Here is a 124215-nt window from a genome sequence, read left to right as displayed (position 1 = left end):
TAGTTTTCTCTGCATTTACTTCTAAACCCATGTCCCTGCAAGCGTTTAATAAGATCTCTGCATTTCTTTCTATTGTTCTCATATCATCCCCTATTAAATTTACATCATCAGCATATGCTATAACTTGGTGAATACCGTTCAACTCTAGGCCCTGGTTGCTATCTTTGAGTTTCCTTATAGCGTATTCCAGAACGAAGTTAAATAATAATGGCGACAATGCATCCCCTTGTTTCAGGCCATTTTCGACATGAAAGCTTGTGGACAAAAATTTTCCTACCCGGACTTTACTTTGGGATTCATTTAAACATATCTTAATTAATCTAATTAGCTTTCTCGGTATTCCAATGTAACGTGAACAGAGACTAGGATGAAATTTTTTTTATTGTTTATTAAAACAATTGATTGAAAATATACCTAGAAAGAATTCACGGAAACTATCCTCTTAATTTCAACAAACATAGTGTAGTGAAAGGGAAAGCAAGAACTATTTCTGACAATAGAAAGGTAGACCTGTGACGAGAAAAACAAGGACTTCCTGATTGACGTCACAGAGAAATAACAATTTTGTGGTTAAGAAAGTCCAGAAATAGAGAACAGGAAGATAGAAAAGAAAAACAAACTGTGTATAAAAACACTAGTAAAAATTTACTAGGGGTCAGTCACGGTCAGTTGGTCAGTTAATCATTATCGGACGAAACTATACGAGTCGCGTTATCCGCACTCTGTATACGCGTAGACTTTGTCCGTCTCTCCTTTCAACTGTTGGATGTACTTGGAAACATGTAAGTTGGAATTGTTCTTTATTTGTTTCTTAACTTGCATAAGATTAATACCAGAGGTAACATATATCCTGAACTAGTTCCTCAAGCACCTTAGGCCTTTGTGCCAGGACCTTTTAATTTAACATTGTTCTCTAACTAATTTGCATATGAAATCAATCTAGGTCTTGAATACTCATGTCCAAAACTATTTGACTTAATGGTTCAAACTAATGTTATTTATTTAGATGATGGACTGGAGTAATAGATATAATTTCATTGTAAATGATTTGTCAATGTTTAATGAGCTTGTTGGTCCAAGGTATTGTGCCGACATTCGCGTCGTGCTTTATGTAAAAATTGATTTAGTTGTGAGGGCCAACTAAGCTCATTCTTTCAATTCAGATTTACTGTAAATAAAATGATAGACTGGATTCCTAGTGTCATCATTTACCAGTAGCATTAATGAAAATCCCCGTTCTCTCTCACGTGACAAGGTAAATTACTTATTATAGTAATCTATTCACTAGTAGTGACCACATTTATATTTATATTAATGTAATACCAAGTTCTGTAAGAACGTTGTATAACGTTTCTCTCCTAACAGAGTCGTACGCCTTTCTAAAGTCAATAAATAGTTGATGCCGGGGTATTGTATTCCCACTTTTTTTTTTCGAGTATTTGGCGAATGGTAAATATTTGGTCGATAGTTGATCGATTTCGTCTAAATCCGCACTGATAATCTCCAATAATTTCATCTGCGTAGGGGGTCAATCTTGCTAATAGAATATTTGAAAGGATTTTATAGGATGTTGACAGAAGAGAAATGCCTCGATAATTATTACAGTCAGTTTTGTCGCCTTTCTTGTGAATTGGAACAATGATTGATTCTTTCCACTGTTGCGACAATTCTTCCTCGTTGTAGATAAGGAGGATGAGTTTGTGTATCTTGTTCCACAATTTTCCGCCTCCAGCTGAAATTAACTCAGTCGGAATTTCGTCTACACCCGGAGATTTGTGTTTCTTTAATTTCTTTATAGCGGCTTTTACTTCTATTCAGTTGGGTTCTGGAATATACGGTTCTGCAGTGTGTATCTCGTTTTCTCCAAGCACATTAGTTTTTGGCTGCGTGTTCAGCAAATCGTCAAAGAAATCTTTCCATCTATTCAAGGTGCTATCCATATCAGTGAGAACTGTACTGTCAGATTTCTTTAATATATAAGTACGAGGTTGATAGCCTTTCTTAAATTCACTGGTCCCCTTATACATGTCCCGGATGTTTTTATTTTTACTATTATCTTCAAGTTCCTTAATTTTAGCTTTCAGAAAATCGCGTTTCTTTGTTCTAAAAGTTTTGGAAGTTTCCCGCCTGATATCTGCGAAATTTTGTGTAGTTATTTCATTCGGATTTTGTAGCCAGCGTAATTTTGCCTGTTTTCTCTTCTCTGCTACTTTAATGCATTCCTGGTCGAACCATGGTTCGTTCCTACGTATTTCCGCGTGTCCCATTTTTTTTTAATACTCTCCAATATTTATATAGGTTAATGTATACTGACGTGGTTAAATGAGCGACAAGGGGTAAAGAGCGCCAAAACGTCATTAATTCTTTATTTGTGAAACCACTATTTGGGGCTGTGCGATACGGATTATATCATTTGATGCAGTTGTTCTTGCTTTGTTTGATAGCAGACGTCGTTCTTCACATGAGATGATAGGGGAGACCGGGGCTGGTTGACACACTGCAAATTAAATCCACATTCAGCGCTTGGTACCCACGAAACTCGTCAAAGGAGTGGCCACGTACGGTGCAGTTGCTGTTGTACTTCCATGGCTATAGTAGAACGTTTCAAGAGTTGAGAAAAAAAAAAAAACGTTTTCCAGAGGGAGCAAGTAAATTTTATAATTCGTTTTTATTTGGTTTGAGGTAGTAGTGTATTAGTAGAGAAAACAACGGATTTCAAATATTACTATTTCGCCTACAACAGGCATTGAGATAAATAGTGTATGACTTATTGTCCTTGTTTGCGGAAGCAAATGAGCTAACATCGCCTGATGGGGCTGGTCGATACAAAAGGCTTGGGATAGATTGCCAACGTGTGCCAACCAACCCCGTGTGGTAATTTAAGATATTTTGAGTGCATCATGTTGTCGTATGGTGAATGTTGTTTCGTTTTTAGAAGTTTGACATTTCCATCTTTCAGTTTGGTACTGTAGGCCTATATTTATTGATCGGAACTTTACTTCGCTTCACGTCAACCAGTACTCCCCTGTCCCAACTCACCCCCTTCCAAACACTTCCAATTTTTTAGCAGGTCTATTTTCTTCTCAGGGCTCCTTCGTAGCTAAGCGGTTAGCATACTTGGTGGCGTGGAAAACCCGAGTTTGATTCCCGGCGGGAGCTCATGTGGTTCGGATTCCACGTTAATCAGGAGGTCCCGTCCCATATAGCCTCCCTGCTGAAAGGGACGTTAAACTAAAAAAGAAAACAATATTTTCTTGTCTAAGAGAGCATTATTTTCTACATTTTATTTCATTGGCTAACATGTAATGATAACGAAGATCGGAGGAACTTCTAATGGGGTGTTTAGTGCATATTTGACTTGCATTTTTGAGCATTGAGACGAAGGACAATGTTTCTTGCATTCCTAAAGCAGCAGAAGACTTTGGAAAAATAAATGCCAAGCGGAACAATATAATTTTTTTCAAGATAAGATGGTGCCAGGAACGGTGAAATGATTTTTAAATTTTAATATAGATAGGCGGAGACCTATTGTTGTGTTGTTTTAAATATTCAATGAATAATAGGACAAAGTAATGGGAAGTGGAGGGGGAGAAGTAAACATATTCAAATAATAAATTTTCTTTAGTTTACGTCATTAGGCCTATAATAGACTATAACAAGAAGTACAGATTGCAACATATCGTTATCTTTACTAATAATGAACCAAACGAATCATGGATCCAATGCTCGCGTTGCAAGTACTGGGCTCACGAGGCATGTATTGACAAAAGCGAATTCTATCGTAATTGTGATTCAATAGACGATATGTCTAAATGAAAACACATGAATGTAACGTTTTGTGATTTGGATTAGCTAAGCCTACTTTGTTGTGAAATAGCTACTAGGTCTACGTTAGCTATAGGTAAAAATATTTTGCATCTTGTTCTGTTTTAGTTGTGAAAAGAATAACATAGGATCAATTATAGGTCTATTCCAATCTATAGTTCTTTTTGTTGTAGGAAGAATTAATACGCAGTTTTGATAAAACTTTTGATTGTGCTTGTTAGGTAGGCAGCACAGAACTGATTTCCTTTTAAAGAAATTGTGAAAGTTAGTCTGCATAGTATACAAGTTTTCTGTTGTCTACAGTAGACCTAACACTCCATTTGTATTATTTGTATTCTATTGTCTAAGATAATAGTTCTAATACTCATTTTCGTACTTATTAACTAGAACGTACACTTTGGAAATACACTGAATATGAAAGAAATGGGTATAAAATATTTCAACATATGAGTGCGTCCACTTACCCTATGCAGCGTGTCAACCAACCCAGACTTGGGGCTGGTTAATATATTTAACTTAATGTTGTCAACCATCCCCGGTCTTCCCTGTGCACTTGTAAAAACAACAGAAAACATCTTTAATTTTCATTCAAGATACGTAATTTTCATGCTCTTAAAATTTCAAATTTTGATACAATAGTATCGTAGCATGTTATTTTTTAGTAGCAACCTATTGACAGGCTGACAGTAGTGTTGCCAAGTAATAAAAGAAAGAAAAATTGTGTTGGTCTCGGGGCAAAGAGCGACAATTTTTCAAATTGTTATTATTAGTGTAATATTAGCTGTTCGGCAGCCACTAACTGCAGGGAGGCTCGAGGACAAAGACTTAAGCTTCCTAGACGGCCAAGCCAAATATTCTTGTCATGGGTTTCGGAAACATCAGGATTCGCCTCCGACATTTCTCTTTTATGCTGATATTCTTAATTGTCTTGATTTTCCTTCTACATCTGTTATTTTTTAAAACTTGTTTCCACCTTCAATGATAAGGAACTTGTTAATGACAAAGACAAGACTAGCTTTCATTTCAGAACTGTGATAACTAACTAAATGGAACAGGTGTTTGAGAATTGAATTCTTGTATTTGACATCAATCAAACAATTTATGCTGGGATTTATTTGGCCATTTGCTTTAGCACTGTCCATGTGATTTTAACTAATGCAACCTAAATATGATTTATGAATGTAGTATTCAAATAGAAGGTCAGCTTAGTAAATTTAACTACCATCATCATGAAGTCTGTTTCTAACAAGAAATATTTATTTTAAGTAATAGTTTTGGCAGATTTTGCCTCCCCCTACGTGTTGCGCATGTGGTAGAGGCGGCCCTGCACATCATATATCTAGTCGACGAATTATTTATGTGTGATATTTAGAAAAATACTAGCAGGCAAATTAGTATTAGTTTTTACCTTTAGCAAAGTTATTTGCATTTTATATTGTACTCGAAATTATTTTCGTATTTTTGAAGGCCTAGTTTCACGAAAAAAACAAATTTTCATTTATACTTTTATTTCTTGGTTGATATTCATGAAACACAGATGAAACCCTGATTATTAGTAGGTACTACCCATATACATATTGAAAAATATTTGAACCATATCAGTATCTAACGTTTAATTTATGTTGCATAATTACCTACATAAAAATACTTCTTACTTAAACCGACATTAGATATATTACAAATGACTACCCTGAAAAAAAAAAAAAGAAATTCAGAAAAAATGGGAGGCATTTTTTTTTCTAAAAGAAACGTATATCTCTGAAACAAAAATACCAACTTTTTTATTTATTTACAACACTAGGTGTGTGTGTGTGTGTGTAAGGATTGCATGCATTCTGCTCACTATAACATAGTAGTTTTGGCCCCCGATATAGTTGGTTCAACTAATATGAATACTAAAATAAGCTCGATAAAGCCGAGGTAATTGTTTATGATGAGAGTATCTGGTGTGGAGATTAGTACTGCATATAAGATAGGCGACCATCAAACTTCGAGCATTAAATAGTAGTGTTCCTTAGCCAAAGTCATTCGTTGTGCCTTATGATGGATGTTGAGCATAGGTACCCCGATTTGACGCTTGCTTCTGTGCCTCATGGTGAAGAGATGGTTGTGAATAGTGTGGTTGATTTTTTTAGCCCTTACGAACTAAGCTAGTCGACGGCCATAAAAACAATATTGTAAATGATCCAATAATTTAATAAGAATCAACTTTCATTGTATTTTATTTACACAGTTGAAATTTATTTACTCTCAGTCGTTGAATTCATTTGAGAAAAATAGAATAACTACACAAACAAGGAAATGGAGCGCGATTGAAAACTGCGTTTACTTCATTCTGACTGAGATTCGATGAATCGATAAAAATAGATTTGACAACCAGGTATGTGTACTGGGCCCTCAAAAATGATGGCAGCAAAAATGTGAATCTGACTAGTTAGGGTCTTAAAAGTCTTCGATTTACGGGGGTTATGGCACGTTTCTGGTACTCAGAATCAGTGTGCGCCTGTTAGAGTCATCCCTCGAGGGGAGATGACTCTCGCGTCTCAGAACACAACATAATATCTAGCACTAAATGCTAATGTGAAGATCACATGCACCTAAACAGGTAGATTTTTGCGAGCTATTGGTAAATCCCTACAAATATTGCTGCAGCTGCCGTTGTGACGCCTTTCAGTAGCTTTTCTGTTCTGAATATTTCATATTGTGAGCTTACGTCGTTTTCTTGCTTTGTTACAGTTTGTAGTAATAATATTAACATTGGAAATCACGACTTCCTAATCTCATCTCGCGACATTTCTGGTATGCAAACATTTCGTGCTGAAACTGTAATTTGCTGCTGCATGTTCAACGCCATCTTCAATAATGAAAGCTCGGGCACACGTCTCTTATCTGAATGAACAAAAAAAAAAAAAAAAAAAAAAAATGAAGTTTCATATTTCGTCCACCATTTCTTTTACAATTTACATAGTAAAAAAATGAATATGTTTATCAATACAATGGCTTTGTTATCCGAGCTGTGTTCAGTTTTGACATATGAACGCAACTCCTGTATTATAGCCTGGTGCTACTTCAATTCCATCGAATTTTGGAGTAACCTTTTAAAATGGTAGGTAAATTAACGCGACATTATAGCTTGTAGAATAGATTGACGTTAATAGCACACCATAGGTGTATTTTGTATAGTTACCAAACAACTACGCTTACAATTTTTTTTTTTAACTAAACAGAATTTACTACTCTGAGGAGTAATAAAATATGTAACATAAATTATTTATGAGTTGTTATAAGAAACGAAATCATAATCGGAAAGAAAGAGGAAGATCGTGGACTTGGATGTTGCAATTTGGCAACCAAGCTTCCAGAATGAAAGAAAAGCATCTGGAAATGACTAGCGAAGTTATCAATTACGACTTTACTGGTATATTACTGATAATTCTTAAGATAAATCATAAAAATTCATCAAAACCTGGTCTCGACGTGAAATTTTGCTTTACTATAGGCTATTATTTGGAACGGCGTTCACACCACCAAAACACCATCAAAACTATTCCAAATCAAAAAGAAAGATACTGCTGGTGTGATATGTATCTGAAGGAAATCAGCATACTTAATCATCTCATTATTGAGTGCGAGCTTCTTCAATCTTCTCGATCAACTTTAATTGCACAGTTACAAAAGTCTCATGGATCTACTTCTTTTTCATATAAATATGTTCTGGTTTGGCAACTAATAATTGGAACTCAATCAAACTGTTGTTACAATTATTGAATTCTTGCTTATTTTTTTTTTTTTTTTAAAGTAATATAAATTTGCAATTTCAGGTATTTAGATAATTATTACTTCCCTACACGGAAGTACACGCTACAAATTGCAGTATAGATGTATCTACCTGATACACAATATTTTGAAGTGGCTGTGATACTTTTGCTAACAGGTGTTACTAACAGCACAGGGTATGTATTGAAATACCGTGGCGCTGTTCCCAATTCCGGGCTCCTTCGTTCATTCAACTAGTTCTTTAAGACCTCCACAGTGTTATTTTCACAGATCAAAATTAACATCAACGTCTAATTAACAGCTCAACACTGGCATCTAATTAACAACCCTTTATCACCGGCTTTGTATCAAAGCGGTAACACCGGGTCTGTGTTAGCCTCAACATCAGATCTTTGGTGTTGAAACAACACGCTAAAGAAATAATCATGTTGGAACCACTGACCTGTGTTAAAATTGAGTTGTCTTTAACACCATTTGTTGGTGTGTAGAGTAACACAGTACATTTATCTCAAAAGTGTACCCATATTTTTGACTCACTCTGTATATAGTACTTTGTGTACTAAAAGAATAATAACATTATGTACATAGTATTTTGTACTATATAAGGCGGTAATATATAAATATTTTTACGTAATTAATTTCTCTTTGAGGGATGAATGTCTTGCCTCTGATTACATATTAAACAAGCTTCCTAAATGTGTAATTGCAGAAGCTAACCATGATTTGTCATTAAATAACCTGCCTGAATTCTGTTTTGAAATCTAGAGATCTTGAAAAAATTATTGAAACCTATCGTACATATCCATTTCCATATTACTGCAAGTTATTTCAACAATAAAGAATGTAGATTATTACTTAATGTTTTATTTTCGCTTATATAGAAACCATACCTAAGGACAAGGACCTGATTTAGCAGCATGTTTCACACTTTCAAAATCACAAAGACATATCTACGATTTAAAATATACAATTATGGTTAACAGGCTATTCCGGAGCGATCCATATATATATATATTGATCTTTCGTCTGAGGTCAATCTTCGAAGCAGGAGGATTTGTATATGCAACAATAAGTGACTGGAATTTTTCGTAAAGCAGTTTGGACGTGAAATAATTTGGAAAGAAACAAGTTAATAACATCGACTATACATGAATCTTATAAACTCATGGAAGGACTTCAACGAGAACCTCAACCAACGTCTATCTGAATCTAGGAACGAAAGTATGCACACAAAAGCACAATTTATTTTTACAAAGACATTTTATTTATCTTTATATAATTTTCCTAAATATATTTTTAAAAAACAGTATTGAACAACTCAAATCTTCCCCACATAACATTATGTACAGTCATGTCAAAAAATCTTTCTCGTTCAAAAGCTCTGTAATGTTAAGATCAAATAAATTAACTGTATGTACTAATGGCACAGTGATTGAGTTTGTCCCTATTATATTCTGTTAGCACGAACAGGCAATGAACCTTCAGCTTAATATCCGGTTGTACTACTTTACACATACACACACAAATCCAATAATAGGAATAATCACCTTCTTTTATGGTTACGCTGGACTACAATATAATAGACGATATCAACCTACTGACCATTGCTATTATTGCAGTCGGTACGCTCTTTCTACAATATTCTTGATACTCTTCGTAAATCTTCAATTTCGATGGCCAGTCTTGGTATACGGCGTCCCGTAAATGTCTACATTCACATTATTTTGTAACCACAACAAATCTATCATCTGATAATTACTATTTTTTTTCTCTTCTTCTTTTTGGTTCACATAACTTTCATGAAATTTTTTCCGCACAATTCATTTCAACTCTCAACACACTTCTACACGTACTGTTGTTCTTCTTTTCATATCAAGCAAATGAAGCTACATATTTTTCATCCGTTTGAAATTTAAGTTTATTTACTAATAGATCATAACTACGGATGCAAATAGAGTGTTAAAAAAAACGGTATGTGTTCAGGTTTTTTGAACGTGACTGTACATTTCATTTTGTACATTAATTTATTTTTGATATAACAATCACCTAATATTATATAAAATATTTTGGGAAATGCAACAAAACATTTACAATTTCTTAGCACATAATTAAACATAAAACATCAATATATTTCAGAAAACAACTATTTATATGTAAATATTATTATGTATATCTCCCTCATATAGAAAAAGAATAACCTTTTAAAAATATGAATGATGTATAAAATTAAAAGCATCATTTGATATTCATAGAGAATACAACCAAAAATATACGCATCTTCAGGGCATATGACTAGGTCTATACATTACATTAAAGGCGATAATATAAAAATATAGTCGTTATTTTACAGGAACAAACATCATTAACAAATTCTTTTGAATACCTCAAATACACATACTGTCATAAATCATTATTTTGTATAAAACGATTGCCTTCTGAGTGTTTTCCTGAGTATCTGTAGCGACATTTTCCATACGCACCTAAAATGACAAAGAAACCAAAAATGCATTAAAGGACAATAATAGGTAGATAAAAGTCAATGAAATCTCATTAAGAAAATTTAGAATTAACAGTAAAACTGGAAAACAAAATATACAAGGTAAGTAAAAAGCTCTTGCCGTTTTTGATGTCCCATTAATCATGAAAAAAAAAAAAAAAAGACATGAAGCACATGGCTGGAAAGCGATCAGGAGGTAGTCTGACCATTGACCTTTAATAACTACAGCCCGGATTCATATGCAAAATGCATGTTTATATTAACATCCAGAAACGTATGGAAAGTAATTTTTTCTTTCTGACGGACTTGTAAAGATTCGTTTGAAACACATGTATTAGCGCATATAAATGCATATTTTGAGTGAATTTCGATATGCATGCATATTTCGCAAATTTTGCAGGATACTGCATATTTCCGAATTTTATTGCTGCATACTAGCATATTTCAGAGTATATCACAAGTAGGTAGGTTACATTTAAAGTGAACTGAATCACTTGTAAACGCAGATGCAGATTTTTTTTCTTTTTTAGCAAAATTGCGTTGAGTTTATTGCTCACAACCCTAGATAAATTCACTTTCAATTGCTTTCGCATTCGGTGTTTTTCACATGCACTAGTGACTTCTGCTGATGTAGAAAGGAACCGATCTACAAAACGTTTCTCACTGATAAACGCAGTGGGTTTACAGAAGAAAACTTAAGGAAGACGTTCGTAGTTCATAGCAACAGAGGTAAATAAGATATTGAACGAAATTGAAATTTTATTTTCTTAGTGTATCTATTTATCTATCTATCTATCTATCTATCTATATATCTATATATATATATATACACTCTGTAAAGAAAAAATAGCGACACTTGCTCGGAATTGGTTTTCGCAATATACTTTAATCAATATGATTTTTTACATGAATTCATGATAATATTACAATGCATATTCCTAATGAGTAGTTCATTCTTAATACTTGCGCCAAACTTTCAGGCTTTTGACATAAATTTAATGAATTTATATGCATATATAAGTAGCTATGTGTGTTTTGAGCAAAATCGTTTATAGGAAGAGTTATACATGAAACTGAAAAAGATCAACAACAATAGCAGAAAATAAGAAATGAAGTTTCTTAAGGGTAAGACATATTTTGTGCAAACATTGGGGAGTACCGTACACCAAACTAATATTTTGTATGTGCACCATGGGCTTTCTGGAGTGCAGCGAATCATCGGAGTACTTTGGTAACAAGGCTATTGCAAAATTCAACCTCGATTTCACGGAATAACACCCGGATTATCTGTTCCTTGAATTCCATTCTATTTGAGATAGTTGTCTATTGAATCTTCTGTTCATATTGATCCACAAATTTTCAACTGAATTCATGTCAGGTGAGTTTGTAGGCCACATCAGTCTCTAAATAGTCATATTCTTGAACCACGTATTAACGATTTTCGCTCGGTGACATGAAGCATTATCATCCTGGAACAGGAAGTAGTCCAAATTTTCTTCAGAAAAGTCATCTTTAGCTGTTGTAAGTACTTTACGTACCAGAATTTGAAGACATTTTCGTGCGTCAAACGATCCTTCACATATATCCGTTGTTCTGACGTCTTTAACGATGAACCAAGCTCATACCATCACTCAGTAACTGAATATTTCAATCCGTTAAACAAAATCCTTGTCAGGTTCCTTGCTTGTTCGTATCCACAACTTCACACCACCATCGTTTCCCACTATTCTAAACTTCTTTTCAACGAAGGAAACGACGTGCTTCCAGTTGCCATAAGTCCAAGTTGCATATCGACTCACAAAACTACATGTTGAAGTCCTCTGGGTTTTGTCAGTTTCGACTTTCTACGCGGGTTCTTCTTTGTAATATCCTCTTCATACATTCAAGACAATACAGTTGTACGTGTAACTGCAGTTCCAAGATCATGTTAAACTACAGAAGCGATTCTTGGGGAAATCACTCCTTAAATCTGCAGTGCTATTGATTTCATTAAGGAATCTGCTCTGGGTGATACTTTCTTTCTTTTTTCACATTGTTGACGAAGGGACGATTTGTTTTGCTGTTTGCACTTGCGAATTACTCTTCCTGCCGTAGAATGATGGGTTTTCAGTATTCCGTCTATTCCCTTAGAGATTTGCCTTAGCTGCGCAAAGCAAGAATTATGTCTTGTTCACATGGCACCAAGTCACATTTCTTACCCATCTTATTTGTTTACAGTCCTCATGTAGCAACAATATCACACACAAACAACGCTGCACAACAACACTTTTGCCACTTGACACTATACAAACAATGAGAGAGCAAAGAATAATCATAAAATGCTATTACCTAGGACTACACATCATAAATACAATGCGGAATTCTCACTTCAATAACTTATAAGATGCTCTCAGTGCCATCTGGAGAGAATATCACTGATACACAAACAATTAGCAAGCGATATTCTACACCATAGGTGTCACAGATAACGCAAATGGACTATCCCACTCTTCATTATCTTCTATTCCTCTTCTAACGGGCTGCAATTATGGTTTTCTGTGTAAGTTAGCTTGAGAATTGAGGTGTCGCTATTTTTTCTTTACAGAGTGTATAGATAGATAGATAGATATTTCAGTACAACTGTTAAAATTTCAATGCATATTTTTTATATTTTTCGTGCATATTTGCATGCATATCTCAGGTTTGTTTGTGCATGGAAATCCGGGCTCTATTAATAACACAGGCACGCTGCACACACACAGCAGTCATAGCTCGTTCAGTGTCAGTGAAGAAGCAGCTTGTTTGTGTGTTTGTTGCATGACTTTAAAGAGGATCTGTCAGCTGCCACATGTCAGACATTTGGGGAAAAATGCTGTGAAAGAACGCATCGCCAGACACTGGTTCCAGAAATTCCGTTCAGGAGACGTGAGTCTCACAGTGGACGACCACATCTGTTGGATATCAAGGCCCTGAAAGCAGCCATTGAGGAGGACAGTGGTCTAACGTGTCATGAATTTGCAGAAAGGCTTCGAGTCTCCGCTGAAACAGTCAGACTGTACCTGCATGGGATAGGGAAGACATACGAGTTAAACAAGTGGGTACCCCATACTTTGTCGGAAGCCAACAAGAAACAACGATAGCCTGTTTGCCCTTACTCATTGGGTACCTGAACACACCCATCTCTGATCGCTTGATCACTCGTGACGAAAACTGGCATGACAGTTGTCACCACGTAATCCTGTTCCTTACACATCAAGATCATCGCTTCACCCATGATGGTTATGCTCTCTGTATGGTGGAATTGTCGGCAACTGCTGCACAACAAGCTCCTCCACTTGATCAGACCATCACTCTCAGCAGATGCAAAGGGTACACCGTGCATTGCAGCAGAAGGACCCGGTGTTGGTGAATCGCAAAGGTGTGCTGGTACGATAGTGCCAAATCACATGTGGCAAAGAAGACACGTGATACCCTCCAGCAACTCGGCTGGGAGACACTATCCCATGCACCACATTTATCGGTCTTTGTGCTAACAGATTACCACCTGTTTCATTCCTTCGAGAACCACCTCCATGGGAGATCCTTCGCAAATGAGGGAGACCCACGGAAGGCACTCATGGACTTCTTTGCATCCACGACCGCTGAGTTTCATCACCAGGATATTTTGCAGCTGCAGGAACGTTGACAAAAAGTATTGGATGCTGATGGAGATTACTTCGAAATCTAAAGGTACGTAACGTCCACTGCACTTCTTTTTGAGTATCACTGCTCTAGAACGGCAAGAACTTTTTTGGTTACCTCGTTAATAAATAGAAAACCTACATTATTAACGTTTAACGAAAAAAAATTGTTCAAAGATAAGACATATAAATCGATAGATCACATCGAGCTAAACAAAATGACATGCTTAAAGGTAAATTTTCCTGCGTAATTTTTCGAGAAAATACTAATTATTATGGTGTTGAAAAGTATGTCGTTCAACTGATGGTTATTATTCTGCTGGAACATATTTATTTATTTATGTAGTGTACGAAAAATATACACTGTTTAGTAGCTGATTGTATCTCCTGTTGTTTGATTCCTCCGAATACTGACACACGTATTCCTAACAGACAGGTACATAATCTTAACAGTGACTACTTATTTTTTAAAAAAATACAAGAATATATATACAAGAACTTTTACAAAAATATATTTTAAAAAATCATTAAGGCGTGAATTATGTACAAAAAAGGAGGGGGAAGAGAAAAACGACGAAATAGATTGAAAGGATATAATAATAATAATATTATTATTATTAATAATAATAATAATAATAATAATAATAATAATAATAATAATAATAATAATAATAATAATAATAATAATAATAATAATAATAATAATAATGCCATTTTATATAAGAACATACAACGATATTGTATATCTGACATCTGTGAATTACTTCCATTTCCAATTGTAGCTATTTTGGGCAACGGTGCCTAAAAGTGCACAATCTGTTGTGAAGAAGAAGAAGAAAATGTAGAATATATGTTGAGATAAATAGATAATCATGTAATGAGAGTTACTGTAAGATATAGTTATTTGTTTCGTCTTGCTATGACAACAGAAGAAAGATTATTCATGGAGTTTTAAGAATAAAAGTTAATTGTGATATGCATTTGATGTGCCTAATTTCTCTTGCAATTATGAGTAAAAATTAAGGTACTGGATCGTGTTGACTTACTCGAACTGTGGGAAATAATTGTAACAGAAAGGTAAAAGAATTTTAACAGTAAGTTAAAAATAAGAGTGAAACGTTACAAACAAAGCTTCAGCCGTAACTTAAAAAAAAGGACACAGTGGCTCAATGTTAGAGCGCTTACCACTAGTGTGTGGGGTCTCTGTTTCAATCCCCGCCCAAGTAAGTTTGTGGTCGACAACATCGTGTCTGTGGGTTTTCTTGGGGGTACTTCTGCTTCCTCCCACAATCTCTTTCCATTAATTCTTCCATAATCATTCACTTGCTTTAATCATCGTTTCTCTTAGCCTAAAATATATAATCGTGCGACGTTAAACTCAAAGATTTCGAGATTTCTTTTTCGAGCAAAAATAATATCCATTCCAGGTATATATTTACAGGAGGCACAGGTCTCTCTTCTCTGTGAATGATATATCTGTTCGATTAAAAGAAACAATCCATTTCAAGAATTGGTATTTTATATTTTCAGTAAAATTTAGTCCGTCCTACTCCCCATCGTGAGAACCTTGGTACAGGAAGCGTGGATTTACAGTTTAATATGGGATCGGAGCCGTATTTCCACCAGAAATCAAAACGGATCTTCTCCATCGAAAAACGACTTAATCAGGAACAATAAGAATAAAGTAAAGATTAGGTTAAAATAGGCTTTCTCTTTATTTAAAAATAATGAAATAAAGAATCGACCTTTCGATTGTACAGCGGTAACAAGTTACTGTCTTACATTTACTTCATCATTAAGAATATTAAAATAATAATAATAATAAATAAATAAATAAATATAGAAATGACAGTTATTTTCGACTGTTGTCAAGTGCACAGAAAATCCAATGAAGCATTTCATTTGCAGTGCGTAGTTCACACTGGAGGATGTCCAGAGATGCTGTGCGGATTTATTTATTTATTTTTTTGTATTATTACTTGAGCTCGCTCATACAAGTGAATGTGAACATGAGCCAGCGTGTTCATTTGTATATTTTCAGTGACAGCTGTTCTATTTTACCAATATACCTATAATTAACATGTAGTGGACACTTCTATCTTCCGAGATGACAACTTGTGTGTTCACAGGGTTTGAAACGTTTTGTCGTACCTAGTGAGTCATATTAAGCCTCCAGCTTTGATTCAAATTGATTTCTTTTTCACTTTATATCCAACAATTATGCCCTGCAGGCTAAAGGAGACAGATGACTAATGAAAGTGGATTATTATGAATGAACTGGTAAAAGGAGAATGTGGGAGAACTCCCAGAAAACCCACGAACACGATGTTCTCCACCACAAACTCACACGGGTCTGGGATTGACTGAACCAGAGACTGAGCCACCATGTTTCCTAAACTGAAAGTCAGTAGGACTACTTGGAACAGTGAGTAAAACACTTTGGTAGGACTATGGAAGCTGCTTACTTAGTCACTGACTGAAATAAACTGCATAACGTGACCGCAAGAAACAAAGAAACAAACTATAAACTACTACCTTCGTTCTACTATCTTCTTAAACTACTACCTTCGTTCTACTATCTTTGTGAATTTTGAGTTTAAAAATACATTTCAGAGTTCATTTTCAACGGGGATCAAGGGAGTGTTGCTCGAACGAAGGAATCCAGTTTCAAAAATAGCCCTTTGGTCAGAAGTTGGAAAAATATTGTCGACACCTTCACCACTGTCACCAATCACAATAAAAGAGACATAACATCTTAAGATTTGCATTCTTTGGAAACCCATATTAAAGTTTCAAGATGTGTGTTTACAAGTGAAACATTTGAATAACGGACACCGATGGAATTAATCATTTGTCCGTAAATGAGATGTTCATTACAGAGAGATTACATGAATTTAGAATTCTTACAGCTCACTTAATTTTATGTAGTACACACTAACTATATTAATTATAGGTTAACGCCGAAATACTGTACTCAGAGTTCAAATTACTAAGAGAAATTCCCCTGTGAAAAAATAAAAGGCGGCTCGGAGGAGGGGAGATTATATGGTCTTATTGCAATATGATTGGGTGATAATTTTCTTTTCAGTACAATCATACCTCTATAAAAATCCCTTAGTTCACTTACTGACTTTAAAATTATTCTGGTAGAATGAACACACAATATTATTATTACAAACTGAAAATGTACGCAGACCTAACCAATTGTAACCATTTCTTTTTATTTTTCTTCTTTCTTTGTGAATTCTTGAGGAAAAGTCTGCCATGTAATCCTGCGAATACAAGTTTTTGATCGAAATTTGTTTGTATTATTTTCAAATTGAAGAAACTATTTTCTGCGCTAAATGTGTATGACCTGAGAATAATTCCTGATCGTTATGAAGAGGTTTGCAAAACGTGTGGGGTAAAGAAAATTGTCCGTGTCCGTCAAAGGGAGGGTTTTCTCACATAATAGTATCGTACAAGTGGAAATACCTACTATTAAGAGAATACGTTAACGATTTGGGGATTTTTAAGGTAAATTTTACACTTTCAGTCGAACAGCTACTGCGTCATCACTATTTATCCTAGGATCATGGTTCGTACCCCATTCTCTTCAGAATAAATCAACCTTCAAATGGTGCCAATCGCATGTCCGTATCATATACATGAAAAATTGGAATTCGAGGAAAATAGGGAATTTTAATAATAAAAAAATCCCCTTTTCAAAAGTTTAGGCCCCTCTGGGCCGGCCCTGTGTTAACGTAAAGATCTCAAAATTACTTGAAAAATATGCAATGCGCAAGTGATATACGCAATGCGTGTGCAAAATATCAATCTATCTTGAAAACTAAGGAGGGGAAAATATTTATCAACGTGAGATGAATATCCAAAAATAATACAAAAGTCTCCCAAAAAAAATAGGATGTAATGTAAAAATAAAACATAAAAGCTAATAAAATAAAACATAGAAGCTTATTCTCCATTGTTTACATTTTATCACCAACAGAAAATGAGTTATTCTAAACACAATAAGTTGAACCTTCTTCCTTTCTATAAGTTTGTGTTATATAGGGAATGGACTTTAAGCTGAAGACTAGTGCTTTTTAACTTAAAGTAAACAATCATACGGCAATTGCAGAGGAAAGACGGGAGAAAAGGAGGAAAGAAGCCATAACACGTGTACTTTGTCTCATGGCTATGTCGACGACATATATGTTTTCTTGGTTCCCATAAAACGTTTTAGACAGCATTTGCGAGAGAACTAATAAGCCTTTAGCGTTGTACTCTGGGAGGCCAAACAGACGACGTCATGATGACATCAACCAAATTGACTAGGCCCTTCTCAAAATACATGTGACCTGTTTCGCAATGCATGTACGACTGAACAATAAAAAAGTTCAGAAGTAATAGAGGTTATATGAGCGTTTTAAAACAATGCACACACATGGTGTATATATAAATCCCGAAAGGGTTAAGGGACTTCATTGTAATATGTTAGTGTACATAGTTAATACCCTTGTAATTAAATGTGATCCATCTCAATTCCCAATAAACCTGTTTACCTGACCTACATGTTGACAATGCGGACAGTATAGTCAGCGAAAATGCAACGATTCATTGTTTTAAGCAGCATATAGATGAGCGAGGTGAGCGTACCTTTTAAATGTTACTTATAAAGCAATTCTTCAAACGGCTTACATTTACATTATAGATTTCGTGAAACTTGAAATATACATGAAATTGATCATGGAAAACTTAGAATACTCACGTAAATATTGTGGATAAAATTTTCATTTAAGACAAGGTAATTTTGTTCATTATATTTACAACAGAGTTTAGAAAGAACTTCTGGGTTTGCAAGTACAATTTCTTTCCACTAGATTTTTCCACTTCCCTTACTCTTTGGGACCTGAAGATTAGCCATTGAATACACACTTATTAAAGTTTTTGCAATTTCCCTCAATCTCATCATAAAATTTTCAGTAACTAATACCCATGTTTTAATAAAGTGTCAATAGAACAGAAGAAACATGACAAGAACTTACTTCATGTGCTCTCTTGCTTTTATTGCATTCTAATCTTCCGAACTTTCGAAATACTTTGTACTTCAATTTGAATGAGAATAACTGTTAAAACCAAGAAGTAAAAGAAGGAAGTACTATATATATTTCGGATTGCAAGACAAGGTTTTTTGCCACAATTTCGTACCCAAAAATATGAGGTCGTCTCGTTTTTGCGACATATGAAAAGGAACTGAGGTCTTCCGTGAGAACAAAACCACGGTCACAATGAGACTGAACATTCCGTAGACCCTTTCAATGTGGAAGACTAAGGGAGGCCTGTATCTGATTTAATTTTTAGTGTAGTTTTTCTGTAATTTCTGAATATATGTTTAGTATGTGTTGTAGACTTTTTAAAATTCTTTGTTAATAAATGCGCCTCGTCTTGGATTTAGAAATATACATATATGATGATATAAAGGTTTTGTTTAAGAAGGAGGGGATCGCGTTGGCTCGGTTTCAGAGCCCCTATCTTTGGTGCATTAGGTCCTTGGTTTGATTTTAGCTCGCGTTAAGTAAGCACTATGGTGAACAAATGCCGTCTGCGTGTGTTTTCTCGGAGTTCCATCGTTTCTTCTCTCTTCTTTCATTCCACCATTTCATTTGATTATATCATCACCTTAGTCTTGATGCATAAATGTGGGATGTTACAATAAAGAAATATGAAAACATGCACAACAATAAAGTAGAATAAATACAAAAACAGAACTTGCCTATAAATCAATCCTGATATCAACCATAATTGTAGTGGAAGTGGAAGGCAACAGGCAATTTTTCTCCCTTCCAGACATAGTTACTGCATCTAAATTTTTAGATGCAGTAACCAGTTCTTTCCAATTTGTCTACATTCAAATTTTCATCGACAATTCGAAGATTAATGAGTGTTCCAACTGATCCATAACAGGATTTAGAAGAGTAAAGTGAATACTTTTTTAAATTCATTTAAAAGCCTACCTTAGTTACTATTGAATTTAAAAAGTAACGATATGAGAGGTTTTGAGGTAGGATTCCTGCAATCTAACATTTCTTTACACAAATAATGAAAATATCACACACATTAATAAAACACAGAGATGTCACTAAACACCAGTTTTTGTTACTACTTATTCTAATTTCGCAATAATATGGTTCTAAAATGAGTTCTTTGGGTTTAGACAAGACACACTGCAAAAACTAATTTCTTAGTGGAATATATCTTAATATTAAATTATTTAAGAATAATCAAAACTTACATAGGACGGTTACTTACATAATTAACCGTAAATACTAAACGCAAAATTTAACGAACATACAGTAAATATGGTTATTATGTGCTACTGCAACTATATTAAATTTACTATTAAGTGTGAACATTTTGATATTAGTATCATACCTTTGTGCCCACCAATTACTCTCCCAACTTTAGGAAGTGGCGTATATGGTGTTGGTGATGAGGATACAGAACCAGCTACATCTTGACTTGACTAAATATACAAAGAAAAAAACGAATAATTAATTTTGCTCTAATTAACACACAAATATATAATTACTTGCATTTCTTCTCATCCACACTACTTTTATTTGCAAAATATACGTTGATTTTTTCACAAATTTGAGAAATGAATTTACAATTAAAAACTCTTTACACTCTAGCTATAAGTTCAGACTGCTTGAGATTTGTTATTATAACATAATGTAAATAAATTCAACAAAAGGAAATAGTATTGTTGGAAATATTCAATTAAAATTTCGTAGTCAACATAAAAATAAACTGAAACGGGCTTTCGCAAGAAAAAATCAGCTGCATTAATTTGCAACTGGTCTTGGAAAAGTAGATAAGCCAAAATTTGGTGTACAGTCCATCATTGTGCATGTGCTCGAAGGCAACAAATAAATCCGAAGAATACAATTTTTCGAGAAAAAAATTTCATTTCTTTTTGGGAAAGTTGTAGAGTCTGGCGGAAGGATCTTCAGAAAAATCGATCAACAGAGAAAAATGTACTCGTGACTCATATGTTCAGGGTAAATGATACGATATTTTATGTTTAAAGTTTACACGAAACTTATAATCACATACTTGAAGAATAGAAAAAAAATAAATAAGATAAAAAATAAAAATTAAAAAAAAATAAAAAATAAAATAAAATAAAATAAAATCATTACTAGTTCCATATAGGAAAAATCCTTTAAGAACGCTAAATAGTTATTACATACAAGGCGCATTTAAAAGCTCTGTAGTTATCGTACTACCTTGGTGTAGATTCGGGTTTCTTATATCTAAACTGTCAGCACGCTTTTATATTTTGTAAAATATCTACGAGCGATATATTTTATTTTTCATATCTCCGTTCAGCCACTGGAGGAAAACTACGTGAGATGACGAAAGCGAGACAAAAGAAGACACCAACTGACATTCTGCCATTCAATCATTGTGGAGTAGTGAGCGTGAGAATATATTCAGTACAATCGAAGTTCTTGCCAAGTGTGAACTACGCGACGTAATTCAATTTCTCTAGACGGAAGGGCTGGAATGTATGTCAATTGTATGGACCACAATTCGTCGACGAATGAGTAAAAATTACGACGGGAACTATTTAAGTGATGACTGTGTGCACGAGTGCTGCAGAGAGTTTGAAGATGGCCTTACAAGTGACGGCTTATGCACGAATGCTGCGGAGAGTTTGAAGAAGGCCTTACAAGTGGTGGTTGTGTGCAAGAGTGCTGCAGAGAGTTTGAAGAAGGCCTTACAAGTGATGGCTGTGCACAAATGCTGCAGAGAGTTTGAACGCCTTATAAGTGATGGTTGTGTGCACGAATGCTGCAGAGAAAGAAAGACAAAGAAGGAAAATATCTAGTTTAACGTCCCACAATTATGCAGCGAAGAGTTTGAAGAAGGCCTTATAAGTGATGGTTATATGCACAAGCGCTGCAGAGAGTTGGAAGGAGGCCTTAGCGACGTATACGACGAAATAGATTAGCAAAGGGTGGAAATCTGTGGTAGCAGGCGACTTTGCTAAACGCGTGAATCATGTGGCTCGTGAAAAGTGTCACCATGTGTAGATTATGATTTCTGAACTGTCTGATCTTGGAATTTCAGGAAACTCAGTAGCCACCTGGAGAAATCGAATTACATCATGTCGTTCACATTTGGCGCGCGCTTCGATTGCATTTGATATGCTTTTACGCTCACTACTCTACAATAATTGAATGCCAGAATCTGTCTGTTGGTGTGGCGGACGACCGACGTCCAATGAATGGCTCTGACTTATCCTCGTTTCAACATCTCACATGGTTCTCCTTTGGTGACTTAACGGAAGTTGAAACAAGAACAGCCTTCGTATGGGTGTGATCCACTTCTCAGTTCTCTCCCAAATATAAACATGGGTTCTAAATTTTTTTAATGAGAAAACTCCAACACAATTCTTTCCATATGATTATTAGATATACAACCAATGTTAGCTTCTTAAATGTCATAATATTTGTTATCGTTTAAATGCTGAGACAATCCCAGGGCTGGATACTCACTTTTTATATCTAAACAAGTTTTGCTCCCGTTTGTCTCCATCTCTAACTTTATAGTCACCTTCATTGATGTAGATATCAGACTTGAGAAACAAATATCTCGAGACTGAAATCCATATTAAACCTATCAGGTACGCAAAAGATTCCACCCTTACTATATGAAGCGTTTCCTACCCTATGACATGGTCATTTCCTTTATTGTGTGGCTGACTTGAGTTTAACACACCTTTTCAGCACTGACGCTACATGAAAAGGGATTTGCTACTTGAAGTTGGGTACCGAATTGATTGAAACAAGCATTTCTACATACAATCGAACCAGGAGCACGCACTTTAAGCTACTTTTGTCACAAAGGGGTACACCTTAACTACTTGGGAAATTCATATCTTGCTTCACCAAAATATCATTCAACAGCTATTTTAAGAGCCTTTTGTCAGCACTCTCGAATTGAGAAGAGCCTTCCAACCTCATTCGCATACAATTCAGCGTTTATATTTACCTGAATTTCCTTACTCAATAGCATTCCAAGAAAGAAAAAAAAAATAAAATAAAATAAAAAATACATAAATAATAAATAAAATAAAAATCGTCACGAATCCTGGTTATTCTATACTCATCACCATATCTGAAACCAACCAACTTTTTCGACCTGCCTCAAAAAAATTTACCAAAGCCCCAACCGTCACACCTATCTTAAAACTGGTTCTTGAAACACCTTGCATTTTTAACGAAACCCAGATATAGAAACTCGCCCTATATTCGACACTGAAAGTCTGACTTACTTATCAGAAGTTACGTATCTTCTAGCAGGATTTACATCCTTAATTGCATTCACTACCCAGCCTTCTATGTTAGTGAAACCCTTAAATCCTCTTTCGACCCACATCATTCATACCTCTGTAACGCTCAGACTTGTCATCTGTTCATCCAAAAACGTACATCCCATCACAACATTACATTCGGCAATACTTTCTGCGTATGTATTCTAAAATACCAACCCTTTCGCAGACTTACACAATGGTCGAAAAGAGATGAGAGGACATTTACATCATCATACTATCTGCAAACCACGTCCTTGGCATTTGTAGTCTATAAGGACTCCATCCTACAACCCTCTCTCCGCTTCCTACGTACCTATGTTCTTTTAATTTAATAGTGAAACTAATTCATTACGCCTGTATATTTATCCAGTGATACTTCATCCATATGACTAAGAGGAACGTCAGTACTACATTAAAGGACATGTAAGAGATTCTAAGGATTAGGATTTGACTGTTTCTGCTTGTCAAAACATTTAAAAATGTCCACCGAAGTAATATTTATTTATTTACGAACATAATTCCAGATACAGCTGAACGCCAGTTTACACTTGAATATTAAAAGATATGAAAAGATTATCCGCCAAACAACTTCTTCAGTAGAAAGGAATGTATACAAATTTTAAGAACAACAACAATAACAAACATTAAACTAAATCTTGATAAAAAGTAGGATAAAGTTATCGACAGTCTTACTACAAAATGCAAGTAACTGTCAAAGTGATATCAAGTCTTACTCCAAAATTTAACTAACTAACTAACTAACTCTATGGCCTATGGAACCCGGAGGTTCAGTGCCGCGTTCACAAAAGCTCTCCACTGACTTCTATCCTTAGCTAATTGGATCCAGTTTCTACTTTGTATTCCTATCTCTGCGAGATCCATCTTAATATTATCCTCCCATCTGCGCCTAGGTCTTCCTAATGGTCGTTTTCCTATGGGTCTACCAGTCAAGACTTTGAAAGCGTTTCTACTTTCTTCCATTCTAGCTACATGACCTGCCCACCTAAGCCTCCTAGACTTGACGACCCTAACAATGTTGGGTAAACTGTATAAACTATGTAGTTCCTCGTTATGAAGCTTCCGCCATTCCCCATTCTCGTTCCTCTTGGGTCCGAATATTCTTCTCAGGATCCTGTTCTCAAATACTTTCAGTCTATGTTCTTCCCTCAGAGTAAGCGACCATGTTATCAATAAATTTAAATAACTGGGATAATGTTATCAAGAGTCTTACCTCAAAATTTAAATAACTGGGATAATGTTATCAAGTCTTACCCCAAAATTTAAATAACTGGGATAATCTTATCAAGAATCTTACCGCAAAATTTAAGTTACTATAAGATATGTTTCTTAATTTTAAAATAAAGAGATTTGTTACTAATTTGAATAAATGATTATAGAATATTGCTTATTACGTGTCATATTTAGATATGCATAGTTTAATTGAATGGTTTTAGGATCCTCCGTAAAAATGAACAAACACTAAATTAGATGCATCTTACTTATTATTGAAACAAATTACATAGAAATGGAAGAAGGTTACAAAATAATAAATATAGGAATTATAATTCATAACAAATTAAGCCTGTCATGGAGGAAGACCTCAATGCACCGAACTTTTTATGTGTCGCCTCTTTAGCATAAATAATGAAAGTACTTACAGGATAATTTGATTGCATGAGTTGAGGTCCATCCTGATCAGTTTTCCAATTCTAGTGGTCGACTAACTATGCCCGTTCTGACTGACCGACTGACTGCCAAATGACTGACCCTTTGTTTACTATTTGTTTAGTTTAAATACCCCTGGTTTTTGGATTTTTACCTGTATAAGTTCCTCATTTTGTTTTAGTATTTTGTTATTTTTACTTTCATTTTTAGATTTCAGTTCCTTGAAAGTGAATTTGTTTATGGAACCTCAGCCTGTTTCTTTTTATTTTTAATTTCGAAGTTTTTAATTACATCTATGTATTAAAAGTTACATTACAGATATAATTCCGAGAATGCAACTGGTGCAGAAATGGACAGTGAATGCTCATGGTTGTTAGATTTTTCAGTTATATTTTTATGTGTTTATTTTTCGACAAAATTAGTTATGCAAGTGCTTTCTAAACAGTGATTATACTCTGCTTACTTGTGAAGAAGTTATTATTTCTGCGCACTTAAAACTGACCAATTAGACATGGGAGATCTAGAATGAGTTGTTTCATCGCACATCGTGACTGGAGCAAACATAACATTTTCTGAAATAATTTCACTAGCTATTACACCAATGGAATACATAATACGAAACTAGTGTTACAAGATACTTGTTACCTTATGTCCATATTACATTTTTTGTACTATACTTCTTATCTTTGTACGTACATAGTTGATTATTTTTTCATACAAAGCATTTACATTTGTCCTTTACTTTGTATCTTTTATTATGGTCAGAGTAAATACAGTGCAGGCAAAAAAAAAAAAAAAAAAAAAAAAAATCTTTACATTGTGAAACATCAAAAATCATTACAAATTCATAATATTGAAGTATTTTATTGTGGCTAATACTTTACAATTAGTATTTTGTCATATCGCCTTTACATTTTGTCACCATCTGCAGTCGTTTAGGCATTGATTCAGCCAGGCTGGCGAAGTATGTAGAGTCCTGGTTATCCATAGTGTTTTGATCGTTTTCTTTAGATCCTTGATGTTGTTTGGTCGTGTCTCTTGAATCTTGTTCTTCATGACGTTCCAGGCGTTTTCGATTGGATTAATGTCAGGAGAATTACCTGGCCACTCTAACAGAGGAATATTATGGTCACTGAGAAACTTTTGCACGGCCTTGAACATGTGGGCCGGGCTCCATCATGCATAAAATAATTACACTCATGAATGTCCCAAAAACAAAGTAATTGTTCATCCAAAACATTAATATAATTGCTTGCTTTTATGGTTTCATTCTTGGGAAGAAAGTACAAACCTCCTCTGCCCTTGTTACCACAGAATGCCCCCCACACCATCACACTATCAGGGTATTTAACGATCTTAACTGTAAATTTCGGGTCATACCGTGAAGCAGTACTCGGACGGCGCACCATCTTGGATCCATCCCGGATCAACCTAAAAGTGCTCTCATCACTAAACATCACTTCTTTCCACTCTTCAGGCGTCCAATCTTGATATTTCTTACAGAAGTCGAGCCTTTTTCTCTTCATTGCTGCTGTGAGAAGGGGTTTCTTCGCAGCACGGCGACTTGGCAAGCCCAGATCCTTTTGCAGACGGTGACGAACTGTCCTACTTGCGACATTCTGGAGGAGCTCAGGATACTTGTTTTTCAATTCTACAGCTGTTATGAAGGGATTTGACATTACTTCACGCTTTAGAAGTTTATCAGTCCTTGGTGAAGTTTTTCTAGGTGCACCGGAGCCGGACTTCCTACATGGTACAGTTCCAGGAGGAAATGACACCGCTGAACGCTTTAGCTGGTAAATTGTCTCTCTTGACACTCCAAGATCCCTGGATACAACAATTACCGAATCACCTTTCTCCAGAAGAGTTAAGGCCCGGGATTTCTCTGCATTGTCAGCTTTTTACGACCCATTGTGTGTAATCAGAACAAAGTTATAAGATTACTTACTTTCAAGAACTTAAACAAAAATCTAGATGCACAGAGCAAAGGAAGAACTATCTCGCCGTACAACGCTACGAGGCACACTGACGTGAGCTTCTGCTGGGTGAGGGAAGATTGCAAGTGGCGCGCTAATCACTGATGTCATCATCAGGCTCCTCTCATATTTTTATGGCGGGAACGGCGCTTGACCCCGTTACGTGGATTTTGCATGTAAAGTCTTTTTTGCCACACAATGTAAAGATTTTTTTTTTTTTTTTGCCGGCACTGTAGTGATTATTATTTTCCCAAAGCGCTTTTCTTCTCTTCTTCAGCATCATCTGAATTTGTTTTGCTAGCTTAAGCTGCTCTTTTATTCCTTTTACTGCTGGCATAGTTTGTTCTCCTCTTGTGCTGCCTCGGTATGTTAAGGAAATTTTCATCTCGTGCGTCATTGTACTCCTCGCATTCAAATAAAAGGTGCCTTTTGTTTTCCAAACCATTGCAATAGACACACCTCCTTACTCCATCTTCACCCTTTTCCCCCCTCTCACTTTCATGTACACAATCATATTGTGAAAATCGCCTCTACCTGTCCTCGAGAGGTTGGTATATTTTATGCATCCCTTCCCTTTTCGTTTTACATTTAGTGTATAGTTCTAATGATGTCTTTGTTTTACATTCATTTGGAAGTTTGTATATGTTTCCATCACGGCATTTTTTTTCTTGATCAATTTAACTGCCTTCCGTGCGCTAATATCTGTTTTCTGTGCTCATTCTTGTAAATCAAATTCGGCAACTGCATTGTTAACACCTGTTAGCTAGTTTCGTTCATTCCTTTCTCTCGCTTGCGCCCTGAAGCAAACTTGCTGTACGCGTTTGCTTGTGATGTTCTTATTCGAATTTGTTCAATATTTAAGCGTTTGTCTTTCCGTAGATATGCCTGTTTCTAAGAGTGCTGTGCAGTTCGGAGTCGCTTACGATACCCCTAGGATCTGTTTATTAAATTTATTATTCAATATATTTATTATATTTTCCATGCAATTAACTCTCCGAACTTTACTTCCATATGCTTATATTGGATGAATCATTGCACTGAATATCAGTATGGTCAAATTAATAGGTAATGTCTCTCCCATGTAACCGTATGCCTTCATTGTTATAAACAATCACGTTGTAGTTGCTGCTACTACTTGTTTTTGATATGCCCATTTTTCGTTATACGTCATTGTGACCCTAGGCATTTAAACGCATTTACCGATTCAATTCCTTTACCCTCATGTCCAAAGTTCTGCTTTGCTCAACTCGTGCCTGTTTCTAAATGTTACGATATTTATTTTGTTAACATTGACTTTGAGCCAGTATTCGTGAAGAATATCGAGTGCCCTTTGTATCCTTATTGGGTTTCGCTAACATAGTTAATAGTCTGCATATAGCAACACTGGTACATGTTTCCCTTATATGGTGGATGCATTTAAATTCCATTAAGAAAAAGTGCACCATTTATAAATAAACAGTATAGGTGACAATTGACAACCTTGTATTAAACCAATATGTGATTCTATGGGTTTTGTTCTTTTGTTCTTACCTGTTCTTACGCAGAATTCAACCTTTTGGTATATTTGCTTAATTCTTTCAATCATTGGCCGTGACCCCCCCTGCATATGAAGTTTAAGATATAATGTGTTTTTACTTATCAAATGCCTTCTGAAAATCGACAAAACATCCATATATTTCCTCCCTCTTCTTCGCTAGTTCTCGGTCTACAATAGTCCGCACCGCAAATGTTTTATCTACTGTATTAAAGTTTCTGCGAAAAACCGCCTGTATCTGGCATAATTTTGTGTTTATTTCTGCCCATCTCTGTATGCACTGGGCTAAAATCTTCGTATAAATTTTGCTAATACTTGGTAGTACAGTAATGTTCGGTAGGTATTCGGATCTTTAATATCACCCTTCTTTTTGTATATAGGACATATAACACCAATGCCCTACGTACAGAATAGTTGAGCTCCATCTATGAACTAATTAAACCACTTTGTCATCGTAGTTTGTTTTCGTAATCTGCTGAATAATTGTAGAATTTCTGGGAACTGTATCTATGCTTTAATGGATTTGATAGCTATCTGTACCATTTCCTGCGTAATTTCGCAGTCTAAAATGGCGTCCAGGTTGCACTTGTGCTTTCCCAGCCATTTTTAGTTCTAATAAATTACTAAAATACTGTTCGCACTCCCCTATAATTATTTCTTGTTTTGAGAATTTCTGTTTACCGAGTTCTCGTTTATACGCCACGCCTCTCTATAGTTCTATTCTTTATAAAATGTTTTAATTCATGTACGCACTTGCCATTCCATTCGGATTCTTTCTTACGACACACTTCTCTATATTTAATTATAATTTTCAGTTATATTCCTAGGTTACAATTGTCTCGCTTTCGCCGAAATATTTTCAACGTGTCCATGGCCTCTGTACGTGATTGAAAGCAATCGACATCATAGCATTGCTTTGTACGATATTTTCCGCGTTCCGTTGGTTGTATTTTCATTTCCCTTCCCGGTGAGTAGTGTAATAATCTAAAAAATTTATTAACATTTTCCAATTCTCCATTATGTATATATATATATTTGTGTCAATGAGAAGTAAATCATTTGTTTTATCTTCTTCTTAAATTGTGGCGTCTATTCTTCCTTTTATGCTTATTTTAGAAGTAAAAATTAGTTCTTTCTGGGCTGCAATATGTACTACTTGTCTTATGTGTATATGTTTCATTTTAGATGTTAATTGTTCTCATGATAGGTTGATGGTTTGACTCAATTAGGTCTCCTATGCAAAAGTTGTTGATTGTGTCGAAAAGGACATCCAAGCATTGACAACAATCTATCGTGCTGCAGCCTTTCTTACTTAAATACGTAAATTTTCCCTGTCTGTCACCATTTGCCCTGCCATTTTTAATAGCTAAGGATATTTCACAAAGTTGGATTAGCTTTCTACGGGCTTTATTGACTATCATACCTGGGTTATTTCTTCTTCATACATTTATGTTCTCTATTTTTAAGATGTCATAATACTAATCATTATTTCTTTCCTATCTACAAAGATTCCAGTAGGCGCATTGAAGTCCCTACGAAGAATGTATTTATTTTCGGCCCCTATCCTAAGATCGTTGAAAAAATTCCTGTTCACAAATTTAGAGTTTTCCGGAGGATTGGTGTATTATCTTTAACAAGATGTTCTTTTTTCGGTCAGAAATCTATATTTGATGTAGGGCGGATAGAGTAGTTGCGGATGTGGATAGATAAGCTGCAGATGCGGATGCGATATTCTAGTTTCGTACAGATCTCGAAATATAAGATATTACATTAGTTTTTTTTGAATGGCTGAATAATTTGCTAAGAGAGTAAGTGGGGGGGGGGGAGGGAGGGGGGGCTATCGTCTGACTGCGAGCCTTGACAAGAGTTTGTTGTCAAGTGGTTGTTGAACTACGTAGTAGAACAGATTCCCAAATGGCCAAAGCAAAAGAGAGGGATAGTTTTTTGTTGTGAAAGCAAGACTTCTTGCAGTGGAGATATTGCATTCTGTTGTATATCAGTCAGGCGATGTCCATTCTCTAATCTGATGTCAAAGAAAGGTAACTGCATGATTGGAGAAGGATCAGGCAAAGTTAAATGGACACTTGTTATTTCAGACTGCAGCACCTGTTTAAGTGTTACTGGCTGGAAGTGAGACCATATTAGAAAGATTTCGAATGAACTGAAGCCAGAGGAAAGATGAAGTAGTGATGAACGCTACGAAATTAAAAACTAATTACTGAAGTTCCCAAAGATAGTAAAAATATCTTATTATCAACATTATAAACACCTAAAATGTAAACTAGAACTTTAGGCAACCGTTTCATCTAATACAGAAGGAGGAGACAAAGTTATAACGGATCCTTCTGAATCCGTGACATTGATTGTTACAGTTATCGATCGTGTGTTTTTGTTAATAATCCACGATTTAAAAAGAATGATTAGCGTTTGTCTGGATATGAATTTATTAATTTTCTATAGTGTACAACCGTATTCTCAAGCTGTACCGGATATTCACCCTTTTGTATATTTCCTTAGGTTGTAGTTCTCAGTTAAATAATTTGATTTATAAATAAGATAAATTAAAGGTAAATTTAAATTATATATATTGTTTAAGGACTGCACATGATTAGATATATTTTTTTTAAATTCCAACATTTATAAACTCTTAATCAAAATTTAGCTACAGTAACAAATGTGCAAGCTAAAATTTCTTTATCAGGATAGTGCATGCTGATTATATGTAATTATTTATATTTTAAACTTAGTCTATTTTCCACACAAAGAAATTAATTATTACGAATATTTAACTATTAATATTGCAAATGATGTCGAACAGTGCATAAACGTTGATGGCTGTAATTGCTTCTCTTAATCGGTGCTTGCCATTTATAAGTACGGGCATTTGAAATTAATAGCAACAAAACGACTGACGATCGAAATTCAGAGAGAAAGTAAAGAAATAGTGCTCCATAAAATAGATATTTTATACATTTTTTTGGATGAAATAATTTAGTGTCAACATTTATTTAGGAATTACGGGAGTAAATTTTGAATGTTAAATATGATTCAAGGCAATAATGTTCTTACAGAGATAAATTCTAGTTTGTTCATAGCTCGGTATTAGTTGTTAGGTGTGACGTATGAATATAATTTTGAAAAACTATAATTGGTTTATGCGTTGGGATGAGTGCTGCTATTATTCAATTTAAGTTATAAAATTACATTTTGGGCCATTTTATCTATGCAAAATTATTGATTGGAAGTTTGATAATGACAATAGAAGCAATGAAGTAATCTGAGTAGGACTTCGTACGTGAATTTCAGTGTAGATTATGGACTTTACACCAAGATGATGATTCGTTTGTAGTACTGTAATGTGGTGTTTCGACACCGTCGGATAATCTCTATCAGTCATGGGAATGTACTGCAGGCACAACGAGGAAGTTTATTTGGGACACGAACGGTGCTGGATGGTATAACCGTTTTATAAGGTAATCCCTAATCAATTATTTACTTCACAGGAGTTCGGATAGCTGCAGTAGGAATCCCAGGATGACTGATTAATACGGAAAATTTTGCAATAGGTTTAAATACAAAGTTTTTTTTTTTTTTTTTGTTCTTAGTGGTGGCACTAGCGGCACTAAAAATTAAAACTAATCAGTGATAAAGAAATTTCCATAAGCTTTATTTTTCGTGTGTATTTGAACAGTGTGATGATGATGATGATGATGATTCGTAGCTAATTACCGGTAGCGTCATGCACTTCAGGTTCATAGTGGGAATGTCTTATAGCTGTAATCGCGTGACAAATATAAATCCTCAATTTTCATAATATTCTAAATTCTTTAGTTGATTATTAAATTTTGTAATTAATGAATGCTAACGTACGAAATGAGCTTCGACGGTACCAATCATTAACAGTTGCCTGCCTCAGAAAACCTCTATCTTGTTACCTTACGATTCATGCAATATTTAGAAATGAACCAACTTAAGAAAAACAGATAATATTGTTATTATCATATTGTCTGGTTAGTGGTGCCATGCTGGAAATTGGGATTTATCTATAATCAGCTTCTAATGCAGTAATGAACGATTTTATTTTTTTTTCGTTTAAGTCACTGCCTCACATTCCATATATGTTTTCTTCATGTAAATATATCATTCCTCATTAATTTCTTTTATTGTTGAATAATTATAGAATTTTCATACTAAGTAATAATTATTCGGAGAAGTAAATAGAGCTGGAAATATTGGTATATTGTATCGCCAATGTCATAAATCCACTGCTCTGCTCCTTCTTAACTCACGATAAATAATTTATTATTAGTAGTAATAATGTATGTGTCATTTAATGTTCGTGTGATGGTATGGCTTTTATAAACTTTGCAATATTCGTCAGAATAAGTAATTATAGTGTAAGATGACTTTCAACCTAATCATTTTTTTTTTTTTTTTTTTTTTTTTGATACTGCAAGACAACCCTCAGGTATAATATCCCAGTTTCTTAGCAGGCGCTAGCAGGCCCTATTTATATGTATTAGGTCTAAGTAATGGATAAATGAAGATACGAGCTGCTATGTTGAGGCCAAACTCACTGTCTAGGCAACTGTTATGTATATGCGATGATGGATGTTTCTTTGTTATTTCTGAAACAATAAACATATTGAACACGTTATTTTTAATTTCAATTTAAGCGCAGTTACAAATTTCTCAATGTAATTACCAACCTTCAGTATAAGATTTTTAATGAGAAAGACATAAAGATTTAATTTCACTGATGGAATTGTAGCTTAGGACAAGATCCTGGTAACTTCTGATCAATAAACGAGATTTCGCTTAATGTCAGTACAGTAGATTTCTTTCAAAATAATGTGTAACCGACAGGGTGTCAAGTCGCTGTTCGGGCAGCCATTTATTTGTAACCGTCCTGAAGTTCGGGTCACTGTTCGGGCGAACATTTATTTGTAATCACTCCGTGTAATCTGGTTCGTGTCGCTGTCCGTGGCTCGTGGTCCTACCAATAAGTATCTTCCTGATACTTTAACTTACCTGGACAGGACGATGAAGGACCTCTCCAAGAAAAGGTTACAAACTGTTTCCAAATCGCTCGTCGTCTCAATAATGAGATGAGCATTAGGCGCCGAGAGGTTCGGGTGTCTCACGAAAACCTCACGGACGATCAGACGGTCATCCAGATCATAACGCACACAAACATCACTCATACAAACGACGAAAACACACTGGATTAAATAACACTATACTTATTTATTAGAACACCATTGTATAAAAAAATAGCAAAGAGGAATGGACACAACACTGAACACTAAAGATATATAATAATTTTCGTCGCTGAAATCACACTTTGCCCTTTTCGGGCAATATAACCCTTTATATATATATATGATTATAATTCAGATATCACTACAGATGCTTCTCTCACACCATTGACACACTTGGGGGATTAGCACTTGGGAAAAGTAGTCTGGATCGTCCCACGATGAATCCAGTTGTTACGCTGAACAGTCCTGCAGCGTAAAGGTAAATCTTCAGAAAATAAACAAAAAGGTCTCCACAGCGGAATACTGATATTGAAGGGCGCGAGTATAACTTTTTAGCGCACTAGGTTTGTGAACCTGGGACTTCACTAGTTGGGGCTAGCCGTAAGAAATCGTCCTTCACCGGCGAAATAGCTTGTGCCCCTTCACAATAAGTCGTATCTGAAGCTCGACACGACATGCGTGGTTACGGCTTCCGGACCTGGAGTCAAACTCCTCGAGCATCCAAGCTCAAGCTACGGGTTGCAATGGTCAACGGAAAAGTGTTGGCAGTTCATTTCAAAATTCACTCAGTGAACTCACCTGTATGCACATACAAACAGAATATGGAAAACAATTTATGTTAATTTTAGTCAACTGCCTATAATGCACTAGACACGGCGATAACTTTGGCGTGAGAAAGTACAGATAACGGACTACAGAACAACGCAGTTGGTGCCACTTTGGTTGCTGGAACATCTGGTCAGCCCGTATTTCTCTAATCTATTATAATGTTTCCATAAGCGATTAAAGAAAGCACTTACTTCAGTTCCCAATAACTATAGAATATATACTGTGCATATAATAAGTCAGGGAGAAACACTGAAATGGTTAGTCACTAACTGAAATGTTCTCAGCAAAAGCAATGTTTTAAATATATATATGAAAAAATGATAAAAGACTTCTTTGTCCAATTGTGTGGGAAAGAAGCAATTCCCACCAAATAAAGAACTTATGTGCGTTGTAGAATAAGGTATAAATCGAAAATAATAATCACTGTCTTTACGAAATATACAGTGTGTCCACAAAAAATCCTTCTATAACCTGGTAGCGGTTATAATGAATAGTGTAAAATCAGTTTCTTTTACATTAAAATATAATTTCCATTTTTTAAAATCATAATTATTTAATATTTTAATTATATATTTCTACTTTGGAATAATAATAATAATTATTATTATTATTGCTGTTATTATATTCTGTCGACCGGTAAAAAAAAAAAGAGAAAAATTATTGGTCGTAACAAAGTGTGACTAAAACCAAAACCAAAACAAAAACAAACAGAAAAATAGCTGTAAAATGTTCAGGTACACACCACCTTGGAATTCCATCATTATAATTTTTTGAGTCCATTACATACTCCTAAATTCTATAATAGTGATACTCTGTTTGTGGTACTTACATAGTTTTTCTCTAGCAGGAAAGTGGGAACATCCCACTGCTTCACGAATTACTGGTAGAAGTTCCTGTTCTTCGCAAACACCTAACATATGCAATCTGCAACATCACACGACTTTGGGTCAAATTTGAAGGGCTTTTGAGATACTCTAAGCTTTTTGAACCTTCCGAACGTGTAAACCCCCAATTCCTTTAGAGTAAGAAACCTTCGTACGCGATTAGATCTGCTAAAGATCTATCTGTGTACAAAATAGGTTCTACGTGACTTCTTTCTATGCAAGAATTTGACGAGAGAGAGACACAAATTTCATATGACTAACTTTTAAGATTCTGGAATACTTACTGGTGGCTTTATTACTTTCATAAAGTTGCCTCTTCTTTGAGCTTCTATCCTCTCTGCTTCTCCCACCACTGTGGAATCGAGGAACTTCAGCTTTGGAAGGCGATACAATACATAGTACCTGCAACAAAAATCTTCATATCAGAAACATAATCCGGAGAAGAAATGCTATCAATTTCCCGAAAAATAATAAATAAATAGCCAAGCAATCACTAGGGAAGAAATTAGGAAAGAAGCATCCAGATGTATTTTTAACAATTTCGAGGACAAAAATTCAATAAATTCTTCAATGAAAAAGCAAAGCTTTTTTATTTTATATCGTCTTTCTAACTAGAAATGTACACTCATGTCCAAAATTATTGTCGCATGTCTATAAATATGTTGTTGTAGGAATATAATTTGATAACGAATTCGCCCGGTATTTCTTATAATGTTAGTATGTGTATAATCGGCCAAGACATGTATGTGACAAATTTCATGTCAAAGGAGCAATAAATAAGGACAACAAAACGAAAATAAAACTTTCTTGTCCACTTTAGCAACATTTTGTTTTACTCATTCTAATTTTCGTATTTATAATTCTTTTCCTATGAAATTTACCACAAATATATATTTCCCGATTGTACACACAGTATCAGTAATAAAAATATCCTGCAAAATCATTATCAAATAATATACTTACAAAAAGACAGTTATAGGTATGCGACAATCATTTTGGACATGAGTGTACAGTTATATTCAAAGAATTCGAACATTTGTTTTCCTCGTAACATAACAGGTACCGTACGATACGATCTAATTACTCACATCAGCCTCTTGAGGTTAGTTTTGCTCCATAAGAGTCCTAAGTTTAGCTTATACTTTTGTTGAGATGAGTGTCAAGTTTTATGGGCGATTGTACAAATTTGCAGAAACCATCGGTTAAAAAAAAAAAAAAAAAAAAAAGGGGGGGTAACTGTCCCAATAATTGACAGTATAAGAGCAGTATTTGACAAATTGCATGTTGTTTTACCCTTCAAATGAATCTAACTTATTTAACTCTCGTATAGGTACGAAGGCATCCTTCCTTCATCCATGCACACCACCGGAAAATATATAGACCAATAATTATTATTTTTAAAAATATATATACGAAAAGTTGTTTATTGTACCAATAATTGAAACTGTGATTTGACAGAATCACAAGTAATTGACACATCGTGACCCAGTAATTGACATCTCTTAATATCTTACTTCGAATGAACTACATAATTTTCTACCACCTTACCAAGCTGATTTATAACAGCATTGAGATATTATTTTTGCATACAACGGATGTTAATACTAAAATAATACAAATATTCATAGCATAGTCTTGTTTCCAGTTTACATATGACAAGAAAATTAAGTACTAATAATTGTATAATTGAAAAGTGAAATATTTTCTAATACTATCAGTGAAATATTATCTTATTTGAAATATCCTCGGTCCTAATGTAACAGCATCGCATAACACAAGAATTAATGGCCTAATGATGCCGGAAAACCTTTGATAGTTTCATGTGTCGGTATGAGTTTTTGATCTTGCGCATAACGACATTATCCAATTAGGGAAAGCGATCCGTAAAATATGTATTTTATGTCCACCTTTATCAACATCAGTGACTTTCAGCCACACAAATTTGTCTTCCGTGACCTCTCTAAGAAATTTGAGAAACCCTGTCTTTATCAATAGCAGTAATGCAACCGATATAAAACTGTTCATCATAATAAACACGTGTTTTGTTTTGTTTGTTTGTTTTTTTTTTTTTTTTTCAATTTTACACGTTGATAGTTGATGTAATATGGTTGGAATATCACTGTCCATTCCCAGACTCTCTTGTGTGGTGGCTCAGTGGTAGAGCATTCACGTCCGGTGCTTGTGGTCCCTGGTTCAATTCCAGCTCGCGCCGTGTGGACTTTGTGGTGGACAAACACTGTGCTCGTGGGTTTTTTTGGAGTTTCTCCGTTTCCTCCCACTTGTTTCATTCCATCATTTCACTCATTTCTCATCATCACCATCTCCTTTAGCCTAACCGGCATAACCGTGGGATGTAAAACTTAAAAATGTCATTTAAAGAAGAGTTAGTGTTTCCACCACCTGACGGAATCTGAAGGGACGAATTTGATGGCACGGACGGTATTTCTAACACTTGTACCGCTTGTTTTCTCGTTTTTCTCTGGGCTATCACCAATATCTAGGGAAAACTGTGTCCTCTCAATTGTAGGTGTGGCCAGTTTGCAGCTGCGTTGCATTCATATGATTACTAGCTAAAGATTCACTCTGAGTTGACATTGGACCTATTAGATGTGATTTTACTTTGCTCCATAGATGTGATTTCACTTGTAAAGAAACAAAGCAGAATCTTTCCTTAGCTTGATCAGTGTAAAGCATTTACAGTGTCTATAAATATATGTTATTTCCTTTTTTTAAACTAATCGGCTACTGTAGCTACTCCACCAGTGGCAACGTGCCAAGTCAGAGCACTGTAAATTAAGGGAAGACACTTGCTTAGTCATATTGAACGCTCAGAAAGACAAAGAAAATTAAGGGAAAAGGCCTAGGTCCACGTAACTCCGTACCAAGGGAATATTTACCACTTCAAGATTTTTTTTTTTTAAAAAAGCAAGGTCGGTTCTCTATTAATCACAAAGGTGTCAACCCAGGACCTTTCGAATGATGACAAGTTGTGTAAATTGTACAATTTTTCTGCAGTAGCCTAATAATTGACACCCTTGGATCTAGTAATTGACACCCCCTGTTAACTACTGGGATTTTATAAAAATAATGTTTTTAACTCTACCAGTAAACTTAACTTCACTGAAATACACGGTATACAAATTTCTATTGATATTCATTGAGCTTAGGGAAATCACCAGTAATTGACAGGGGTGTCAATTACTGGTGATTGCAGCTAACCTGTGACCAATAATTGACACCCCCCTCAAAACTTGGTTTAACTTTCAAGAAGCTAAAATTTTTGGTTTAGTCTGATCTATTAGTCCTTCAGTTACATCAAAAGATCTTTAACTCGTCAGTCTTTATTATGGTCTATTTGGTATGCACCGGAAACAGAAACAACTTCCCTTAAGCGTAACCGTTACGAGAAGGCTGAAAAAACAGTTGACTTCTCACTGTCCATCGATGTTCTGCTTCCTTTGGACTACTACCACCTAGTGACAAATATTAACAGTACTGTAGGATTGACAACACCACAAAGGAATAACAGGTGGCAGCATTTGCTGGTATCTAGTCCCGCAGTCTTGTTGCGGCGAAAAAAAGACAACAGTGTCAATTACTGGTACACTGTCAATTATTGGGACAGTTACCCTAATTATTTCATATTTGAAATATGATTATGTAATATTGTTTCTATTCTTTGCACGTCGAATCACAGAAAACGCGTGACTTCAATGCTTAATTCAAGAATACATCTCACTTCCTTTCTGACAGAAGAATCTTTGCATAGTTTAATGATATTCCAGAAATTCTCAATCACAATATATTACTATATCCTCTCCCATAAATGCCTCCAGATAGAAGCTAATATAACAGTAATCCGGAAAGTGAATATCCCCGTACACAACTTATTTAAATCGGATAGTTGATTGAAATCATTGTTCCAATTCACAAGAAAGGCGACAAAACTGATTGAAACGATTATCGAGGCATTTTTCTTCTGTCGTCAACATCCTATAAAATCCTCTCAAACATTCTGTTAGCAAGATTGATCCCATACGCAGATTAAATTACTGGAGATTATCAGTTTGAATTTAGACGAAATCAGCCAACTACCGACCAAATGTTTTACCATTCGACGAATAATCGAAAAGAAGTGGAAATACAATACACTGGTACATTAATTATTTATTGATTTTAGAAAGGCGTACGACTTGGTTAGGAGATAAACATTGTACAACATTCTTACAGAATTTGAAATACCGAAAAAGCTAATTAGATTAATTAGGATATGTTTAAATAAATCCCAAAATAAAGTTCATGTAGGAAAATTTTTGTCTACGAGCTTCCACGTTGATAATGGCCTGAAATAAGGAGATGCATTGTCACAATTATTATTCAACTTTGTCCTGGAATATACTATAATGAAAATCAAAGATAGCAACCAGACTTAGAGTTGAATGGTATTCTCCAGGATGCTGATGATGTAAATTTAATAGGGGATAATAGGAGAACAACAGAAAGAAATGCAGAGGTCTTATTAAACGCTTACAGGGGCCTGGATTTAGAAGTAAACGCAGAGGAAACTAAATACGTGGAAGTTCGTCGGGATCGTAATACGGCAAATTATGGATGTGTTAAAGTATCAAATAACACTTTCGATAAAGTGGATACTTTCAAATATCTAGGATCATTATTAACAGACCAAAACCATATTCACGAAGAAATTAAATCTAGGCTTAAAGCAGGGAATTCATGTTATTATCCCGTTCAAAATCTATTATCGTCGCGAATTCTGTCGAGGAATTTGAAGCTTGAAATATTGTAATATCCTGTGATGTTGTAAACAAACCATTTCACATGTCAGTGTTTACAAACACCACCACGTGGTTCGGCAAGAAGACTTCACACCAGAGGGATCTACAGTCACATGCGGACGACGGCTTCTGGCCCCTCCCACGGAGCAGCAGCGCCACCGCCACCCAAAGGACCCTATAAATTGGATGGACGAAGACAACTCAATACCAGTTTTCAGGTGACCCTCCTCTAGTCTGCTACGGGACTTTTGGAGTAACCTAGCCCCAGGCCTCTAGTCTGCTACGGGACTACGCCTATCCTATCTCCTGGCTTAGCCTGCTACGGGGCTCTATGGAGATCCTGTCTGCGACCTTACGGTCAAAGACTACCTATCTCTAACCTTTCATATTAGAGAGATTATTTACTACATTATTTTGTAAAAATACTTTTATAGTGTAAGCTTTTATAATAAAACTGGTAGTGGGAGTCGATTCCGGACGCTCATTTTATTAAATGCTATACCTACAACCTATATGAGACAAAGTTTTACAATAATAATAAAAAAAAAAAAAGATAATCATGTATGTTGTTCTGTATGATTGCGAAACATGGTCGCTTATTTTGAGGGAAGAACGTAGATTAAAAGTATTTGAGAACAGAATCCTGAGACGAATATTCGGACCCAAGAGGAACGGGAATGGGGAATGGCGGAAATTTCATAACGAGGAACTACATAATTTATACGGTTTGCCAAACATTGTTAGGGTCGTCAAATGTAGGAGGCTCAGGTGGGCAGGGCATGTAGCTAGGATGGAAGAAGGTAGGAACGCTTTTAAAGTCTTAACTGGAAGACCAATCGGAAAACGACCATTCGGAAGACCTAGGCGCAGATGGGAGGGCAATATTCAGATGGATCTCGTAGAAATAGGAATGGAAGGTAGAAACTGAATCCAGTTCGCTAAGGATAGAAGTCAGTGGAGAGCTTTTGTGAACGCGGCATTTGAACCTTCGGGTTCCATAGGCCATAGAGTTAGTTAGTTGATTGAAATTTAACGTATCTTTTCAGCAGCAAGGTTGTTTGAGACAAGACTTACTGTTTAAAGTGGGATCCGAACCATCCCTCGAGTTTGTATCCAAGGCAAAGTATCTTCGGCAGGAATAGAAACCACGACCACGCATATTTTACCCACTAGGCTATAGAGAGGCACACACAGTTTGTTATGTTAGCTACTTCGAAATGGACACAACTGAATAAAAAAGGAAATAAGTTTACACTTACTCTTACTGCTGTCCAATCACTAGTATTTTTTCAATCGCTTTCAACCACTATTGTCACAATATATTTCGAGTAGATTTATGTACTCATCCTCTGGGCAAGGCAAAAAGATTAAAAAGATTTTCATTATTTTCAGAAAGACAATAAATTTCATACAAAAGTATATCATAAACTTAATGCACGTGAATCATTATATACATTTATCGGTAGGTAGTTTGTCGGTTTGGAGTTCAATATCTGTCTTCAATGTCGAGAGTCTACCATGAGCTCTCTTCAGAAATCGCATCTGGGACTCTCTTATCGAATTGACATGTGCTAACCACGCAGCTGCGAGGGAACTCTTGCCATTGTCGCATTAAGTCCAATATTTGGAAGAATCTTTTCGTAAGAGCTTTAAAATTGTTTTAATAGTGAAAATTCAAAGGTTAATTGGAGTTGATGTTTAAGTTGAGTTCCAGAAGTGGCTACAACCATATAACCTCGAAAGAAAGTTATAAAAGGTAAGAATGTGTGTTGAGCCAGTTGCAGACTTTCAAACATAACACTTTCCCCTGTTACATGTTGCTATAGCGTTTTCTCCTTTTATTAGTGATTGATTTAAATAAAATTGGACAGTTTGCAGATCACCTAGAAATATAGGAAGATCATATTTCTATACATGGAAATATTTCATTGATTCTCTTCCTTATTCAATGTGTCTGCGACGTGACAGATAGAAGTTACATTGACAAAACGAAGCATAAGATACATACTAGAGTAACAGAACATGTACGTGATGCCAAAGGATCTTCACCTGTTTTTGGACTCTTTAATCAATTAAAAATTACAAACCATTTTTTACCAAGAAGTTAAAATAATATGTCGACAGTCTCATATAAGAATATTTGTGTGTGGTAATCAAGTTAAAGAATATTAATGGCACGTTCAATCTGCTAACATGGAAGTACAGTTACATTCTACGAATATATCCAGATAAAGGTTGTTTTGAATGGTATTTCATATGTGTCAAAATAATCAATGTGAAGAATGGTAATAAATATTGTGGTATTCCAAAAGGCTGTTTGCTACATATTATTTAAAGCTAGTAAGCTAACAAATAGTAGATAAACATCTTAGGAAAAGATCACGACGCTATATAGGTGGACAGAGATACCACTACAATAATGTAAAATGGGAATAGTAACTTCAATTCAGAGATGACAAGTTTAAATACAGAGGTCATCCAGAAAGTAAGTACCATTGGACAATTATAAAGGTAACAAAGAAAGTTCTATCGCTTTTTCACTCACTACCTTCGAACATCGATATGTCAGCTATGACATACCTGGAAGATCAAAAATTGTCCCCATCAGCATCGACGACCTTCTGCTAACGTTCTGGAAGGCCATGGATTCCGTCGCGGTAGGACTTGGTGGGCCGTGAAGCGAAGAAAGTATCAAATGCATTTTGCACCTCGACTAGGGATTTGAACTGGCGTCCTCTAAGGTGACTGCCCAAGGAATGGAACAGGTAATAATTGGACGGTGCAATGTCCAGAGAGCACGGTGGATGATATAGTGTTTCTCATCCAAGGCGTAGAATGGTGTGCCGAGTCATCCTAGCCACGTGGGGCTTAGCGTTGTCCTGAAACAAGAAGACCTCTTTGCAATTCAGAAGTGCTGGCTCCAGAGTTTACAGTTTGTCTTGAACATAGCTCAACTGCTGACACTGCACAGTTGCATTGATGCTCTGACTAGCTGGTAGCAGTTACCAATGCACGATACCGCGAGCAGTCCGTCAAACATACAGGAGAACCTTCTTCCGATCCAGTGCTGGAGTCGGCTGTTTTGGAACCGGTTCACGGGATGCTAACCAATGATGACGGCCCTGTGGAGCTTCATACAGGACTCACTTATCATCACATGTCAACACTCTGTCCAGAAATGACTCCTTCCTCAGACGAGACAGCAAAGAAGCATAGATGTCTGCTCACGTTGCCTTCAGGCCCGAAGTCAAATCATGTGGGACCCATCGATCCAACTTGTAGTGCTTCCCAAGTTCATGGAGGTGCTGCCGAATGGCTTCTCATTCACACTGAATAGTAGTCCCAGTTCCTCACATGTTTGGCCACTGTTCGCCTCAATTGCTGCCTGAATGTCTTCATTTTATACATGTGTTGGTCTTCCGGCGGTGGTGCGTCTTCGAGTGTTTCGTCACCGTCCATAAACTTGTTAAACCACCGCTGTACTGTCCGCATTGCCATCGCACACTTACCGAAGGCCTGGTATTTTTTCTGCCCCGCTGCAGCAGCGTTTGGCTCCAGTTTTGAACTCGTACAGCATGCACGCCCTTAGAGCGCTCTGTGGAAGTCCCATGTTCACTCTGTTCTTAAGTAAGTTCTCGTTGTAACTGAACTGCCTCAACCAGGTAGTATGTTGGTTATACCCACACCAACAGCTGACCTTCACCTTATCTCTATTCGCATTCAACTCACGGTGTGAGGGACAATTGAACACAGACCACATGAAAACGACACAACGTCCTTGGTTACCTTTATAATATATCAGGGTTGGCAAAAACCACGGTTTTTATTGAAAAAACCCAAAAACCAGGTTTTTTGGTTTAAACCCCCCTTTTTTTGGTTTAAACCAGGTTTTTTTTTTTGTTTAAATAATTTGCTCTATGTATTTATATCACATACGGACAGAAATAAGTTTGTTTTGCCTCGGTGTTATTATACAACAATCGGTTTACGCTAGAAGGGGTTACATAAGCTTAAAGCGAAATCCAAACCGCTTCTCGGCTTACATCCGAGAGAAATTTTCCTCTATTTGAACTCGAAACAGGATTAACTGGCGATACGTCTGCCGACCCACTCACGAAAGACTTCTGATAAAAATACATTGTACTGATCTTTACATACTTGTTAATATAATTGTCAAGAGCCATTTCATAAGGACAAAAAAATAAACAGTTGCACAAGTGAAACCATTATACAGAATTACATATGGACAATTTCAAAATACTGCACAGTACAGAAGAACTAATTTAGTCCAAGTTAGTTTACTACAACTTTCATTAGTCCAAGTTAAAGAAATACGACGACTTAATTTGCATATCACTAAGAAAAGTAAATAAAGATAGGAATTATTTGAATCCACTTTGGTTCTGACCCATTTATACATAAATAGATACCAAAGATACTTCTGATTTCAATAAATGCCTCTGATGGGGTTTTGTATGACCCTCTTCCCCCACAAAAAGTACGGCACTTCGACTTATTTTACCAACAGTAAACATTATTAAAACGAAACAATATTTAGAATTTTTCTTTGATTGCAATTGCATAACAATAATAACAAACTATTAAAAAATCACAAAAGAAACATTCATAAAGTTATAAAAAGAACAAAAGTTGCTTTTGTAGCATAACCTCTTTGAGTACTGAATGGGGAATTTAGATCTGAATATAATACGAATAATATATGGGAGTGAAACGTGATAACTCACAAATGTGTGTTAATCAAGATTTTACGAACACTTATACTTTTACAAACATTTTTCATTTTTTGGTTTAAACCAGTTGGTTTTTTTGAAAAAAAAACAAAAAAAACAGCTGGTTTAAACCAGCCAACCCTGTAATATATATATAAAATTGAACAAAATACTTCATTGTATACTGAAATATCGGCCTTGGACTATGTTTCAATACATCTGCCATCCCTGTTGCGATGACGTCTGTGACAATAATCCAGTGGTAACGGTTTGCTTGACCGCATCATCATCCCTGAAGTTCTTGCTCGCAAGGAAAGCTTTCAGGGGCGTGAAAAGAGATCAAATTTAGAGGGGTAAGGTCTGATCTTACGGATGATGAATAATGTTTCTCAGGCAAGTTTATCAACTTTTTTTACCAAGCACATTGTTACGTGCTTCGTTAAACTGTCGTACTCATCTCCACTATTGAGGCATTCATGATCTATACACCATTCGTTTAACCAATTCAATAGTGAATTTCAGCTGCTGACAACTTAAGTGCAATCAAGAATCGTAAGACTAAGCGAACTTCACACGCAGCGGATTTCGATTTTCTTGAACATTATCGCAACTCAGTATGAAGTATATCTGCCCTTCTGCTAATTCTACCACTGTTGTCTCTGATTTACAAATGGACCCAACTACTTGGCGCAAATGCGCACTGCAACTCAACTGCAGCATAAACTGCATACCGAGCTTACTTTCTGGACGTGGTTTGTATTTTATCGCTCAACAGAAGGTCAGGATACAAAAGCTCGAGCCATGTTATGACAAAAATGAAATTTTGAGTTTTACGTCCCACGATTATGCCGGTTAGGCTAAAGGAGACGGTGATAATGAGTAATGAATGAAATGGTGGAATGAAGAAAGTGGGAGGAAACGGGAGAGCCCCGAGAAAACCCACGCACATGGTGTTTGTCCACCACAAAGTTCACTTGGCGGGAGCAGGGTTTGAACCCGAGACCCCTAGCACCAGAGGTGAACGCTCTACCACTGAGCCACCGCAGCCCCGCTCGAGCCATGTTATGACCTATGTGAAGAAGTAGCACAGGTAGGTCAGTAAGATTCATACATACTAAATTCTCATGTCATTAATATTTATTTATTCATTAGTTTACGGCTTAGCGGAATTTGAAAAAATAATAAATAAATTACCTACGAAGTAGTAAAACGCCATACCGGTATCTTTGATAATCCTCTTCATCCTTTTCTACATCTGATAATTGATTGGGACAAGCAATATTGCCCAGAAGACTGAGGTACGTCAGTTTAGGAAGATGATTTGCTATTTTTGTCAACAGCAACTCCAGATCAACAATCTAAACAAAGAAAAAAATAATAAAAATGTATATATTTTAAGCAATATGCAAGCTAACTCTACCTATTTACTGCAATAAATAATAATAATTCAAACTGATTTTAATCCGGTCTGGAGCAAATCTAACTTAAATACAGTAAAACGTCAGTGGATCCCATAAACTTTCATATGCACGGTGGACCATTTATCTTGGAACGCCCTGTAACTTTTTAAACTAATGGATAAATAAATAAAAGCCACTGAATTTTTTCACGATACAAATATCGACTAGATTACATTGTTTGACATACTGTTCAATACTACCAGACTAACAGCGTTGCCAACCGAAGTTATATTTCCTCAAATGGTACTTGGTCAGATTATTACATATTTCAAATCTACATATTGTTAAGGAGTTTTAATAGTTTAATTTTACTATTGAAAATGTTGTGTATGTTAATTTTCAGTTTTGACAGAATATCAAAGTTAGTTTTCGGTTTGGTCTTGGTATTTCAATTTCATAAAAACAGCCTGTAAATGTTGTTAATGCTGTAAATTGCTTAAAAGGTTTGGTGTAAATGTAAGTATTTTTGTAATTTTGTGTTTTGTTGTTAACACAAACATATTGCATCGAACAGCGTTATGTAAATTATGTAAAATTCAAAGTGCCAACATAACGCTCAATCTTTAAAAAGAATTAGTTAACTAATATTTCCTCAAGAAAATCTCATACACAAATGTAATGATTTCAGCTCAAATTAAAAAAAAAAAAAAAAAAAAAAAAGCTTCTTGGTTGGATAAATACTTCAATTTATTTTGTCTCAGTTAGTCAAAATTAAAGTCTCAATTAAAACCAAACTTCAAGTAACAACGTCAATATTCAACGGCAATTAGTACACTATAAATCTTAATCGCAATCGGTTATCAAAATTTACAATTAAACATTTATAAAGTTATTAAAATAAACTGTTTGTGTGTGTACATCAAAACTTACTGCACTCAACTAGTAAACTTCTTAATTTTAGTTGTTATCGTCATCTATGTCAAGTATAATGCAGTTAATTTCTCCTCTTTTAGCCTAAAATTTATCATGCACTTTTAAACTTACATAATAAACATTCGCTACACAAACACACTTAAATTTATTAAAAATAAATCAAAATACATGTTAACTACTACTTTAAATTGTGTTTCTTATTTACACACACACACACACAGTTATTTCGCCAACTAAAAACAGTAGTAAAAGTCCTCAAAGGTACCTCACAGCACATTTTAGGTGCATTCATTTAACATTAGCAACATAAATAATTTAAAACGTACCTTAAACTAATGTTACCAATCTGATTCTACTCGAAGTGTTCTATTAGTTATATATATATAAAACTAAATTTGACAGTTTTAAACGAAAACTTACAATATCACATTTATAATTCAATGTCACAAATGAAGGATGCTACAATATCAAAAGCATAAAAGCTTTGGAAGTCCCTACAACAATTACAACACAAGTGAGACGGATGGTGCAATGCACTTCCAAAGTACCCTTCAAGTCGAATACATATGATATATTTCGAATAAATAGAAAGAAAAGTTACGAAGCATTGAAAATTTGATTTGTTTTTTATACAAGGTTTGTCCGTAAAGTAAGAAGACTGTGTCTGGTAAAAAGATCCGATCGGTACATATTGTTAAAATTCTTCAAAATAGTCTCCTTGGACGTCGATACACCGCTGCCAACGCGATTCCCACAGCAAAGGCTCCCTGGAAGTCAACTACCGTAACCTCTTTCAGAGACTCTGTGACAGCCCGTTGGATGACGGGAACATTGTTGAAATGGTGACCTTTCAGGCTTCTCTTGGGAATAGAAAAATGTCTGGTGGACTCACATTCGGGCTGTTCGGTGGCTACAGCAAATTTGCAATCCCTATCCGGGCCAGCTAGGCGGTCACAACGAAGGTGGTTGGGGTGAAGCGTTGTCATGGTGGAGCTTCCAGCAAAACGGCATCTCCGGTCGTTTCCATTTGACGGCTCTGTGCAGGCGTGCAACGACTTCTTTGTAGAAAACGGCGTTAACAGTTCGTCCCGAAGTGACAAAAACTAAAAAAACTTTTGTGCCACTCGTGGTCCTGCGTCAGAGCTCGCACGCGACTGCCGCCCAGTGCGTTGCTGAGCTTAAGACATTCCCCGCCGAGAAGATCGTTGCTGGCGTCTGGAGTGCCGTCTGACGGCCAATCTCATTACTTTAGGGACAAACCCTGTAGGTATTATTTCGAAAAAGTGCTTAGATAAGTGTTACATTCAATAATATACATGGTTGTCAATAGACACAAAGATCATTACACTGTTTACAGCAATTTGATATCTCAAACTGTTCTGGAGATATGAAAACATTGGTGAGAATGCTATATTGCTTAAAGTGGCTATTTGTGGGAACTTTCTACTAAAACAATTGTTTTTCTTTGCTTCTGTAAATATATAGCAAAAGTTTTGGCAGTTGTAATTACAAGTTTTCGCATCTACATATTTTTAAGCAGTGTTGAAAACTTAACCAATGTTTATGATAGCTGCGGAACGGTTTAAAATATAAAATTGTATATATTTTTTTTTTATTAACATTTAAGAAAATCATCTATCTGATTGAATGTAATACTTACCTAATTAATTTATCAAAATATAACTTTTTGAAGAAAAGCCGAACTTTTAATCTCCTGTAACTTGCTTCCTATTTATTCGAAATACATCATCCATGATCATAGTATTCGAGATTAAGGTAGTTTGGATATGAATTAACCTGTCTATCTGAGTTGCGTTATTACTGATGTAAAGAGCTCCAAAATTTGTTTGAGAAGATGTTTGTGATCCTATAGCATCTTCAGTTTGTACCACTGAATTATAAGTGTCGTATTGTAAGTTTTCGTTTAACGGATACTGTAGATTTAAAACGTGAAATAAACTGACATTTAAAAATATAATTTGATGTTGGGTTGGGTTGTTTGGTAGTATTGAAGAACGTTAAACAATATGCTATCGATACTTGCATCGTCAAAATTTCAACTAAACAGAAAGTGATTCTAATTGAATAACGAAAATGTTGTGTATACCTCTATCATAGTATATCCGTTCCTTCGTAGAAGTCGGGGCCGCGGTGGCTCAGTGGTAGAGCGTTCACCTCTAGTGGGTGGGGTCCCGGATTCGATCCCAGCCCCCGTCAAGTGAACTTTGTGGTGGACAAACACCGTCTGCGCGGGTTTTCTCGGGGTTCTCCCACTTTCTTCATTCCACCATTTCATTCTTTTCACATAGTCACCGTCTCCTTTAGCCTAGCTGGCATATCCGTGGGAAGTAAAACTTCAAGATTTCATTTCATTTTATTCCTTCGTAGATGTCACAGGTATTGGGACCAAATATTGCGTTTTTAACGCTCTGTATTATGCTTTCGGCTTCGTTGAAATAATTTCAGAGATAGATAAATGCTTGATATTTTTTCTCTGGTATTTAGTTCACAAACTAATGGAAATTTCAAAGTGTTACCCTGTACTCTTAACTTCTATTTGTGTTTAAGTCATTATCCCCACAATATTTCGCTCGTCTCTGGAATCATCTTCAAGCGCAGACGTGATGTGAGCCTGAACCTATTTTTTAAAATACACTATTATATTTCTTCGAAATGTGAAAACAGAAAAATTGGCACCAAGTGTTCCACGGTACACTTCTGTAATTCTATTCACCACTTCTGAATACTATTAAGCAAAACTACCTAGGCATGACTAAAACTACTATTAAGACGACGACTAGAGAACACAAAGGACGCGAAGTAAAGAGCCTCTCCCCCTTCCGTCGTATCAGGATTGTCCAGTCATCTTCAAACAATAGACCATGACGTAAACAGAGCCGAAGTCTTACACTCTTGCTCAAACAACACGGATAGGAACAATATGTTTCTGGATCTGTCTCATTAGAAAAAGACTCGCACTGAACTTGGATATAAGAACTGGATCATATGTGGAACAATGTAATAGACTAGTTAACTTCAATTGAATATAAATAATTTTTATTCTATCGTTATTTTTTAACGTGGAAATAACGTAAGTGGAAAAATTTTAAACAGGTAATGAACACTGTCTTTCACATAGGAAAACAATATCAACATTAAAGCGTCAACGTTGATCTTCATAACCAGTACGGAGGCCATAGTCTGAGAAGACGTTTTCGGGAAGGAAATAGAACAGGAACTATAATTAGCACAACTATTAAACAAAAATACAGAATTAAAACAAAAATCAACAGTGTCAATGTTAAAATCAACATGAAGGCTATTAATTATAGCAACAAAAGAATAAGGATCGAATGTAAATATTATATACAAAGGGTTTAAAACACAAAAAAACACTCAATTGACATTTTCAGCGCTCTAAATGCACAAAGGGTAAAGCGATATATATCCCATTATTTTGCAAGCCCACAAATAGTTTAATAAACTTACAGCAATGGACAAAAAGAAGTTACAGAAATTAAGGCAACAGGTTTCTTAGCACACCAACTCAGAATGGTGAATAAAATTACAAAAGTGTACCGTGGAACACTTGGTACCGATTTTTCTATTTACTATTTTCAAGAGATATAAAAATGTAATAATAGTAATAATAATAATAATAATAATAATAATAATAATAATAATAATAATAATAATAATAAAATAAAATAAATAAATAAATAGATTCAGAGTAGCATCATATCTGTGTTTGAGGATGATTCCAGGGAGGATCAAAATACTGTGAAGATAATGACTTAAATATAAATGGAATTTAGGAGTACAAAGTAAGATTTGTGTTTTAAAATACACATATACTCAATAGCACAATTTAGTAATTACTGGAAATTTCATTTTGCCAATCCTTATGCTTCAATTATTACGTCATGGAAATTCGTCTACACAATTATTAATGTTCCGTCAATATCCTGTATGTAAATCACATTTTCCAGGAGAAAGAAGAAATACAGCTTTCAGTTTACTTACATTTAATACAAAATAAATATATGGCCAATTGTAATCCACATATAGTATAGTGATTTACGGTATGACTAAATTCATTATAGGCTTATCTGACTGTGCAATTTCGTATATAATACAATATTTGCTTAAATTCAAAATAACCTGTATTAAGAGAACATTTATTCACAATAGAAATAAAATACAATATTATTCAGTACATGTTTCTGTATTATATTTATATTGTCTGATTATTCAAACGTTCACTTTTTTGAAAATCATTCTTTGTATCTGCCTTTTCAACATAATGGATCCAAACCTACAAAATGGGCCATGAAACAATTGAAGCGCGTTTGAAAGCTTCTACGACAGCATCTCTGAATTCAGTATAGGTAGCGTTTTCCAAGTTACTGCGCTTAAGGAGAACGCGAAGTTGACGTAGACCTTCACCTGTAAAACATGACACTACTACATGTTTCGCCTGGTTAGGGGGAATGTTATTGAGTAAAATAACATCGTCCATTTCTTTAAAAAATTCAGCGAAAAGCTGCATTGTGAACATGTACGACCGGTGGGGGTGGGTTTGGTGGAGGTTGTTGATTACTTGGGGGAACACATTCAGGTTCAATACGTTCCCAGTATTTACACCATTATTTTGGTCTGCCATGTCGGATGACGATGAGGAAGAAAAAGGCTGCCTACAAATTGTTCTAGTGCGCAAACGAAGAGCAAATGCCTCTCTAAACTCCTTGGCGTTTTTCTTTAGTTGCTTACGATTTCTTATCGCTAGCAAGTGGATATCATCCAGTGAACCACCGAGGGATTGCTTGGAGTCTGCCGACATGCGGACAATGACCCATCAAGAGACTGGCATACGATGCTTATCTTCGTAGTCGTGTCACTAATAACAACAAGGAAGTAAGTAAGCCGATTAGAGTGTATGAGGCGAGTAGGTCAGTAAGATCTCTTCCTATAATCACAATGTGATTACAAAACACATGTACAATGAGCTAAACATTAAGCGACAACATGAAGGGGTTATATTAGGTTGAGTACACTACCAAAAGGAGTAAGGATACCGCGTGATAAAATTTTAGAACAGGGTGTGTATTCATGGATACCATCACAAATACTGCGCCTAAAGGTCTGTGTTCGATTCCTGTCGAAAGAACCGGTTTGAAACATCTAGTGTGGAGGGCCACTGGTTCGAGTCGGTACGACGTTTTCGACATCACGTGATACATGGGCCTGGGGAGAGGGGTTCGGTATCACGTTGTATGTCCTCAGGATCACTAGGGTGAGTGCGGGTTTCGGCACCACGTTGTGTGTCCTCAGGACCACTAGGGTGAGAGCGGGTTTTGGCACCACGTTGTGTGCCTATGCTACTGAGGCTTACCTGGGCTCAGAGGCACAGCGCACACTAAACGCTCTTTTCCAGATGAGGTTTCCATACCTACAAATCTAGAACGTATCCTCATGTTTATTTTACGAGCGAGATTATTAGAGTAAATGAAAGGTACAGAAATTTCGTGGAGGAAATTGTGAGCAAAAGGAAACATTCATTAATAGCAAAGGTAGTGTGTGAGGCTCAATGCGAGTATATTTGTTCTCTAAAATGAATCTAATTTGGAATTTAGTTTCTAGAAAATTTTGATTAGTGTCGGACTGAAAACAACACTTAGCCTAAAAACAGATATTCAGACGGGAGAGCAGAGTTATAGGCATTTGTAAAGAAACTGCAATAGATTCAGATCTATGTCAAGTTTTCCATTCCAGTTCATCGTAATTGGCACCAACACTCACACAAACACTTCAGTACTGCACAGTTTGTAGAAGTTGTTCAGTGGCACTTGTTTAGTCCATAAAGGTGAATGGAAAGTCCTCTAATTCATTGGACATCAAAACTGCTATAAGTTCAATCCCGTGCGGTGACCAATGAGGAGTCGGGGTCCCAGCATCATAGGCAGCTATCAATCGTCTTTTCCCTTCTCTTCTGTGAGGGCGATGTTTTCCGGTGACTTCCTTCTTTTTGGGCGGATGTCGAGGGTATCTTCTAAATACTCTGAAGTATCCAAAGAATTGTAAAACAGTCTTTTTACGTATTGGATATCTTCTTCCTCATTTAAATTTGTCTTTCGATGATTAAATTAAACAAATAGGATGAGCTCGCACACGGAGATCTTGCGCGACTGAGTTTTGGAGGCAGAAGTCATCATGTTACAAATCGTTGGTCTTATTTGTAGCTTCGTAAGGCGTTGTTCGAGCGATGAAGCGTCCATATCTCAGCAAATTGATTTCCTGGCGGTGAGAACGGTCTCTTCAATGCGTTTCTATCTTAGGTTTGCAGTTTCGTTGAATTTTTTTCAATCTTCTGCTCTGTCTGCATGTCTGTTTCCCGGCTAATGTTGAAGGTCGATTTAATTAAGTAAGAAAAGTAATCGTTTCTATGCAATGAAAATTAATTTGGAATAGTTGAGCTTTTCTCCGATTATTTCCTTTTACTCGTTCTTATTTATTTTTGCTTTCTTTCTATAAATTACAAATTAGATGAGTTTTACGATATTATTCAGTACATGTTTCTGTATTATATTTATATTGTCTGATTATTCAAACGTTCACTTTTTTGAAAATCATTCTTTGTATCTGCCTTTTCAACATAATGGATCCAAACGCACAAAATGGGCCATGAAACCATTGAAGGTTGAAATGTAACAGAGAGAAAGTGTATTGCAAAATCTTTTGCATGCATTTTTTAATATTAGTAAATGATATCGGTTCGCTCTGAAATCTTGTTCATCATCAATTCTGTTATAATACCTGATTTTTAAATAGTCATTGTCGAAAGTTGTTTTTCTGGAACATTTAAGGAAGTGCATGATTTGTACTCCCGCACTTATTCACTTTCTGGAAACTTTGTATCTGTCATACAAAGTGTTTATTGAAACAGTCGTTGTTACTGTTTTTTGCAACTCATTCTACCTGAATGAGAAAACAACGTGGCTGTTCCTTGGAACGAATTCCTATGAATTTTGCTTACTGACAAAGTTTATTCCACTGAACTTTGTGAAAACACGTAAAAGCACTTACTTTTAGTAACGAATTTTAATTTCAGTAGTTATAACAATTAATTATTTGTATATGTATACACACACACACACACATATATAACTATGAATCTCTACTACAAGTTCGTTAATGTTGGCGCAATCATCACGTTAATACCAAAGATGGTTCTCAGAGCGAACTAACATTATTCATTAATTCATGGAAAGATATCACGAGATACAAAGGTAGGTTTATAACTGTTTTTACGTGACATGTTTCCTATAGCGTCCATTAGTAGAGTTTTGTATTGTTTCAATTATATAGGTCGTTAACACTTTTGTATGCATTTTGTTAGATGGAACTTATACGTTATTTATTTCTTTTTAGTAAGAATATCGTATTATATATATATATATATATATATATATATATATATATAGAGAGAGAGAGAAAGATATGTTTTGATACTACTATTGGAGATCATTTAATATACAAACAAAAAATACAATAAATGTACGTTATATAAAATATAGTGAATAGTAGTTTATCATAGCAACAATAGCTTGGTATTGGCATAGTAACTATATTGTTTCAAATAGCTACTACTGATCAGTCTTAACTATACATGGAGAATAATTAAGATATTTTACAGTTCATAATTTATTTTAGTACAAGTACAATGACGCATTCGTATAAGACGAATCCACAGGATCTTTAGTATAGAGAAGTACGCAGTGGCAAATAGTAGGAGTGAAAAGCAAGGTTAAGGAGTTCGGCCAAATAACAGCTAAAGTATGTCAGTGCACAGACTGAGTTTACAGACACCATGAGGCAGAAGTTTGTTATAAAGAAACTACATAGGATGAGAGAATTAAAATCTAAGGAAAAGAATGGATGGTAAACGTACCTGTTAAATGTTATAGGAATTACATAAGCGGGGAAGAAGAGGATGTAGAAAGGATAAGTTATCTGCTGAAGTATCATAGGGATTACATAAGCAGAGAACAAGAACAAAAAAATCTGAACCAATCTGAAGCAGTGACTAATCTTCAACACCAGTTATGCTCTATTTCAACTTGTGTACGACACATACAGTTGTCATTGTATTAAACTATGATGCAGGGATGAGTTTCTATCACGCCTTCACTCACATCTAGGTATCTAACGACACTCTTCTAATCTAGTTTGGTGCAATCCTGTTACTCTATTTGTGTAACTGTTTCCTAGTGTCCCGTGTGCCAGCCTTAGCTATGAATAGCTCTAGGATGTCATCTCAAAATACTAAACATGAAACAATAATCACGTTGTATCTTCGGTTTCTAAACAGCTTCTTGTGCTATTTGTTGAATGAGCCTTATGTATTGTTTCAGCAAAAACCAAGAGATTTATTCTCAAGATATTCAACATTAAACATTTTCACTGATCATGTATCTAAATTTTAAAAGTTAACGTTCTGAATACCTTAAACAATGTGATATAACAAACTCATGATATCGAGAATTTCTTTGAATGGATGAATATACAAAAAATACAAAATTAAAACTTACCTTATTTTTATTGAGGGACAACGTATGGAGATTTGACAGCCGGGGCAAATTAAATGAATCCGGCAGCTGATTGTTGTCCAATACTAATTCTTGTAAATTAGGGAACTTCTCAATGCCTTGAAGCGAGGTGAGGCTGTTAAAGCTTAGATCTAAATAATGCACTCTAGGTCCATATAACTGGCCAAGAACGGGCGGAATTCTTCTACAATCCTGTCCTATATAGCTGAGCTGAAAATGAATAAATGTAGACAAAATTAGTTACTACGGAATAAGCTAATATAAGGAATTTAATGATCATAACTAAGCGCAGAGAATCGTTACTGTAACTACTCATCGTACAGTCGTGTTCAAGAAAAGCGTAAAGTATGCTTCTTTCAAAGTTACCGTTTTTTGTCGAGAAATACGCTGTTATATCTAGCGATTATGCTTTATTCAGTATTTTCACTAAGATGATTTATTGCCTTATACAATTAAGTAAAACTGCTTATGCTTCATTTATTACAACCTATGTATTAAAATCTGAAATATTTTAGACGAACGAATTACGTGACAGTATATGGTATTCATCTCTGCCAGTGAATGTGTCCGACTTAATACTATACAATAACGAAAATCTCAACTGTTAATTTTACTACTCTATAATGACTCACTCCATATAATAATAATAAAAAGAAGAAGAAAGTTGCCGAATCTTCAGTGGGATATCGATTAGACAATTCAGAACCCTATAACCAAAATGCTGCAATAACTGACGAATTGATTTCTTAAGCTTAATATAGGACGCTACTTTCTGAAACACAGGAAGTGCAGAAATAGAAATTCTTGGAAAAAAAAAGAAGAAGAAGAAGGGATGGATGTGAGCTACTTTCCACCAAAGATTGCATGATGAACAGTTCCATTTGGATAGGACATAGCATTTGTAAGATAGGTATGCCGGTTAATTATTATTATTCTTATTTTATGTAAGTACCTTGGGAGAAAAGTAACAAATTCTTTATTCAAAGTATGCGCTATTACTAGCTATACATTTTGTCCATTTGTTCTTAAAATTGTGGATGACCTCCTAGAAAAGTCGTTTACATTTTGAGGTGATAAAGTCAGTAAGCCGTTTTTCGACATCATCGTAATTGATGAAGTGTTGCTGGGAAAGTGCATTAGACATCGATAAAAAGAAGTGGTAGTCCGAAGGGGCACGCCTGGTGAGTGCGTTGGGTGGGGCAAGAGTTTCCAGCCAAATACAAGAATGGTGTCTCTCTCGTTTTTCGCTGTGTGTTTGATAAGGCACTGTCTTGCTGCAAAAATAACTTTCCGTGAATTGTAGCCCAATTTGGGCTCTTTTGGATCAATACATGATTCAAATTGATCAGTTGTTGACGGTAGCGAACAGTATTCACTGTTTCACTTGGTTTCAGAAGTTCGTATTCCACCAAATGCACAGTATTGTCTTCCTTCCGAAGCGATTCGGTTTTGCGGTCGATGTGGATGGTTGGCCTGGGTCAACATATGACTTTTTGCGTCTTGAGTTCTCGAAGTAGATCCATTTTTCGTCTCCGGTCACTACCCGATGCAAGGAAGACTTTCTTTTATACCCAGAAAGCAACACTTCACACACCGATTCTTGCTTTTTCATTTAATTTCACCGATCAACATTTAACTCCCCTGCCACTTATTGTTGAGTCTGCGTATCGCCTTCATCCAGCAGTGCTTGCAATTCAGCGTCTTGGAAACTTGACTCGGCGATCTTTTAAGTCGAAATCGCCACTTTTGAATCGTGTAAATCAACGTGCACACGCGTCTCACGTTAGGACATTGTCACCATAAATTTCCACAAAGTTAACGACAGTTTTCATTCGTTTTTTAAAATTTATTTATTGGACAAGAAAAGCAGTATGTACCGCACATGCTCTTTATTTGGTTTTGAAACTAAACATGTTTACCACACAAACACAATATCACGCTAACTCGAACTCAGTTGCACATCAACAGCGTTTTGACAGGTACTGTTCTAACAACAAACTGACATAACAGTTGAGACTGTGAACCAACACTTGCTTCCAGCGCCATCCAGCGAAGAAACTAAGAATCATTAACCGGCACACCTGTATAAAGGAAAAACAAAATTTAACTTTCGTCTCTGGTACATTTCTTGACGTATAATGATAAAAATAATTTCATATTAAAAAAAAAAAAAAAAAAACTTTGATCTCGTTAATAACGAATCAAACCCGTTTTTTTTTTTTTGTTTAAATAATTTACTCTATGTATTTATATTAGATATGGACAGAAATTAGTTTGTTTCGCCTTGGTGTTATTATGCAACAAGGTTATGCTGGAAGGGGTCACATAAGCTTAAAGCGGAATCCAAACCGCTTCTCGACTTACATCCAAGAGAAATTGTCCATTTGGACATGAAACCGAGATTAATTGGTCACAAATGCAATTGCCGACTCACCCACGAAGGACTCCTGATAAAAATATGTTGTATTGATCTTTACATAGGCGTACTTGTTAATATAATTGTCAAGAGTCATTTCAAAAGGACAAAAAGATAAACAGTTACACGAGTAGTATTATATATAAATCTGGAAACTCCCGCCTTAGCCATTGGGAAAATCCTGTTATTACTTTAAATGTATTTGTATGTAAAATTTTAAGGTCAACGTATCATAGTCACTACGCTAAAACTGAGGTAATGAACTACAAATTTGGTATGTTGATATCATTCAATAAAATTAAAACAAAGTCAAATCCAAGTTGATGTTGGAAGCTACGTAGGCAGTTGATAAATTTTGGCAATTTCTATCAAGAAGAGGCAAGCTTGACTTCTTTATAAAACAACAGACATCCATTCACGTAGAAATACATAATTTGGTTTCATTTCGCATGTTTAGGCTTAACATCCTTATGAAATACCAAGGTTATCACGGAGAAGACTTTCGCTTAAAGGGACACCTCGAATCGCTACTTGGTTTAAACTTGAAAGATGGGTTGTGGTTCTACCGAGAATTGAACATAGGACCCCTTGATTAAAAGGTGAAAAGTAGATAAACGTAATGGTGATATGTGGAAACGTCACCATGAAGTTCACACAATTTAAAGCATTTTTCTTTCTTTCCTTTTTTTCTTGGTTTAAACCAGTTGTTTTTGAAAAAAAAAAAAAAAAAAAAAAAAAAACAGCTGGTTTAAACCATTAAACCAGCCAACCCTGCTGCAAATATTTGGTTCAATCGTCACAAGAGGATAAGATATACATGGAAATCCCATGATTCCGCACAGGTATCGGAATAGCTTGAAGTACGCGAAGATTCTTTCAAGGATCGACATTTTCCCTCACAATAACCCTGTGTTGGCCGAAATGGAAATTTAACTGAAAAATGTAGCCAGGAGGAAAGAATATAACAAGCTGAATATTGAAAAGTTCAAAACGTGAGGAAGTAAGAAATCTTTTTGTATGAAATTTCGAAGAAAAATACTCACTCAAACGAGGAGACGGGATGTGCAAGTAGTAAGAGCCGGTGGGAGCACACTAAACTTCGCATACAGCACGTTGTAGAAGTAGTAGGTTACCGCAGACAGAAAACGGCTAAAGGTTACAGAACAGATGTTGCAAAAAATGAAGGAAAGGAAAGCGTAGAAACAAGTTAATACAAAAGAGGACAGAAAAATGTACAAGAAGTTAAACAACAAGTTACGAAGGAAAATAGATAGAGCAAGGGAAGAGCTTTACAAAAGAAAATGTAAGGACATAAAAGAATTAGAAAGAGTTGGGAAATATGAGAAAACGTTCAAGGATGTGAAATCTAGGAACTTCGGAGGAGACAAGAGGATGTTACGACGGCAGAGTAGAAAAAAAGAATGTGAGGGTAGCCAGCAAGGGAACTGAAATCTTAGGAAGATGGAAAGAATATGTTGAGCAGGGTGGATTGACTTAAATCACGATTTAAATCACTTGATTTTTTAAATAAAAATCGTTGATTTAAATCGAATTCCAAAATAAATTAATTTAAAGTGAAAGTAAGTAAAATCCCGTTTCTGTTCTGTTATTTCGATTATGAAAGTTAATAATCATAATACAATGAGACTCAAATGTACAGTATAGTATGAAAACAAGTGTCATGCAGAGGATGATTAGGGAAAATACCGTTTTGAACAGGTAACGGAGCAATCCTGCTTTCTTCTTTTCGTAACATTGGGTTTGAGTTTTAAAATCGTTAACTATTCCAACGGGGAAATCACCATCGACATTTAAGACGAAAATTCTTTTTTGTGCGTGTCTGTTTGTTTGCTCCCAGATAATAGGGCGTATTTAGAGGGGTCCTATCTCTTCTCTATTATTATTATTATTATTATTATTATTATTATTATTATTATTATTATTATTATTATTATTATTATTATTTTGTTAATTTTATAACTTTAGGCGAAATTTATGTATTTCATGCCGCAAGCTAGTTCTGAGTTTTTAAAAATACCGGTAGGCCTCTGCCAAATATCAGTAACTTTTGTGAAAAGAAGTGATATTTAGATAAACGTTGCTTTACTTTTTCCTTAATGCTTAACCTTTTAAATTATATCACCTAGTTTTAGGTGATAGGGTAGAATCTTCATTATTCAATTAAAAAAAATACCAATACGGTTTTTTACTTTGCTTTCTTCAAGACTGGAGGCTCTTCAAGACTGACGTCATAAATTTAAAAAGATATTTTTTGTTACGCGTATTATTATTATTATTACTGGGCGGGTTACATTTTGCATTCAGAAGACTGAAATTTTGTACACTCATTCAGTGCACCTCTTAAAAATTTTCACATGTTTTCAGATATCTGCGTGTAAACAGCGGGGTCCAGAGGGGAAAAAATGCTTTAAAAAGGATATTTTTAACAAAAAATAGCTTTTTTTGTGATTTTCCCGCCTCAGATGGAGACTTATGAACGGTACCGTTTGAAAGGCTGTTCTATTCTGAAGAAAATGATGTACGTACTATGCTCCTAGGATAAATAGGGATGTCTCAGGAAACTGTTACCTGAGATCCTGTTTTATACGGGAATCTAGGGTATTTGGGGAATAATATTTTTCGCGGGCTTACTTTTGCACGTACAAGATTGAAATTTTGCACATTTATTCAGTGCACCCCTCAGTATTTTTCAGATTTGTTTCAGATCTCTGCCTTAAAACAGGGGGAGGGGCCCACAGGGGTATTTTTTTTAAAAAAAGAGGTTTTTACAGAAAATTCCTTTTTTCGTGATTTACCCGCCCCAGATACATGATGGAGACATTTGAAGAGTACCGTTTGAAAATTTGTTTTATTCTGAAGAGAATAATGTACAAATCATGGTCGTAGGATAAATAGGGATGTCTGAGGAAATATTTATATTACATCCGGGTCATTGTGGGAATGTTCTTAGCTCATTGTTAAATAGTTTCCTCACCCTTACTACTCAAGATAGAAGCTTGAAACTTTGTACGCACATTTAGTACACCCCTTAGTATTTCCCAGTTGATTTTGAGATCTGTGCGGTAACAGAGGGAATCAAAATTTAAAAAAAAGTTAAAAAAAAAAAAATGCCGATTACTCTCAAAATTTCCCGCTTCAGGGACATGATAAGGAAATGTGAATGTTATCGTTTCAAAAGCTGTCCTATTCTAAAGAGAGTGATGTATGTACCATGATCCTAGGATAAATAGGGATGATGCTGTAGCTGCTTGACTGAAAGTCTATAATTTACCTTTAAAAAGAGCCATAATTTAAAAGGGTTAAGAAACATTGTTTGGGATTGATATAGGTTAACGATTGGGGATAATTCAAAATTCAACTCCAATACTTTCACTTAAATGGCATAATTAGCATTTAATACTAATTCCTAATGCTTTTTCTTCAGTTCGTGACTTGTATTATACGAGGAGAAAGATTTGATTTAAATCAAAAAAATCGATTTAAATAAAAAAAAATCAACAAAAATGATTTTTTAAAAAAAATCATGATTTTTTTCACCCTGATGTTGAGGGCTTATAAAAGAGTAGGAATAAATCATGTGGTCTAGATGTTGAAGCAGAAAATAAAGTAGGAAGGATGATAAAGAGTTTAATATTTTTAGGGATGAGTTTGAGAAAGCTACATCCGAGATTAGCAATGAAAGGCAACCGGGATAGATAATATATTAATCGAATTCATTAGGAATATGGGAGGCAAGGGAAAGAAAGAATTGCTCCAACTCTGCAATCAAATATATGAAACAGGAGAATAGCCAAAAGATTTCCTGAAGAGGATTATGATACCTTGACTAAGAAATCGAATCTAGAGAGATGTGACGACTATAGTTTCACGTTGCATGCAGCAAAATTATGCTTCAGATACTGAATAGAAGGTTGTGCGGAAGAAAGAACGAATGAAGAAGTTAAGGAGGAAAGTTCGGGTTTAGGAGAGGTGAAAGTGCAATTGACTTATTTAGAGTAATCGGTGAAAGGTGTGTAGAAAAAGGGGAAAGTGTGTATATTGTATTTATTATGTAGGAGAGGTTTACGACCTGGTTCAAATGGAAATTGTTAATGAGAGTTCTAAAGAAGGTTGGGTTGGAATGGAAAGATCGAAGACTCATAACAAACTTACATATCAACAAATAAGAGTTAGAATAGGGGAACAAATGATAGAGGAGACTTCGACAGGAATATTGTCTCTCGCCGACGTTATTTAATATTAATATTGGAGAGATAGTGAAGAGGCTACGTAAAGAAGACGGTATTTCGGTAGGAAATAGAATGTTAGGTGTAGGCTACACAGTTTGTAGACGAAATGGTGCTTGTTGCGAAGTCTGAGAAGAAAATTAATAATGTAGAATACTTGAAGACGGGCTATGAAGAATATGGGAAGAAATAAAACCATAGTGATTGGATTGGAACGAAGCGAGTCGGTGTCAAATATAGAAGCAGCGGGGGGAAGGGGGGGGGAGAAAATAGAACAGGTAAATAGTTATCGATACCTTGGTAGTATTATAAGTGATGACATGAAAGGCGATTGTAAAATAAAAGCAAGGATAGTAATTGCGAAAGAAGCCTTTATGAGGAAGAAAAGTCTATTTTGTGGGCGTTTGGATGATGAACTAAGGAAAAAAGACAAAAAAAATTCGTGCGAATTAGGGTACTTTATGGGGAAAACGCCATGAAAAACGACTGGAAGCTTTTGAAATGTGGGTGTGGAGAAGAATGGAAAGGATCAGCTAGGTCCAACGGAAAACGAATGAAACAGTGTAAGTAATAAAAAGGGAGAAAAAAAGTCAAGTTTAGTTGTAATTGAAAAGAGAAAGAGAAGTTGGTTGGACTATTGTCTGCGAAGGAAATGTATCATAAGGGACATGAAAGAGGGTGCGGTAACAGGAAAAAACAGGGTGAGGGCGAAAGAGGATTACAGTTGATACACGACATTAAAACAGAAGAGTCGTACGTGCAGATGACGATATTAGCCGAAGACCATGGTGTATGAAAGCTTCTCAGTTGTGGGAAATGACCTGCAAATAATAGCGGAATACTTATGATGATAAGTAACATGGTTTCCTATCCCTGAGAAAATTGAAAAAAAAAAAAAAGAAATGAAATCTTTAAGTTTTACGTCCCATGGTTATGCCGGTCAGGCTAAAGGAGACGATGATGATGAGTGAAATGGTGGAATGAAGAAAGTGGGAGGAAACGGGAGAACCCCGAGAAAACCCACGAGGACGGTGTTTGTCAATTACAAAGCCCACACGGCGCGAGCTGGGATCAAACCATGGACCCCAAGCATCGGAGGTGAACGCTCTACCACTGAGCCACTGCGTCCCCCCCCCCCTGAGAAAATTGAGAACAAGAGATTATGCATTGGAAGATTTACAGAATAATCTTCTACCATTGCTTTCATAGAATACTAAGTAATAAAAACATGTGAGCAACATACCTCTAAGGTATGTAATACCATGTAATGAGAATACGTCGTCAAATTAAAATATATATATATATATATTTCATTTTCTGGCTTTAAATGATTTTTCTAAGACATTCTGCACTGTGATTTTTATGGCGCAAGCGCAAATAACTGTGTACGGAGTGATAATATATGTGAAAATTGGTGTATCATGAAAATGATGGTTGATGCAAAAAAAAAAAAAAAAAAAAAATGAAGGTGTGCTACTGTAGAGTAGGGTTGGTTAACAGAGCAGAGTAGGTTAAGTTGGTAGAGTAGAGTAAGGTATACTAAATTGATAGAGTGGGTTAAGTTAGTAGGCAGTGTAAGTTAGGTTACCTGAGTAGAGTAGGTTAGGTTAGTAGATATGTTAGGCTTGTTATGTTCTATTTTTTTAGTACCTTAATGTAATTTTCACAGTGACTCGAGTTTCTCTAGGGCTTCTAGTTGTTTCTTATTTATATTACATAATACAATCTCCTTTTAGATGGGCTCACTTATTTTAACGTCGCGGTTTGAGAATAATAACCCTACACTCTTGGAAACATAAAAATACAGATTAAATACACTGTGCAACAATACTCCAAGAACAGAAATTAATATCCAATACCGTCCTGTTTTATATGCAGTTACTCATTTTAACTGTAAACATTACCATTTTAATGACGACCTATTCTCAATCTGCACCGGTAATACTTAACAATAAATATCAATGTATACGATGCAATCGCTAAAGAAAAGGTTATGCAACATTTTACTTCTTTCACTTCAAATACATTTTATATGTTTAATTTCGTGATATAGGTCAAGAGACGGATCTAGGAGGTAAAACGGGGGAAAACCAGAAACCCTACTTAGATAAGTATATCATGAGTTTACTATAAACTTTCAAAAATATATAAATAATACCTCCAATCATTTTTGTCATTCAAAAGCTGGGGGGCCTAGCCCCTCCTACCCCCAGGCTAGATCTGCCACTGTATAGGTGAACTGTACACTACAAATACAGTCAAAAAAGTATAATTATACTCGAAAGCTAGCTGGTAGTGACGCACTTGGAATAAGTTGGTGAACGTTTTTTCCACTTGTCTTCGTTTACGCGCATATCCATCGTAGATAATGCACCTGTTATACATGGACCCACCTAACTACATGTCCCCAGCTACGGCCTGTCTTGAATTTAGAGAAATTTTGCTTGTAGTGACCACTTAGCACTTGTTTCTGTGTGGTTTTTCGCTCTACCGAATAGAAAATTTGCAGGTAGAATTGGGTATTTATATTATTCTTCAGCAAAATAAAACAGAAATGTTAATTTGTATAGAAAGGTTATATTTAGATGTGGGGGTCCATAAAAAGTAAGTGAAAGACAGAAGATATACAGGAAAAATGAGTTAATGTTACATAAGGGTACCGTAATTGATTCGTGTGTAATTTGAGAGGTCAATGGAATATATTGCATTGAAGTGAGATACGCGAGAGCTGTAGGGATTATTGGTAGTTAGCGGAAGCGTACGAAAGCGTGTATGAATACAGTGATGCAAATAACCGAATCTAACCTAACTTAACCCAAATTAGCGTAATTTTAACATTTTTTCCGAAAATAGGATACCCGTTCACAACTAAATATACTCCATACTAAGAGACGGTTTGGGTTATAGCTATTTGGATGAAGGTGGCCAGAAGTACGTAAAAAAATAAAATATTTACAAGAGAAATGAGTTGAAGTAATGGAAACGGGGTTAACTACTGTATAGCTGATTTTTTTTATTTTTTTACGGGCTGAATTAGAGAATTTATTTTGGTTTGTTAGGAGGAGTGAGTGAAAAGTTAGGGGAATAGTTGAAGACACGAAGGTGGTTGATGTTGTAAGTCGCATTGTACATAAGGAAGGAATTATTTCACGGAGAGGTATACTTGTTATGATTTAGTAGTGGGAAAGGCAGTGTGAAAATGGCGCGTATATGTTAAGGATGTGCTATATCGTGTTTCAGTTTTATACAATTATATATATAGCCCTACGTATAACCTAATCAACCTAGCCTGCTAGATGCCCACTACGGCTGTGTATTTCTGCACAGGATACAGAAACCGTATCTTATGTTTACAAGTGGAGCGTTATTAGTACGAAATCATGACAAAGCTACAGTATTAAAGCTCGTATCGTTGTTAAAAATCCACCTGTTTTCAATACTCTCACTTACGCGCTGTAACCGACTTCACTTACGTACTCATTGTCGTTGACGTGTTTGCTCCCTTGGGACGCAACCCCACGGACCCATCAGCTAAGCCCTTCCCTGACTCGGCTACACAACTTTAGTTAGTCCTAACGTAACGTAGCATTAACAGAAATAAGCGAAATTTTAACATTTGTTCGAAAATTAAGCTGCCCCTCTACAACGAAACATAGGCCAACGATCCCTTCTCCGAAAAAAAAAATAAGGCCTATGTTTAGCAGTAGGGATCCAGCTCTTTTCTCTCAAAAATATTACAATTTTGGTAATTTCTGTTTACATTCGGTTAGTTTAGGGTAAGTTAGGTTAGGTTAGTTTAGTTTATGTTACATTAGTGTACGGGTCCCGCATAATTTTCCAAAAAATGGTAGAATTTCGCTTATTTCTACTAATATTAGTTTAGTTTAGGTTAGCTTAGGTTAGTTTATGTTAGGTTAAGTTAGATTTGGTTACGTTATGTTACGTCTAAGTACTTGCATCATTCCTTTCTCCTGTAAATTTTGTGTTTTTTACGTGCTTCTGGACCCCTTGTACTAAACATACTCCAAAAATAAAAAGAAGAACATACGCAATTAATACCCACGTAGGACTCTACTTTTGTCAGTATCAGAGTAACAATAATGGTAATCTGATGCAGAACTATGTAGCAGAAGTACAGTAAAACGATCGCAACAGTGCTTTATTCATATGAAACAAAGTGGAACTATTAATATCAACTGGCGACAGAAGCTTGTATAACGACACAGCACAATCTAATGTTTGTACCTTAAACCACCACGTACCAAATCTTACTTTATTGGCTAAATACTAATATGTATGTTAATCTATTTTAAACCAACTTAACTACTGTCACACACTGAGTTATCTCTCTGGTAGTCAATTTGATAACTTGAACAGGCACGAATAAAAATATAAAAACAGTACCTTCCAATAAAAATAACGGATATAGTATACGTAAAGCCGCGTCAATCCCCGAAGGAGCTGGACGCTCATACTTTCAGGGATTATTCATTGAGTATCTACGAACTTACCAAGGGGGTAAAAAAGCGACTTTGATTTACTTATCGACTGATACGAAAATAAAACAGAACGTACCTGTACTTCATATCTGCATGTGTAGTGCCCTTGTACTTTATCTATGTGTGTAAGGGGGGGGGGATTTAACGCATATCGCATGTCTTGTACACATGGATACTTCTTACTAAAAATTTATGGTATTTTATGTAGAAGTGGTAATAGAACACAGAAGAAACGCAGATCACGACGATCATACTGTTGCACTACGTAAACACCCTAAGTACAAGGGCAAGAACTCAGTCTATTACCTACTTTTTAACATCCTAGATAGTCAATGAATAATTCCTGAAAGTATGGCGTTTCTCGTCCTTCCCTAAATGGGAAGTACGGCTCCTTAACTATAACCTTAAAAATTTCTCATACTTACTCTTCCTTTATCAAAAAAGACGGCAGATGTATTTACATAATTGTGAGCTATCTCTGTAACATCATCGTCCTCCATTATATTCACTGTATCAACACGACGAAGGATTATTATCCTCTGTCAAATAATAAGGATTAAGTTGATATACACTTGCAATACAATCATTAAATATTCAACTGCTATCATAACATAATCTTGAATACATTATTTTCCGTAGGCGTGCAAGCAACTTCCTTGTTGACAAAAATCGGCAACACTGTTTTCTCCTGTTATCTGGATTATGCCTGTAAATGACCTTGTTAAGACGAATTTCGGAGTGATACAACCAACAAAAACTTAAAATAAAATAATAAAATAAAAAAGAAAACAAAAGAAAAAGAAAGAAAGAACAGTTCTCTTGGCATTGAGTAGCTAAATAAAGTGTTAAATGAATTGAAATTTTTACGAACATTTTTAAACATTTCGCAAAGTAACAATGCAAATGGAACTCGTTTGGTAAAATTACCAAACATTAAATCGGGCTGCATATATATTAATGTTATTAAGTGCAGGACTAAAACCATCGTTGATATGAAGGATGATTTTTATTTTTTTTTTATTCCCTACACTAAGTTTCTTTCTAGTAACATTACTAATATAATAACAAGAAGGGAGGGAGGAACTCATAGCTATGCGCAGGAACCTTACCAAACGTGCTCTGCACATTTACGTCACTATCGAGCACACCTTCATCTTGTCCAAGCTACCTGTTTCTGTTGTTGTTTGTCTGGTTCGCCATACTAAGATTCGTTAGTAGTAGAAAGAAACTTTGATTTAGTTTAGTTTTTTGCTTTTCGAATTATGTGTTTCTGCATCTTGGCGGTAAATTCTCTTGGAAGTGCCATTCTACTGTGTTTACAAGCAAGTGAATTAACATTAGTGATCGTCGTGAAAGTTGCTATCGTGAAAGATTTTCCCAAGGCTTAGCTGTACATTACTGAAAACGAAATTGTAAAATTACGTGATGAACATGAATGTGTGTGTCAACTGTTACTTTACTTGTGTTCGTGTTTAGTATAGTGTTTCTTGTGCGTGCAAAAAAAATATGCCTTGTTGTTCTGTAGCTGTGTGTGCTAATCATAATAGGAAAACACAAGGTACAGGTATTGTGTATCATAGTTTTCCAAAAAATTATCTTGTTAAGCAGTGGGTTCATGCGTGTAAAAGGAAAGATAAAATAAACGTCAGAAACGCAACTATTTGCAGTGTGCATTTCACAGAAGAATGCTATGTACGGGACTTGAGATCTGAACTCCTAGGTTTGCCACCAAAGAAAATTTTAAAAGCAGATGCAGTCCCTACACTTCAGCTTGATATTCCAGCTTCAACACGCGATCAACATGAAACAAATTATGATGAAGCTCATGTTTCATCTTCAAATGTTCCAAATGAGAGGACAATAAGATATGAAGCACGGGAAATCAGAAAACGGGCACTGGAAAACTTATCTACACCTTCTCCGGGAAAGAGAGGACTAGATAAGGAATTTAACCCGGAAATAAATAAACTGAAAGAAAAATTAACGAATATAAAGCAGTTGAATAAAAATCTCAAAACGGAAATTATCAACCTCAAAGCGAGGAATGCCGCACTGCAATGTAGTGTAAATACAAAGAATCAAGAAATAAAATATTTGAGAAAATTGCTTAATCACAATCACAAATCTAATGCCTCGTAAGTAGTTAAAAACAAACGCTTTTAACGGTTATACAGGATGATTCTTGATAGGGTTTACAACGTCAATCAGTTATAATTCTTTATTGGAATTACGTACAGTCTTGGTTTATATGTCATTATACTGCAAAATTCTTCAAGTTTCTCTCACCTAGTGAGTAGTTGCGGAGTTGACCACATGCGGCGCCACCAGTCGAAAGTGGAAACTTTCTCTGGTGCGGAAAGAGCTAAGTGCGTGTTTTGATTTGAAGAAACGAAGTCAGCAACGAATGTACAGTGTACGTTTCGCACACAATATGGCAAGAACCACCCAACAGACCAACAGTGTACTAATGGCGTCACACATTTGTTGAAACAGATTGTTCTGTGTGGCATACAAAGGCTCCAGGGCGCTTACCCGTGACTGACGATATGGTGGAAGCAGTTAGGGAGAGTTTTGTCCACAGTCCTCGAAAATCTACACGACGTGCATCAGAAGAAACTAGTATCCCTCAGACCACTGTTTGGCGGGTATTGCGTAGACATTTGTCTATGAAGCCATACAGTCTGTCCTTGGTTCAAGCACTGAGTGAAGTGGATAAACATACCCGACATAAATTCTGTGGTACCATGTTGGATCGCATTAATGGTGATAAGTCATTCTTGAACAACATGGTATTCAGTGACGAATCAACTTTTCATCTTTCCGGCCGAATCAACACACACAATTGTCATATTTGCGGCACGGAAAATTCACTGCGCACGTAGAGCTGGTTCGTGACAGCCACAAAATGAACGTGTTTTGCACTGTTTCCAGAGCAAAGGTGTATAGACCATTCTTCTTTGCTGAGAGTGCCGTCACCGGCATCGTCTATCTTGATATGCTCCAGAACTTCCTTGTTGCACAGTTAGATGAAGATGACCACGATGGCTGCCTATGGTGGCAACAAGATGGTGCCTCGCCGCAGTACCTGATAGACGTAAGGGAATTTCTTGATCAGTGTTTTCCAGATAAGTGGATAGGTGGTGGTGAACCAATTGCCTGGCGGCCACGGTCTCCAGATTATAGGCCACTTGACTTCTTTCTATGATAGAAGAAGGTTCCAATAAAAAATTTTAACTGATTGAAGTTGTAAACCCTATAAAGAATCACCATGTATAATTAGAGTTTTGTGCTCTATCATAAAAGTGATTTATATATCCGAAATATCATGAATTTCTCATTTACCCTTATTGCTAACTATTAGTCTCTATTTTACGTGGATTATGTAGAAACTTTAAACAAATTATTTGCTGTGATTTTATGTAAAAGAGAGGGACACTAGTAATGAAAATTAATTAATCAATTCATGAAGCTGGCTTCAAAGTTTTTGTAGTGTTCCTGGCATAAAAAAGAAAGAAAGAAACACAATGAGAGGTATTCAAGTAGATCATAATAACTCATAATTTAATCTCTGTGAGCCCAATAGTAGAATGGACTTGTTCTGACACTCCCCATTTACTGATGGTACTATGTAAGCACTTTCTACAGAATGAATTTACATTTCCTGGTGGGGAAAATATAGATAGGGATGCTGTGGAGAGTCTGTTAGTTGGACGATGGAGAAATGAACGTGTGCCTTAAATTTCAGGTCAAGAATCATATTACACAGACCATACCGTAGCATTCGAGGAAAAGAGCACACCTGCATTTATGCAAGTGATCAATGACTCATATTATGTATTGCCGCTTGTTATATTAAAATCAAGGGTGCCAAATAAAGACAACCAACTAATATCAAGTGTATGTTGCAGCACGAGAAAATATTCTACTGAAATTTTATTCTGCTTGTTAAAAAGAATGAAAGTCACTGTGATACATCTCTTCTAACGCGAACATTTATTTTTGCGTGCCTTTTAAATGTGCGAGCCAAAAACCCAGATAGGGTGCAGTATCACCTAAAGAAGGCGTGGATATGGATAACACCTTCGATTTCAAAGTAAAATGAGGTAAGTGTATTTTTCTTATCAGTGGTGGCTCTTGAGAGATGTCACATCTATAAAACGTACAATTAAAAAATATAACATTAGGTAATTTTTCTTTCGTTATGTTGTAGCGACAAAACCATTACCACCTTTTAGCTATCTGTGTGGTTTCCTTCAAGAGCCGCCACTGTTTCTTATCTTTATTCAGGTATTTCTATATATCCATGAAAATTTTATTTGCGAGATATTTTTTTGTTGATTGCTATTATGTAGTAATTTATTAAACTCATTTATCTCTCTTTGATTTCGCATGCTTGCATTCACTGTAACATTTCAATTAATGAATGTGGTTATAATCTTGAGTAATTTCTGATATTGTAAACTGGATTAGGGAAATGTTCTATTTATTATTTATTAATATCCTTATTCATAGTTTCTATATAGGCAACTTGTATATATAAATAGGCAAAAAATATTCGAAAACGGCACGAAAATATCTTTTCGGTTGTATCCGCTTCTTAAGTTTCAATGCCTCACATGATCCTCGACAATGATGTGACGCAAACGAAGAGCGAGAGAAGTGGCAGATTTAAGCATCTTGCGAAAATCTCGACAGGACATAGGATTTGTGATGTAAGGTCCTACTAAGGATGTTGAAAATTCTTGGGAATGAGAGGTGGGTGGCAATTATTATCTTAAAATGCCCATCTCTTGGAATTTCTGAATGTTAGATACATGTAATCTATATATATAAAAGAGAACGTACAAATCCTTTGTGAACTCATCACGCTAATACGGCTGAACCGATTTCTTTCATTTTTGGGGGGTTGTTAGGATTTGGACCCTAGATGGTTTTGATCATATCACTTTAATTTTTAATTACCAGTGTCTTGAGATAATGGACCATTCAAGTCTCCATAGTTCATCATAGGTAAAAATAAACGTATGTATATGCAACCCGCATGACCACGTGACTCGGCGGGTTAACATAAATGACAGGCGCTATAATAATATTTACTGCAATTTGAAAGCGAAAAAGTAAAAATTATCTAAGTAACAAAGTTTATTGCGTTCCGGGGTGACCGCAGCGAAGCGGGGTGAACGCTGCTTCACTCGGCGGGTTAACATAAATGACAGGCGATATAATGTTAACATTTACTGCAATTTGAAAGCGAAAAAGTAAAAATTATCTAAGTAACAAAGTTTATTGCGTTCCGGGGTGACCGCAGCGAAGCGGGGTGAACGCTGCTAGTCTATTATATAAAAGAGAACGCACAAATCCTTTGTTAGCTCATCACGCTAATACGGCTGAACCAATTTCTTTCATTTTTGGGGGGTTATTAGGATTTGGACCCTAGATGGTTTTTATCATATCACTTTAATTTTTAATTACCAGTGTCTTGAGATAATTGACCATTCAAGTGTCCATAACGTACAAATCCTTTGTTAGTTCATCATAGGTATAAAAATAAACGTATTTATATGCAACCCGCATGACCGTGTCACTCGGCGGGTTAACATAAATGACAGGCGCTATAATGTTAACATTTACTGCAATTTGAAAGCGAAAAAGTAAAAATTATCTAAGTAACAAAGTTTATTGCGTTCCGGGGTGACCGCAGCGAAGCGGGGTGAACGCTGCTAGTTTGGTATACAGATTTCTCATTTAAAATTATTAGAAATGTGTTTCAGCGTTTTTTGAAATTCGTAGATGGAACCTAGGCCTACATAGGAAGAAAAATGTAGGAATTAAAATTATTATAATAAGATGTCTATATCTTGGAAATTCTTAAGGTTAGGGACATGAAATGCAATATTTACACGTCTCATTTAAAATAATTAAACATGTATTTTACTTTTTTTTTTTTTATTTGCCCTAGAAGGGAAGGAATAGATTGAAGTTAGAATTGTTATAATTGGATTCCAAAATTTCGAAATACGAGACATGGAATTCAGTATTTAGCTCTTTCATTTAAAATAATTAAAGAAATGTTTCAGCGTCTTTTTGATATTTCCCTTACAAGGCAAGGAAGAAAGAACGGTGGTTGCAATTGTTTAAGTAAGTTGGATATGTCATGAAATCCCTTATTATTAGGGACATAAAAATTGGTGTTTAGGCTTTAAGTAATTAATAAGTTTTCTGATGTTTTCCTTAGGAAGGAAAAAGTATGGGGTTTTAATTGTTCAAATAACATGGCCATATTTCGAAATCCCGTAAGAGTAGAGACATGTTAATTAAAGACATATTTCAGAGTGTTTTCTTAATGTTCCCTTTAGAAGGGAAGAAAAAAGGGTGGAAACGTGCAAACTGCAATTGTTATAATAAGATGGCTATATTTCGAAATCCCTTAAGATTAGAAATATGAAAAGTGCGACGCTATAGGCCCAGCAAATGCGGAAGTCTGGGGGCGAAGGGTAGTATGTGCATATATAGGCTATAAAACTTCCATAGTATTTTTAAAACTCTTAAAAATAATTAATTCATCCAAACTCAACTAAACGTTACAATAATAATATAGAAAATAAATAAGTTGTTCTAAATGTTGATTTTTTCGTTTCCGGCTCTCGCCAGCTTGCCTTGTTTGCCTAGCCGGAAATCCGACGTTGAGTGGAGCTCTTCCGCCTTATGCAGAGTCGTTTTGACAAATGATTAGAGTCATGCTAAACGCCCGACTTCTGCAGTAAGCATATGTAAGTCGAATGCTTTAGTATGGCACTAATCACACGTCAGAAGGACTCTGCATATGGCTCCTAATACTTTATTACTTACAAGTAGTACTTGATTGGATTGGGGTTTAGCGTCCTTTTAAGCACCAAGGTTATTTGAGAAGTGAACGAACAACATAACGTGGGATTCGAAAAAATGAAATCTTTGAGTTTTACGTCCCACGGTTATGCCGGTTAGGCTAAAGGAGACGGTGATTATGAGAGATGAATGAAATGGTGGAATGAAGAAAGTGGGAGGAAACGGGAGAACCCCGAGAAAACCCACGAACACGGTGTTTGTCCACCAGAAAGTTCACTTGGCGGGGGCTGGGATCGAACCCGGGACCCCAAACACCAGAGGTGAACGCTCTACCACTGAGCCACCCTGAATCCCTAACGTGGGATTCGAATGAGCTTTGTGTTGGGAATTAAACCGGGCCTCTCACGCCAAAGATGCGTAGGCTAACCAAATAACCTAACGGGATTCTACTTACAATTAAAACTAGGAATTAGATTTCTGAGCTTTCGGTATCATTGGCCAATTCAACCAGTAACGTGTGACGTTCCTCGGTGATCACACGATCTGAAGACAGGAAGGGAAGAAAGCGGCTTGGAACCTGTATGTTAGGTTATCATCCCGGCATTTGCCTGGTGTGAATGAGGAAAACCCAGGAAAAGGTCATTTAGGATAGCTGGCCTAGAAAAACTTTTAGGGCCTTACGCAGAGTCGTTCTGACGCGTGATTAGTGCCATACTAAAACGTTCGACTAACATATTGCTTCCAGTAGTCAGGCCTTTAGTATGACGCTAATCATACGTCAAAACTACTCTGCATAAGGCCCTTAGAGTCAATCCATTCTAAGTGATCAAGCATGTGCCATTCGACCATCTCCAAAAATTCTAATTTTTTCATGGATGTTTATACTATATCAGAGTATTTCAAAACCACGATCATTAGATTTTTTAAAACATCTTGTAGCGACGCAGCGGCTGCCGCCAATTTGCGTTTTCTCGATTTGAGTGTTTGTGTTGTTTTAAATATCTCAGAATATATTTGTCCTACCAAATTGAAAATTGCTGGGCGTCTCCAACTTGTGCAGAGCTAAAACTTTGATCTCTTAACATTTTTGCCTAAAACCACTTGAAAGAGGTGAAATCAGGGCCTACAGTAGCATCATTTTTGGACATGACGTCATACTCGGAGGTGTTTTGATCACAAATTCAACTGAAACTCGTTGTTGTGAAGTGAAATAAAGTAGGATGAATGGTTAGCTCCGTCAGTGTTTACAGTGACTGAGCGTTGGCTGACTGGGGAATAGAGATCAAGCGAAAGGACAACAGTCTCCTGCATGACTTGACAGTTAAAACAAGAACAAACATGATTGCATATCATTGATGTATCAAACAGCAATGAGTACTTATGGACTTTTTGTCAAGTGTGCATTTCGACTTTTCTCGCCTTCTACTGATAGCGGCATTTTTCACTAGTGCTGCTGTGGATTTCATAAGACAGTGAGTCACAACTAGAGGAAAGAAACGAACTTGAACCTTGACTGGACTAACCATTCATCCTACTTTGTTTTACTTCACAACAATGAATTTCCAGTTGAATTTGTGAACAAAACATCTCCCAGAGTATGACGTCATTCCTTTATACTTTGACCCCCTTCTCCTAAAAAAAACAAAAGTGCTTTGCTCTGTGTTATGGTGTACTAAAGGAGTAACTATTCTCAAAATTTCAGATTTTTTAATCCAGGCCCATTGGAGATATTGGACAGTGAAATATGCCGATTTGGGATCATTCCCCAAATTTACGATTTTTTTTTTCAGGCCTTTGGGAGCAGCTACAGGTCTGCAAATTTTTGTGTATAAAGTTATTATGACCCCGTACTACATGCACACACAAATTCAGACCTCTATGTCAGTTGTTTCCTTTTTCCAAACATGTTTTCAATGTCCAAAAATGTTGCTACCGTAGATTTCACCACTTTCAAGTGGTTTTAGGCAAAAATGTGGAGAGATCAAAGTTTTAGCTCTGTACAAATTGCAGACGTCCAGCAATTTTCAATTTGGTAGGACAAATAAATGCTGAGATTCTCAAAACAACATAAATGTCTGAAATCGAGAAAACGCAAAATGGTGGCATCCGCTGCGTCGTCATGCGATGTAAAAAATAATTAATTGTGCTTTTGAAGTACTCTTGTATCGACTCAACATTTCTGAACGAATTAGATTTTTTTGAAAAGGTCTAGCGGCAATTTTTCTTTTTTTTCTCGATTACTTAGCATGGATTGACCCTTTACACCTTTTAGACCGAATGCCTCCATTGGGGATCTAACACGGAACCGCTCGTACCAAAGATTAGAGCGTTAGCAACTACGCTACACGGGGCCACTCTACTTCCAAATAGATTGTGTGTCACTGCTTAAAGAAATTAAACGACAGTAGATGTAGTGTACTATGAAACAATGTATGTTTTTACATAAAGAAATAAACACTTCCCACAGTTCATAAATAAAGAAATAACCTATTTTAACAGAATACAAATTATCAACGAATGGCATACTTTTTAGTGCCATAAAGGCTTGTTTATTTCTATTTTCTCCAGAAAACAACACACCAGGAGTGGAATGGAATTTTAGAACTAAACTTGGAATTAGAAATTAGATTCCCAGGCTTTCGGCATCTACGGCCATGTTAGCCTGTCACGTACGATGTTACTCAGCGATTACACTGCCCGGAGAATCGGGGAAGAAGAAAGGAATGGAGAAGCAGCCTGGGACTGTTTTTGAGTTTTATTTCGGCACTTGTCCGATGTTAACGAGGAAAACCTCACTCGGGATGGCTGGCGTGAAGAGAAAAGGTTTGTAAAATTTTTCGGCCAAGTGTGCCCACTGGGAATCAAATTAGGGCCCGCTCGCACCAAAGGCGAGAGCGTTAGAACCTTTCTATTTCAAGTGTACCCTCGGAAAATATGTGAAACATACTTCGGCTCCACCCCCGCCAGCTTCTTACGGAGGAAACTCTCCCTTTGCTTTGGGGAAAGAAGTGAATGACCTTGGCTGTCTTGTCAGTTTGTCATTCAGTTATTTTGATCTTGGCAAGTGAAAATCCTAGGCTACTTAGAATAGCTAACAAAAATGCACAGCGAAGTGCGTAAAATAATTTATTGTGGCAACCCCGTTGAAGGATCTCGGCCACAGTAACTTATCTGTCCTCTTTTGAGGGAGGAACGGGTAAACAGGCATCGACAGCAGCGCCAATAGGGCCACACTTGAAAGGCTCTAGTGACTACACTACGCGGGGCTTCTCTAGAACTAAGGTGACGGTCATTAACAGATGCAGTCCTCTCTGTCTGCCTCACGAGAACATAAGCCTAGGGGAACGGAGTTCCAAACAAACTTTCGTTGGCGGCCAATCAGAGTGTTCTACTACACATTAACAAAGTATTACTTTTTCAGACTTCTTTTTCTAATATTTCACTAAAATAAGGAGTCATTATCGAAGTTGTGTAGAATTATTTCAATTTTAGAATACCTAGCAACCATCTTGACCTGGATTCAGGCTGTAATATGATCTTAACTTCTTCGTTGAGAAACGGCGTCCTTATGTTCTAAGTTGAAACGAATTAAAGAAGAAAACGAAAAGTTCTTCCTGTGTTCTCATTCTTGTGTGATTCTAATTACTTTTCCTTCGTTCTTTTTCTTTCTTTCTTTCTTTCTTGAACTTTTAGCAAGATGATGATGTCCCCTCGCGCCTTCCTTTCATTTTCATCCCCGACCCTCGTGCATCAGGCATGAAGTTTTATTCAGGTCGCTATATATATATATATATATATATATATATATATATATATATATATATATATATATATATATATATATATATATATATATATATATATATATATATATATATACTATTATAAGTTGTTTTAGTTGAAAAGTTAGCCACCTGGATCATAATTTTGGGCTATGGGCCATCTTATTGGAAACTAGTGTCGTAATGAAGAACTTGATTAGTATATACTTCAGTATTAGTTTCATCTTAATGGGTGGTGGGGCCATTGGCGCAAATCCCGAGGGGATGGGCCCCTCCAATCTTGGAACTGGGGGATTGTCCCCCCTCAATAATCCGATTTGAAATGTGTTTTTGGGGAAGAAATGTGATGATTTGAGTCCGATTGCCACAAAGGAAAGTGAGATGAAATTGATATCCCTCCCAGAATAAGCCTCAAATCTGTCCGCCTCCCAATGTTGAACACAATTCTGCTCCCCTGATCTTCCACAATTTTGTTTTTCAACTTCATAAACATTTTGAACATCGCTTAAAAAAAGATATATATATATGGAAACGGTCTTACCCGTTCCCCTGACGTTGAAGACAGATTTTCGTCGCTGGGCGGGGCTATCATATAACTTGAAGCTTTAGGTTTACAAAATAATAATAATAGTAATTTGTCATGCTGTGCGTTGTTGAAGCGAGCAATTTACTCACTAATTTCAACCCCAAACTATAGAAGTGTGTCTCTAATGTCCGACAAATCATACACAATGTTCTATAAAAGTCGCAGTGTGTTTAATAGATATTCGGGAAAATATGTTATATGAAATTGGGGAAAACACACTCCTTTATTATTTTCCCATTTCAACTGCAAGCAATTGAAATGATTGGAAATTCTCAGTAAAAATTAGACTATTTTCGGCAATTTTTAAAAAACGAAATTTATCATTTTCAGACAGAGAGGATAATTCCTGATATTTGATTTACTTGAACTGTAGGAGTGGAAATTATGTGAAAACCTCATTAACATGTAGACATCTCTAATCATATTATGTTACAATGGAAAAATATGTACGAAAGTTAGGCCTTTTTTTTACACTTTGGAGAGGTCACCAGTGCCGTGCCGTGGGAGGCGAGCGGGCCGACGGCCTCAGGCGCCGAAGTAAGGGGGTGCAAAATTCGGGAAGAAAACGAAAAGAAGGAGAGAAAAGAAGAGAGAGAGGAAAAATTACTTGGAATATTTTAGATTAACAGCAGTAGTTTTCAATCTAATATTTAATTTGACCAGATTTATACTTGTGCACATATATAAAATGGAAGGAAAAAAAGTAATAAAAAGTGCTCAAAATCAAAGAAAAACAGGGTTTATTTTTGGATTTTTTTTTTTTTTTTACGATTCGCGCCAACTATGGTCTGTCGACTTCACTCATATGTACGTCGTATACTTTCGCCCCGGGCGCTGATTTTATACGCCACAGCACTGGGGGTCACTCTCTCGTTCTCGAAGTCCAAGTAGTAAAAATGATTGTGAAGCCTCACAAAGTATACGCTACATTTTATGAAAATCTAATATTTTTATGACTCTAATCTTGGATCATAATTTTGTAATCTCAGAAGGGAGAGTAATCCATATCACAAAAGGGGGCTAAATTCACGCTCATTCTCGACTGATTTTAATCCAAAGCACAGATAATTTGCGGAAAAAAGTGTCAAAGAAAATATACATAATATTGAATCAAAACCTAATAAGTTTTATATAGTAGGTTACTGTTGAACTTAAAAAAAAAAAAAAAAAAAAAACGGGGTTGTTATCTACTTTATTCTGTACTGATTTCAGCTTCATCCAAAGTGAATGATTGTGAAGCTTTAAAGAAAATGTACGACATATTACATCAAATTCGAACAGTTGCAACGGACAATATATATATATATATATATATATATATATATATATATATATATATATATATATATATATATATATATATATATATATATATATATATATATATATATATTGGGTGATTCCGTTAGTCCGTACCAGGCCTTTAAATCGAAACCGATCCGAGATATGTACAAACTGAAAAACATGTATCCCATTAGTTGCAAAGGACAACAAAGCGAAGTAAAAAGTTTCGTCCCAGGGTCCCCCGCAGGATCTCAGACGGGGTCCAACTCAAAATTGTCAAATGGAAAGAGGGGTCAAGTGGTATATCGCTTGAAAGCTCTTGTAAAAAGAAAGAAGTTACAACAAGTCCCGATTCTCTACGATCACCCTATGCAAAATGGCGGCGGGTCAAAATGTCATCAAAATTTGCATTGAAAACAATATGGCCACCCCTATAAATCTGAAACGGGTAGCCAGACGGAAAAACTGAAAAACAAGTGTCACATGATGTTCAAAGAACAACAGATCGAAGTAAAAAGTTTCGCCCTAGGGTTCCCCGCAGGGTCCCAGACGGGGTCTAACTCAAAATTGTCAAATGAAAAGAGGGGTCAAGTGGTATATCGCTTGAAAGGTCTTGTAAAAAGAAAGAAGCTACAACATGTCCCGATTCGCTACGATCACCCTATGCAACATGGCGGAGGGTCAAAATGTCATCAGAAGGCATTGAAATGAATGTGAAAAAACACATATTCCAGTGGAGTTGGCGGTAAAATTGCTGGACAGTGCCCGGTAGCCCTGGAGAGTTGTTGTGTTCATCATAAAAACACATCAGCAAGTGGTGCACACAGCCGAAATATTGAGTCAATGACACTAGTCGGTCGGGAGAAAACAACTGTTTTCACTTTGCTTGCACAGAATTCTTCGAGATGTGGAACGAGGCAAGCATGCTCTATAGAATTGGCAGGAACAAGAAAGCTCTTCGTGGGTGGTTTCGGCAATGTCCGAACACTCGTATCCTCTTACTAGTGACATTGAAAGTCACTCGTTCTTGATAGAACGAAGTACACTCGTTCTTGATAGATTTTAATCTCAAGCACTGGAGATTACTGGAAAAGGTCAAAGAAAGTGCACATTAAATTATATCAAAACCAAATAAATTGTTAGAAAATTTATTGTGGGACTCTTTACAGAAGTCGGGGATGAGCAGGAAGCTATTTAAGTTAATCCATTACTTTATTCTTTACTTGTTTAAATTTCCTGAATATGGGATGATTGGGAAGCCTCGAAGAAAATGTACGACTACCCCAATGTAGAACATTTTTTAAACAAAAGTTATCGTATAACATATTCTTGAAGTTGAGGGTGGGGGAATTCATCCTTTCATTTTTGATAGATTTTAGCTCCAGGCCATGGGGATATTTTTGACAATGCCATAAAGAAAATATACACGAAGTTTTGTCATAGTCCAATAATTTTTACATGGTTTATATTGGAAAATTGTCTTACATGTAAATGCGTAAACTTGCAAAATAAGGTAGATTTAACTCATTGTACTGCCTTTCGTACTTAGTGATTTGTAACTCTAAACAATAGGGTTATTTCTTCAAGTGGAAGGAAGAGACATACCAAGTTAATCACAATCAGATAAGTTTTATGAGAGTTATCATAGAACAGAAGGACAGACAGACACACAAATGTCAATCGAGTCGCATAGTAGAAGTTTCGCTAAGCTTGCTTAGACGATAATATTGTCACATTTCCTAGGTAATTTTCTTTCTCTTACTGTCCAGCTGAGAATTCCTTTGGTCCATTGATCACCACTTCTTCTTGCAATATATCCAACTCATTAATTAAATGAATAAAAATAATTTATTATTAAGAAATATTTATGATATTGGTATTCTTATTGGTTGATGCGCGTTGTGTTGTGAGAAGAGAGAGAGAGAGAGAGAGAGAGAGAGAGAGAGAGAGAGAGAAACATTTTGGTACATAAGTGTACACTAGAAATCCGCTAGATATCCTGATTTGAGAAAACAATGTGTAGAAGTGAAAAAAAATGCTCATGTGTTACGTCTTCGCACTACTGCGCGCAGCAACATGTTTTGCATAGATAGAATTTTGCATCGATTGGTTGACTTTAGTTTAGCGTCCCTTTCAGCAGCAAGGCTCTCTATGATACGTGAACCTATAGCTTAACGGGGGATTAAAAGCACACGCTCCTGCCGGGAATCCAACCCAGGACTCTTTCGTTAATGATGCGTGTGCAAATGAGCTCGAATTTTGCATTGAGGTAGATAATTAACTCGAGTTATTATTATTATTATTATTATTATTATTATTATTATTATTATTATTATTATTATTATTATTAGATGAAGCTGCGCTTCTACACAGTATGTCATTCTAATATGAACATAAATCTATTCCCCACTTCCTCGCTATATCTGATCATCTCCCTTTACAGTTGCAGACATAAGGGAAGGACGGCACGGCAAGACTCACAAAGAGAGTAAATTGTTGTAGACAATACCTAGATATAAATGTAACGTTTTAATATATAGATGTTGAGGTAAGTTTATGTTAAACTTGGAGAAGTGATAGATGACGTGAAATTGAAATATTTCCCTTAAAAATCCATATCCAGATATGCCTCATTGCAACTCTACAGGTTTTTGGGGTTGTCAGCAACAGGTTTTGCCACTCAGATTAAAGCAAAGCGCCTGCTTATCCGTCAACCAGCTGTACGTAGCCCATTTGCTGGTTGCCTAATACAAGAATCTCATCCTTACTAATGGCAATCTTGTGAGATCAAAAAAGACCCCAGAAACGAATAGAAAAATAACGGGACTTTTAAAACAATCAGTAAGAACTAGCAAATTGATAGAAAACTTAGAACCAAACGTTGAGAACAACACGTTTGCAGAGCTTATATTTCCTAGAGAGATCTTACTGTTGAAAGAAATGGCTACAAACATATAACTGTTTTATTTTAATTAAAACAAGCGATAATGAAACTTCTACCATTCGACTTATTAGTTGCATTTATGTCCGTTCATCTATTCCACGAAAACTCTCGTCGAATGTACCTGATTTTAACGAAACTCGGTATATGCTTTTCTCCAACATTTAGACATAACCCTATTATTTGGGGTTACAATCCACGAAGAAGAAATGATACCCCATATTTCAACAACAACAACAACAACAACAACAATAAAAATCTTGTAGGTCTTATATCTGGAGAACTACATACAGAGTGGCTCAAAAGTTCCCTGACATAGGGTAACTCTTTTATTATCAGTTACAACAAAATATAAGAGGGGAAACCGTCTCCAAATATGATGTTTCCAATTTAAAGAGAAGAATTTTTTTTTTAATCTGACGAGCCGTGTGGGCTGTACATTCTTTACGCGCCCAATGCTAAATGAAAATGCAACATTGCCATGTACCTGGACCTACAACATAAGTGAATGACGTTATTGTCTTTTAGACCAAAGTGTCGATGGCCAGCCCTCATTTCAAACATGCCTCCATTCACCATACTCTTACAAAATTCAACCACCTCTCTCCCCGCCCTCTCCTCTCCCAGCCACTCTAGTAATGGCAACGGTGCATTTTCATTTAACATTGAGCACATAGAGTGTACAGTCAAAAAGGCTCGTCCGATTTAAAAAAAAAAATCCTTCGCTGTAGATTGAAAACATCATATTTGGAGACTTTTTTCCCTCTTACATTTTGTTGTAATTCTGATAATAAAAAGTTACCCTATGTAAGGGGACTTTTGAGACACCCTGTATAGTATAGGCAAACCTAAACTATCACTTAACTCAGTAGGATGTGCTTATTCCGTAAAAACATACGAAAACTCGATTTAGAGGCCATTCAAAAATGTTGTGGCCGCTGATCCAAAAACTAATTATTGGCCAAGATCGCAATCTTTTGATTAATTTTTAGTTTTGCTAATTTTCTTGTTCATGGGATTCCGATGATCACCACATATTTAGGTTAAGTCTGCCAATAATGAAATTCAAAATTCTGTTCCCCTAGTAAAAAAAAAAAAAAAAAAAAGTTTCACTAAAATTTTATTTTAAAAAGGTATTTGGTTTTGATACAATATACAAAATATTTTCTTCCAGATCATCCCCTCCAGATGGATTTCCATCTCGCCTCATTTCTTGAAAAGAAAGTTCCACAACTTTCGTAAAAAATATTTGATTTTGTTAGAATATTTGAACATTTTCTTTGAGACTTTTCCATAGTCAGCAGGGCTTGGGATTAAACGCTGTCAGTAGTGAGCAATTTAGTTTCCTAATGTAGAATGAATACCCCCTTTTGATTTAACAAAATATGTTCCAAGATGACTTTCGTAAGAAAATAGATTTTGATGCAATATATCCATTTTTTTTGGGGGGGGAAGCTTCACAATCATCACCACTATTTGGATTTAAAATCAATCGACAACAAAAGAGTTAACTTTTCCCTAATCCGTCCCCCCCCTGATAAAAAAAAATCTTCCATAATTTCGTTCGTAAGTTATTCCATTTTGATACAATATAATGTTTAAGTGAATCGAGGTTCTCACACGTCCCAATGCTTCAAGTCGGTCAAAAATGTTCAGCATCGCCCTTCTCAATACACATGTACATTACGACTTCTTAAAAAAATGTATGTATGTTCTACAATTGCTATAGTAAATAAAAATTAGATTTTGGTAGAATATGGCGCATTTTATTTTATTATTTTTTCCCCTGAGGATTCCCAATCGTCTTCACTGATGAAGCTGAAATGGATGAGAAAGTGAATCATCTACCTATTCCCGTTTGCAAATGGAGTATTTTCGTATAAGAATTTTGCAACAATACTCCGATTTATGTGAAATAGAATGTGTGTTTTGCTTGACATTAAAGACTTACTAGTATAATTCGGGTTGAAATTAGTAATAAGGAAAAAGGGGGTCATTAGCTTCAACAATGTACAGCATCGCTACTATATAGACTAATAAACTAGCTAAACTTGCGCTATCCACACACTGCAACATTTTAATAATTGTATGAATTTCCTCAAGTAGAATCAGTTATTTCTAAAAATATCTAAAAGCAAGATTGGTCAAAGTTGGCGCTTTTAAAGGGAAGAAATGATGGTTTAAAAAGATTGTTTACCTAAGCAACGCCCTCTCGACAATGTTAATGTCATGGACTCAAAACGTCCTCTAAATTGCTACATAGAAAAATAAGTTTTCTTTTCTTTTCTTTTTCTTTTCTTTTCTTTTTCTTTTCTTTTCTTTTTTTTTGAAACATTAAATGACAACTATGAAATCTACACAGGATCTCAGTGGTCACAAACATATAAACCTAGCATTTTAATATATAGACAGACAACTTTAATTAGTTTCTTTGTGCGAATGATAAAGCAGGGATAGGATGTAAGGTAGCGCGTTATGTAAAAGTTCACTACAATAATAATACCTAAGTGTCTAAAGTAATATTGCTCACGATACGAGACGAAACGAGACATATGATTTTCTCATCTCGTCTCGATTCACGAAGAATTCTTAAGTGTCTCATGTCGTCTTGTAAGTTTGTGTACAAAATTCGTGCCCTGATATTTTTGTTACTTTTATATAGAAGTTATAAGAATCCTTTGGCGTCACGAGAGGTCTACGAAGGATGTGACAACAACATTTAAGCTATATTTATTATTGGAGTCAGGGGTAAAAGTGGATCTGAAAATGTAGAGGAACGGTAGGTAGCGACATAACGTTGCTATTCCTCAGCCCGCCCTCTCTCTTCTTTCCTATCCATCCGCCACCTTTTATCCACAGGAGTAACAAGTAATGTTGGAAGAGAAGCTTAAGCGGGAATCTTGCTTCTTTAGCTCTCTAGGGGTATGTTAAAGTAATAAAAAAAGTTTAAAAAAAAGAAGCCAAGATTCATAGATTACGGGAGAAGTGCCTCCCCCTTCGTCGCTTCTCCAGCCTATCAAGGAAAAAATTTATAAACATAAACTAAGGTCAGCAAAAGAGTATCAGCTTAATAAAAACATGAAATTGCCCTGGCATAACTCTTTATTGACTAGTTAAAATAAAGTATCTCTACCGTGAGGTTACTCGCTCTGTAACCGCAAGCTCTCCTAAAGGCAGAGACCTCCACTATTAGGCCTGCTGTCTCCTAACAAGATCCTCTAATTTCTCTAAAGAACCTTAAATCATTATTATGGACTCGAACAGGAACTCAAGCCTCACTCCAGCCTTCGTGAATTCCCGAGCCCTTAAAATTATCCGAGAATCTCATTAAAATTCTCATCCCGGTGAGCACCGAAGAGGTAACTGCCCAAGTCACTCTCTCAGACAGAACCAGTGCCAGCATTAAAATCTAAAGAGAAACCCTCATTACGGGCTTCTCTGGCCTAAGTCCCTAAAAAAAAAAAAAAAAAAAAAAAAATCTAGCTATCATTTACAAAGTCGCAGGCTTCATCACTTAGAAACCTACTCAAAACTATCAGGAGCAGCTCATTCCGCCCGCTCCGTCCAAAAATTACTTAAAGTAAAAAAAGAGTACTTTATTCACCTATCTCTGGACATAGAGACAACTCTCTTACCGGAACAAGAGTCCCCCCGAAGAAATTCTTAAAAGAAATGAATCCTGGAAGAAGGGGTGGGTTGACTTATATAGTCTCAAGCCTCTCGCCAAGTGGTCAGCTTTTCACACAATCTCCCCTTCTTCCCTGTAAAAGAAAAAGCAAAAATAGAAAGCGAAGATTCCCACGGCGTATAAGGGAGTCAAGTCCGGAGCTCTTTTCGTAACTTTCTAAAACTGCTAAATTAAAATATATATATATATATATATATATATATATATATATATATATATATATATATATATATATATATATATATATATATATATATATATATATATATATATATATATATATATAGGGCATAACAAGAATTCATTTACACAAAATTCATAACATTTTAAAATGCATAAAGCAAAGCAAAAAATTCGCACTATATACATAAGTACCTTGGCCAAGGATTTTTTTATACTACTAAAACAATACTAATATTATATTAAATACTAATTTAATTACAAAAAAATTACAAATGAAACAGCTATGCACCAAAGGTGCTATAGCAACGTCACACCGTCCCCCTGCCTATCTTTGCCCATTGTAATTTTTTTTAGAAACTGGGGTCGCCGTACATATTTTTGGAAGTGGGGGACTTCATCTCCCCGCGTACCCCCGCACTTTTACCCCTGATTAGGGTATATTCTGTAAGGACTTGTGCATCTTTAAACGTTAACAAATTATTTCCATTGTGTTTGTGAAATCACTATGAATTTATAGTTTCTATACTGAAAATATTGTTAACACTAAAACACTGTTTGAGATCCAGCGCATGGATGAACTGATGTTGCGCACGACACTCGTGAAATCTGTAGTCTCTTCTCGATTCTGGTCTCGAAAACGGGAGAGAAATGTCATGCTAGTCGTCTCGTTTCGTGCGCAACGCTATAGTTGACCCAATTCCGTTTGTTCGAATGAGCAACAGATTCGTCTTATCAACTTTTCTACTTTCATCTCACGTTCTTCACAGCTTTTGAAATCGTTAATATGTTAATTATTGCAGCAGATTCTGCCATAAGAGCCATACCACCTATAGAACGAAAGTTTAACCGTTTTAACTCTTACGACACACCTTTCTATATACAATGACGTTAGAGGGAATCAACACCTCGATCCAAATCCCCATTCCTCGCTTAGCTGCTCTGGTCTTACTCTTGAAAACTTACTGCCTCACGTTTGTTTGTGTTTGTAATATATATATATCTTCGATGCCAACTTTCCTTTGAATACCAACATTCTTTTAGCAGTGGCGTAGATGGGGTGTGTGGGGTAAATCCAGTTAAAGGCTTTAGTACAGTCATATCAAAAATGAATTTTGTTTCTAGCAGTTTATTCCATTTGTAATCCCCAATGTTATGACTTAAAAGAATGAAGAAATACAAATATTGTATAGTCATCTTAAAAAAAAAAAATAAAAAAAAGTTTGATGTTGACCCAGCAATATGAGAAAGTTGGAGAACTACTTAAATCAATAGGTAGTTTACTCCGAATCAGAAAACGAGAAATAATGACGCCTGGAAACCGATGTACTGACCACGCATCCTCAGTCTGACTTTCCGTACTTCTTTCTATCTATTAAATAATTTCATCAGTATTTCAATTCCGAGCAAAGTGAAAGGAATGAAATCCCCTTGCAATTCATCTATATCTGTGTTGAAATAAAATACTGAAGTTCGTGTCGCAAATGTGAATGAAGGACTGTGTATATAATAGGTGTGCTTCTAGGACTTGGTAATTGTTTGATGTTTTTCTGCCTACGCTTTGTCTTGGAGTATTTTTGTCCAAATATTTCAGTTCATGAGATCAGACAGTTTGTATTTTCATTGTACTGTCATATACTTTATTTCCAGCACGTGATCGCATTAAATAAACAATGGTATAATTTATGCTATTTCCTTTTCTAAATCCAAACTATTCTTGAATATATCCTCCTGTTATGTGTTCGCAGTACAATTCTAACTCCATTGATATTCAATATATGTATGGAAATTTTGTCTTCTTGTTACTACTAAGTCTCAATTGGCTCGATGGATAAATTACCTACAATCATTGCTTTTTTATTTCTTATATCTGAAAGTGCTTTTTCGACTTCTTTCCTCGATATCGTAAACCATTTCTCGTCTTCACTTATGTATTTTAAAATTTTAGAGTCCAGGCTAACAGTCGATTCCTATTATCATATACTTTATCTCCAACATATTTCCATTCATTTGACCTGCCAGTATTTTTCATACACTCAGTTTTTTTTTCTATTTCTTTGTCTTATGCTCCATAACTTTGCTGGTCTTCTGTAACTTCCTTGTCCATTGCCAACAAGGCAGTCAAGGCTGCTATTGATACCGATAATGCCAAACTCCGGAGGCGATGTTGGTATTCCAATTCTCTTTTTAAATTTCTCCCCTAGCCTATTTTTTTCCAACTGATTATCTACTTTGACCAGCACCAACGTATGATGTAACAAGTATCCCAGAGATAATCTTCGTGCTCTCTAAACTATTTCCATATTTTTCTGTAGGGTGACTATTCCACTAGTATTGCAACAACTAGGGAGAACTAGACTGATATTCTTTGCTGTGAAGTTAGTTTCGATAAGATTTTTTTTTTTTTTTTAAAGTAGTGAATTCAGCGTGTGACTTTGCGAACACGTGCTAGTCGGCTATATGTAATAATCGGCTGCTAAACTAAAGATGAGGGCTTTCAAACTTATTATTTGATGAGAAAAGTTAAATTGAGTTTTTTTGAGTTTAACATTCCTTTGAGCAGCGAGGCTATATGAGGCGTGGACGTAGGGGGTCTACTGATTAACGTGGAATCCAAATCACGCCCCGCCGGGAATCGAACCCGGGTCTCCCACGCTAAGGGCATGTACGCTAACCGCGTAACCACGAAAGAGCACGAGAAAAGTTAAATAATCCTCCTAGATTTTAAACTTACTAGAACAATCTAACGTTTTGTACCATATTAAATATTCGATAATATTTTTGGCTGCAAACAATAATAATAATAATAATAATAATAATAATAATAATAATAATAATAATAATAATAATAATAATAATAATAATAATAATAATAATAATCTAAAAGAAAGCAAAAAAGTGCTAATTTTCCCAAGAGGGATTGAATGAATTTGGGATTGATAGCTTGCGTACGTTTTAATGATTATGTCGTAATCTTAATTATTTCAACCCGCTGTTTTATTGTTATTCTGCTTGACGCATCTACTACGAATTAACTTCGCTTCGAAACAATCACTGAAGCATTTAATGAACTACCATAAATACTGTTCAAAATAGACAGTTTAAAGGAGGGACATCTTTTAACTCAAGATAGGAACAACTTACCTATATACTGATAATCTTATTAACATTTCGATTTATTATATTGTTAAGTACAGTAAGCTATGCTATCTGTGAATTCGGTCAGATAGGACTATATCACAAGCCGATGTCGTAGCTACTGGAGTACTACTTCTCGTGAGGTCTGCTAAGTCAAATAGTATCAGGTCTTGGTAAAGGAAACATGAGTGACCGTTCGTATTCGTACTTACTGGTTGTTGGCATTGTAGCGTTCACCTAGCATCATGAGGATAATGGGGAGGCATTTAAAAACTCTAGCCTACTAAAGATTGTTGCACTAGAAATTCTTTTTAAGAGTGTATTATGTTCCTTCATTCTACCCCATTCAGAGGAATGTAGCTAGGAAAATCAGATTTTTTTTTTTAAGAAAGAAAAAAAAAAGCACCATTTTAAAGCAGTAAACGAGAACATAGGCTAATCATTAATTGAAATTTTCCCTTTACCTTACCATAAATAAACAAGTGAGTATCGTGTCACATTGTGAAACTAAGACTCCCAAATTATGTGAATTCAGTACTCAAACGTCAAGTAGTGCATCTAAAGTAATTGATAGCAGGGGTAAAAGTGGATCTGAAAAAGTACGGGGACGGTAGGTAGCGGCATGACGTCCCGCCGTCCCGTCCCCCTGCCTATCATTGCCCATTGTAACTATTTTAGGAACTGGAGAGACGCCTTACTTATTTTTTGGAGGTGGAGGGACGACGTCCCCCTACGTACCCTGCACTTTTACTCCTGATTGATAGAGTAATAAGATCAAAGATACAATCTGTTCTTCGGACACTAAATCCATATCAAAAAGCCATTACTCGCTATCCCTTATTGTTCTTGTTCTATGGCAATAAAGATTGAAATTAAAAATCGTTTATTTCAACCACTTCCGGCTTGAATAGAGGACTTAAGGGAGGAGAGAGAACATGTTTTTGGAACACTAACTAGTAAATCGATTGAAAAAAAAACGCTTCTTGATATCTTTTATAGTTCTTGCTGTACGAAAAATCAATATTAAAACCGGAAACAATAGTAAATTTGAACCACTTCCAGGTTTGGTAGAGTGCTGTGGATAATCATGATTATTTGTTTTGGGACGCTGAATTGTTTTTTTTTTTTTAAAAAAAAAAAGCTTCTTGCATCTGTTACCGTTTCCCTCCTTTTATGGCGAAGAGATTTGAATCCGGAATTGGCTTATTTTAACTACTTCCAGTGTGAATAGAAAGTTAACGGAGCAGGCGGAACATATTCTTCGGACGCTGAGTCGATTGCAAAAGGTCGCATCTAGATAGCCTTTACCGTTTTTGCTCTACGGAAATCAGTATTGAAACTGGAAGTAGTAGTGAATTTGAACCACTGTTGTTTTTGGTAGTGTTGTTGATAGTCATGATATGTTGTCTTGAGACGCTTAGACGTTTGCAAGAAACTGCTTCTCGCTATTTGTTAAAGTTTTCGTTCTATGGTGATAAACATTGAAACTGAAATTGACTAACCTGAACCATTTTCAGTTTGCGTGAAGAGTTAAGAGAGGAGCTGAAACCTATCCTTGGATCGCTCAATCGATTGAAAAATGCATCTTTAAATTTCTTACCATTTTTGCTCTGGTACCTGTCAACAGACGGACGAATGGACAAAGCCGCTCTATGAGACTTCCAACATTTATAGGGTTGCCACATTTCAAAAATGAAACTCCGGGACGCTACTAAATTACGAGAATCTTTGAAATGCTGAAAATAAAAAGATGTTATCCATTAGGTATTGTTCAAGTATTACGTAATCACATTTTTAGTCATTTTAGTAGACGTTCTCCTTTCTAGTTAAGCAAATGTAAGCAGATGATTTACCCCCTCCCCCTGGTAAGCATTTTTTTTTTTTTGGTAATTTCTGGGATCTTTTATGTTTCATGGCTTTCAGAGTCTGTTTTAGCTCCTTCAAGGTATAATGTTTCCTTTAACACATTTGTCTGTTCGTGTTGTATACTTTCCTTTTTTTTATTTATTTACCTATTTTTTATTTTTTTTTACAACGGTTAATTCATTGGCAACATGTTCTTGCGGCGTTTGTTATCTTCGAAGAACTTCTTTCGTTCAATTTTTACTTTATTTCTGTTATTAAATTAACATAAACTCAATAACTCGCACGAATGCTTCGTTCAATGTCAAAATAGTTAAATTGTGAACTTAATTAAATCTAGGTTTTATGTATTCAAGCTTTTTTTTTTTTTTTTTTACTTTTGCATTGCCATACTCAGAAGTTGAAGAGAATAATTATAATCATATACCTAATCCTGTGAAAAAAGCAAATTATAATATTCCCTTTCATTTTTCTTCGCTGAAATCCGGGACATGTAAGCGTCCCGAGAAATATTTTCGGGACGCAGATCTCAATTCCGTGACAGTCCCAGATATTCCGGGACGAATGACAACCCTAGACACTTACGCATAACATAGTTTGAAAGGTCTAAAAAAAAAATGGAAGCATGAAGTTGTTTGCTGGAAGCACTGTAGGCGATAAACCGGACTCAAAACAACTCAGTCGTTTACTCTTCATGCATATTCTAATAACACAGAGACCATCAATTTTTATCCATAAAGCAAATCCTAAAAGAGAAACAAAAAAAGATGGCCCATTTTTCTCCAATTACTATTCAATTGAAGACCATTTTTTACAATCAAAGCTTTGTTCTTTTCATTCTATGGATTTATTAGGAAACTATCGCCAGCATCCATTCCGTCAGAGGATGCATCATGTGATGTTGGTTGGTCATTGGCCACTAACCTCCTGAAGCAGATAAGCACATTAATATTGTATTCACGCAATATAGGTAGCGGACACTCCAGTTTCTTCATAGAACGTTGTTGGTGTATGATGACGCATAACAGATTTAAAATCACGTACGCCACCATTAGCGTGTTGTATTTGGCTTTCTGGCATTCCTTTGTGGAATCTTCTTTATTTCTTTTCACATTAGAAGTCAACACACATCACAGTGAGTGATTAGCAATACTTATTTAGTTTATTTATGTGTGAGTGTCAGTCTGCACGTGTGTACATACGAATATAGGCCTTAATTTCATGTGTAGATTTAACGGTGAAGAACTCTCTCACACAATATCAACTGCTGGTAATGACCTGCTATAACGCCACCTTCGCACGAAACACATTGTTCTTATGGGGGTACCGTATTATATGGCATCTCACGTAAGTGATAATTCCGATTAGGCTCTTTTCGGTGAATGTTCTGCTTAAATAAGACTGATTGCTATTTTAGTCAAAACTGTACTCTGAAGAACCAACTTGGCCAATAACTGTTGAATGGAATTTTGTGTTGAAGTGAAATTGTTTGTAAATAATGTAGTTGAAGAAAGTAAAAGGATATATCTATCGTGTGAAGTAGCTTGACGCTACTTGTAGTGTAATGTTATTTCAGTGGCGAGTGTTTGTATTTTTCTACCTAATTTATTCCTTGGACGATGCCTTTTCCTAACTTGTTGTTCGTATGGAGTGTTTTAACTTGTCCCTGGTTACCACGTACCTCTTGGCAGCAGGGTCAGTTGGCCGAGGAAGGGGATTATGTCGAAGGAGATATCAGGTTGGATCCAGGAGAAGATGGCCAGGTACGTAATTACTATGCATACATGCTGGAGCGGTCTCGCAGGGACTTATTTATTCCTAGCCTTTTGTTAGACTCGGTAGCAAGGATAACTAATTCAATGTTTTCGTGGCTCTTTGGCAATGTGTTATTCGCCATTTTAATATATATGAGCTCCCTGGTGGCTAAGTGGTTAGCGTACGTGCCCTTGGCATGAGAGTCCCAGGTTCGATTCCCGACGGGAGCTCATGTGGTTTGAATCCCACGTTATATTGTAGGTCCACGCCTCATATAGCCTTACTGCTGAACGGAATGCTAAACCAAAAATCAAATCCATTATAATATGTATTGGATACGGAAGTTTTTGGCGTATAATCCAGCAATGGGTATCATTAAAGAGTGGCAATTTGAAATTTCCCCAAGGGAATTTTCAATACACGGAGATCAAAGTAATACTGCGAGAATAGTAATAATCCACGTAGCACACAATCGATGCTCAAAAGGGGAAGGAATTTGGTAGCGCCGGGAAAAAGGTTCCCAGGCCAGTCTCTGAAATTATGACAGTTAAAGAAGGTAATAAGATTTGAATCTATAACTGTCTAAAGACCTGATCTAAATCAGTGATGGACAAAAGCGGCCCGCGGACTTATTCAGGCCGGTGAATAAAAGTGAAGAAGATATAGGATGTTCCTTTTAAACTCTTCCACCCGTAGGAGGAAGAGTGCAGCTGGGCATCATAGTATATTTGAATCGACACTTAGCTTCTAAGTGTAATAATATTTTCTTTAGCCTTTTTTGCCAAGCACATGCAAGGTAAGACCATTGGTACGGGGATGATTTTTTTAATCAGTTGAATTGATTTAGAGTTTAACGTCCCTTTAGCAGGAAGGCTATATGAGACGTGAACCTACTGATTAACTTGGAATCCGAACCACGTGAGCTACCGCCGGGAATCGAATACCGGTCTCTCACGCAAAAGGCGTGTATGCTAATAGCTTAGCCACGAACTAGTTCTTTTTTTTTTTTCTTAAATCAGATTTCATATACTGTAATTACTTTCAACTGTTCGTAGTTCAGGCGGTAATTGGTTTAGATACATGAAACAAATGTGATTTACGATCATTTTGCGAATCGTCGGAATGAGGAAAAGAAAACTTTCCCCAAGTATGGTCCTTATTTTGTCCTGGTCCGCAGAGTGTTATAAATTCACCATCACTGTTCTTAATGAATTGACCATATATATATATATATATATATATATATATATATATATATATATATATATATATATATGAGATAGACTATGCGTACTATTGGTATTTGATTTCTTAACGTTAAACCTTCCGTCTTGTCCATAATAGTATAAGGTTTTATTATTATTATTATTATTATTATTATTATTATTATTATTATTATTATTATTACAGTTCACATTTTCATTTCCCCAAGCACCTCGTTAAATTAATGCCAGTGACTATATAGAGTGAGACTTACCGTTTATTAGATTGACACAAGTGGGATTCTCGTAATGTTACTACTTCTGTTACTTCACATAATAACTCTTAAACGGAAGCGAATTTTTAATTCATTTTTTTCGATATATATATATATATATATATATATATATATATATACACCGGTATATATATGGGTAAAAGTGTGTGGTAACGCGGTGGTACGCCATCCTCTTATATTACCTCCAAAAATATGTAAGACGTCCCTCAGTTCCTAAAAAATTACAATGGACAAAGATAGGGGCAGGGGGACGGCCTGACGTCATGGTCATGCTGTTACTTACCGTCCCCCTACCTTTTCAAATCTACTTTTACCCCTATATATATATATATATATATATATATATATATATATATATATATATATTACTATATACTGTACATAATATATATACACACTATAACTTGAGTGATTATCTCCGCCGATTTCGTTAATAGAGTAAATCTGTTAAATCTTCAGGGGTAACGGTGACTGTAACGGTAGCTATCCATACCCCATTCATACTGTTGAAAAGAAAGATAGTAGAATTTACACATCTCGCCGTGTGATGGCACCAAACAGCCTCCAGCGATTGACATCTACCGGAAGACATTGAAACTTTAGTGTGATCCTTTTTACTGCCTACCATGAGTTTATTGTTAGACCTGAATCGAAGTAGTGCACCCGATATTCTCAGTCAGGAATCGAACCTGGGAATTGGTGCACTAAAGGCGTGCGTGCTAGTCACTAGACCAGCAAGAAAAGCATGGAATAAATATTCATATCAGATGTTAGAGTAAAAAAAAAAAGAAAGAAAGAAAGAAAAAAAAAGGTAATAAGAACGGAGCTAAAGAGAGATAAAGAGTGGATTAGTGGAAGGAAATACATGAAACTGCTCCTATAAAATATCCCGTTGTCGCAACCATTGATAAAGAAACTAAAAATGGAAAATAGAAAGCACTAATTTTGTGTTCTGTTACATACATGAATATTGTTAAAATCAGTGCAGAAGTTTGTATGAAACAAGGTCAACAAATCGATTGAAAAGCCCTAAAGATTACAGTGAAAGTAAATTGAATTTTTATGATGTCGTAAACGCTTAGAATATAATTCTCCGAAAATACCCGAAGAAAGGAAGGGAATCAAGAATATTAAGCATCTTAACTCAAAACGCTATAGTACGCGTTCATCATGGGGAAGAAAACCATTGTATTTAATTAAATTGAGGCGCCTAATGCGGATAATTAAGCGAAACACATGGTTTGCATGGTAATACGTGCGAGGTGAATACGTGATGTTCTTCGGATATGAATCCTTTGATGTGGTTAATATGTAGTGATGAAAATCTTGAGGAAAAGTTTCAATCGGCAAATTTTGCCGATAATTTTGTCACATTTTTATGTTGAGATCATAGTACACGTCCATGTGTAAAGGACTAGTGCTCCTCACCGTTAGGAACAAACTAACAAACAGTAAATATAATCTGCTACTTAACGGTGCATTTTGCTACAAATAAATAACCATTTCTGCCAGTAAAATAAAAGTTAGCAATGATTATTGACAACGCACGCAGAAAAGTTTATTTTCTTGGATTTTATCGAAGATTACGCATGCGAATATGTTTCAAGCAGGCGCGTACTCTGAATTTTTTGTTGGAAGGGATCTATGCATTCGGGAGGGGGAGGATACTACAAAACACTACATCTATGTAGTATTGAACGGGTATTATTCTGCACCCCAAAAGACGATAAGTAATTGTAAAATCCATCCATGTGTGTTTCCAGAAAAAAATGATAAAACTAGATTGTTTTAACAGGAAAAAGACTACAGATAATGTAAGACCAAACTTCCATGCTACATTAATCATTACTCTATTAAACAAGAAATTTTTAAACGAGAAAGTGTAGAAATATTCGTTGAGTTAAGAGGTTTTGAGTGGTCCGGACCCCAATGGGTGAGCCCCAGGCCCCAGGTATGGTATTCTGCTCAACTCGATATGATCTATCGAGTGGTGTGTTCTTTCTGGACAGTTTTCTCTTTTTTATCGTTTTGAAGTAAATAAAAATAAAAATTTAAGAACTACTGATAATAATTTTATAGCGTATTCATTAACTCGACTATATACTTCGTCTCATATAGCCTCAATGTTGAAAGAGACATTATATTCAAAAATCAATTCAACTCTACTATATACTCTTACAACGACTCACCAAAGGTAGTCGTCAACCCTGGTTCGGCTAATAATATAAGTAAATCTTTAGTGGCAATAATTGTTTACACCTTAAAATATCTTCCGTAATTATATTCACTAGTATTATCACCTTTTATACTGAAATTACAAGTCCATGATAAGTATTAGATAATTTATTCGTTGATTCTCTTTTAACGTGTATTCACACAAACTGTCTTGCAATCATACATGTTAATTATATCTATAAACAACTACATAGCAACCAACTATACAATAATAATGTATATTTCTTATATCTTAAAAACATTCTTCTTTTATTATTTTTAAGTAACATTATATCAGGTATAGTGCTTGTGTAGAAGCACTTTCTGCCCAAGATACAGGTAATTATCAACCGATACAAAGTATCTCGTTGTATAAAATGTCGCCCGATGATGGGACTGAATATAAAAGTTACAAGCGAGCTTGGCTTTTATATTTAAGAACTACTGGTCCGTTTATAATGATGATATTCTATTAATTATGTACTTTACATTTTGATCGACCCTCGTATCTAACTTCATTAAGTTTCCTTCATATAAATACATTTATAATAAGTCTTTTATTCCTTTAATATTTATCTTTTATTATAAAAACGTCGTCGCTTACTAATATAATCAACGAAGGGTGCGAAATCAAAAAATGTAAGAGATAATTACATTTTAAAACACATTACAATGATCAACAGTTTCGATCATTATTAAAAACGGTGATGTTAAAAAAAATTGTTTGATCTTTCCATTATATAACAACTACGTTAGATGATATTTTTAATGTATACATCGTATCAATAAGGCGTCATAATACAGAAGAATCTTATTCGAGTAACATATAAGGTGGCGCATGTAGACAGTCGTCGGATAATTAGCTTAATAGAATGAACCTTATACTTAACATAATCTTTGACAATTAAGTTTCAACACAAATCAATATAATATAAATAACCTTTGCTTTCAATCAATTATGATTCGAACTATAATTCTTCCCATTAACAAGAAAGAATTAAAATCATTTGAAAATTATCATTTATTGAAACAGACGTAATAAAGTATCTACGGGTCCATTACCTACTCCTTTAATGTGTTGTACTTCAAAGTCATAAGGGTTGTTTTCATTATTGACATTAACACATAAATTTGAAGATAAATGTTCATAAGAATCTATAACTGATATGGGCTTAATCCTTACTACATCAACTGCAGTCAGTTTAAATTCGTACTTGCATATGATTCTAATAAAGTACATTGTACTGCACAATCGTGATTATGTTCCGCATTATTTTGTACATGAATTGCGTCATTGTTTTGATTTTGATATGGAGTGCCATCTCTTGAATTACGATTACGTCTATCCATGTAGTTTACTGTATTTCTGGAATTTCGCCATGTATTTCGACTGTTTTTGAGTCTACTTCGATTAAGTGATCTGACAATTATTGTCACGATTGGTTAGGTTAGGTGGATTCCCATCATATCTTTGGCTATTTTGATCGTTCTGATTGTTTAAATTTGCTCGATTTAGGTTATGTTCCGTATTGTCTGCATTACGGATATTTAGATTCCGAACAGGTACAAGGTGATCTGAATTGTTTTTAATTTTACCTACTCCCGCTTGATGATTCAGTGTCTGGTATTGAGTTTCATAACATTGGACAAGCATTAATAAGTGATTAAAACTCATGCACTGCGTAGAAAACAGGATTTGTTGTAATTTAAACGGTAGGAGATTTCGAATAGATGCAATCACTCTAGATTCCGATTGCAGTGGATTTACGACTTTTAATTCGTTATACGTATTTACAACAAAATCAACAACAGATTTGTGCAAGCGAGGATTAAAAGGTTGATTTCTAATCGTGGCATCTCTGTTTGCAAGTAAAAAGTCGTTTTCGTAATTTGCAATCAGCGCGGCTTTGAATTCCTCATATGTATTGACGTGATCCCGTACTGCTTTAAACCATAAAGAACATGGTGGGAGTAATAAATGGGGGATTAGTTTCATATATTGCGATTTATCTATACACATTATACTGCACTCATCCTGAAATTTTTCTAGGAAACAAGTAGCATTTTCATTACATTTACCACTAAACTTACTCATAGCACGTATTTCGCTCATCTTTACACTTAACTTTACATTCCTTTCACCATTTCGTGTTCGTGTTGAGTGACAATTTCTACCTACTGCGTTATGCGTGGTTCCACCATCTCTTTTCCGCCTATCTGTATTCCTTGGATGAATTCTTTCCAAAATAATGTCCTCATCGGATGGATTACTTGAAGAAGAGATAACGTAAGGTCCACGTTGATCTGCTGCGGGTGAATGCGAGGTCATCTCTTGTGAACAAGGGAACTCCAAACGATAATTAACCATGTTGTTGTGGTATGCGTTGTCCTTAATCTGTAACGTCCTAATTTCCCCTTGTAAGGTAGATATCAATTGAGTATTTGCACGTATTTGGTTAGAATTATCTGTGACCTGAATCTTTTGCTGACGAACAGAAGATTCTATTACTTCCAAATCCTTTTTTACACAATTGACTTCTTGAATTACATGGTTGTAATTATCCTGGCAATCTTCAGATAATCTTTTTAGCTTTTCATCAAACTGTAACGTGATGTCTCTCACCGCCTGGATAACAGATTGTTTCGTCTCTTCTGATTTTTGATCTAAGTGCTCTAATCTTCTACTCAATTCTTCTGACTTTTGATCTATGTGCTCCAATCGTCTACTTAATTCTTCATATTGTCTACTTGATTCTTCGGATTTCTGCTGTACCGTCTGTTTTAATTCGTCGGACATCTGAGCCAAATTTTGCTTCATGGCTTCTAAATCGTCTTTTCGGCTTTGTTCCTGTCGCTGTAATGCCATTAAAATTTTGTCTTCTAATGTCAACATTTCGGGTGTAATGGGAGCTATATTTTGTTCGTTGTTAACACTGTCAACAGTTTCATTCTCTACTATCTCACCGATCATAATTTTTCTTGTGATTACTCTGCCACTTCTGAGAATAGTTGAGTTCGTATTCATGAACCTTCTTACAGAGGTAAATTCACCCTTACCTCTGTACCTTTAGACTTCGGGATATGAATTTACAAGATTCCCGGGTGAGGTAAACCAAAAATTTTACAACGACTCACCAAAGGTAGTCGTCAACCCTGGTTCGGCTAATAATATAAGTAAATCTTTAGTGGCAATAATTGTTTACACCTTAAAATATCTTCCGTAATTATATTCACTAGTATTATCACCTTTTATACTGAAATTACAAGTCCATGATAAGTATTAGATAATTTATTCGTTGATTCTCTTTTAACGTGTATTCACACAAACTGTCTTGCAATCATACATGTTAATTATATCTATAAACAACTACATAGCAACCAACTATACAATAATAATGTATATTTCTTATATCTTAAAAACATTCTTCTTTTGTTATTTTTAAGTAACATTATATCAGGTATAGTGCTTGTGTAGAAGCACTTTCTGCCCAAGATACAGGTAATTATCAACCGATACAAAGTATCTCGTTGTACTCTCATCCTGCCAGTGTTAAAATGAAAATCTTAATAAGGGGACATTTCATTATTAGTTTCATCTCAGTAGGAGAGGTAGTAGCCTATTTGTATAGCATCAATTTTTGGGTTTACATCATCATAGATATTCTGCCTTATATTATTGGCAGGTTACTTGCTGCAACTGCGAAGCCCCTTGCTCCATGTTTCTCAGCTAACCTTTTCGTCTTCATGTATGATCTTTCTGCTTTTATATTGTCTATTAATAGTAGCCTCCTTCGCCTCCTTCCCCTCTTTCCTGCCACCATGCCTTCTAGCACGTCTCATGATACAGTTTCTTCTTAGGCAATGTCCCAATCACTTTCTCTCTCTTTTCTCAATAGTATCTAAAAGTATTCTTTTCTCCCCCACCATTTCTAACACCCTCTCATTCGTTTTCTGCTAGAGCCATCTAATTCTCTCCATTCTTTTACACACCCACATTTCGAAAGCTTTCAGTCGTTTTTCATCACTTTTGCGTAATGTCCACGTTTCTGACCCATACAGTACAACACTCCTCACGAAGCATTTTATGAGTCTTTTTCTCAACTCCGTTATGAGCTTTCATACTTAATCATATTTTGTTCAACTCAGCTTATCGAATGGTATGTTTCATCCTTGGACAAAATTTTCCCCGTTAAATCTTAATATTGTAAAATGGTTCGATTTCAGCGCGCGCCAAGTGAGTGTTGTTGTGGATGAACACGTGTACGTGGGCTTTTTCGAGGTTGTACTTATTTCCTCCCACTTTCCACCTACATTATCCACCTGGTCATCACCGTCTCCGTTGGAATCGGTGCATAGTCGTTGGACGTTACACTATATATATATATATATATATATATATATATATATAGATAGATAGATAGATAGATAGATATAGATAGATAGATAGATAGATATATTCCCCTAAAAATCACACAGTATTGTTGAACATATATTTTAAAGTTATAATCATATTCCTGCGTGGCTCTCCGTACCCGCAAAAAATATAATTAGCTCGTACACGCGAATAAGCAATACACACACTCTTAAACACACCGGGCGGTATTCAGAGAGATTTCGTTAATCGAGTTTTAGTCATAGACTAGTTAGTAGCATACTAACTCTTTACTAAGTAAAGTGCACTTTTTGGTATTCAGAGTCTACTTTAAGTACAACTAAAATGATGATTTGGGTATGATTAACTCATATAACCCCAATGCATCGGGTGAGAAAAATAAATGTGGCAACTACGGAAAAGTAGATCAGCGCATGCGTAGTCTGTAAAAAATGAAAATACATGAAATGCGAAATACGAATTTTGTGTCGCACGCTAAACCGTGGGCAAAAGATTAGCCTCTGCTCTAGATTAATTAGTCACATGTGATTAACTTCGCCAAATACTACGTCCTAATCAGAGACTCTGAATACAATTATGATAACCATCCGTTAGTCAACCACGTAGTATGGCCTTAATCAGACTTCAAAACGACTCTGCATAAGGCCCACCAGGTCTTACTTAGAGCATATACCGGTTGTATCGAAAATGCAGGGCCATAAGCCAATTCGTGAATAAAGATACGAAAAAGTGCTAAAAGAAAAATTGTTGTAAATAGGTAATTTTCAGTCTAAAATCGTGGAATGTTTCTCAGTCGTACTAGCCATTTGATGTCCACACAGGTAAAGTGTCATATGTTAAATGGAAAAGCAGCGTTTGCTGTAAAGCAGACTGATTTAACGGATGGTCCCTTTTCTTAACAACACTGTATTGTTGGTATTGAATGGTGAGGGTCCAAGGGAACAGTGTGCAATACTTTTGCTTTATGTGAGTACAGTAATATAATACCACATGATAGTATTCATATAATTTTGCTACATCGAATGCTCATAGTAGAGCTGTTACCTCCGGTACGTGAAGTCCCTAGTTCTATCTCTGGCCAAGTAAGTTTGTGGGGACAACATTGTGTCCGTGGGTTTTCTCGGGGTACACTCGATTCCTCCCACATTTTCAGTCCATCGATTCTTCCATCATCGTTCGCATGTCTTAATCATCCATCTTCATTAAGATAAAAGGCATAATTGTGGCATGTTAAACTGAAATATTTTTTTTTCACATTGATATAAAGAGGTCAAAGAGGTAGAATTGACGTCAAAAGATTTTATTTTTTTAAAAGAGAAAAAATAAATAGAAATTTAATATTTTGTGATAAAGAGCTTTTTTTATTTTACTTTTTTTTTTAATTTTTGGCCATAGAGTATAATCAGTAACATGACTTTTTGACCAAGGTTACGTGATGTACCCACTCTCAATAGAGAATTTTGGTTAACAGGGTAAGAGGAATGTACATTTTTATATCTTTTTTTTCTTAAGAAAAAGTCCGTGTTTTCTCCTTCAAATATGTACTATGTTTTCCTCAAGACAATAGAGATGTGCCTAGTGGCTCAGAGGTAAGCCCTAGTGAGTTCCTGGTTTGATCTCATCTCGTGTGAGTTTGTGGTGAAGAATATTATGTTTCTAGGTCTACCCAGGGAATTCTCCCGTTTCCCTCACTAATCCTTCCATAAACATTCACTTTCGTAAATCGTCCGTCTCCTTTTTATTTGCCTAGTAGGCATAATCGTGAGTCAGCAAACAAAAAATGCTGAATTTGTCATTTACAAAACTGACAAAAGACAATTTAGTATAATATTTGTTTTACATTTCTTTCTGCAGCAGCATGATATACGTCCTGTAGCGACAGTGGCAATCTTCTAAAGAACAAATGCTCTTGGCGCACGTTCCATGCTGTATACCACAAATGTTCCCAGTCTAAGGAAGAGTTTTCAACAGTACCGCAAATGACCTAGAAAAACTGGTTTTGTCGTTGCACTGCAAATATCCAGTGTACCACGAACGCGCGACATATCAAATGATTACACAGGGTGTTTGAAAACAAGACGGACAACGTTTGGGATGTGATTCCTGGCATCAAGATAAGACAAAAAGTATAGACCAGCCTGGGTACACAAATACTTCCTTTCGGAGTTACAATCTGCCGAAAACGTGAAAAAAAAAAAGAATTTTAAAGCTCCATTACTCCAAAACTATGCGACCTATCGTAGTCGGGTCAAGACTTCACTTGAAACTAATATGTGCGCTATCCAAAAATACAAATTTCAGAATCCTAAAGTACTCACGCAACATTTTTTTCATATAGAGGGAGTTTCGCTATGGGCATATAATTTGAAGTACTCACCAACTACCTCCATAAAAATTGTCATGGAAGTACCACAGGAGTTTGAAACTTGGATATTTTGATAGGGCACCTACTAGTTTCTAAGTGAATTCTTGACCCGCCTACAATAGGTCCCATAGTTTTGGATCTATAGACCTTTTAAACTTAATTTTTCATGTTTTCGGCAGCCTATAACTCCGAAAGGAAGCATTTGTGCACCCAGAGAATTTGGTCTATATGTTTTGTCGTATCTTGGTGTCAGGAATCACCTCCAAACGTTGTAGGTGTTGTTTTAAAACACCTTTATACAGTAGCGTATTTAGGATTTTGTTTCGAGGGGCTATGCACAACACTTGAATAAGCACTTATAAAATCTTTTCTAAAACCCAAACACACAAAGGCGTCATTGGGGAAGCAGGGGAAGGGGAGGGAATTGCCCACCTGAGTTTGAGAATTCAATATACTCAGTGTCTATTTTGCCTGTATAGGTTTGGTTTAGAAGAGAACAAGGAGGTACGCTAGCTCAGTGCTAGAGCGCTTACCTCTGGTGCGTGGGGTCCCTGGTTCGATCTACGGTCAAACAAGTTTGTGGTGGACAACATCGTGTCAGTGAGTTTCCTCGAGGGTACTCCCGTTTCCTCCCACATTACCATACCACCGATTCTTCCATTATCATTCATTTACTTTAATCATTCGTCTCCCTTGTCTTAAAGGACATAATCGTAAGACGTTTAACTGAAGGCTTAGGTCTATTTTGGCAACGTACTTGTGTGAGGCCTAGGAAAAGGTAGTTGCAAGGCTTCTTTCCGTGTATTTCTTGTATTCGGCTCTTAATTTGGATGTTACATTTCGGTCTTGTATGGACATTCTTGATCGGCCCTCTATATAGAACTCAAGAAGTCATCCCGGAGTTCGCTTTAAGAAAACGTGTTAGTGAGATTTTTTTTTTTTTTTTTTTTTTTTTTTTAAGGTGTGCACACGGTTTGTTAAAACTTTGGCTATGCTATGTTTTCCGGTGGAATATACTTCAGAGTAGTGACCCTAATAGAATGTGGAATCAGTCATCGTACTTGCAACCTTCTGTTCAAAGACTATGAATTCTTCCAAAGTGGTTAACTTGCCTCTCGGATGCAGATCTTCTGTGGTTGTGGTTTTCTGCCAGTATCCATCTGTTCTTTGTAATTGTTTTATGTTTCATGAAGTTGAGAGGGGTTTCATAGGTCAAGTTCTCATGTATAACCGCTTCTAAATCTGGTTTTAATCCCTTTATTCATGTTTGGATTCTTGAGTGTTTGTTTTAGATATTGAGTAATTCCTAAGTATTTTGATTTTTACATTTTATATACATTAACTCGAAAAAGTATTCGTACAGTCCCTGGTTTTGTATAATTTCATTGGTATTATTCATATCAAGGATGTAAAGTAGATGATACTATGAATATATTAACGAAGTGACTTAATAAAAGCTATTTTCTCTCTGTAACAAACAATAAAACAAAATAATTCTAAAATTGTACGCGGAAAAAAGTATTTGTGCAGCTGACCTATTCAAGAAAATAATAGTAATAACAATATCGCTTTTCAATTCATTAGTACTTTGAAGGGTTCCTTTTAGCAGCTATAATTGCCTGAAGCGTTCTGTAATTGAGAACGACTAAGCTCGCTGTATTTTTAGGTGAAATATTGTCTCATTCTTATAATAAAGCATTTTAGAGAACTGCTTTGTTAGAAATAAACCTGCATCTTACCTTTTCAGTCAAAAACTTCCCAGAAATGCACTATGGGATTGATGCATGGTCACTAAACCTGTGTGTGAACTTGTATGGGTACATTATTAGTACCCACATCCTAGTATTAATTATGTGTGGTATGTTTTGGATCCTTATCGTGCAAAAATATGAAGTCATTATTGGAAACCAATTTTGTAGTTCTTTGCCGAAGATTGATATTTAAAATATGGATATAATTCCTTTGTTCATCGCTCCTACAAAACACAAATTCCCGACACCAACAGTACTCATTGACCGCCAAATAAGCATAGATTCTCCAGCATGTTTCACTATGGGAGTACAATTTTTGGGATGGATCTCTGTTCTCTTCATTCTTCACATGTTTTTTCTCCCATTTGACCAAACAAGTTGTACTTAACTCTAGTCGATGAAAATAACTTCGTTTCAAATGTCAAAGGGCTTATTTACGCCTTTCAGAGCGAATTCTAGGCGCTTCTCGCGATTACTGTTAATCGCCCAAGTTTTGTTTCTTGAGATACAGCAATTAAAGCATGCTGTTTTCAACGCATTCCTCACTGTAGCCAATAATATCTTTACTCATTGTCTCTTTAGCTCATTTGCAATCTGAGGGGCACTTATCTTTGGATTAATTTTGATAGTATGGACTACTATGTTCTTTTTCTATTTGATAGTTCATCTGTGCCACTCCTCCTACGTTTCTTTTTAATTGATTACATAACGCCGAATCTATCTAGAAATAATAATCAACTGCACCCTTGAGAGAAATTGTTCCATAATTTTAGATATTTCAGACACCGATTCAGTCTCATCGTCAGGGCTTGAAAAATCCACTCGCCTGCTCGCCAGTGGCGAGTACCTTTTTACATTTGGTGAGTATAAACACTGTGACTGCAAAATGGTCTTGCTAGTACTTGCAAGCAAGATTTTTCAAGCCCTGCTTATTGTGAACCGATATAATAATTTTTCTTTCATTCTCCGTTGTTTCTTTTTCTTTGTGCCACATCTTAACTTTTTCTAAAGGTTTGTAGTGAACGTAAAACAAGGAATAGGTTCATACAACCTTCTCAAGCACCAAATCAGGAGTAATCACACTAACAGTGCTTGGCAGCAAGGGCGCCGATTTCTCTGTAAATTTGGGAGGGCCCATTCAGATGCAGAAGGTATATATATGAGGATTTTAAAGACAAATTGCATTCAAATTATGCCAAATATTGTATATTCATAAATACAATAGAGGGTTCACATGAGCTTTTTTTAGGGGGGGGGGCGGTCCTCCAGGTTCGGCGCCCTTGCTTGGCAGGTATTTTTACGACGAACAAAACTACGGTGTACGAATACTTTTTTAATGAGAGTAAGACGTAAAACCAGCAAACTACATTGAATAGGAGGTGAAACTGGTGAACTAATGGTGTAAGATATTGTGGATAAATGCATAGGGTTCATGTGACATACCGTAATCTCAACTTAATTTACTCGTTAAACAATCGTAAACAGGCGTTCATTCTTAAAAAAATAGCAACTGTACGAATACTTTTTCGAGTCACTGTATATATATATGGCGCAAAATTCCGGTCGCCAGGTCGCCATTGGCGACTAGAAACTTAGTGCTGGCGACCGTGTTCAGTAGAAATGGTTTCTGCCTAAACTCACAGGGCTGCGCAGTTTCTGTTGCGCACGAAAATAGTTTTCACTGAGAGAAAACAGGAATGTAAAGTCTTTCTTTGTCAAACCAAAGGCCGTGGGGGGCGGAAACTCTCATAATTTGTACATGAGAGGTACAGGCGACCATCGTTTTTGGATTGGCGAGTGCGTCTAACTTTGAAATTTTGCGCCTTATATATATATAGACTGCGAGGGAGAAACAGTATAAGTCAGAAATCGCCCAAAATGAGATAAGTCAAAATTAGAGATCTGTATTATGCTACACCTCTGGTTAACTTGGTATAAGTCAATTCTAAACGTGAGTTGAATACTGCTAGTGTTAGTACTGGTACGGTTAGTATTAGTAATTCATACTTGTGCTTGGTAAAATAATAAAAAAAAATCTCGTCCTGTAAACTTGTGTTTTTTTGACATACTGGTTTTTCCGTGCAGTCTTGATATAAATATTATCTAGAGCGTAGTGTATTATCTAGAGCTGTAGCTGGTTTCTTTGGTCGTATGTATATGTCGTTAACTTTGAGAGTTCTGTGCAGATTACTGAAGGTTGTTTTTGAACCTAGATGTGTGAGCAGTAGCTATGTGTTTGATGGCTTCATTTTAGTGTGATTCCGTACACCATTTTGAGATTTTCTTCAATGTTGTTTTTAGTTTCTTGATTACGTTACTGGTTACGAGTGAGTATAATTAGACGAGTGCAGACTCGCAAATAAATTATCATGTATCATATACATTGGTCTCTATTGGAAATTCTATTTAATCGAATCCGACAGGTATACAGACACAAACGTGGAGAACAGGTAAAAAGAGAGAGAAAAAAGCGTTGTACTGTGGGGACTCGAACTAAGCTCGAATGGTGCTTTACAAGCCGAACGCCTTAGGCCACTCGGCTATGTAACAACTAGTAACTGCAGCAAAGGCTTCGAGTAGCAGTTCTTCTTACAGAATAACATGTATTTTCCATTGCCTAAAATTTAAGCCTAATTTACTTTGATGTAATATATATATATATATATATATATATATATATATATATATATATATATATATATATATATATATATATATAAATTTTACGAACACGTTATTCGTTACTTTGGTCAATGATGTATTGTTGATATAGATTCTATTACACGTTCTTTCATGAGTACTGTAGAAAGTATCAAGGTTATTTTGATCTTTCATGGAAATTGACTGGTGCATGCGCAGTACACAGAGGAAGACGAGGAAGGAAATGCTAACAGACTGTTAGAATGTTTTGCTCGCAAGCAGTAGTTCTCAACCGGGAGGGGCGCGCTTCCTCCTCCTGGGGAGGCGTGAAGGGTTTACGAAGTCCCTTCGTTTCGTTATATTTCTTGAATGATTATACACAATATCCAGCCACATCTTCTACACATTTGGAAGGGATAAATCGTAGTATTAATTAACCGTCCTCCACACACGGTGCTTGTTGGTTTTCCAAGATTAAAAACTGAAATAATCTTTATTTCAATAGAATATAAAATTTTCAATGGAAGGGGTTACAACCCTCTCAACTTCCTGACTTTTCGATACGTCACTGCCTAAACTGTAACTTTCAAGTTAACATCCAATAACATAGACATGTGACCTATTAAATATATTTTCGGTTCACTATACGTTTTCAGAAATATAATATCCACTATTACAACGTCAGTAAATGTTAAGTAGTTTATTGTAAACCTTTGAAGTTTTATTTTCCCTCTTTCTTCTCAACTAAGCCTGAAAAGTGAAATAATAGGAGGTTAAGAATTCGAAATATTACGTATGTTTTAGTAATGTATTGCCTCACTTTACTTTAGGTTTTGCATGGAAGGAAAAATATTCTTACGAAACTCTTCGTTGCTTTATTTATAACCAATACAAAACATTAGTTTCATCGCTGTGAAGTATAAAGAACAGCTAAAATGTATTTTACTCTTGTCATTGCTTAAAGAATTACCAGGTTAATATTTGTCCAAGTTCTCACTAATCAACTGGACTCATGAAAAATAATAATTAATATTAGCATTACTATGCCTATACCAGATGAAAAATAAAGAATGTAAATTATACTATATTGTTCTCGAATTCGAATTCAGCTAAAGAAGTGATAATAAACAAAATGAGCTTTATTCATATGAATTGAGATAATACTTGTAACCAGAAATTAAACAACCAAAAGGAAAAACATCATTAAAAAGACAGAATACTTTTATCCAAGATATGAAATAAAGTCATTAATGAACTCAAATGAAAGTAATATTGGGCCTGATATACGAGTTAGAAAAAGAAATAAATGTGTTCTTAGAAACGTTCAAAGTAAATTCACAAATACTTATTGAGGATATACTGCTCTTTCTTTACGGTTTAACGAACTAACAAGTAAACAAACAAAAGAAAATAATGAAGTGCGAATGTCTTGCTCTTGAAAAATATTTATAATAAATAAATGAAAAACAAATGTTTACACAAAAAATAAGACACGAGTACTTCATGTAGTCACTTCCAAAGTAAATAACTTCTTGAAGTCTGGAAGGAATACTAGATACAAGTCTCGCTCGAGCAATATGACGGTGTGTCACGAAAGTGTTGCCACAGTTCCATAACATGATTTTGAAGAAACGTTGGTCTGTCTTCACGTCTCTCTTCCCATTCTTGCACCATCTAGGCTCACAGATGTTCAATTGGGTTCAAGTCTGGGGACAGAGGGGAACGCTATACAAATTAACTCCGGATGTTCACTTAGCCACTCTCTTGTTTGCTGAGAAGCGTAAACAGCACTGTTGTCATGCATAAATATGTGTTTTTCCTGTTCGGGGAAGTTTCTTTCTATGGACGGTAACAACGTATTTTCGAAGATATTAACGTAAACACTGCTGTTCATTCTCCCAAGCACTGCAACCAAATCTACAGGACCAGCAGCCGTCATGTATCCCCAAAGATGTGCTGATATTCGTTGTGAACAAGAAGTTCTGATAATATTTTGTTCAGCACACCTGGTTCCAAGTGGTCTATACAATACAACTTTGTCTTGCTGGTTAGATTTGAAAACCTTCTCGTCGGTCCAGATGACTAAGTCCCAATATGACTGAGGTTGGGTTATGTTCTTCTGTGCCCATTCCATTCGTCTGGCCTTTTGAGTTTCAGTCAGAAGAGTCTTCGTAGCAAGTCTTGAATAGTGTAGACCAGCCCCTTTAATCTTCCCCTTATTGTTTCGTGAGAACAATTACATTATATAACTTTGTCCAAAAGGATCGACGTGTGGCGTATTAGAGGTCTGTTGATTATTTCTGTAACTAACGCTTGATTTTGAGCTGAAGTTGTCGATTTAGGCCTTCCACTTCTTGACCGAAACCTGAACGATTCACCACCTTCTTTTATGCCTCTGAATCCATTTCTTGATTGTTTTCTTGTCACAGCCCAGATTCCTAGCCATGTGAGACAGAGTTTGTCCCACTGTTGCTCGGCCTATGATTTCTCCTTGCAGAGCAACAGACAGTTCTCCACAGCCTTTAGAGCGAGGCATTTTGACAACCTGCTGGAAATTTGAGTTCTGACTCATAAGAGAAATGTCGGTAAAGTGTATCTTTCTGTTTTTACTGCGCATGACTAGTAAATTTTTATGAAAGATCATAAATAATCCTGATAATTGCTGTAATATTTATGAATGAATATTTAATAGAACCTATTTCAACAACATATATCATTCGTCAAAGTAAAGAATACAGTAAACATAAAACAATTTCAATAGATATATTACATCAGGCCAAATTAGGCTTAAACTTCAGGTAATACAAAATAAATTTTATACTGTAACAAAAGGTTTAAAATGAAACACTCTTACTACAATCATAACTTCTCACAATAGTAGAGTGGATGCCCTCCCCGGTGATCTAGTGGCTTTCACTTGCCCCTTTATTGTACGGGGTCCCGGGTTTCATTCCCGGTGGCAGAGCCTTTGAAATTTTAACTGTTCTCGATGTTTCTGTGTTTGTCTCCCTGTCGTTCTAGGTTACTGGTAAATCAAATTAAACAAGTAAAAAGCGAGTAAAATTAAGTAGTAACTAGTAATAAATAAATAAATTTTAAAAAAGTGGATTAAGTCATTCGGCTGTAGATTACGTGGCACTTTTCAAGGGTAGTTCGAATCCCACCAGAGTACAATTTTTGTTTTACCTCCTCTTGACGTTTCTGTTTGTGTTTCTGTTGGATTCGATTAAATATAATTTCGTAATACGCTAAAATATACGTAATATTTCGAATTCTTAACCTTTTATTATTACATTTTTCAAGCTTAGTTGGGAAGGACGGAAAATTAAAGTGCAAAGACTTACAAGAAACTACTTAACACTTCCTGTCATTGTAATTATGAATATTTTATGTCTGAGAAAGTATAATGAATATTTAGTAAGTTACATTTCTTTATTATTCGATTCTAACTTGAGAGTTAGTTTAGGCAGTGACGTATCGAAAAGTCAGGGGGTTGAGGGGGTTGTAACCCCTCCCATTGAAACTTTTATATTCTATTGAAATAAAGATTATTTCAGTTTTTAATCTTGGAAAACTAACAAGCATCGTGTGTGGAGGATGGTTAATTAATACTACGTTTTATCACTTCCAAATGTGTAGATGTGACTGGATAGTGTGTATAATCATTCAAGAAATATAACGAAACGAAGGGACTTCGTAAACCCTTCACGCCTCCCCAGGAGGAGGAAGCGCGTCCCCTCGGTTGACAACTACTTCTTGCGAGCGAAACATCCTAACAGTCTGTTAGCATTTCCTTCCTCGTCTTCCTCTGTGTACTGCGCATGCACCAGTCATTTTCCATGAAAGATCAAAATAACCTTGATACTTTCTATAGTATTCATGAAAGAACGTGTAATAGAATCTATATCAACAACATAATTACATCATTGGCCAAAGTAACGAATAACGTATTCATAAAACAAATTAATATATATATTACATCAAAGTAAATTAGGCTTAAATTTTAGTCAATAGAAAATACATGTTATTCTGTAAGAAGAACTGCTACTCGAAGCCTTTGCTGCAATTACTAGTTGTTACCATAGCCGAGTGGCCTAAGGCGTTCGCCTTGTAAAGGACCATTCGAGCTTAGTTCGAGTCTCCACAGAGTACAACGCTTTTTTTCTCTCTCTCTTTTTACCTGTTCTCCACGTTTGTGTCTGTATTCGTGTCGTATTTGATTAAATAGAATTTCCAATATATATGATACATGATAATTTATTTGCGAGTCTGCACTCGTTTAATATACATTTTCGAGATTTTGATGTTGGAAATGAAGTGTATATAATATTGAATAGTGGAAATAGTAAACTCTAAAAAAAATATTGGTATAAATATTGATTAATTAATTGGAGTTAAGCGTGGCTTTCCAGTCAGGATTATATAGAGAGGAGTTACTTTCAAGTGCATGCGAAAAAAAAAGAGAGTTTTAATCCTACGCAAAATTGGTAATTTACAGGATAATTTTTACGTGATAGTATTATAAATTTTTAACGTTTTTATTATAATTCTGTATGAGTTATGATACTACCATTTCAAAATGTAGAACGAGAAACAAGTGTAATGTTATATTTGTTACGAAAAGCTTTTAAGCAGTGATAATTCAGGGAGTGATCTGAGGGAGAATTTTGAGACCCCTCTCAAGCTAAGAAATTTCTCCCTTCGGGACCATATCTTCGATCGTGCTCAATGTGGATTATCAATGTCCAAGGAGTATGCCCTGCATCCGTATTCAAAGTCCCCCGAGGATAATTTTCTGAAATCACCACTGTTTATAAATACCTGTAGCTTTTCGTCACAAACTGGAGGATAATAATGAAGTAGGAACATACTTAATATTTTGTTTTCAGCTATGGATTTTAGATTTGCAATTGATACAATGTTCCAGCTTAATCGAATTTGAAACAAAAGAAGCTTCCAATGAGTTACTCAAAGAAATGTTCTCAGCCTCCGGACGAAAATAGAAAGACACTTTAAAAAGAAACAACTTGCTTTCGGGTTTGAACACACAAACATGTGATTCATAGAGTATCGACCCAAACCCCTCGATCATTTTGTATACCTTTGCAGAGCTTCTTTTGACTTTTCTGAAAGCAGTTTACTGTTCCATACTCGCTTTTGTTTATTCCGATACGACTATGAATTCTCAGTGAATATTTGGACGTCACAGCTCTTGCAATGTATAAAAGTGTTTTAGAATAAATCACATTCGATTTTACGTCCTAATAACGTACGTGAAACAGGTTGAATTCACGAAATGATTGAGATTGGGGTGAGCGTAAATGTTTTCATAGTTAGGAGTCTGAATATGCAAATCCACTTATCGTGGGTATTTACTTATGTGAAATTTGGTACACATTGCCAATACCTCGAATAATCTTTTCTGGTTGTGTTTAGATCGAATTTGTATCCTTGGCGAACCAATAATCTTTTCACCGAACTTACGATCTTATGATTAGAAGTCCCGCAGTTTGCTCCTTAGTTAACATGAATACCCTTGCCGAGCTCTTTCTGAAGAAGTAAACTGAATCTCCAAGACAATGGCATTCAAATTCATTACAAATGTTTCTTCCTTTGTCTTTTTCATTCAACGATGGATGCGAGAACTATGTTTGTTGTCTTTCCTTTCATTAAAAATGTTCTCTTATGTATGGAAATGTAGGTATCAAAACCAGCATGTGCTTACATGTATACTAAGTTTGGAAGTATTATATCATTATGTATTTCAATAAGTTACTTCTTCCCTACACTTTAGCAACATATCAACATGTCTTATTTTTTACACGTAAAAGAAGAACGCCACATCTGCACATTTTTCCCTCATTTCAAAGGCTGGCTTGGGGGCTCGAACCTTGTATCTTTGGTTTACTGTTTCCGAAGAAACCCGAAGTTGGACTTACAAATTTTTAGCTCAAAACAGTCATAATCAATGCACTCGTTCTTTTTGGAATAAAGCGTACCTTACAACTAGACGATGCCACTTCCTACAATCATCTAATATTCCAATTCAACTAAACATTAAACTGTTACCATACAGTAGCAACTTACACGAAAATGAAGCAACTGGGAGATAGAAATGTGTTTACTTAATGTATAACGTTGGGGAGGGTTCAGTGAGCTGTATACGTACGAAATGGAAAGTAATTTGTACAAAATGAATAGGAATTGCGAGAGAAAAAAAGGAAAAAATGTCTACGCGTGAAAAAAGTAGAAGAAACGTTACTGTACTGGTTGTATCCAGAGGCGGACTGGGAGTACAAGGGCCCACCCGGAGAATGATGATTAAGGGCCTTGATGAATACCGAGTTGGTCTGGAGTCTATGGACTGTCCTTTTAGGAATGAACCCCTACGTGGAGACTTGGATGACTAAACCCCAGTCCCTACGAAATGTATAGTTGTGTATGCGTATCTTAGCCAAGTATTATTTCGTTTTCTCTATTTTCTACAGTCTGAAAATGTTTGCAATGAATCGTACATGTCCCTTCGAAGCAGCGACTTGAAAGAGATCTGAATATGGCACGACTCCATTTTCAAAATTATGAGGAATTTAATTTTCATGAATGGTACAAGGAAATAAGTGAATAAATTATAGTAAACTTAATTTTATTGCGTAAATAATAATCTATCTTCGTAGATGTATTCACATGATATATAATGAAGAACATTGAGTAACCGTCCAATTATGGAGGCGAAAAAAAGGAAGTAACATTTTGAAACCATAGAAAGTTTAGAGAAACGGTTTTAAAACATTTCTGATAAAACATGCTGAGTATGATAAGAAATAATTTCTTGTTGACTTCTTAACCACTAATTAAATTGGAACATTGCTACAATATATCAGCATGACTGCCTAAATTTTTTTTCAACTAACAGCAGTTAGAAATCACCTTCTCAAAATCAACCCCATCTTGCTATCCCCCTTCCTCTTTATAGACTCAAACTTTTAAAAAAAACTATGATTGCATCAACAATGGAGACCTCCTACCCGAGTTTTGAAAACAAGTCAAACAAGCCGAGAGTGCTCCAAGAGCATTGTCAGAATGAACAAAAAGAATTAATTCCTTTTGTTAACTTCTACAAACTTACAATAGTTGTTCTATGTACTTTATTATTATAGTAAAATATCTATCCATTTTTATCATTTCCTTGAGTACTCAATTTTCCCCACATGTTTTGTCTAAAGGTTCTGTTAAAACGTTCTACCATATGTTGTTTCACGAAGGAACATGCTCAAAATGAAGGGCTCAACATTGAAAAATTTGCAAAACATCATCTCTGTATGACTTACGATTCCCGAGATATGGCTTCTTAAATTTCCCGAAATTCGAAATTTTTTGCCCAATATCTGGGGAATGGTGGCCACTTGGTCAGTGGCCATCAGTTACTATTTGGTACCAAAATGTTCACTATCCTCTTAGGCATTGATCAACACCAGTATCATATCTCTATAACTTATGGCTCCAGAGATATGGCTCCCGGAATCGGCCCTTTTTTGGGCCAATATCTAGGGAACGGAAAGAGTGACGCGAAAAATTCCATCGTTTTCTCAGATACTTTTTGATGCTCTATCGAAGGGAGGGCTCAAAATTGAGAAATTCGCAAATTACAGACACACACACATATATACAGACATAGAGAATTCAGTAAAGAACTTTTTAAATTTATTGAAATTAAGTAAAAATCATACGTTAAAAAATAAGGTTTACAATGAAGGAGTGGTGCGCTTCCATTGGGGTTCACTATTTCCCGTGTACTTATATATACGATAAAAAGAAATTGTCCCAATCTAATGCCCTATTAATTCCCACAGCTTTATAATGTCTTTTTACTCTTGGATTAGAACATGGAGAATATTCCATGAAAATCCTCCTACAGTAAGGAAACCGTGTTAGACATGAAGTTGGAAACGCGAGTTGTAACGTTGAAAAGAACCAGGTCCCCTGAGCACAGAGGTGATGTTAGAAATCGGTCCCGTGCACCGAAACCCAAGAATTTGGGCCACACATATTTGGGCTCAGGTCCCTTCTATTTGATATGAAATATATTGCGCTGTCTCTTACTGACACTCAGCATCACAATATTGTTTTGTAATGTTCGGTTGAATAACATTCAGACAGGATAATAAGGAAATTTATTTTTGTGAGCAAAAGGTATGGAGAATATGGCATGAACATCCTTTGGGCCCGATTTCTTGGGCTTTGGGCCCCAGGCCAGATATACAACATTATCGGTGTACTTAGGGGAAATTGATCCTTTCTAATGCAACCACTCACGTCCAAAAACACCATGCTTCATTGGTGAATAGAAGGGATTCGACCCTATACTTTCGGGGTCCGATATGTGGCAACATCAGGCCCCGGGCTCGATTTGTGGCATCACGCTGTGCTCAGGGTTCCACGACCTTTACATTGCCACCTCCCACGTTTAAAAACTACATTCTTATTGATTATAGAAGGGATCCAAGCTCGAAACTTCGGGGCCCGTTTCTTGACACCATCACTGTGCTTAGGGGACCATTATTTACCGCCACCACTCGCGTTCAACAACTCCATGTCTAACATGGTTTATTTGACGTAGAAGAATCAGCTCCATGCTCTTTATATTGCACATCACATTATTGAATACATAAATTATTATGGACTGACGAGATTATATTTTCGAGTTAATTTATTTCTTTGAGACTTTTTAAAATTATCTTATTGATTTTTCAGCAAACAAGGCTACGGGTTGGGCAGGGGCCCTTTTTCCCTAGTGCCCTCTTCCTTCGCTAAAACTCAGTATAAAACCCCTAATGTAACACACGTATGACAAATATAGAGGATGTCGGAGAAAACAAGAAACAATATAGAATGGACTTATTGAGAAAATCGAGTTTTAATTCGTTAATAGTCTACTGTTTGAACGGATCACCAAATATGTAATAATTATTGTTTACTGTGGTCACTTATTAGTCTTAATCCTTCGTTCTTTGTCACTTTTGTACCTCATATTTTCCCCAATACAATGAACTATAAGTTTTAGCAAAAATCGATAAGAATGGATCTGTTTCCTTCCAACAGCTTTAACAGTGAAATTTTCGTTCATTTACAAATTTTCATGAGATTCTCTTTTCACTCCCAAATGTATTTATGAAAAAAGAAGAGGAGGCGAAAAGTACTAGATTTGTTGATGAACGTATTAGAACACTAAAATATTATAAAAGTACTAGATGTAATACGAAACTACTAATGGTGGTCTCATTGGTATAGGGTTGTCAGACGTCCCGGTTTTCAATGAAAGAATTAACTGTCCCGTAGAACGCTTTCGGAATGCCTGTAATAATAATAATAATAATAATAATAATAATAATAATAATAATAATAATAATAATAATAATAATAATAATAATAGACTTCCCTTATCGCAACTGCCAACATTTCTATTGGTGGAATACAGTGTCTCATTTCTATGTTCTGGCGCTGAATATGTTTTCCAATTCTTTTTATTAGAATATCAAAAGTTAGTGTGGACATATGATAGTAATTAAAAAATTTCGCATCGTCTTCGGTTAGTTTCTCATCTAGTGTGTAAAAAGCACCTTCTACATAACGCACAGTCAATAATGGATGAACCCAAAGCTTTCGTGACTTATATTTCCTGTTTCTACATCGTAAGTACAACAAGGCAAGAAGATATCTCTTGTTGGTAGCTGGACTCATTTTCTCTCTTTCACGTCCTGTCCAACACTAGCGCCAACCCCGACATTGCCGAGTACATGCGCAAACCTTTACCGGCAATGATATTGTCGGGGCTTCCACGGACATTATCGGCGACGTGTGCAAAGTACGCCGGCACCGACACCGATATTATCGGGGCTTCCGCCGATTTTGTCGGTATCGTGTGCAAACACGCTAACAGCGTTTGCGCGTGTCCCCGGCAATGCCGGTTCCGGTTCCGACAATGCCGGCGATGGAATCGGTGGCAATGTAATCAAATGGTAGCGTGCACACGCTTTCCGAGCCGGCAAAAAAACCGGTGGAACTCCCGGTACCGACAAGTGCAGTCGGCCTAGCCGCCGACAATTTCGGTGTCGGCTCAGGCTCCGGTTTTGTCGGTGGCAATGCTTTCTTATGCGTGGATGCACACGCAGCCGGTTATGCTGGAACCGTCTTGCTGATAGGTTTCTTCAATTTAGCTATAGTGAGTGAGTGGCAAGGCGTTGTGTATTCTTGTTTCTTTTCCTGTATTTGGATTTTTTGTTTACTTCAGTTTTTTCTGTTTTCTTTTTTCCCATCACTTCAATATATAATGGAGAATGAAATAATCAAAATGGCTGTGAGGTACCACAAATATAGCGGTTTACTATTTACATAAATTCTCAGCAAGGGAAATTCGGATCTTGTTTGAATTACCCAATTACGGCAACGCGGAAAATGAGTTTCACAGATGTATGTATGTATATTAATTTATTATCTTCTACAGCTGAAACTTCTTAAACGATTTAAACAAAGGAGTCGTTGGATTCGTTTTGATAGAGAATATGTCTTAGAATATATGAAGTCATAATAAAAAAAATCAACATGGCGGAAATGAACAAAATGGAGATATGAAGAAATTATGAATCTAGGATAGTTGCCCAGTGTTTATCCTGTTAATTATATAAGGTATGAATAACCTTCATAATAAGAAAACAAGTGTTTAAATCTCCATCATAATCGAAGAAGTAGGCATTCGCAAGCATAACAAAGGTTGTAAATAAAATTAAAGTAAATAAAAACTAAAACACAACTACAGAAAACTGAAAAAAACACAAACAAAACAGGAACATTTCCAGTCTTGTGGTTGCATGCTGCTTTACCCTATAGATCATAATAAAAATATTCATGTACTCTGTGTCTAGTCTGGCATAGGCAACCGCAATGCTGCCTTTTCAGAACCTATTATTATTATTATTATTATTATTATTATTATTATTATTATTATTATTATTATTATTATTATTATTATTATTATTATTATTATTATTATTATTATTTTAAATGCCGTGATCTCAGCCTATTTTTATTTTGAGAAATTTAAAGAAATGTTCTCAGAACCGGCATTACTGGGATGTGTCTGCAAGGCAGCGCCGGCACCGACATTGCCGGGGCCGGCCGCGTGTGCAAAGCAGCCTCGGTTCCGCCATTGCCGGGGACGTATGCAAACGCTGCAAGGGTTGCTTTTACATGATGGTCTGTACCAAAGGTGCCCGAACTCATGAGGTCGGCGCTCGTGAGTTTCGAATTCTTACTCACTCGAAGTCACCCTCACGAAGTGACCGTTGAGTGAGCGTAAGTTTTAAATAATGATTTGAGCATGATTTCGGAATGAGGATGTGAGCGTGAGTTCGCGTGAGCGTAATGTTGATAAAATGTGAGCGTGAGTTTGAGTGAACATGATGTCGAAAAATGTGAGCGTGAGTTCGATTGAGCATGAGGTCTGAAGGATGTTGTGAGAGTGAGGTCGAGTGCGCGTGATGTCGGAAAAATGAGCGTGAGTTCGAATGAGCATGAGGTCTGAAGGATGTTGTAAGGGTGAGGTCGAGTGAGCTTGAATTTGAATGAGGTTAGTCCATAGTGGGCACCTTTGGTCTGTACACTTATCAACTTTACCAGATTCAAGCCCTGATCAAAAAAAGCGTAAAAAAACTTTTTCAGACCAGTTGTCCTGAATGAGGTTTTCTTCATTCACAACAGGCAAATTGCGGGATGATACCTAACTTATAGGTCCCAAGCCGCTTCCTTCCTTCCTTTTCCCCGGATAGTGTGCTCGCCGAGGGACGTCATCCCTCATATGAGACGGGCTAAATGGCTATCGATGCAGAAAGCCCAGAAATTTAAATCCTAAATCCTCAAGCCCTGATCGTAGTTTGGAACCCACATTAACACCAGATCCCGTCTTTCATTACCTGGTTGTTGCATAAGGAGAAACTCAAGTCAAAATATTAAAAAAAAAAAAAAAAAAATCGATGTTTTTTCTCAACAAGACTGTACGTTCGTAACTGTTGCAACGAATTAAAACTCAGATGAGAACACACGTTAGAATGAATGTCAACGCTATTCCTTGAGTTCTGCACATTTTCTTCACCACTTTAATTTACTCATTAATTCAAATAGTTTGTTAACAACTGCTTGGAGACCAGCAGAGCCATGATAATAAAACCCAAGACAATCGCTTGAACAATTTTACTTCATGCAACTTTTATTGAAGCAATTAGCTGTAAGATTTACGTCTAGGGCTTCCTGCGTAATACTAATGTGTGAAAGTTAGATGCATCACGAGGATAAGAGCTATCTTGAGGTGAAATTCTCATTACAAGGAAAATCCCAAGAACAATTTTCACTCTATGTTAGTTACTAGCGGTGTTTTACGAGTACTGAACTGTGAATTAGCCATCTTTTGTTTAAAACGTTTCTTCTGTACAAATACTCAAGCGTATATGCATATTGAGAAACTATTATTGTGTTGATCAGAACAAACTTTCTAGCTAACATACTATCGTTTTAGGCCTTCCAAGCGTAAATACGAGGATAACCACGAATGTTACAATATAGAGGATATCAGTCACGTGAAGTTGGCCCAACCACTTTACAGAAACACAGAAATTTTTATGTCAAGATTTAGTACTTAATTAGTGCTCAAATCCATATAATTAGTGTTCAAATTGTTCTAGAGATATATTGATTACTAAGATGGTTGGGTCAACTTCACGCTTTCTAAAAATGGTTTAAAAATTAAAATTAAACTGCATAGAGATTTAGTGCGTAATTATTGCTCATTATCCTACATGATCCCAGGATTATTGCTCAATAAATAACGACATACGGGGCATATTTATCTTTGGGATGAATGTGAAGTTGATGAAGTTGACCCAACCATTTAAAAAAATGATTTTTTATGCCAGAAGTTAGCGCGTAATTAGTGCTTTCAATCCTATATGATCCCAGAATTAATGTTCAATAAATAAGGGCATACGTGACATACATATGCTTAGCGTAAATGTGAAGTTAGCCCAAAACACTTCCAAAAGAAATGAAAACGTTCTGCGCTTTTCCGGAAGCTAAAAATTTAAGCAGGAAGATCAATGATTGGGAAAATGTAAAATATAGTCTTTAATTTTTATTGTTACGATTTAAGATACTTTAAAAAAAATAAAATAAAATTTAAGTTGCATTTCGACAGAAATCGTATCCAGTCATTTGTATCATTTCTTGTGAGTTGGACCAATTATTGATTCTTTCCACTCTTGTTTCAATTCCTCCTTGTTCCAGATAAGAAGAATGAGCTTATGTATCTTGTTCGACAATTTTTCCTCTCCAGTTAAAAGTAACTCAGCCGGAATTTCGTCTCACCTGAAGATTTGTGTTTCTTTAATTTCTTTATGATAGCTATTTCTATTCGGTTAGGTTCTGAAATATGCAGTTCTGCTGTTATGTGCATTTCCCTTTTTCCACGAATATTAGTTTTTAGCTGCGTGTTAAGCAAATCGTTAAAGAAATCTTTCCATCTATTTGAGATGCGATCTGTACCAAAGCCCACTGGCGCAAATCCCGGGGGATGAGGGGTACACGCCCTCTCAATGTTGGAACTGGGGGGAAGGGACTGCTCTCCAATACTCCGATTTGAAATGTGTTTTTTGGGTAGAAATGTGATGATCTGTGTCCGATTGGCACTTCATCTACATCCCCTGATATATAATGTACAATAGATTCACCCCAGAAATAAGATTCATCTACCATAACACGAGTCGTATGAGTCTCACTTTCATCCCTTCCTAGAATAAGCCCAAATGTGCCTGCTTCCCAATGTTGAATATAACTCTGCTTCTCTGATCCTCCACAATATTGTTTTTCAACTTCATAAATATTTTGAACATTACTAAAAAAAAAAAAAAAAATAAAATAAAATAAAAATAAAAATAAAAATAAAATAAAATAAAAAGATGGGAACGGTCTTACCCGTCCCTCCTTCCAATATTGAAGACAGATTTGCGCCGCTGCCAAAATCCTAATCAGTTTTTAAAATATGATGTATATGGAAAATTAAAGAAGGTTTTCATGTATTGCAGAAGTAAAACGATACTGTTCTTACGTACCTTCTGTTTTCTGACAACATCTTATAAAATTAGGTTTGAATTTGGAGCGGAGCGACAATGGTCATCTGAAAAGCAAGTAGTGTGTTTTGTGAGTGCAGTTTCTAAATGGAGATACAGTGTGATTAATTTTGAGTAGGTGAAACCAGTGCATTCTATATCATCTGAACTCCGGCTTATAATAGTATTAATTAGCATTATTTTGATTTGAAGTTACGTGGCTTTTATGTGGATTTTTTTATAAATATGGAAGAGAAACGAAAGTGTTAGTTTCATCTTGATAAGTAGCGTGGTTATCGTACACACTATTTTTTTCAAAAGAGTTTTTAAATAGATTTTCTCGTTAAGTACTCATAAGCATTTACGCTGATCCATATCATTTTGGTTAGCTCGGTGAGATCTATCAATTGTTATAGTCCAGTGTTTAAACATGTTTTTCGTTAAACCTTAAAAATATTGCAAAAAATGCCATTCTAACTCGACTTGTATGTGATTATCAGAAGTGATGGTGAAAGGCAGAAAACTTGTCAGTTATATAGGACCAAAGGTATATAAAATGACTGGTAAATGGAACAAAAATGAGCCATGTTGACTTTGAATGAGGGAAGTAATTTTATAATTTCTTTATAATCAGACATATCGGTGATTTAAGAAGATTCCCCGCGCTCCTGATGGCAAACTTTCAATACACAGGAGTAAGAGGAAGTGCAAAAAATACTGCTAAACCATAGTAAGTATAAACGGAGATATGCCATTGGAAGAAATTTCGTAGCTTCGGGGAAAATTTGCCTCTCGGGGCCACATTTTGCGATTCAATACTGATGGGACCTTATTCCTTGAAGCATTTAACTTTGAGAATTAGTTATGTTTCCAGTTATTGGTGATTTCAGTATATTTCTAATATTTACTAAGTCAGTATACTACAAAATATCCTTAAAATATAATTGCCGAATCTATCGAAACCTCTGTTTACGATATGTAGAACAGAAGCGTGTAAATGTGATTATATAGATTAATTGATTCCTGCAGCACCCTGAATATGCAGTATGTTATGTTGGTAAAACTTTTAGTATATAAGTTTCGATAAGGTGAATGAACTGTTCCTTTCTTTCTTTGTTATATTTAAAAACTTTTTACTCATAGATATATTATATTTTTCTTCCTAAGTGCTTCTTTCACTATTCCTGCTCCTTCTTTTATTTCATGTTCCCACTTGATCTTGATGTCTTCATTATTAAAAATTCCTGGGTATTGAACACCCAAGAAGTAACCTGCTCTGATTCCTCCCATTCCTACTTTTATGCAGGAGTAGGGTCTATTGGATGTAGGTCTGTTCGTCCCAATCATCATTACTTGTGGCTTTTCAACATATTATTATTATTATTATTATTATTATTATTATTATTATTATTATTATTATTATTATTATTATTATTATTATTATTATTTCGTATTTTTATATTTTAGCTTTCCTCAAATTTTCTAACATTTTGTTAATTTTGGTTTAAACTTCGCAAAAAAAAAAAAAAAAAAAAGGAATATTATTTGCAAACTGGTTCCTACCAAAACACTATCTTCTCTTCACAGGTTCTTTTTCATTATTTCTCTTGATTAGATATTAACTAATATTTGTTAAAACCAACATTCATTAGTCTCTTTGTTACACTATCATGTTGTTCAGTTACACCACACTATTTATTATATATATATATATATATATATATATATATATATATATATATATATATATATATATATATATATATATATATATATATTATTATTATTATTATTATTATTATTATTATTATTATTATATTCTTTCTAATCTTGAAATGCATAGTGTGATGTTTTTTTTTTTTTTTTTAATTTCTCGTTGTAATATATTGTTCCTTTACCACAATTTGTTTTAGAATAGAAATGCAGTGTTACACCCAGAACAACGCTGGCCAGATGGAATTGTCTACTATGACTTTGGTAGTGATTTTTTACCATGGCATCGATTGACAGTCGAAAGCGCCCTCAGAGATTTGGAGAAAGAGACATGTGTAGTTTTCAAGCGGAGAACCAATGAAACGAATTATGTGACAGTACGAAATCGATATGGGTAAGTAAGGATAGTTTCATTTAGTCATTTCGTTGTAAATTCATGGTAGGAATCTCACACGGAATTGGAGCTGCAATTTTTTTTTTTCAAATACAAAGGTTACTTTTCAAAAGCAAGGCCGTAAGCACTGAATTTACGACTCTTGAAATTTTCAGGACATTACTAGATTAGAGAAGAGTGCTGGAATGTAAAAGTGAGAACCATTTCAAAAATTGCCGTAAGTATTTCAAGAAGAGTTTAAGAGAGTAACGTAGAGCAGAGTAACAGGATAACAAAAGAGACTAAAGAAACATATTAACTTGTGTATCACTGTTGGTGTGGAGGTAATATTTTGAGGCTTTTTCTTTCCTTATCTTTCTTCTTCTGCGCAAACCATA

General features: G+C 35.7%; 2 protein-coding genes across 2 annotated transcripts in view; one reads left to right on the top strand and one right to left on the bottom strand.

The window, feature by feature from the left end:
* Positions 1–8843: 8843 nt before the first annotated feature.
* LOC145694728 (leucine-rich melanocyte differentiation-associated protein-like) lies at positions 8844–67588 on the bottom strand. Its single transcript, XM_081771291.1, has 6 exons — positions 67104–67588; positions 55499–55726; positions 45796–45935; positions 35336–35453; positions 20173–20263; positions 8844–10082 (listed from the first exon to the last, which is right to left on the bottom strand). Exons 1-6 carry the CDS (start codon positions 67176–67178, stop codon positions 10003–10005), a joined length of 732 nt encoding a protein of 243 aa, XP_081627417.1. The 5' UTR covers positions 67179–67588; the 3' UTR covers positions 8844–10002.
* Positions 67589–91878: 24290 nt separating this feature from the next.
* Positions 91879–124215, top strand: part of LOC145694724 (uncharacterized) — a 95863-nt gene continuing 63526 nt past the window's right edge. Inside the window, exons 1-2 of the mRNA XM_081771276.1 lie at positions 91879–92728; positions 123645–123838. Of these exons, the coding sequence (XP_081627402.1) occupies positions 92585–92728; positions 123645–123838 (338 nt within the window). The 5' untranslated portion in view covers positions 91879–92584. The remainder of the gene's footprint in view (positions 92729–123644; positions 123839–124215) is intronic.

Source organism: Thermobia domestica, chromosome 1 (genome assembly GCF_964235325.1).
Source record: "Thermobia domestica chromosome 1, izTheDome1.hap1.1, whole genome shotgun sequence".
Classification (NCBI taxonomy): domain Eukaryota; kingdom Metazoa; phylum Arthropoda; class Insecta; order Zygentoma; family Lepismatidae; genus Thermobia; species Thermobia domestica.
Note: the sequence above shows the minus strand (reverse complement) of the source record. Positions and strands in the feature narration are given on the sequence as shown.

Coding starts and splice junctions, on each gene's coding strand:
- LOC145694728 (XM_081771291.1), bottom strand. CDS start 67,178: ATGGAGGACGATGATGTTACAGAGATAGCTCACAATTATGTAAATACA. Junction 55,727..67,103: donor TCTTTTTTGATAAAGGAAGA/GTAAGTATGAGA, acceptor ATTCATTTTCAG/CTCAGCTATATAGGACAGGA. Junction 10,083..20,172: donor AGTAATTGGTGGGCACAAAG/GTATGATACTAA, acceptor TTGTCATTTTAG/GTGCGTATGGAAAATGTCGC.